The sequence below is a fragment of the Martes martes genome, assembly GCF_963455335.1.
Source record: "Martes martes genome assembly, chromosome: 16".
Taxonomy (NCBI): Eukaryota; Metazoa; Chordata; class Mammalia; order Carnivora; family Mustelidae; genus Martes; species Martes martes.
This window is the reverse complement of record NC_137904.1, coordinates 60,592,994-60,734,517: the sequence shown is the minus strand read 5'-3', so window position 1 is coordinate 60,734,517 and position 141,524 is coordinate 60,592,994. Positions and strand designations below refer to the sequence as shown.

At 55.2% G+C, this 141,524-nt stretch overlaps 1 protein-coding gene across 1 annotated transcript; it reads right to left on the bottom strand.

Annotated features, from left to right (window-relative positions):
* Positions 1–52,589: 52,589 nt before the first annotated feature.
* MGAT5B (alpha-1,6-mannosylglycoprotein 6-beta-N-acetylglucosaminyltransferase B) lies at positions 52,590–118,643 on the bottom strand. Its single transcript, XM_080827412.1, has 17 exons — positions 118,438–118,643; positions 114,765–114,877; positions 106,127–106,274; positions 93,099–93,214; positions 92,537–92,610; positions 91,431–91,601; positions 90,514–90,678; positions 89,604–89,773; positions 74,930–75,061; positions 73,441–73,574; positions 69,976–70,106; positions 62,509–62,664; positions 61,319–61,465; positions 61,040–61,156; positions 56,042–56,116; positions 54,529–54,785; positions 52,590–54,081 (listed from the first exon to the last, which is right to left on the bottom strand). The coding sequence occupies exons 1-17, from the start codon at positions 118,503–118,505 to the stop codon at positions 53,883–53,885; spliced, it is 2,373 nt and encodes a 790-aa protein (XP_080683538.1). The 5' UTR covers positions 118,506–118,643; the 3' UTR covers positions 52,590–53,882.
* Between the last annotated feature and the right edge of the window lie 22,881 nt (positions 118,644–141,524).

The window sequence follows — 141,524 nt, the reverse complement described above, 5'->3', positions numbered from 1 at the left end:
GGGAAGGAAGGAGCTCTCAGTCGGAGTCCCCTGGCTGGTGGGATGGTACCACGAGAGGAATGAGTGTTCATTTTTCCATCATCCTCAAGCATCTCACTCGTACATGATGGCAATGCTGATTGCAAATTGTCTCTTTCCATTCACTCAAGAATTCAGCAAGAAATTTGACGAGGCAGATTCTATTTTGTTAGCTATGCTGCTGTGTGGGTTTTAAAAGTTCCTTTAAAGATTGTCCAACAGTCTATAATTCACCCTTTTTCCTAAGTAGGACAGAGCTTGACACCAGCGAGTCCAAATCAGGGCTGGTTTGGAAGATGGAAGCCCACAGCTACCGAGGGGACCACCTACTGTCCTGATCCCCTCCCTCTGAGGTTATCTTGGAGCTTGAGGGGTGATGCCAGCTCCTCTCCAGACATAGAGGCTGGGACTCCATGAAAAGCACTGGCTTCTCCAGACAATTGCCTACCCTTCGACCTCAATTATTTGTTTTTGTTCCTTTGATGAACCTTGGGGAGCCATGATTCCAGGTACCAGAGGCACAAACATGGGACAGTTTGGACCTTGCCCCGGGCTGGCGATCTGGGACTGGACTCAGTCCCCAGTGAGCCGCTTTTTTCCCCCGGCCCCTCCTTGCCCACTGCCTTAATCCACATTTCCTCCCCCTGCTCCCAGGGCTGGAAAGCTGCAGCAACCCTAAGCCGCTCTGGGCAGTGGGGTCCGGGGGTAAGAGTGCTGATCAGCCTGCTTCTGGTCCTGGCCTCTGCTCCCTTTCAGCTGTGGGGCCTTGAACAAGTCCTTTTCCCTCTGTGCCTCAGTTTCCCCATCTATCAAATGGACATCATATTGGCACCAGCTTTGCAAGGTGGTGATAAGCATTTGATGGAAGAATAATTGTGAAGTTCTTAGAGTAATGCCTGGCCCCGAGGAAGCGCTAACCTAAATGTTTGCTAAATTGTGTTTGGTCATTCTCTCATTATTTATGTATTATGGCCCCACTCCTTCATTATTATTACTCTTTCTCTTATTATTCACTCAGTTACGAGTCCTTATTTATCCCACGGGCACTGGGTGTCTGCTGAAGCCCAGGCACCCACTACGACCTCAGTAATAGGCTCCTGCCCTGGGGAACTTGACCAGGCACCCCCTGACCCACACACCTTGCACAAAGCGTCACTGCACGTTTTCACACTCCTGAACACTCGGGCTTGTCAAGGTGATGAGTCCGGCTTTGATTTCACAGCTGGGAGGTAGCAGAGAAGGGTCTGAGTCCTCAGGACAGTCTATCTTGGTAGCCGCCCGCAGACTCCTGGAGGCCCCCACCGGCCGGCTGTTGGCAGGCGGCGTCTGGATGAAACTGACGTGTTCCTATCAAATGCAGGTAGTGCCCACGGCGCTCAGCTGGGCTCCCGCCCTGCCCACCCCCCCGCCCGCTGCAGGGCTGCCCTGGGGGGCCCATGGACACCGTGGGAAGGAGAGTGGTTAGAGGGAGGCTAGACTGGCCCGGCTTCCGGTTCCAGAACCGCAGTTGAAGCCATCCGCAGGCACGCTTTTGGAGCAGCCCTGCTGAGCGTCAGTGGTAGAAACCCTGGAGGTGTCAGGAAGATTAGCCACCCTCCCTTTGGGGTTCAACACTGTAACTGCTTTGCACAATCTTCCTTTTGGTGCTGAGCAGGGGAGCCAACCACCCTCAGAATCCTCCAAATCCGCAATAAGCGGGCAGTCCTCACGGAGGATTCCAGGTCCCCGAATCCCTCCCTCAACCAAACTGGCCGCAGTCCCTGGTTTCCCCACGACTCTGTCCTGGGTGGATGCAGATGTCGCTGGGACGCAGAACTTCTCAGTCTCTGAGTTGTGTGGGTGGGGAGTGTGCTTGGCCCCGCCCGGGAGGCAGGCGTGAGGGTGGGGGCAGGGGAGGGTGGTGGAGGGGAGAGCCTGCGGGCCCTGGGGGTCTGCAGAGGAAGGGTGGAAGGGTCAAGGTTGCGGACTCTGGGGACAGGGAGTCTGGTTCCCCAAGCTGCTGGCTCTGGGCTGTTCTTAGCTGGGGTCTCTGAGTCCTGGCTGAGTCGCAGGGTCCTGGGGAACACCAGCCCCCATCACATGCAACACCACGGCTTTGAGTACTACCTTACTTCTCTCCATACCGACCCGAGGAGGCAGACAATCTTATGGACCCCATTTTGCAGACAGGGAAAATGAAGCTTAGAAAGGTAAGTAACCACCCCAAGGTGACGCAGCCGGCAAGGCTCAGGGGCAGGGCTAGAAGCATGCCCTGCTCCTCCGGCCCCCCTCCCCTACCGTGTGCTGGGCCCTGCAGGGGGTGCTCCTTGCCCCCCCCCCAAACTCCGCTCCCGTGTTAAGCTTGGAGCAAGCGTTCTATCTGCAGGGATGAGGGTAAAATACTATTTAAGGGAGAAATGGGGTAGGAAAGCCAGAGGTAAAGAAGCTCAGAGAAGTGCAGTGCGGACCTGGTTTCAGCCGTGGTTTCGAGCTGGGTGTTGGGCCGACAGCTGGGGATAGCGGGCAGAGTGCCAGCTGGGGGACAGTGGGGAGTGGTGACGGGGAGAGACAGTATCCTCGGTCCTCTTCGCTCCTCCAGAGGATCCAATCGTGTCTCCCTCACCCCAAAGTTGTGTCTACTCAGACTATGACTGTTAGAGACTAAACTGTGTCCCCTCAAAGTTCATCCATTGAGGCCCTCGCTGCCACCGTGCCTGTGTTTGGAGATGGGGCCTTGAGGGAGGTGATTCAGATTAAATGGCGTCAAGGGTGGGCCCCCATCTCTGAGGATACCTGTCCTTTGAAGCTGAGAAAGGACACCAGAGCGCTCGCTCCATGCCCAGTGGGAAAGCCACGTGGGGACACGGCTAGAGGACAGCCACCTACAAGCCAGCGAAAGGTGTCTCACCAGAAACCAAGCCTGCTGGCACTCGTCTCTGACTCCTGTCCTCTAGAGCCGCAGAAAGAGACATGTCCTTTGTCTAAACCACCCAGCCGAGATGGACGGATTCAGCCACCTCGTTTGGAAATAGGATCTTTGTGGACAGAATGAAGTTCCCGATGAGGCCATCCCAGATTCGAGTGAGCCATAATCCAATGTGACTGAGGTCCTTATAAGAAGAGGGGAGGACACACGGACAAACAGAGGAGAACGCCACGGAACAACAGAGATCGGAGCAACGCCAAGGCTCGCGGGCAGCCCTCCAGCGCTGGGAGAGAGGCCTGGGAGGGACTCTCCCCTCTAGCCTCTGCCAGGACCAACTCTGCTGACACTTTGATTTCCAGAAGCGTGAGGGAAGAAATCGGTGTGGTGGTAAGCCCCGGGGTCTGTGGGCGCCCTGTGCGCAGCCCCAGGAGCTCGGCTCCTTGTCCCTCCTACCTCTCCCAGCAGGAAGCTGTTCTGGGGAGGCCAGCACTGTTGGCCAGAGAGGGACCGTGTGTCCTGTGGACACCCTGCTGAAGAATGAGCCTATCAGGGCAGACCAGACCTGCAGCCCTGTGCACAGGGCCTTGTGGGGGGGTGGGGTGGGGGAGTAGGAGCAGGAGGCAACCCTCCGGGTGCTTCTAGAGAACCTGGTTGGTTCTCCCTGGCCCTGGACAGAGCCTGTGCCCTCCAGACATCATGGGCCTCAGCACAGGTACCAGATCTGGGGGCCGTGGGAGACGAGGTGGCTGATTCTGGAGGAGAGTTCGAGGCTGGAGCTGCCACAGTATGGGTGAACATAGGATTCTGTCCACCCCACATCCTGGGGCAAGGATGTCTGTTTTGAGATCCTGCAAAGATGAGAGAGGTCTCGAATCTGTCCTGGCCAGAGTCCCTCCTCACTCTGGGTACGTCTTTCTGCAAATTTGGTACTAGCTTCCGTTAATTCCTGAACAAATATAAGAACTCAATCAGCACGGATTCCTACATGATTTAAATGACTCCAAATTCTTGCAAATTTGATTGATGTGAGCTTATCCACTTTGGAAATATGTGAGATTAGCCGACGCGCATGGCTGGTATGTCAATAAACGTGGAGTCTGTATTATTTTACCTACACATTCCCGTGTGTGTGTTTTGATGTTTGATCTGCGCGCCTCCGTCCACCCCGAGAACATACCAGAATCCGCTCGGGGGGGGGGGGCCCACATTCGGGTTAACGCTTTTTTGCGAAGGCCCTCCTGAGGTCAAGGTCTAGAACGTGAATTCTGGAGGAACATGCACGGTGACAGTGGGACAGGAAGCGCTGCCGGCTGAGACTGGTCTGGAACTGCCTTATCCAGTTCTCGCTCAGAGAGCAGTTCCAGTGGGAAACGGCAGAACGTGCTTCCCAGGGAGTGGCCAGCGGCGGCCTCATTGTCACAGAGCGCTCTGTGCAGGAACTAGCGCGCGCTCGCCGGTTACCCCCCCTCCGCCCGCCATTTCCGCTTGTCCTGACTTAGCCCACCCAGCCGCTCACCTGGCCTCGGGCACCTGCAGACCACAGTCAGTGGAGGGCCGTCGTGGCCCCCAGGGGACTGGGCAGCAGGCCTGGAGGCTGTGCCATCAAAGCCCCAGTGGGTACCCCCTCCCCCTTCAAGGCCACGACCTGGATGGGGGACAGACTTCAGTAAAGCACCCGAAGTGAGTGTGGACGGTTCGAGTGGTCTCTGGGAGGGAGCCTGGGGCGAGGCGGGAAGCCGGTGAAAGTCAGGAAAGGTTTGGGGGGGCTTCTCTGCAGCCTAGAATCCAGCTGCTAGAGAAGTCCCAGTGTTGGTGAATCCGACGGCTCGGTGAACCCCTTGCTCGAAACATCCATCAGGATCTGCCCAGCCATTTAAACGTGCAGATTCCCAGGCTCCCCCCGGACCTGCCTCTCTCGGGAATCTGCGCTCAATGCTCACTCTCCAGGGTGAGGCCGACACCCACGAGTGTTGACAGCCATGCCTGAAAGATGGTGCCTGTCTGGGCAGGGCCGAGGCCCCATTCTCATTCCCATATGCCCTTTGACCTTGTGCCCTCCCCCGTCCATCACCCTCCAGCTCCAGCTCCTGGTCTATCCCCTGAGCGCCAAACCAGCGGGGACACTTCCTCATTAGACATCGTGTCTGAACGTTCCTCTCCTGTTGCTGCTGCGACGGGTGACCATGAACTTAGTGGCTGAAACAACCAAATGTGTCTCCCGAGAGTTCTGTAGGTCATAAGTCGGATAGATACAGGTCTCACTGGGCTCCAGTCAGGGTGGGTCCCGTTCCGGAGGCTCTGGGAGGACCCCTGCCCTTGCTCATTCTTGCATCTGTCCCTTGTGGTTATAGGACTGAGGTCCCTCTCTACTTGCCGGCTGTAAACGGAGGCTTGTTCTCATCTGCCAGAGGCCACCACATTCCCTGGCTCATTCCTCCATCTTCAAAGCCCACGATGTGTGTCACTCTGAGCCTTCTTTCCCAGCACAGAAGGGAAAGGGCCCCCACCTGTGAGGGTCTCAGGGGAGGAGAAGCTTCCCTCTACCCTCAGGTTCCATGACCAGGGCGGGGCAGCCGGGCTGACAGAGACGTACGAATGGAAGGAAGGGCATTGAGGTTGGGTTTGCGTGGACTCACCTTGGCCATCCCTGTCTCCAGGGATAAAGGCTCTTCTTCCCTTCCGGGGGCAAGAGGACAGGCTCCTTCCTGGGGCGGCTTCCTGGTAGGCCCCTGTGTCTTTGATGCCCCTCTGGTGCCACCTGAAATCCTTAATACCCTTTGAACAAGGGACCCCACATTTTCATGTGGCACCGGGGAGGCCAAGAATTACGTAGCTGGTCCTGCTCCTTCCATAACAGAACTTTCGGCTTTCTTGGCTGTCTCTCCTGCAGACGCGTGACCCTCCAGTGTCTGTTTTATCTACAGCCGGCCTCCCAGGACGTATCTAGTCTATTAGAGAAACCAGTAAGTGTAGCCGAATGGATGAGCTTTCCAAGCAGCAGAGACGGGGGAGGTCTCTGGCAGATTCAAAGCCAGAGCCCTCCCACCCCAAACAGACCTGAAGGGAACCCCTTCTTCTGGTTCCAAGTCAGCGCCCCTCCCAGTGACTGCTGGGTGGGGGGATGCGGGCGGGGGGAGGGGACGGGACCACCTGGTAGCCAGTCTGGGACCAGTTACTCGGGCAGCTAGAGTGAGCATCTCGTTCTGGCTCCAGCCCTGGGGGAGAGTTCCACAGCTGGGTTCACATTGAAATATCCTAAAGTCGATACTATGAGATTAATCTAGGGTTGATTTTCTCTCATGCAAATGAAACATTACTTTGCTCGTGTAGGGAGCTCGGCAAGAAAGCATTTGGGGAACAAAGTGGGCTGGGTGCGTGAGGCGTGTGGGCAAGACAGCGAGCCAATCCAAACAGCGGGGCCTGTCCCAGAAGGGCCGGCCGTGTGTCCCTCCCCCGGCAGATGGGGCGAGGCCTCATCTTGCCATCAGACGAAGCAGGTGAAGGTAAGAAACCGGCGCTTTGGCACGTCTGCCAGGCCCTGTGTGCCAGGTGCCAAAAATAAGGCACAAAGAAGAATAAATTTTTGGTTCTGACACTCTAATTTCATCCTTTTCTCCCGAAGCTCCAGACTGAGCAGCTGTTTACCAGGAAAGGAAATTCAGAGCAAGGTGATAAAAAAGGTCAGAAGATGGGAGCAGCGACTGGTGTGTAACGGTAGCCGCCGCACTTCCAGTTTCTGGAGGCTCGATGCTCGGAACACGGGCCTGGGCGCATATGCCGGGCACGCCTCCTTCTGGACCACCTGGGCCCCCTTGCCTTGGCCTCCCGCTCCTTTGCCGGCTTCTGCCTTCCTTCCTTCCACCTCACCGCCTGGTCAGAGGGGAGGCCTCCTCCCGAGGGACACGCTTCTCCAATACACATCAATCAATCCAGAGCCCCCCACCCCAAAGCTCCTTCTCTCTCTTTTAAGATTTTATATATTTATTTGAGAGAGAGAGAGAGAGAGAGCAGGTGCACAAGCAGGGGGAGGGGCAGAGGGAGAAGTAGAAGGGAGAAGCAGGCTCCCCGCTGAACAAGGAGCCCGACGCAGGGCTCCATCCCGGGACCCTGGGATCATGACCTGAGCTGAAGGCAGATGCTTCACCGACTGAGCCACCCAGGCGCCCCGGCAAAGCTCCTTCTCTATCAGGCTCATGCTCCAGGCCACGATGCACTTGCCCTAATCATTCCGGGACCAGGCATCAGACAACTCCAGAAAGCTCCTATGCCCTCGAGCCTGCTGAGATCAGTCCCAAACCCGCTTACCCTGCCTCGCCCATTCCTCAAATGTTCTTGCTCTCAGTTCCCTCCTCCCCCTGTGCCTCCTGCCCAGAACCCTTGTGACTTCTCTGCCCTGGCGTGTCTCTCCTCTCCCAGGAACTGTGAGTAATGAACTATCTTTTCAGCGGGGATCATCAGAACGGTTTCCTTACCATAACTCAAATTTTCTATCAATACATGATGTTTTAAAACAGTAACAAACACTCAGGCTCCTCGCCCACTGCGTGGACAGGCGGGAGAAGTAAACAAATGACTCCTCTCCACGGTCCATCCATGCCCGTCTTCATCCAAAATTTATTGAGCAATACGGGGCTTGTAAAACATCTCCCAGAGTGAAGCTTGTCCTTTTACTCCATTCCACGGTCCTTAAATGTCCACGTAGTCAAATACATTTCTCTTGATTCTGTGTAATTTGTGCCTTGGGGATCGGAGGTCCTTCTCTATCTGGGCATCATAAAGATTGTTCTGTATTTTCTCCCAAAAGACTTAAAGTTTTGCTTTTTTCCCACATTTAGGTCTTTAATTCATCTGGATCTCATTTTCATGTGTCGCATAAGGTCAGTTCTCATGTTAACGTTTGACCACACCCCTTACTGTAGGTACCGCTTATTCTTCCCTTCCCCCATTCCTACTACCATCTGCCCAGTTCCCACAAACTGGTCATCTGCTCCTGGCTTCCATTCCGCCCTGTGGGTCTGTCTATCTTAGATCCAGATCACACTGCTTTATTATCACGGATCCCTTTTAGCAAGTATGTACTTCTGGAAGGGCCAGCGTCTCATCTGTCTTCTTCAAAATAGTGTTGGCAGGTCTGGGACCTTCGTCTGCAGACATGGAGAATGGGGGGGGGCGGGGGAGAGGGGGGAATCCAGCACTCCAGGGACAGTGAAGCCCTAAGATCACCGGGACCTGGGTCCCAGGACAACCTCATGGCTCATCAGGGTTGGCCCTGGAGCACCTGCAGAAGGTCACATGAGGAAGAAACATCCATTTGGTTGAAGTCGCCATGAATTTGCCACCATTTGGTGGCACCAATTAAATGCCACCAAATATTTACCCGGAGTCATTCTTTTCCTTTAAAGATTTTATTTATTTGACAGACAGAGATCACAAGTAGGCAGAGAAGCAGGAGGGGGCGGGGCGGGGGGGAAGTAGGTTCCCTGCCGAGCAGAGAACCCGATGTGGGTCTCGATCCCAGACCCTGAGATCATGACCTGAGCCGAAGGCAGAGGCCCAACCCACTGAGCCACTCAGCCGTCCTGTAATTTTTTTTTTTCTTATGTGTTAACTTGGCTGAAGATCCTGGCAGAATATGGAATCAAAATCACAGGACAGGAATCCTCATCTCGTTCCGGGCTTCAAGGAAGATAACTCTAATGGTTCATCATTAAGTACGATGCTTTTTGGTAGGTGTTTCTTATCAGTTTAAGAAAATTGCTGTCTATTCTCAGTTCTTTAAGAAATCATGAGTGGATATTGCATTTTATCAAAGGCCTTCTCTGCATCCAATAAGGTGATTATATATATGGACTTTCTCCTTTAATCTTTTAATGTGGTGAATTACTTTAACAGATATTTCGGTGTTAAACTGTCTTATATCCCTGAATTAAAGACTGTGCACTCACGATAAAGTATTTATATATAGACTACTGGATTTGGTTTGCTAATTTTGATATAGGATTTGTGCATCTGTGTTCCTATTTTCCTTGTAGGTACAGTTTCTGCCTGTTTTAGGCATCAAAATTCTGCAACCCTTATAAAAGGACCTGGGGAGCCCCTCCCCTTGTCCCTGTCCAGTATTTCCCCAAAGGAAATTTCTATGGAACAATTTGTATCAAATAGGGGTTCTGTGTTCCTTGAAGGCTTAGTAAAACTTGCTTGTAATACTGTCTGGTCTGATTATTATTATTATTATTATTTTTTTGCAAGTAGATTTATGACTGCTAACTTAATGTCCTAAATGTTTCCAGGTTTTCTATTACTTTTTGAGATCATTTTTGATCATTTTTATTTTTTCTATGCATCTATTTCATCTTTTACAACTCTTAAATCTTGTTTGACATAAAGTTGTTCATAATGCAGTTTTTGCTAAAGAATCCTACTGTGTGTTTATGTCTTCCTTTGCGTTCCAGATGAAATTCATTTTCGAGTTCTTTTGTGGGGGGGCGATCTCTATTTCCAAAAGTTTATTCACTCTATCTTCTTGGAGAATTAACTGTGTATTTGTTAATTCTTTCTTTTGCATATTTCCCTTTTCGCTGATCTCTGTCCTTACCTTTAGTATTTCCCTCCTCCCATTAAACACTTTATTTCTGGTATTTTCCCCCAATTTCTTGTGTTAAATACTTCTTCATTAATTTCCACTATTTCTTCCTAATGACTATTTACTTTTATTACAGTTTTTTTCCATGTTTGGAAATCTTATCCTTTCACTGTCTTAGTTGTAAATACTGGCTACTTTTTATGATGCCTTACCCTCTGAATTATTTAGAAGTATGCTTTTTAACTTGCAAACATTTGGGATTTTTTGTTTTACTATTTAGTGTCAGGAGGTGACCTGTATGTTATCAGTTGAAACTTCCTTTGCAACCTAATATCGAATTCAGTTTTGTTAAATGTCATATTCGAGTTTGAAAAGAATATTTAGCGCCTAGGTACGTCTAGATCAAGCTTGTTAATTATGAGGTTCAAATTAAGCTATGATTTTCTGACCGAGACATGCTCAGATTTTCCCTGTGGATGTCTCGTTGGTTTCTTTGGCTGTTTTATTTTCTATATTTGAGAACAAATAGTTAGAGGCACAGAGTTTCAGAACTGGCATATTTTTCTTAAAGAATTATTTTTGGGGGGGGGGGGCGCCGGGGTGGCTCAGTTGTTTGGCATCTGCCTTCCACTCGCGTCGTGATCCCCAGAGTCCTGGGATCCAGCCCCAGTCCCGCATCAGGCTCCCTGCTCAGCGGGAAGCCGGCTTCTCCCTCTCCCACTCCCCCTGCTTGTGTTCCTTCTCTTGCTGTGTCTCTCTCTGTCAAACTAATAAATAATTTTTTTTTTTTTTTTAAAGGGGGCGCCTGGTTGGCTCAGTCGTTAAGTGTCTGCCTTCTGCTCAGGTCATGATCCCAGCGTCCTGGAACGGAGCTCCACCTCCTGCTCCCTGCTCAGCTGGAAGCCTGCTTCTCCCACTCCCACTCCCACTGCTTATGTTCCTTCTCCTGCTGTGTCTCTCTCTGTCAAATAAATAAAATCTTTTAAAAAATTTTTTTATTAGTGAGTAAACAATTCTTGTCTTAATGACTCCTTTGTTAGTAATATCGCTATTTCTTTTGTATATATTTTATATATATTTTTGGTATATATTTTATGCATACATGAAAACTTTTTTTATACATGTTTTTTTTAAAGATTTTATTTATTTATTTGACACACAGAGAGAGCCCCTATCTTCCCAGATAGGGTAGTGAAAGAAGGATTTAAAAAAAAAAAAAGATTTTATTTACTTATTTGACAGAGACACAACGAGAAAAGGAACAGAAGCATCGGGAGTGGGTGAGGGAGAAGCAGGCTTCCCACTGAGCAGGAAGCCTGATGCAGGGCTCGATCCCAGTACGTTGAGATCATGACCTGAGCCGAAGGCAGCCGCTTAACAACTGAGCCACCCAGGCGCCCCATGCTTGATTATTTTTTATGTCCACTTATTCTTTTCAAAATGTCAGATTCTAATTCCTTCTTTCAATTTCCCATATCTTTTTTTTTTTAAATTTATTTATTTGTTAGAGAGCGAGCGAGCACAGGCAGACAGAGTGGCAGACAGAGGCAGAGGGAGAAGCAGGCTCCCCGCCGAGCAAGGAGCCCGATATGGGACTCGATCCCAGGACGCCGGGATCATGACCTGAGCGGAAGGCAGCCGCCTAACCAACTGAGCCACCCAGGCGTCCCCCCTTTTTTTTTTTTTTAATATTTTATTTATTCATTTGACAGAGAGAGAGATCACAAGTAGGCAGGCAGGCAGTCAGAGAGAGAGGGGGAAGCAGGCTCCCCGCAGAGCAGAGAGCCCGATGCGGGGCTCGATCCCAGGACCCTGGGACCATGACCTGAGCTGAAGGCAGAGGCTTAACCCACTGAGCCACCCAGGCGCCCCTCCCATATCTTTTAAAATACATTTTAATTATAATTCAGATGTTCGGACTGTGAAAATTAATAAAAGGAAACCTTATTTAGAATGGAGCCCAGAGGCCACAGGGAAAGCTCTCACTTTCTATCATTCTTGTCCGTTGCGGTCCCAACAGGAAAAAACCAGGGGCACAAACCCTTGCTACCTGAGCTACTGCTTTGAGATCCCAGGAAGAAGTTTTTCTCTTCGCCTAGCAATAGCCCAGCCAATGAGAGACAGTCACAGCCCAGCCAATGAGAGACTGTCATAGCTCAGCCAATGAGAAGCCCCCATACTTCCAATTCCCAGTGGACTCCAGGACTTTCTGTCTACAGCATCCCTCCCAGCATCCTCTTTCCTCTATAAAACACCCTCCTCTTTGTTCTGTGGACCTGCGAGTGGTTCTGCCGTGGCTTCCACATCCTGGAATGCAGTTCTCTGCTATTTCAGAATAAACCCATCTCTGCCGGTAAAATGACAGGCAGTTTTATGTTTTTAGGTTCATAAGATTTTCTATGAATTCCAGGTATTGGAGAGCTAATTCTTGTTTTGTTACTTCTAATGTCTCCTTTTTTGGGGTGATTTATATATGCATTCCATATTTTTTCCTTCGTGGGTTCATAAGAGAGTGTTTGCCCCAGGCCCGTGGGAGTCTGGTACACTTTAGGTCGCAAAATTGTCCCCGTGGAACAATTTCATATCTGCTTCTGCCAGGGCTCAGGTGTTTAAATGGTTCAGGAACAGTTTTTATGTTGCTCTTGTGACTTGGGCTTTATCCACCTCTCAGTGTAACATCAAGAACCTTGTTCCTGTTTTGGGGAGAGGCCCAGGGTTTTGATTCCTGTCAAGCTAGTTATTTTCTATCCAAATCCCTAAATCCCTGGCCCAACAGGTGGAGTTTTGCTAGCCCCCTTTGTGCCAGCAGCTCTTGAGGACTCCAGGCTTTAAGCTGGGGGCTTCATTCTAGCCGCTTCACCTTGAGTGAGCTCCAGATGTCACCTGGGGTCCCCCGTGTTCGAACCTCAGCCGCCATCGCCAGATCTGAGGAGTGTCAGGGTGCTGGCTTCTGCTTTCCGGCTCCAACCTTTAATTCTCAATTCTCCATCCTCAGGACCTTCCTCTCTTTCTTTCGAGTGTGAATAGTCAGTATGAAACCTGTTTGGTGCTGGTGGTATATTTTGCTCTGCTTCTCTTTGCACTAGAAGAGAGCAGAGAAAAGCCCCAGTGTATTGGTCTGCCATGTGGCTGGAAGCCCTTCTCTCCTCCACTCACCTGTCCTCCACCTGTTTTAACATAGACACACGTTTCAAAGAGCCCTTAAATGGAGGAGGTTGGAGGGAGGGACGAGGACCAGCCAGTGGGGAGGAGGGGAGATAATGAGGGAGCGACTCCTGGGCTGAGTGGCGACAGGGGCAATGTCTATAGGGGTGGATTTGGGAAGGCCCAGTTTGGGGTCAGAGAAGGGCCTACTGACACAGGCAACTGAAGCAGAGCCACTCGAGAGACCCATGCAAAGCGTAGACGCCCTGTTTCTGTTATCTTTTCAACTACAGCACGGCCTCATGGGAGTCCGAACTGTGCTCACCTTAGGTCAGCACCACATCTGGCCAGGCGAGCCACCTCCCTCTGGCGGAGATCCAGCCTACAGACCCTCCTGGCCCCCAGGGAGCACACTGCGACCCACAGTTCTAGAATTCCAGCCGGAAAGAGGTCACTGGAGGGAGCGCCTCACAGAGAGCCGGAAAAGCGCTAGGGAGAAGGCATCCGTCTCTCCTAAAATGGAAAGCTGCCCGCTGCCGATCCCCTGTCAAGCAGAGGAGACAGTCACCAAGCTGCCACAGCCCCAGAATCACTGTTGAGTGATTGTTGCGTACTTCAAGTCCGGGATGGGGCCTCTTGAAGCAATATTTCATGGGCGAGCTATTGAGCTCTCATCAGGACAAGAAATATGGTTGTTCAACAGGCCGATCACGGTATAGCTTTCATCTGGTGGCAGATCTGTGAGGTTCATTAAGCTGACCAGCGCAGCCTCCAAAGAGGGAGGTGAAATGAGCCAGAGGAGGGATGAGGTAAGAGGACAATGGAGGGGGGTGGGGTAGAAGAAGCTTGACTTCCTGGGGCTGATTCTGGAACATGGAAGGGAAGCAAAGGGAAGTTGGTCTTCTTCCCTGCTCCTTACAAAGAATGTTCTGACTCCACGGCACAGGTGCCTAAAAGGAACCCCCCAGCCAGTGCATCTGACCAGCACGCCCCAAAGATCTCCTGAGTTGCATCGTTAAATTCCCACCCGGTGCCACCCTCCCCCAAACCCAGAAGGCCTCTCGGCAAAAACCTGCACAATCATCCTGACCTGTGGGTAATCAGGAAATCAAAAACAAACTCGCCTCATCAGGAAAACGCTGGGCACCTACCTGCCCTGGGAAATCTGTATGCAAATTCAGGCAGATCTGCAGTCTTCGGTGCTTCCGGCTTGGTCTCCAGCCAGGTCCCGAGCTCCCGGTAAGACTAAGCGGCAGACTGCGGTTCAGAGCGGGGAACTCTCAGGACGAGGGGTTTCTGTTTGGGTGGGAAGGGGCGGGAGGGAAGGAGGTCAAGGTTTCTTCCCAAAGCCATGTCAAATGGTCTCTGCTTTGTCCTGGAGAGCCCCAACTTACAGCTCACTTTTTGATTCTTAAAATTGTAATTGACACTTGAAAAAAAAAAAAATCAAAGAACCCTGGAGGGAGAAAATCAGATATTGCCAAATTGTTTCAGATATTGCGAAGCAAAACTTCCCACAGCCAGGGCACTCCTCCGTGGTCTCCGTGTAAGTCGCCTGGTCTCTGGCCGCACCCAGTGCCTATGAGCTTGGGGACATGCAGCCTGCATCTCGTTGCTGTCACTTCATGCTTAGCGTCACTCCGCAAGGCCGGCTTGTGTCACGGTGCAAACCACCCCTGACTCTGGGGGCCTCGCCGTGAGTCCCAGTGTCCTTAGCTCGTGCTGAGTGCCCGTCGCGTCCGCTCCAGCCCTGCCCCAGGAGGTGACCCAGGCAGAGTCTAGCGTCAGGGAACACCAGAAACTGGAAGGGGCAGGGAAGGTGGGGGGGCTTCGGAGCGGGGCGCAGCCCTGTGACACCCTGATTGCTGACTTTGGGCTTCCAGAACTGTGAGAAAATAAATTCTATTGTTTTAAGTTGTGGTATGTGGAAAAGAAAACGAGGCGCAAAGTTTGAGCCCGGTTCTCAAAGTTCCCCCACAAAGGGACCCCAGTCATTCTGCTCCCATTTCATTAGCTGGGGCAGGTTGCCCGGATGCCTGTGGCTTCAAAAGGCGGGGAAATGTAATCCCCACCTCAGAATCTGGCAAATTTCCGTATAGGGCCACGTGGTAAATATTTCATGCTGCGGGCCGCGTGGTCTCTGTTGCAGACACTCAACTCTGCCATCTTAGCGAGAAAGCAGGCACGGGCGAATGTAAATGAATGTGCGCTCCAATAAAACTTTATTTATAAGACCAGACAGTGGGCCATATTCTACCAAAGAAAGGGGCAGGGGATATTGCTGGGTAATGGGACAGTCTAACAAACAGTCTTCAGTGTCTTTTACCTCCCCTTCTGGTTATCTGTTGTTGCATAGCAAATCACCCCAAAACTTAGTGGCTCAGAACAACAACTATAGTTAGCGTTGTCTCTCACAGTCCTGGGGGTTGACTGGGCTCAGCTGAGGGGCTCTTCCCGGGATCCTTCATGTGGTTGCTGTCAGGCAGTGGCTGGGGTTGCAAGCATCCCAAAGCTCACTCGTGTTCGCATGTCTGGACTAGCTGCTGGCAGCTGGGGCTTCCCGGTGTCCTTATCTTTTTGTATCTCTCCACTTGGTTCATTCCTTCCTTTCTTTCTTTTAAGATTTTATTTACTTGACAGAGAGCACAAGCAGGGGGAGCGGCAGGCAGAGGGAGAGGGAGAAGCTGGTTCCCTGCTGAGCAGGGAGCCCCATGCGGGGCTCGATCCCCAACCATGGGATCATGACCTGAGCTAAAGGCAAATGCTTAACCGAATGAGCCACCCAGGTGCCCTCCTCCACATGGTTTCCACAGCATGGCCTCTCTTACCTGGCAGCTCAGGGCTCCATAGACCAATGGAGAGAGAGTTCGAGAAAGCACCATATGTGGCTATTTCAGTGAAATTCAATTAAAATTAAATAAAATTTAAAATTCAGTTGCTGGGGCACCTGGGTGGCTCAGTCAGCTAAGCACCTATGTTTAGCTCAAATCATGATCCCGGGGTCCTGGTATCGAGACCAGCATCTGGCTCCTTGCTCAGCGCGGAGACTGCTTCGCCCTCTGCCTCTGCTTCTGCCCCTGCTGGCATTCTCTCTGTCTTTCAAATGAATAAATACGATCTTTAATAAATAAATAAATAAATAAAGTTCCGTCGCTGAGTCACATAAGCCACATTTCAAGTTTTCATGGTGGCCACCGTGACTGACAGAGCGTGCGCCAAGCCAAGTGGGCGCCGTGCAGCCTTGCACTATCTAGTCTCAGAAGTCACACAGCATCATTTTGGGCTCATTCTGTTCACAGCCCTGCCCAGGTTCAAGGAGAGGGGAGCCAGATCTCGCCTCCTGATGTGGCGTGGCAAGATTCTGGACGAGCACACGGGGCCAAACGTATTGCTAGGGCCATCTTTCGGAAGAGTAGGCCCATGAGGCGGGACTTGGAGGGGCCTAAAGATCACCTCTCCACAGCTGAGGGCAGAGGCCAGACCCCTTCTCTGCACAGTTTAATTCCTGAGGAGGCAACGAGCTAACCCCATAGTGCTTGTCACGGTGCTTGACACGTAGTGAGGGCTCGGTAAACGTAGCCACCATCGCGTCCCAGTTTTTTGCTGCGTGGGAACTGCTATAAACGGAATGCTTGTGTCTCTCCAAAACTCATCTCTTGACAGCCCCACCCCAGAGTGATGGCATTTGAAGGTGGGGCCTCTGAGGGCTGAGTGGGTCATAAAGGTGGAGCCCCCGTGAATGGGATTCGTGCCCTTAGAGAAGAGACTCCAGAGAGATCCCTGGAACCTTCCACTGTGTGGGCCAGCCCCCACCCCCACCCCCACCCCCACCCCCACCCCACGGCAGGCCTCTGACCGGGAGCAGTCTGAGCTGGGGGAGGGGAAGACAGGCAAGTTCAGTTGGGGCATGCGACTAACATGGTGGGCTGTGTCAGTGACCTAAAGTGGTCGCGGAGCTGTCACCTGAGAGAGGTTGCCGAGAAGCCATGGCATCTGCCAGCCTTTTTCTCCCGGGGTGAGGGAAGATGGCTGAGGGGCGGAGGGAGGCACAGAGGGGACAGGCTGCGCTGACAAGGGTCAGCAAGGACATTATGTCTAGGAGCAGGACCGGGGATATTCTCCAAAGCACTAACAGTGTTTATTCGGGTGGGTGTAGGTCTGATAATTGGCTTTGCTTTATTCCGTGTGTTTTTCTCTATTTTGCCATTTTTCTACTGGTGATCTGAATTACATAATTGCAAAAAAAATACTTCCTCTTTTTTAAATTGTGTAAAAAGTATGCACGCGGAATCAGGAGGTAGTCTCTGTGGCCTGATCCTGGAGTGCTGTGACCATTTACCGTCCTGCCTGCTTGAACAGGTCTCCACGGGCCCGTCAGGCAGCCTCCGGTTCGGGGCTCCTGCCTTTTCTCCTTTTGAGCTACATTTGCTCAGCACATGGGGTCCCTCCCAAGGACAGGAGCCCAGTAAGGCAATTCGAGGTGGGACATATTGAAGTCAAGGCCCAGATTATGGGAGCGTAGGAGAAGAAGAAAACCTCATTGTCTCTGGGTTAATTGCGGTGCCAGGAACTGTGTGTGGGATCGACGAAGCCCCTTCCTCTGCTGTGGCCGGGGCAACTTCTGGAACATTCCTTAATTAATATCTGTCCTTTCCTGCCGTGGTTTCTGGGCCCCTCGTCGGCCAGTTGAAATGTTCTCCTGGAAACAAAGACTCTGTTTGGAGGCCCTGGGCTTCCAGTAGTTTCTTTCCAAGATCTGTTTGTCTGGAGAAGAGCTCACCAAATGGTACATCCATAACTTCCTTTTCGAGATCACAAAAACACTGGGCGGGGGCGGGGGGCGAGTGGTTGCTACGGTGACAGGGAGGGGCCACACTATTAATCTGTAAGGAAGGATGGTGGATGTCGCTGACCCTCGGCAGGAAGTCTCCGGTTGAAATGACCGTGGTCTCTCCCGTTCTCCTCCCACTGTTTCCAGGCGAGGGGGAGATGGGCGCGCACAGACTGTGCAGAAAATTGCCCAGGACCTTTGGGTTCCCTGTTCCCGGTTCTCTGCAGACGTGTTTGCACGGTCCACCCCGTTTCCAGCTCTCCCCGGAGGCTGCGCACACGTGTGGGCTGTGCATTTAAACAAATAAACATCCACCGACTCCGAAGAACAAACTGGGGGCGGGGGTGGGGGGGCAGCTCCCTAAGGCTGAGAGGAGGAGGGGATAGGAGGCCTCAGAGGGATTTTCTGGCAACTGCGGAGCCTTCACAGTTATGCAAAACGGATGGTGTTTTCCCTTTGATCTGAGGAAGATGCAAAGCGGGAAGGAAAAGCAAAGCTGCCGGGAAAGGCGGGAGGGAGCGGGAGGGAGCGCCTCTGTGGGGCCCCAGGCAAGACTGTAGTCACAGACCCCAAAACGGCCTTCCCCTCCCACTTGGCGCTCTCCGGCACCCCCATCTCGGGACCTGGTGCTGGAAGTTCAGTCTTCCAGCCCAAATGGGGTGCTCGGCCTGTGCCCTCCATCCCCAGAGCCCAGAGAACGTGAGTCCCGTTCAAGAGAGGCCCAGAAGGCAGGCGCAGGGCGTCGGGGTAGAATAAGGGCGGTGGAGAGGTCCCCGTCAGTTTCCAACCTGGCCCTCATGAAGCCAACGGCCCGGAGCACCTCCCCACAGCACCCCGTGGCAGGGGGGCACACACAGGGGAAGGAGGCGGCTCCTGACCCTGGGAGAGCCGGTCTGGGAGCCGGGGGCGACGTGAGCAAGCTGGGGAACTCCTATCTTGGGACTTTGGGGAAGTTGCCAGACAAGGGGTAAGGCTGACGCCCAGGGCAGGAGCTGGGGATGGCAGAGGAGGCAAGAGACGAGACACAGGAAAGAAACGCTGGAGTGTTGTGCCCGAGTTTTCGCGTCCGAGAGACCACCAAGGAGCCAACACCGATGCAATCACACGAGGGTTTATTTGACAAGCTTAAGCTTGGGCCCAAGTATACCCGACACAGTGGAGTAGGGACTTGGACCCCGAACCAGATTACAGTCAGAGTTTTTAAAGGCAGAGTAGGGGTGGACTCGGCAGTAGGTGATTGGGCCACAACTGCTGGCCCTATGTTCCTGTTTTTTTGTTTGTTTGTTTTGTTTTTCTGACATGATTTATAACAATGTTAAGCTATCCTATTCCTGATTGATCTTTGTTTTCGAAACCTTTGGTCAGTCTTCCTGGAACCCGGGGTCATTTACCGGTCACGGAGACCTAAGATGGCTGCTGGGGCCAAGATGGCTGCACTTATGTCAAGGCTAGACTTGAGGTGGGTACAGCCTTGTTTTTCTTGGCCTCCACATTTCCCCCTCTCAGAGGAACCTAAGGAAGGACCCAATCATGGGTCCAAGCTGGCCTCTGTAACAAGGTCCAGTGGTTGGTATTGCTGTCTGAGTACCATGAGTTGAACTGTACTGACTGTCTTTGACAAAAGTAACTAATCTATTGATAATGCAGAGCCCGAAGGTAAGGAGGAGAAGGAGGATAATGAGGGGTCTGGTTAGGGTGGACAGCAAGGTGGTTAACCATGGGGAATGATTGAACCACGATTCAAACCAACCTTGCTGCTGTTTCCGTTTCTGTTTGTGTCCAGCCAAACCTTCTCTGACTTTTGCCATGGATTCTTGGACTATTCCTGAGTGGTCAGTGAAGAAGCAGCATTCCTCGTTTAAGGCAGCACATAACTCCCCTTGTTGTAAGAAGATTAAATCTAGTCCTCTTCTGTTTTGAAGGACAACCTCAGACAAAGATGTTAGGGAGTCTTGGAGGTGGGAAATGGAGGTCTCTATCCGTTCTATGTCCAGATCGATGGCTGCCCTGAGACTGTTATAGTGGGAGTTCTGTACAGCTAGTGAAGCAATACCCATCCCTGCACCTGCTAACCCAATTCCCAACAGCATGGTGATGGTGATAGCCGAGATGGGCTCTCTTCTATCCCATCTGTGGGTACCTGCATCGAACCACTGAAGTACCTGCTCATCTGAGTGGTAGATACTTTTAGGAAGTAGCTGAACTAGCACACAGAAACCCTTTGTCTGATTTAGAATCTGACCATGAAAACGGGGTAAGGCCTGTAGAACATGCCCACCAACCGTCTTGAGGAGGTAGGTGGTAGTCTAAGTTAGATATAGATCTTGTCTCATTACATAGGGACTGGTATTGGGGTGAGGGGGTGCCTATACAGAGTCCCTGACCTGACACTGATTGTAAAGTGAGTCCTTGAGTCTTTTGATGCCATCTACAGGCATTAGGGTCGGAGGTTGTGTTGTACTGACCCAACATCGCGATTCCCTCATAGAAGGGAGGCCAGATGTCATAGCAGAGCCAGCAAGATCGGGTAAGATTGGGCTTGGTTGCACCGAGGAACCTGTAAGCTTGGAACATCCCAAAGTGGTCCCAAAGTGGGTGCTGAGAGGGGCTGAGGAAGGGAGGATATTGTGGGAAGGGGGTCGGGACGGGAGTGATCACATCTACATTAGAGGTGTTATTGGTGTGGTGGTGTGGTGATGGTGTGGTGGGTACAGGGGAGGGTGGCGGAGGGGGGGATAGGAGTTATCTGAGTTTTGAGTGGTGCTACTACAGGGTTTGGGCCTAGGTTAACCTGGTTATTCTGGGCCAAGAGTCTCAAGGTGAATAGTGTACCTGGGTCCTGGTAGCCGAGTCTTACTACGTCATAGATTCTTAAGCCCCAAGTAAGTCCTACCTGCCATCTTATATCTAGTTTGCCGGCCTCTGTGAATTTTAGGGTGATCTGATTACTGGTTTCAGAGCTCTGTGATGTGCGGTTTCTTTTAAGAGTAATTAAATCATCTTAGTAGGGGGCCGTCCACCAAATTTTGCCAGTGGAGACACAGCTCCAGCTGGCACAGTAAAAGTGGGAGGGGCCCCCACACTGTCTTACCCAGTTTCCTGTAAGGTGTCCCGGGCAAACATAAAAATGCCGTTTGTATAGTTGGCTTCTCAATCCGTGGAGATGGGTGTCCCCAAGTATTTTTGTTAGGTCAAGAGTAAGGTCAGGGAACTAAGCCTGTTGTGGGGCAATTTTTGAGAGGGAATATACAACGTCTCCTGTAGAATCACTTATTACCTGCCATGTTAGGTTAAGTGGTTGGTGGGGATTGGCCCTGGCGTGAGGGAGACATAGCATAAGCAACATTAGTGGGGTAAGTGAGAACGGTGCAGTCTTAGCTTTAGGGGATTGTCCTTGTCGGATTGACTTTTCCATTCTGGAACAAAATCCTTGAGAACAGTGTGTGGGTCAGCTGGCTGGACGTGGGTGTAGAGGACCCAGAGAGTAATCCTGTCGACCTTGAGAGCGGTGGGAGTGGTCAGGATCACGATGTAGGGTCCCTTCCAGCGTGGTTGGAGTGTCTGGTGTTGGTGTCTCTGGACGTACACCCAGTCACCCAGTCGATATCGATGAGGGTCCGGGGCTGGCCCAGTCTCGTAGAGGGCCCTCAGCTTAGGTCACACCTGTTCATGGGTTCATTGTAACATTTGGAGGGAGAAAAGGAGTTGGTGATCATCAAACTCAGCAAGCACCTCAGGTTTTAAATTGGAAATAATAGGTGGGGGAACACCGAACATGATCTCGTAAGGGGTAAGTCCCATCTTATATGGGGAGTTTTGTACCCTATATAGGGCGAAGGGGAGGAGAGTCACCCAGTCCCCGCCAGTCTCTAGGGATAATTTAGTTAGGGTCTCCTTTAATGTCCTGTTCATCCTCTCTACCTGTCCTGAGCTTTGGGGTCTCTAGGCACAATGTAATTTCCAATCTGCCCCAAGTACTAGTGCCGCTCCCTGTGTTACCTTAGAGACGAATCCTGGTCCGTTGTCTGATCCAATCTTAACAGGAAAACCATACCTCGGTATGATGTCTTCTAGCAGTTTCTTGGTCACAGTCTGTGCTGTTTCATGTTTAGTGGGAAATGCCTCTGTCCATCCTGAAAAAGTATCTACAAACACTAGCAAATACCTGTATCCGTATTTTCCAGGTTTTGCCTCAGTGAAGTCCACTTCCCAGTAGGCTCCTGGGCGGTCCCCCCGGAGCCGGGTGCCCGGGTTAGATCCATGGGCGGTGGCATTAGTTAATTGGCATGCGTGGCAGCTTGCCACAATCTGTTCGATCTTTGACTGGGAGTCTTTGATGGTGATCTTTGCATGCCGCACCAAGTCTTCCATTTTTTTTTTTGTTCCCATGTGGGTGCTCCTATGCATTTTGGATAGGACTCGCCATCCCAGTTCCTCTGGTAGGATTATGCTGGAATCTGCAGCTCTCCACCAGCCATGTAGGCATTGAGTCCCGGGCAGACGCCTGATCCATTGTAAGTCTGCGTCAGTGTCGTTGGAGTTGTCTGGCAAGCTCGGTGCTCCCGGATCAGGCAGTGTGGTCACTAAGACACGGTCCACGGAAAGAGCTGCCTCTTTTGCCTTTAAGCCGGCCAGCCTGTTTCCCCTGGCCACTGGTGTGTCTGCTTTTTGATGTCCTGGACAATGGATAATGGCCAGTGACTTAGGCAGCCAGAGAGCCCTTAGGAGCTCCAGGATTTCTGACTTGTGTTTAATAGTCTCTCCTTCTGCTGTTAAGAGCCCTCTTTCTCTGTAAATGGCTCCGTGGATGTGGGCCGTGGCAAAGGCGTACCTGCTATCAGTATAGATGTCTATCGGCTTGCCTGCTCCCAGTTCTGCACATTGGGCCGATGTCCCCGCCGCTAACGGTTCTGCCCAGACAGTCTCTGTCTCTGTGGCCACAGCTGCCCCCGCATACCTGATTCCTTCTCGGACAAAGCTACTGCCGTCTGTATACCAGGTGTCATCTGCATTCGGCAGCGGTCGCTCCTGGAGATTGGTTCTGATTCCGTGCACCTGAGCCAGGATTTCTTGGCAGTCATGTAGGGGGGGTTCCCAGTCAGGGTTAGGGAGCAGTGTCACTGGGTTTAGGGCTGTTGGCGCCTGGAACACAATTCTGGCAGGGTTCAAAAGCAAGCCCTGGTGATGGGTCAAGCCGGCATTGCTGATTCATCAGTCTGAGGGTTGAGCGCCCCTTCAACGGCGTGGGGGTTAGTGACGTATAGTTCCTGCCTCATAGCCAGCGTATCTGCATCTTTAACCATAGTGGCCACCGCAGCAATCATTTTTAAGCGTGGAGGCCATCCAGCGGCCACGGCATCTAATTTCTTTGAGAGGTAGGCCACCGGCCTCTTCCAGGGGCCCGTGTACTGAATTAGGACTCCCTTTGCCACCCCTTCCTTTTCACCCACGTAAAGGTGGAAGGGCTTAGTCAGATCAGGCAGCCCGAGTGCTGGGGCCAAAAGCAAGGCTTGCTTAAGGTCATTGAAGGCTTTGTTCATGGCCTCAGTCCTCACAAAGTCCTGCTTTTGTTTTGTGGCCTCGTAGAGGGGTCTGGCCATGTCAGCGAAACCAGGGATCCCCAACTGGCAGAGCCCAGCCGACCCCAAGAATTCACGCACCTGGTGGATGTTTCGTGGCTGCGGGATCCTCGTGACGGTCTCCTTCCGTGCATCTGTTAACCATCTTTGTCCATCTCTCTATTTCAACCCCAGGTCGCTCACCTCCGTTCTGCAGATCTGGGCTTTCTCAGCTGAAGCCCGGTATCCCCGAGTTGCTATCGCTTGGAGCAAGTCCTTCGTGCCTTGTAGGCATGTTTCCTAGTTCTCTGCTCCCAACAGGACATCATCTACATATTGCAATAGAGTCAGGTGAGGGTGCTCAGCACGGAACTCACCTAAGTCCCCTTGTAGTGCCTCGTCGAAGATGGTGGGCGAATTTTTGAATCCTTGCGGTAGTCGAGTCCAGGTGAGTTGGCCACTGATGCCCTTCTCTGGGTCCGCCCATTCAAAAGCAAAGAGGTCCTGGCTCTTTGGGGCCAAGGGCAAGCTGAAAAAGGCATCCTTTAGGTCTAGCACTGTGTACCAAGTCTTGTCTGGGGGCAAGGTGGAGAGGAGAGTGTAGGGGTTTGGGACCGTGGGATGCACGTCCATCACCCGTCGGTTAACTTCTCTCAAGTCCTGGGCCCGTCTATAATCATTCAGTGTGGCTTTCGCACTGACAGCAGGGGAATGTTCCAGGCCGACTGACAAGGCCGCAGTATGCCCGAGTCTAGCAGTCACCGGATGTGTGGGGTGATCCCCGTCCGTGCTGTGAGAGGCATGGGGTATTGGCGGACCCTGACTGGATCTGCTCCCGGCTTTAGTTCAATGTATATCGCGGGCCAGTGTCGGGCCAGTCCCACTCCCCCAGTTTCTGCCCACGCTTGGGGAAACTCCTGCAACCAGTGGTCCATGTCGGTCATTGGTGCTGGGGGCGCTTGGTGAAGACAGTATTCATCCTCGAGGTTCATGACAAGCACCTGGATGGGGTGCCCCTCTTTATCCAGAACCTTTGCCCCTTTAGGGTGGAAACTAATTTGGGCTCCCATCTTGGTGAGTAGGTCCTGGCCTAACAAGGGGTAGGGGCACTTGGGGATGACCATGAGGGAGTGGGACAGCTGGCCCACACCGAGGTCCACTGTTCTTCGGGTCGTCCATGAATATTGTTGAGTGTCCGTGGCCCCCTGTACCCATGAGGTCCTATTTGTCAACTTCCCTTGGGGTTGTAGCAAGACAGAGTGCTGTGCCCCGGTGTCTACTAGGAATTTAATTGGTTGCCCCTCCACTTTAAGGGTTACCCTGGGCTCGGGGAGGGGTGCCAAACTCCGTCCCCCCTAGTCATCTAAATCTTCGACCTCCAAGATAGTAGCGGAGGCCTTTGGCCCTTTGTTGGGGCACTCCTTTACCCAGTGGTCTTCTTCCTTGCAATAAGCACACTGGTTTTTATTCAGTTTGGGGTGTTCTCGACGGGGGCCATCCTCCTTACCTGCTCCTGAAGCCAACTTCTTGAGACGTCTCTGTTTTTCATGTGGGTCATCCGTGGTTGTTAGCCAGGTTCCGGGTCTGGCAGTCACTTATCTTAGCCTGCTGTTCCTCCAGGCTCTCTCTATTACTGTAGACTCTTTCCGCCACCACTATCAGATCCTGTAGGCTCTTTTCTCCTAGACTTTCTACCCTCTGCCATTTCCTTTTAATGTCCGGAGCGGCTTGGTTAACAAAAGCCTAACAAGGGCAGCTCTGGTTTCGGGGGCCTCTGGATTCATAGGGGTGCACTGCCTGAACGCCTCTATGATCCTTTCTAGGAATGCCGCCAGCCTCTCATCTTTACCCCGTCTTACATCATATACCTTGGCCAGATTGGTGGGCTTGCGTGCTGCCGCCTTGAGATCTGCCATTAGAGTCTGGCGGTAGACCGGAGCCTCTCCTTACCTTCTGCTGAATTGTAGTCCCAAGCGGGGCGAGACAAGGGGAAAGCTGCGTTTATGAGATCGGGATTCTGAGTCGGCTGTCTGTCGTCACCCAGGACGGACTTCCACCTGGATTCGCTCTCTTTCCTCAGTGGTAAAGAGAACCTGCAAGAGCTGCTGGCCGTCATCCCAGGTGGCTGGTGGGTGAAAAGAATCAGATCTTTTGGGTTATCGGAGAACTTTGCATGTTGGGTTCCCCAGTTATATAAATCACTAGTAGAGAATGGCCAATATAACATCGGCTGTCCCCCCGTTTCATCGGGGGGTCCCATCGGGGGGGCACAGAGGGGAAGGACAGTGGAATCGGCCGGTCCCAGGTTTGGGGCTGGGGCTGCCCGTTGGGCCCGTCCACGTGTCCCTGCCACCGGCCCATGCATGGGGGCCCCTCCATCTGGGAGGGGGAGCGGCGCTCCCTCGGCAGCCCCTGATGCTTCTGCTGGAGGGGCAGACGGATTGGGGGGGAGACCTGGTAGGGCGGTGGAAAAATCAGGTCCTCCGTGGGAGTGCCCTGAAGGACTGGGTAAAGTTGGAGTCTTTGGTTCGGACTCCGTTTTCTTTATTAGACTTAGGAGTTGGGTTCCGCAGGGCTAGGCTCTTGGATATAGGTCCTGCTTTGGGAGGGAGGAAAGGTTTAAGCCAGGAGGGAGGATTCTCGATCATGTCTTGCCAGACCAGGATATAAGGTACTTGGTCAGGGTGGCCATGTGGTTTTTCTCTGAAGATGACGGCCTTAACCTGTAAGATAATAGGCAGTTGAAAAGTTCCCTCTGGGGCCACCCAACATTAAAGGCTGGCCACTCAGACATGCACAAAGTCTGAAACTTTCCCTTCCGTACATCTGTGCCCAGGTTATGGACTCTCTCCCTGACGTCCGAGAAGTGGTCAATCATCAGAGACAGAGGGGTCGTCTGTGTCTGTCCCATCACGCCCTCAGGCCACAGCAAGACAAAGACACTTATGACAATTAACAAGAACACGCTCACACAGACAAACCATCCGGCGCGCCCACGAAGACAAAACTGAAAGGAAGTTAAGGGAGGATCTGACCACAACGGCAGCCGGCTCTCCTCACGGATGAGGACTTCGTCCTCCAGGCTGGGGCAAGGGACGTCTCCCAAGACCCCGGGTTGACGGCCCACCAGCGCTTCCGCTTAAGCCAATGTTGACCCAGATACTGCTTGGAATTCCTACGGGTAAAAAGGCAGATTGGAGCTCCCAGAAAGTACGCGCACAGACAGGCAAACGAGCGCACTCACCAGCCGGCGCAGGACCCTCCGGGTCAGAGTCCTGGGGGTCTCTTGATCTCGGCGGGACCTCCAAATGTTGTGCCCAAGTTTTCGTGTCTGAGAGACCACCAAGGAGCCAACACCGATGCAATCACACGAGGGTTTATTTGACAAGCTTAAGTTTGGGCCCAAGTATACCCGACACAGCGGAATAGGGACTTGGACCCCGAACCAGATTACAGTCAGAGTTTTTAAAGGCAGAGTAGGGGTGGACTCGGCAGTAGGTGATTGGGCCACAACTGCTGGCCCTATGTTCCTGGTTTGTTGTTGTTGTTGTTTGTTTGTTTTTTTTTTCTGACATGATTTATTACAATGTTATATTCCTGGTTGATCTTTGTTTTCGAAACCTTTGGTCAGTCTTCCTGGAACCCGGGGTCATTTACCGGTCACGGAGACCTAAGATGGCTGCCGGGGCCAAGATGGCTGCACTTACGTCAAGGCTAGACTTGAGGTGGACACAGCCTTGTTTTTCTTGGCGTCCATAGGACCTCGGTGCACCCCCAGAGCTTAGACTCAATCTTGGGGCAAAGGGAACCACCGCAGGGTTTGCCAGGCCGAGCTCTAACTTTGGGGGGTCCAGGCCCAGAGCATAGAGGAAGGTGCACGTACCACGTGTCAGGTCTGAGCATTTACAAATCCTAAGTCAAGCCAACAAACTCTCAATAAAATAGGCTCTGGTCTTTCTATTTTCCTACCTTGCGGATAGGCCTTTAGAGCACCTCAAAGGCCAGATTCAAGTTCAGAATTTTCAGACTGCTGTGCTGGAACATGATAGGGGAAACAGAGGCAGGAGAAAAATTATTAAATTTCCTTACCTACTGACAAGACCTTAAAACAGGCAGAGTGACTCTCCTCTAGGAACTCAATTACCTCCACTTTAAGGCTTTGCTAAGGGCAAAGGACAATCCTAGACTGACTGACCCCCTACCCCCAGCCAGGATCCTGTAAGTCTACTTGAACAATTCCTTTGGAAACTTGATCTCTAAACCTCCAAGATAGTGTGGACAATCATTCCCAAGCATATGGCCCACTGATAGACATCTAAAGGGTCTCACGAGAAGGTTTATTACTGGTAATGAATAACCTTTTCCCCAGACAACAGCTAACCCCTCAAGATCCTAGAAACCTTGCTTCCAAAATTCCTTAGAGACTTACACCATCCCTAACCCCCTCCCCAACTTACAAGTATACAATAGACCATCCCTCACATCCTCCGGGCAGCAGCTCTTCCTGCCCACGGGTCCTGTCCCCGTGCTTTCATAAACCACCATTTTGAACCAAAGACGTCTCAAGAATTCTTTCTTGGTCATCGGCTCTGGACCTCACCCCGCCAAACCTCACCGATGTTCTAGAACTTCATCAGGAGAGGTGGTGGGCATCCCCCTTTTCCTTCCCACCCCCAGCCCCAGGTCCCAGCTTGGGCCATGACCCTCGCAACAAGGGCTGTGTACACCTGCCCAGCTGCACAAGGACAGACCTGGGGGTGGGCAGACCTTATGGAGCCCCGAGTTCCAGAGCATGGTCTAGATGGGGGGCAGCGGCCTGTCTTCTTGGTCCCATGGACTGTGTGTAATCAAGAATTATCTGGCCTTTGTCCCTGGTTCTTGGGAGGTCACCTATAAAACCCTGCACTTTTTTTTTTAAGACTTGTTTTCTTTTTAGATTTTATTTATTTATTTGACAGACAGAGATCACAAGTAGGCAGAGAGGCAGGGGTGGGGGGCTTGAGAGCAGGCTCCCTGCTGAGCAGAGCCCGATGCAGGGATCCCAGGACCCTGAGATCATGACCTGAGCTGAAGGCAGAGGTTTTAACCCACTGAGCCACGCAGGTGCCCCATAAACCCTGGACTTTTCGGAGTGATGGACATGTCTCTGTGACTCGTGGCTGGTCCCTCCAACCGCCCTCCGGGTGGAGGCTGGTCATGTTTCGGAGACCCACCGCAAGACTAGAGCCCAGCTTCTGGGGAGGGGAGGGGCTGGAGACAGAGCTCTCCCTCCGTAATGGAATTGTGATAAAATTTTGGACCCTGAGGCACAAGTGAGCTTTCCCCAGCTGCCAGTGTTCTCCAAACGGCTGTCACATGTCCCTGCACGGGGAGGGCAACGGAAGCTTCACATGTGGGACCTCACAGACTTTGCCCTGAGTGTCTCTCCCTGTGGCTTGTTCCAATCGGTGTCCTTGGGCTGTAATTAGATGATAAACAGAAGTATGGCGCTTTCCTGAGTTCTGTAAGCCATTCTAGTGAATTATTAAACATTAGGGTATTAGAGCCCCGAGTCGGCAGCCAGCTAACTAGAAGTGAAGGTGGCGTGGGCGGGGGGGGGGGGGGGGCTCCGCTGGTTGAGCGCCAACTCTCGGTTTCCACTCAGGTCGTGATCTCAGGGTTGTAAGATTGTGCTGGCGACTCTGCCTCTGCCCTGCACCCCACACCCTCGCTTACACTCTCTTACATAAATCTTGAAAAAAAGGGGGGGCATCTAGGGGGCTCAGTCAGGTCCCGTCAGCAGGGAGTCTGCTTCTCCTTCTCCCTCTGCCCCTCCCCCACAAAATAAATAAATAAACTCTTAAAAAAAAAAAAAAGGAAGAAGTGAGGTTGGCCTGGTGACCCCCGAAGCTGCCACGGGTGTCTGAAGGGAGGGAGTCTTGTGGAGGGCGGGTCCCTAACCTGCAAAATTTGGCACAACTCTGGGTAGACTCCCTGCCCTAGGGGAAGCGTTTCCCCAGAAACAGATCAGAATGGGGCCTGCCAGAATGGGGACCCAGGGTTAGGGCAGGACTAAGTGTGGTCCTGAGTTGCAAAGGATTGCTTGTTTGGGGTAAGGCCCAGTGGGACAGCGCACAGGTGGGACTGGGAGGGGGCAAGCTGGTCCCGAAGGCCAGGAGGGCTCTGGACAAGGACAGTCAGGGTAGGCAGGAGGGACACTGAGGGAAGCATGGAGGCTCTGCTAAACCATCCCTCAGGGGTCACGGGGCAAAGGCCACGGCATCCTCTGAGCGGCCAGCTGGTTCCCTTGACCTGAGGGCTTCCAGATCTCAAAATCAAGCAGGCAGCGTCTTCCCCACAGATGTGCACAGAAGGTGCTGCCTGTCACCCAGGGCATTCAGCTGGATGGTGGCCCACCCAGGCCCCTGCTTTCCCTCAGGGACACTCTTCCCAGCTCTCCACACACAGAAAAGCAAAAATCAGATTTACAAAAAAAAAAAAAAAAGACTGGAGAGGGCTTATTTGCATTATAATTTCTTTTTACCATGCCTAAGTTTTCCCCGTTAAATAGCAAGCACCCTGGGGCATCGGAAATTGAATTCAATTCACAATCCTGACTCACTCCTGGGTTTCAGGGACCCCCCCCTCTTCTGTCCTGGTGGAGTCGACCTGGATGGACTCAAAGTTATTTTGGGGGGAGTGGAGAGGGGAGCTGTGTGTGTCTGACCCATCAGACCGCAGCCCTGACGCACGGTCCCCAGGATGACATCGTTCTGCCCAGGTTTTTGAAACCCTTGCAATTTCAATAATTATATTAACGGATATATATTTTTGCAGCATTTTCTATTTGTGCTCATGAGCTTTTATTCTATGCAATAAAGGAGAGGTGTTAAATGCGTAACAGAATGTGACTTAACGTTTACAGCCCTCTTGGCCATGCTCCAGAGATGCGCTGTGGTTGTGGCAAGTCACGGGGAGGCGGGGTGGGGTGGGGTGGGGGTGGGGGGTGAGGGGTGGGGGTGGGAGGCGGGGGGCGTGGCTAGTAGAAGGACGGGGCGGGGGGCGTGGCTAGTAGAAGGACCAGCGACCAAGGACCCGGGAAGAGCGGAACCCCCAGGCTGGGGAGAGCTGCCAGGGGCCGGGCCCTGGGATCCAGACTCCTTTCATCTTTTTCATTTAAATGCATTCTCAAGTAGAAGGGGGAATCCAGGGCCATAATTTTTGGTTCAGAAAGTACAGGGATCTGAGGGTTTGTTTTTCCTGCCTGTTCTCTGCCGTCCTCAAGATGGACTTGTCTTGACTTCTCTTTACAGCCGGCGTCAAACTGGTCCCACACACCTGGGATCCGACCTGCTGTTGCCCCTGGGGGCTGAATGTCCCTTAGTGGTCACTGCGGGTGCCCCGTGTCCCTGTACGGCCAGGTGGCCAGGGGCTCTCTTTTCCTGCCTTCTTAGGAAGGCCGTTTGCAAAAGTCTGTGCTTTTTGCAGAAGTCCGGTGCTTCAGAAAAGAGCTTTTCGGACCACTCCGTTGTGAACACATGTCAAAGTTTAGCGCTCGCAAGGGGCGTTCCTTGCGCCACTCGGGCGTCCAGTCTCCCGGCTGACCCTCAGGGCATGAAGTGCTGAGGGCAGAGCCGTGGTTTCTCCCTGAGCTCGGGCTGGGGTCTCCTGCGTGGATGTGGGTGGGGGTTGGCCTCCCACCCGTGCACCCCGCCCAGCCTGTGTGCGGGAACACCAGGCACACACTCTCCCTGCTCACACGGGCCTTGCCTTGAGCACACACCCCAGCGTACACCATGTGACAAGTGTTCTGGGGACCTGGACAGACTGTTTGCAGGAAGCCCCCACCTGCTGTGTGCTGTCAGACAGCCCCTGGGTGTGCTCTCAGCTGGGGTTCTTTGCCAACAATCAAAGCCAACGCCTCCTCCCCAGAGCCTGGTTTCCTTGCTCCGACCTCCATCCTGAGAGGGGCCCCAAGCTGACTGCTCTGGGCTGACCCCGCTAGTCTGTTCCAGCTGCTGTAACAAATTTCCATAGACGGGTGGCTTAGCCACAAAATTTATTCTCAGGGCTCTGGAGGCTGGAGGTCAGAGATCGGGGCTCCAGCTGGGCGGGGCTCTGGTGAGGACCCTTTTGCAGATGGCAAAAGGCCTCTTTCTTGAGTCCTCACAATGCAGAAAGAGCGGGAGCTCTTTGGCCTTCCTTGTAGGAAGCTGCTAATCCCATGCATGAGGCCCCACCTTCATGACCTGATGACTTCCCAAAGACCCCGCCTCCAAATACCATCACATTGGGCGAGATCCCAAGAGCACCCCAGATGACCCATGTGATGCTAATCTCTGACTCAAAGTCTGCCCCCTGGGGAAGCCAACGTGTGACAACGGGCTCCAGGAGCGGTCCAAAAACGCCCGTGCTCGATTGGATTTTGGAGCTTGGTCCCCTACCATCTGGTTGGCAACATGGACTCAGATGGTGGTAGTGTCTGGAGTACAGACAGATCTTGGCACAGGTAGCAAAACTTGTTAAAATTTTACCCATGGTAAACGGCATAGCGGGGGGCCACTGGTGTCCTAGATCTGCCACTGGATGAACATGGACGAGATGCTTGTCGAACACGGACGGCAATGCTTTGGGGGGAAAAAAAAAGCAGAGAAAACCCAAGGGTAAACAGTGGAGGGCCTTCTTGGGGAGACCCTAAGAGGCTCTCATCTCTTGGATTAAGACCTCAGAAAACCCAAGACTTAACCCTAAGAGCAGCAGAACCCCATAGAAAGCTCAGCTCTCAACCCAGAAGGATCTACCATGCCAAGCTCAGGGCCCTGGTTGGGAAGAATGGGACCCTGATACACGGGAAAGGCACATCTGGACAGATGTTACCCAAAATCTTGAATCCAAGATTTCCTCCAGATTCTCTGAGGCTACGGAAAGGGCCACACCTTGCTGCTAAGGGTCAACACCACCGTCCACCCCCAGCCCTGGACTTGAAGACCATGGAGAGGCCTCTCCCCGGCGAAACAACACACGTTGCTTTCGGAAGCTGCCCCCACTGCCCCTTCTGGCCACCAGCAGGCGGGGTCGAGTTGCGGTACTGCCCAGCTGAGGACACAGAAGAAAAGGATCCCACCCCAGAGGAAGTAGGGGGTGCAGCATGCCTGTCCCTGCGGGGGCCAGACAGGAGCACAGGGAACGGGGCGCTGCAGGTGTCTGATCGAGCCGGGGGTGAGGGTGGCGGGGAGGCACAGCTGGGGAGAGAGCCCTCCTCAGGGCTTGGGAATCAGCCCCAGGAGAGGCAGACACACCTGGGACAGCCCTGGAAACACGGGAAGGTGATGCCCACACCAAGCGAGCTAGAAATGCCAGAATTCCACGCAGACAAGGGAAAGATGGTTAAAAGGCCGGAGACATGGGTGTATTCGAGGAGATAACACCCAGTAAGGATAGAAACCCACCAGGGGAGCATGATCCACATCAGGGCCCAGAAGACACACTGTTTCCCAGAGTGGGAAGAAGGTGCTGGTAAGGGGACACCGGAGTCACCAGAGAGTGCGGTGGTGACTTCTCAGTGAGCCAGGGCTGGCGGTGGGACCCCACCCTCCGCTCCTCGTCCCCACCTTCCCCAAAACAAGAGACCACGTCTAGCCCTTAACCCTCAGGATCCCGTTGGACGCAATCACCCCAGGGAAGCCATGAGATCCAGATCGCAGCGACAGCCTCTCTGGTACAAGCTCCAGGCCGTATCTACGGAAATCATAAATGCATGCACCCTGGGCCCTAGTGAGGCCCCTGGCAGTGTGTCCCACGGCTGTCCAACATTAAGAAAAATAATCCGCCACTGGGAAGTGTCCTTTCAGGAAATGTCCTTTCATCCCGCTGGGATGCTCTGTGTCACACCCATACCACGCGGGGATCGTCTAATTACACAGAATGTTTGCACCTTGATTTGACCTACTTTTTACTACTGATGAGGCTATTTTGCAACTCTGAAGGGCAGATGTCAGCTTGTCGAAAACTGTTAGCTGTGCCAATGATTCTTGTCTAATAACAATTCAAATGAATTTTGTCTGGAAGAGATGCAAATGATTTCTGTCCCAGAGAAAAGCTAATCCCAAAGGTTACCATTTCATTACCCCAAGGGATGTTAACCAGCTTTGTACCTAACACAGCTGTCTTATTCCAGATTTCTCTCCGTGCCTATATGTATTCAGGCTCTTGAACTCTCTTTGAACCGACTGTACCAGCCGGCTGGTTCCTTCGTTAATGAATTCAGTAAGTCTTAGATATATAATCACTTTTTAAAAAAATATTTTATTTATTTATTTGAGAGTGAAAGAGAGTGAGAGAGCCCAAGTGGGGTGAGGGGCAGAGAGAGAAGCAGACCTCCCAGTGAGCAAGGAGGCCGACAGAGAGCTCAATCCCAGGACCCCAGAATCGTGACCTGAGCGGAGGGCAGATGCTTAACTGACTGAGCCACCCAGGTGCGCCAACACATAATCACTTTATACTGGTATAAGAATCACGCTTTTCACTTTTCAAAAATTAAACTTTGAGGCACCTGGGTGCCTACGGAGAAGGCTGCTCAGAACAGAACACAACAGTCTACATGTACTAGGACAGGGCGAAGGGTTAGAGCCCAGAGTTCCCGAGGACTGGATTTCTCTACATGTGGGGTCAAGTCTCCAACAGCTTTTTCTCCTAAGACAGGTTCTTGAAGCGTAACGAAATACAGTAAAATTCACATTGTTTACATGTCCTGTTCTGTGAGTTCTGACAAGGATATGCAGTCACGTAGCTACCATCACCACCGAGACACAGAGCAGAGAGCGTCTGGGGCTCACCCACGTTACTGGGCAGACAGGCGTGTCTGCCTTTCCGTTGCTGTGTACCACTCCGTTGCGTGACTCTACCACACCGTGTTGCCTTTTCTCCACTTGATGGGCTTTGGCATTGTTTCCCTTTCTTGGTGATTATGAATGAAAGGTGCTTGTAAACATTCCCATACCAGTATCTAAGCCAACGTAGATTTTCATTTTTCTTGAATAGACACCTCGGGGTGGGATGCCGGGTTTCTGTTAAACACGTGCTTAGCTCCATAAGAAATGTCCAGATGGATGGTCTCCAGAGCAGCGGTATCTTTCCACCCTCCTGCCAGCCTCACAGGAGAGTTCGCATTGCTGCGTCCTCACCAAAACCTGGTCTTGTCATTACTGTTAACTTCAGCCGTTCTAATCGGCGTGTAAGTGCATCTCCTTGTCATCTTCATCTGAATGTCTGTGACGAGTGTCTTCGTGTGCTTGTTGGCCATCGGCCTCTCTTCTTGGGTGAAGTGTCTGTTCAAAACTTTTGCCATTTTTTATTGTCCCATTCATTGCTTTCTTAGTATTATGAGTTACAAGAGCTCTTTGTATATACCCTAGATACAAGCTCTTCATCAGATATGAGCTTCATGGAGATTTTCTGCTTCATGACTTCTTTGAAGACTTCATTTCCGCGATGGGCAGGAGGGATTTGGCTCACCTCCTTCTCATCCTCCTCTGCCTCTCAGAGTCTGAAAGTGATCGTTGTTGCTGTTATATTGCTATCATCGTCGTTATTTTGGTTCTGTTGAGCACCTTCTGGCTCTGACATGTGGACCTGTTTCATGTTGTGTCACGGTCAACAGTATCTCTTGACCCTGCTTTGTCATGAGGCTATGTGCACACCACCCGTCTCCTCCCCATAATCTTTCCCGCTCCTTCTGACAGCCACATTTTAATTTTTACAAAGGTCTTAACATGTATAATCTGTCTCTGAACTGCAATCAAGTGTTGTCTGCTTTATCCATGGTTTGACTTTAATCATGTCTGTATCATACTATAAATTCTACAGAACACCCCTTCTCCCAGGACACCTTGATCTCAGAATCTTTGTTCCTTGAGTGGCAATCTTGACTGACTTTCTCTGGGTCTAGGATGACCAGCCATCCTAGTTTCCAGGCTTAAAAGTCATAAGCCTTTAAATGCTGGAAACAAGAAAGCTACCTGGAATGAGTTGGTCACCCTAACCTTGAAACTTCCCTTGACTCCTCTTCTTGATTGGATCCAGTGTTCTGGATCCTGCATGTTCCTCTTTATTTATTTATTTATTTATTTATTTATTTATTTATTTATTTTTAAAAGGTTTTATCTATTTCTTTGACAGAGAGAGACATAGCGAGAGAGGGAACACAAGCAGGGGGAGTCGGGGATGGAGAAGCAGACTTCCCGCTGAGCAGGGAGCCCAGTGCAGGGCTGGATCCCAGGACCCTGGGATCATGACCTGAGCCGAAAGCAGACACTTAACGACTGAGTCACCCACATACCCCATTCTTTATTCATTTCCTGATTTCTCTGAATCATATCATCCAGCGACTTTCGAAGAAAGGACACGTTGAAGATCGACTGTATCCTTCCACGTATGAAATGTCTTTATTCTGCTCTAAGGTTTATTGACAGACAGTTTAGCTAGGTATAGAATTCTAGGTTGGGGACGAATTTCTCTTAGAACTTGGAAGGAGTGTTCCATATTCTCCAAGCATCTGGTTCCACGGACAGGTGGTGAGGTGCTAGTCTGACTCACCTTACTTTCTCCAGACTGTTTCTCTTTGCTTTTATGTTCCCCGCCTGCGTCTGCTAGTTCTGCATTTTGAGATGATTTATTTTCTAGCGCTTCTATTAGGCTTTAAATTTTAGCAAGCACATGTATATATTTTAATCTCAAGAGCTCTTCAGTTGTTCGCTGGTCTTTTTCTTCCTAACCAAATTGAGTCCTTGTTATATAAATAGAACATCTTCTCTAATCCCTCTGAATATATTCAGCAGAGGTTTTGAATGCTCTCTGTCCTCCCAAGAATCACCTCCGCGTCCTCCGGCTAGTGTCTTTGCTGTTTTCCTGAGTCTCCCTCCAACCTAGTGGCCTTCCTCAAATGGCCTGATGACCTTCTGTGGTTCATCATGTGTAACAGAAGAGGCCTGGGTGGCAAATTGGTGTTTCTTCGGCTATTGGGTCACTGGGCCTCCCTATCCCCTCTGGAGTGAGAATTCTGTACAGGCCAGGGTAAGGACAGGTTTTGTTAATTAAAGCCCCTCCCCCACCTCCCCGTACTTGATGGGAGAGCTTTGAAGTATCCTCCTGGGTGCCACCAGCCCCTGGTAGCCTTGCAGCTCAGTGGTCTTATCTTCTCCAACAGTTGTTCCAACAACTTTTTTTTTTTTTTTTTTTTTTAGATTTTATTAATTTCTTTGACAGAGAGAGACACAGCAAGAGAGGGAACACAAGCAGGGGGGTGGGAGAGGGAGAAGCAGGCTCCCCGCAGAGCCAGGAGCCCAATGTGGGGCTCCATCCCAGGACCCCAGGATCATGACCTGAGTGGAAGGCAGATGCCTAACGACCGAGCCACCCAGGCGCCCCGTGTTTCAACTTCCTCCTCAAGGAGGCTTCTAGGTTTGGGTTGGGTGAAAGTAGAGGAGGTGGGAGGGTCAGCTATCACTGGTGCAGAATCTCTTAAAGGGACCTTCTGCAACTCCTGTGCTCAGCAACCAAGTTCTCTTGTGTTTTACAACATCTGTCCGCCTGAGCCCAGAGTCTCTGGGGGGCTCCGCCTGTGGCCAGCTGCTGCCCCATTGCTCTGCAGCTCCATCACCACGTAGTCCGGGCTGTGGGGCCTTCCACCAGCGTAGCCCAACTCCATCACCTCTGTCACGGACCCGTGACCCCCAGCCCCCAAGGCTCTTTGCTGCTGTGGGTATATTTGCATTTCAGTGAGGACTTGGAAGATGCTCACGTGCACAGCCCTCAAAACGGAAACCTCACCCCAAGATTGGCAGGCAATAGAGCTCTCGTAACACAAATGAAACGGAACCTTTACTGATGCTTGCAACACCCCAGGCACTGTTATCCCTATGCCTCATCTCATTTATTTTTTGTTATTTCTCGTATCCCCACCTTATAGTTTAAAACTGAGACATAGAAAAATTAAGTAACTCGTTCCCATTCGTGTGGCTAGGGAAAGGTGGGATCAGAATTCCAACTTCCCGTCCTTTTGACTCGAGGCTTCAGGTGCTAACGGCTCTGCAGCCTTCCCGGGGCCCTGCAGGACGGTCATCATTGGGCGACGCTGCCCGGCCTTCAGAAACCAGAGACGTCCACACCAGGCAGCTGGGCGGATGCAGCACCCAGGCTCCGTGTCCTCAATCCCCGCCCACGTTTGTGTCCCAGGGAAACTGCGAATACTGAGCTTACTCCAGGGGGTCAATGCCCTCGAAGAGGGGCTCCCAGGGAACAATCTGACCAATCCTGGGACAGTTGTGGGGCTGCAGCCGCCTCATTCCTCTCTTCCTTGGTCATGGATACACCACAATTAGAGCCTCACTTGGGGCTGGAGGAGGAAGGAGATGAGATCTCCCGCAGGTGTGGGTGCCTGGCCGCGTGGGGATCCTGAGCCTAAGGCAGAGCTGTCCCCCACCCCCCAACCCATTCCCCACCCAATCCACAGGAAACACCATCTGCTGGGTGTCAGAGCGGTAGCTACTGTGTCCGGAAGACCCCTGATGGTCACGTGCACTAGCTACGTCATCTCTACTTTCCCAATAACGCTTTCTGGTAGGGCAGATCATCCCCAGTTTTTTTTTTTTTTTTTTTTTAAAGATTTTTTTTTAGGGGCACCTGAGTGGCTCCGTTGTTAAGCGTCTGTCTTCAGCTCAGGTCATGGTCCTGGGATCAAGCACCACATCGGGCTCCCTGCTGGCGGGAAGCCTGCTTCTCCCTCTCCCATGCCCCCTGCTTGTGTTCCTGCTCTCACTGTCTCTCTCTCTTTCTGTCAAACAAATAAATACAATCTTTAAAGAAAAAAAATTTTTTTTAATTTATTTGAGAGACAGAGACAGTGCATGAGCACTGTCTGGGGAGGGACAGAGGGAGAGAGAGAGAGAGAGAGAAGCAGGCTCCCCGCTGAGCAGGGAGCCCAATGCGGGGCTCAATCCCAGGACCTGAGATCATGACCTGAGCCAAAGGCAGACGCTCAACGACTGAGCCACGCAGGTGTCCCCATCCCCAAGCTTCTGATGAGAAAACTGTCTCAGAGGTTAGGGAACTTGTCCAAGACCACCGGCTGGTAAGTGACAGAGCCGGACTGTCACCCAGGTCTGAGAGGGGCTTACGGCAGGGTGCCCTGCACACAAAGACGGAATTCCCACCTCCACCAGCCTGGCTCATCCCTGAGGGGCAGCTGAGCCCCAGAGGCAGAGCTCATGAGACCCCCCAGCCTGGGCGTTCCCAAGGCCAAGGTTGTGATCCTCAGGAATTTCGGAGGGTGAATCCTGGGCACACACACCCCACCCCCACCCCGCCCATACCCATTGTCCCAAGACACAGCCACACCGCTGTTGGTCAAGCTTCTGGATCAGTCCTCCCTCCCCCAACTGGCCTCGGCCGGCCGCCTCACCCTGGGCCGCCTCACCCTGGGCCGCCTCACCCTGGGCCGCTGCCCCGGCAGCACGAGCGGAGCTTACCCGCAGCCTTTTATCACATTTGCAGAGCAGGGGGTCTAGCGCAGCCCTGCAGAAGGTGGAAAAAACCCGAGGAAGGGAGGGAGGCGAGGAAGGTGGGGGAGGCGTGTGAAAGAAAAGGACCAAAGAGTCATTTTCAACTTTTAAAGGGACATCGTCCCTCCAAGTGGTCAGAGAGATCACTTTTTATTTTTTATTTTGTGTTTAAGATGTTATTTATTGATTTGACAGAGAGACAGCGAGAGAGGGAACACAAGCAGGGGGAGTGGGAGAGGGAGACGCAGTTTCCCACTGGGCAGGCAGGGAGCCCGATGCAGGACCGGGGGCTCATGACCTGAGCCGAAGCAGACGCTCGACGACTGAGCCACCCAGGCGCCCCAGAGGTCACTTTTGACAAGCACCTAGCTCCGTGCCGCCATCTCCCTCGCTTTCCCAGCAGAGATGTGTCCCCAGTGCCCCAAGGGGGGGGGGTGGTCTGGGTCAGAGGTAGCACAAGGAGGGGCTGGGGGAAGTGGGTGCCCGGCACCAGAGATCTCCTGCTCCAAGAAATCTCCTGCTTCAAGCCAGGCACCTCCACGCTGAGCTCATTAAATTCCCGAGAAGCCTCAGGACGGAGATCTTGTAGTTCCCGCTTCGCAGACAAGCAGGGGGAAGCCTTGCTCCGGGAAATTTCCATCCTCACCAAGGGGAGGCTCCTCTGGGAAGCCTCCCGCCCTGACCCCTCTGCTCCTTACCCCGCCCCCATCCTGGGAGGGAGAGAAGAAGCGGGTGGGAGGCTGGGAGGGTGGGAGTGGGCCTCGGGGCCCGCACGGGGTCCCCTGGCGCCCAGCACAGCTCCTCATGCATAAAACAGGAGGGACCTTTTCCTCAGCCGCTAATCAAAACCTCGGAGCCCAAAGATTGCAAATGAAGGGCCCCTGTCAAGCCATTTCCCTTGCAAACGAAGCCGCTCCCGTGTTTTTTCCTCGTTAATACCTCGTAACACCACCGCCTGCCTGCGGGGGACCCTGGCTGCTCAGCCCGCCCCGGCCCCCCACCCCTGCAGCTCGTCGGCGGCTCGTTTCAATTAGCTCCACAGTCCCCGGTAAACGGAGGAAGCCAGAGGCCCCTCGGATCCCTGACCCTGCGCCTCCCCTCACGGGGCCCGGGAGACTGGACTCCTGCCCCCTCAGGATAATTTGCTGATTTTCAAGGCTGGAGGGGGTTGGAAAGCTCAGCCGAGCTGGGGAGGTCAGGCTGGGTGAGGTCTCCCGCCTTTGTGAAGTCAAGGGACTGAGTCTTTGTGGGGGAGTTGGGGAGGCCGGGCCTGGAGGGTGGGCATCAGGGAGCCCAGGGGGACACACACCAGGTCTGAAGGCAGACCCCAGTGGGGCCCTGGCAGAGGCATCTCAGCCTGCAGATCTCAGCCCCAAATAAACCCAGAGATGAAGACAGACCCAATTTACTCCCTCCCTCCAAGTGTCCTGATCTGTAAAATGGGGTCATAAAATTATCTGCCTTTGCAATTCTTGATCTTGGGGTCATGGGTTCAAGCCCCATGTTGGGTATAGAGATGACTCAAAAAATAAAATTTAATTTAATTTAATTAATAAAATTTTTTAAAAGATTTTATTTATTTGAGAGAGCCAGAGAGCAGGAGCAGGGGGAGGAGCAGAGGGAGAAGCAGGCTCCCCACTGAGCAGGGAGCCCCATGTGGGGCTTGATTCCAGGACCCCAAGATCATGACCTGAGCAGAAGGCAGATGCTTAACGACTGAGCCACCCAAGTGCCCCTAAAATAAAATATTTTTTTAAAAATTATCCGCCTTGGGGCACCTGGGTGGCTCAGTGGGTTGAAGCCTCTGCCTTCGGCTCAGGTTATGATCTCAGGGTCCCGGGATTGAGCCCCATGTCAGGCTCTCTGCTCAGCAGGGAGCCTGCTTCCCCCTCTCTCTCTGCCTGCTTCTCTGCCTACTTGTGATCTCTGTCAAATAAATAAATAAAATCTTTAAAAAAAATTATCTGCCTTGTAGGACTGTTGCGAGGGGTAAATGACTTGATCTTGGTATGGCTCTTGGTTCAGGATCTGGCACTTCGAAAGCACTCCCAAAATATTAGCCCCCCTCTGTACTAATATTCAGCCAGTGCTTCCCCCAGGACCCTCACCCCAGCATCTCTGGGGACAGCTGTTCTGTTGTAGAATCAGCGACTTAGTAACTACAGGGCCTGGGATGAGTTGCTTAACCACTCTGTGCTTCCCCGTTCTCATCTGTAAATATCGTACCCATTTTGTGGGGTCGGCTAATAAAGAACAGAGCTCCAATGTTCTGAGAGGCACACAGATTTAAAGCCAGATTCCTACAGCCAAATCCTGGTCCCAGCTGTGTGTCCTTCCTAAACTCCTTAACCTCTCTGTGCCTCAGGCACTTCCCCTTTAACCTGAGGGATTATAACAGTACCCACCTGAAAAACTGAGAGACAGAGCTAAAGGACAATTCTTAGAAAAGCAAAATCACAGCTCCATCAATTAGAAAATGAACGTGTGTCCAAGAATTTCTTGGGCTCAGTCATTCACAAGGGAACCAAGATGTTACAACTGTTTCAAAAGAGAATTTAAAAAGCGTAGGTACGCGGATGGTCAGGAAGGCTGCAGCGAACGGACCAACGCAGCAAAACCAGCCACGGGACAATAATCCACTTGGGGCCACCAAACTCAGTCCTGTGCATTTTTACTGGCGAGGATGATTTGGATTCTTATCTGTTTTCTCCAATACACAGAGTTGTGACGTAGCTCAAAGATAACAGAAAGCCGAGATGAGCCCACAGCCACGCTGGACAGGACACCTAGTTCTGGGGGGGGGGGGCGGGGGCGGGTTTGGGGGAGGCCTTTGTCTCTCATTCCAAGACCTTTCTCTGCGTGAAGGAGTTCATCTACGCAGAGTGACTGTGTATCAGGTGAATGTTATCTAAGTGTTCGTTGAAAATAATGCGAGGCGAGATGGAGACCAGCCGCACGAGAGCAGGTAACTACTGCGGGTTCCGTTGGCCGGAGCCCCATCGCTTTTGTCTTCGCAGAAACGTGAGGCAGTGGGGCGAGGTGGGGGGGGATGCTTCCCGGTGGAACAGAAGGAAGGTGTCAGGCGCAGCTGGCGGAGGCTGGTGGAGGCTGGCGGAGGCTGGCGGTGGGCAAACCAGGCGTGGGCTTCCTATGAGATGCGTTAGAGGTGCGTATGTGGCCTGCTCTGGTTGGTCCTACGTTGGGAGAAAGTGCAAAAATCAGGGAAGCCGACGGGGGCCTGGGAGGCGCAGGGCAGGAACTTCTCCTCTGCTTTGGGTCACGGGCCGCCAAGAAGGCCCAGCAAGGGAGAGGGGTGTCTTCCCAAGGGAAACGGGGATGCTGTTCCCACAGACACAAAACTTAGACACTGGGCCCCCAGGAAGACCGCTGGTGTCCACTCAGCAATCCCGCACATGGGCGCCGTGGAAATGCCCACATCTGCGGCCAGAGGTTGGGGGGGGCACGGAAGGCAGGAGTCCGGCTCGGGTCCGCCCGGCTTCAGAGCCCGGCTTCTTCCCCCCCATGGCACTGAGCGCCGGTGTGCAAGGAACGGGGCGGCCCTCCCCTCGGGCACAGCATGGGTCCCAGCTGCCCTGCCCAGCACGGCCCGCAGAGCTCTCTCCTGCCTCCGGACTCGGGAGTCTCTGCATCGGCGCCCTTTGACCCATCCGTGTCCCCCACCGCCTCGTGCGTGGCCTCCTCGAGCCGAGCCGGGACCAGCTCTGGGAGGTCACCTCCCTGTAAACCCCCCAGAGGGAGTGAGAATGGGGAACGAAAGTGACGGCTCTCCACCCTCCCCTCCTGCCACAACCTGGGGCTTGAGAACCCTTCCTGGGGCTGTAGCCTAAGCTCCGTATTTGGAGTTTTACCATAACTGACTTCCCTGGAGAATGGGACATTATGTAGCTATTGAAAATAATATCAACCATCGGGGCGCCTGGCTGGCTCAGTTGGCGAAGCGTCTGAGTTCGGCTCGGGTCATGGTCTTGGGGTCCTGGGATCCAGTCCCACGTTGGGGTCCCTGCTCGGTAAAGCGTCTGCTTGTCCCTCTCCCCCTGCCCCTCCCGCCCCCCACCCCCACTCATGCTCTCTCTCTCTCTCTCTCGAATAAATAAAATCTTTACAAAAGAAAATAACATCAACTGAGACTTTCTAAGGACAAAATAAAATGCTCGCGACAGGCTATTGAGGAACGCAGGGGAGAAAAACCTCCTCCGTCTCCAGGGGGGCCTGTATGTTAGGCTGACAGAAGGCAGATTCACAGGGAGAACAAACCCGAGTTTATTAACTTGTGGAAGTACCCAGCGAGGAGCAGCTCAAAGGGGTTGGAACTCAGGCCTTTGCAGCATCTTAACCAAACAAGGAATCGGAAGGGAAGTGACAAGACAAGGAGTGCAGGCTTCTAAGGCTTCTAAGTAGATTGTGGGAACCGGGGGAAGGCAGGGGCTGGCTTTAGCGACCTTAGCCGGACCCTCTGGTGCCTCTCCGGGCTGGCTGCGGTCTAGAGTGTCTCTGGTGATTAACTTCCGTCCTTTCTGGGGGGGAACGACTTTGCACCTTCGGGTCCTGCTTTTAGGCAGAGAGGGAGGGAGCAGAGAGGTTTTCTTGCCGGTGCTGCTTCTGGGTCGCCCGCCAGAGCGCCAGATTTTGGAACCGCAGGCTCTGCCACCCACCGCGAAGCAGGACCAGAACCAAAACCGCAGAGACGGCGGGTTACCAGCGACGCAAACGTATCCACACCCGCACACACTATTTGGGAGGAAATACGCTAAAATTAACAGTAGAGGGAATGTAGGTGGTTTTCACGTGTTTGTCTGTACTGGTCTAGATTTTCCGAAGTTTTCGTGTGACGTAGACGTTCGCCATCGTTTTTGGCTGCCCAGCGTCGGACCCCATCCTTAGTCTGGGAACGTCCCACCGTGGGCTGAAGTGGGCCGTGCCCCGGTGGATTTCCCTGCCGTCCTTGTAGCTGGAACTCAGGCTCCTGACGCCGTTCCACCAACCAGAGAGGAGACTCCCCTGAGGATCCACCAACCAGAGAAGAGAGTCCCTGAAGGCTCCACCAACCAGAGAGGAGACTCCCCTGAGGATCCACCAACCAGAGAAGAGAGTCCCTGAAGGCTCCACCAACCAGAGAAGAGAGTCCCTGAAGGCTCCACCAATCAGAGAAGAGATCCCCTTCTTGGGAAGAAGCAGGACCAGTGATGGGCCTCGGGGGTAATGACCCCAGGGCGGGACATTTGTTATTTGCATCTAGAAACGCTGATTTAAAACAAAACAGAACAAAAACCTTTAAAAGGAAATCTTGAAATCCAATGTGCTGCGAGCAAGGAACTGCTGCTTACATTCACAGCAAAGAGCAAAGGACGATGAGGAAGGTGTGTGGGAGCCAGTCCCTAGGGTTGTTCATATTCTTATTGTTGAATGTTAAGAGTTCTTTGTATATTTTGGATCACAGTCTTTTTTCACACGTGCCTTTTGCAAATATTTTCTTCCCACCTATGACTTGTCTGCTCATGCTCTTTGATATAGACAGCATTTTGCTACATCAAGTTCAACTTTGCTCCGAACCCTGCTTCTGAGCGTGACGTTTGGACTTGATCACTTTTTTGTGCCTCCCACCTTCTCAGAGGTCACACGAGAATGGGGAAGCCCCTATCCCCCCGTGGTTCCCATGGAGATACTCATCATCCAAGATCCTCATGGTCCGTTCAGAGACAGGCAGCGGTATGCCCGGAGCTAAGCTCGGGTGTGGGCACTCCTTGGCCGGGGGTCCCAAGGCCAGGGCTCCGGGGATCCATCCCCACATCTGTGTGCCGTCCCTTCTGGGAGCCTGTCCTATGTCTGGCACCCAGTTTCTCCTTCCTCAGAATCATCCTCCCCAAAGCTCTGGTGCTCTTCCTTCCTGGGGAAGCCACCTCCCACGGTAGCTACACGCCTCGTTTCCCCTCGCCCCGGGCTGCCCACCCCGCGATCATTCAGTCTCCTGGACTCAACGAATACCCCTGCTCCAGGCTGTGATCACACCAGGGCTGTAGCTCTTACGGTGGGATGGGAAAGCCACTATTCTGTCCCTCCCTGAGGGCAGGGCTGGCTCTCGTCTCCCCAACTCCTGGCATAGCACCTGGCCCAGATGGGGGCACAGTGCATTCCCCGTCACATATGCCAACTCGGGTTGGTGCAGGAGGGTCCCCACCCTTGGGAAGCTCACAGCCTGGCTGGGTGGCAGATAGGTGATGGCGCCTTTGGCTTTGGAGTTCACCTGATTCCCTAGACTCCACTTTGTACAACTTGTCTCTCTCCCTCTGCCCACGCCCGCGGGTTAGAGGCTCCTTTGAGATTCCGCTCACATTTTCATTAATTTCTATTGAATAATTAAAACCAGGAAATTAATACTTTCAGCCTAAACCTGAATTGCAGTGTGCGCTTTTCATAATTGTAATTCTGCTGGAGCGCTAAACATTTGAGTGAGCTCCCCTTCTCCAGAGACAGAGGGGACAAAACCATGTCTTGAGGGCTTAACACACAGTGGTCAGCTCTGGCTGTGCACTCTGTCACTGCTTTTTAAATAATGAAAGGATGAATGGATAGATGGGTGGATGGATGGATGGATGGATGGGTGGGTGGATGGATGGGTGGAAGCAAGGACCCCAAAGGCCAAGCCCGCTGTTTGGAAGCTTCCAAAATTAGAGATGACCCTTACAACTTTCTGGGCTGGAGCCAACTTCGTTTCTTTTATCAGAAGCTAATTGAAATTGTAGGACACCAAGAGGCTGAGAACCCAGCCAAAAAGGTTTTGCTTTTCCTGTATTTCCTGTCCAGTGCCACACCACCTCCCAGCTAGATGTCGCCTGTCCTGCTTCCAGCCTTCTCCCGGAGGTAGGTTTCGTTTTTTCAAAGAGAGAGAGACAGTGGGAAGTGGGAGGTGGGGGTGGGGGAGCAGAAGGAGAGGGACAAGCAGGCTGCACTGAGCAAGGAGCCCGATGCGCAGCTCATCTCAGGGCCCTCAGATCATGACCTGGGCCGACACCAAGAGCAAGACACTTAACTGACTGAGCCGCCCAGGCGCCCCCAGAGGTAGGATTCTTATAACGACAGCGCTGTCCTGGGCCCAGCAGTGTGCTTACTGATGGGGGGGGAAGCACGGAGGTTGGGTCTGCAGCCCTCCACCCAGCCCCCTTTGGGGACAGCCAAGGGAGCACGCCATCAGGTGTGGACACCCTTCTAATCCCTTTTACTACTTCTCCTGCTCCTGGCAGAACTTGGGGGTCCTCAGTGTCATCCCAACGAGCTTTCATTAGCTTTATGTGGGGCTCAGAGGGATAAGCATCTCCTGACTTCAGAGAAAGAGAGCGAGCGAGTGAGCAGGGCGGCTGCGGATGTCCACATTCTCGTGGCTGATCTCTGGGAGGGGCCCTGGTACCCTCATGTCTCCTGCGAATTCCATCCTCTCCCCCAAGAGAAGGGAAGGGTTGCAGCCATTATCCCGAGTGACTCATGGCCTCCTGTAGCAGGTTTTCCCCAGAGGCCTCGACAGGAAAAGAATAAGCCGGGTGTAGCCAGGAAAGCGGGCCGAGGACCGGGCTGGAGAGACATGGAGGCAATCCCCAGGGGAAGGTGCCTCCCAGACTGACCTTGGGGGCTGCTGGAGAGGTAGGAGATGTAGAGGGCCCCACCTGTCCTGGTTCAAGCCTGGGATGCCCAGGATCGCAGGGCGCGGCCCCCCGCTGACCGGTCATCAGAAGCCTTGGCGAGGGTTCTATCACAGCGTTTCTCCCTGCCGTTCAAACGCCTCTCCATGCGGGGCTTCATCTCTGTATCTCAAGGGTCTAGTCCAGGGCCAGCACGCGGCTGGGATTTCAGGTGGTCTGGAGAGACAACGGGGTCTGATCACTGTTCTCCCTCTCTCTGGCTCTGCCGCACACACGCTAGTCTCTTTCCACCATCTTGCAATGAACTGCCTCAGGGCCTTTGCACAGGCTGTTCCTTCTACTTGGGATGCTCTTCTTTTTGGCTCACTGCCTCGAGCTTCTGGCCCAAATGTCGTCCCAGTGGGAGGTCTTGTCACAACCCTATACCCACGCCCCTCTCCTCCTTGCTGGAGATTTTCCCTGTAGCAGGTCTTAACTATCAGTTTATTGTCTGTGTTCTACCATCAGGCACCTTCTTCTGTGCACAGCCGTATTCCCAGAACAGTGCTCGACGCCTAGTAGGTTCTCAATAAACACTTGCTCAATGAGTGAAGGAATCACCATCACTGGCTAGAGAAGGAGCACAGGGCATTGGGTCTAAGATGGGAAAACTTCCCTTTGTCCTCAGCACACACACAGGGACCACGTGTCTGAACTTGGCACCAGGGGCTTTGCCCTGCCCCTTCGTGGAGGAGACATTTGACATTTGACTTGGTAGATGGAGTAAAGCAAATGGCTCTCCCCCAATGCAGGGGGACCTCATCTAATCGGTTGAGGACCCGAAAAGAACAGAGAGGCTGAGCCTTCTGTGGGTTAGTGGGGAACTCCTCCTGATTGACCGCCTTGAGCTGGGAGGCTGGTCTTTTTCTGCCTTCAGACTTGAACCGAAATATTGCCTCTTCTTGGGTCTTGAGTCTGTTGGGTTTTGGATCGAACTTACACTCACATGGTTGCCAGGCCTTTGGACTCAGACGGGCACTATACCATTGGCCCTCCTGACGGTCCCCTCAATCACGGGAGTCAGTTACAATAAATAAATAAATACATATATTCTACACATAATAAATTACATATGTGTTTTTTCCTATTTTATTAGTTCTGTTTCTCTAGAGAGCCTTCGTACAGAGGTAGTTATGGTCATCAGAATAAGGCCCCCCCCCCAAAGATGTCCATATCCTAATCCCTGGAACCTGTGAATATGTTATGTTAGATTAGGCAATGGTTAATTTTGTGTGTCGATTTTACTGGGCCACAGTGTCCAGACAGGCAGTCAAACTTTATTCTGGATGTTTCTATGAGGCTGTTTTTGGATGAGATTAACATTTCAACAGGTAGACTTTGAGTAAAGCTGATTGCCCTCCAGGATGTGGGCGGGCCTCGTCCAATCAGTTGACGGCTTGAGTAGAACAAAAGACTGATCTCCCCTGAGACAAGAAATCCTGCCAGCGGATGCCCTTCAGACTTGAACTACAACATCAGCTCTTCCCTGGGTCTCCAGCTGTAGATTTTTGTACATTCTCTGTAATCACGTGAGCCAATTTCTTAAAATAAATCTTTCTCTTTCTATGTACATAGAGTCATCTATATGTATACACACCTGTTTCTCTGGAGAACTCAGACTGATACACATGGTAGGGAAGAATTAAGGTTGCAGAATTTAAATTGTTCATCAGCTGACCTGAAAGTAGGGACGTCATCCAGGATTACCTGATGGGTATGATGTAATCACGGGGATCTTATATGTAGAAGGAGGAGGCGGGAGGGTCAGCGTCAGAGTGATGAGATGTGAGAAAGAGCCCACCAGCCACTGTCAGCTTTGAAGATGGAGGAAGGGGCCACAAGCTAGGGGAAGCAGGTGGCCCCTAGCGGGCGGAAAAGGCAGGACATGGCGTCTCCCCCAGAGTTTCCAGAAGGGTCGCTGCTGACACCTTGTTTTATACCTGAGGCCTGTTTTGGACTTGGACTGAAAATTAATATATAATCATAATAAAATAATATATTCATGTTGTTTTATGACACTGAGTTTGTGTCCACTTGTTACACAGCGATAGGAAATTAGTACTCATACGTATTATCTGCACTTACCTACCTGATGGGCTAAAACCCAGACCGGTTGACTGCTCAGGGTTGCAGCTAGTGACCAGTGCCAAAGACAGGGTTTGACCCCAGGGCTGGCTAATTCCAAGGCCCAAGTTAGTGTGTGTGTGCGTGCGCTTGCCTTTTTTCCACGAGAGGAGCCACTTTTTAAATGTAAGCCCCCCCCCCCCCCCCCGCCGTGGAAGGTTGCCAGCTTAATCCCCTCTCAGCCTAGGTAACTGGAAAGCTTTCTTTTTTCTTTCTTTCTTTTCTTTTTTCTTTCTTTTTTTTTTTTTTTTAAGATTTTATTTTTAAGTAATCCCTACACCCAACATGGGGCTCGAACTCACAACCCTGAGATCGAGAGTCATATACTCTACCAACCGAGCCAGCCACGTGCCCCAGGGAAAGTTCTTCTTTACAAAACACCGGAAAATAAACACCACAAACGGCAGTGTCCTGGTGAAGGCAGAGCTGGGCTTGCAGGAAGGAGGGGCACCCCCAGAGGCCCGACCGAAACCAGAGACTTGAAAGCCAGGTGGTGAGCATGTGAACGCAGCTGTGCAGGCCCTGGGACCAGGGGTTTGGATGTTGATTCTTCCATGGGGATGAGGGGTGCGGCCTTGAGATGGGGACGGAGAACCAAGACCCTTGCGGACTACAGCCTTGTGGAATCAGAAAACAGAAGACATACTGAGTTCCTGGACAGTGAGGCGAGGAGGCTGGTCCGTTTTGGTGGAAGAGGAGAAACAGGGAGATGTGCAGGCCGAGGTGTTTCCAGAATTGGTAAGTAAGAAGGGTCCTCGGATTCAGGAAGCTCAGTGAACCCCAGCAGGCCCAGACTGGCCACTGGTGCCCAAGACAGAGGCTCTGGGTGGGTGACTTTGCACCCTCTGGGTCAAGCATCACAGCAAACCCTTGGGCTGGGGGAATGTTTGCTGTGTGAATGAATGATGGGGAGAGGGAACAAGATGGGAAATGAGACCCAGATCCGGCTGTAGATAAGGCTGGGAAGTCACAACCTCTACCTGCCCCTCCACTCCTACCTTCTGAGGACCCCAGAACGGGGTGGGCACAGGTGAGGGATTCTAAGGGATCAAGGGGGACCTCAGGCAAGGGTAGGGAGTATCCGGGGGTATCCTGTGTACTCCTGGGGAGCCGTCAGCACCTTGCCCCAGCCTGAAACTCTAAAACCCAAATAAATGCCCAAGCCTACACCAGCTCCAGGGACCCGGACAGAGAGTCTGCAAGGAGGAGGCGGCTGGTGGCCAGGCCTGGACGCCCAGGGCCGGTGCTGGCAGCAGAGAGTTGACCGGGAAAGCATGTGGCATCTGTTCTGCTCACTTCACCCTCAACATGGGAAGAACCAGCCGCACTGTTTCTCCAGCATCACGAGCCTCTTGAGCCCAATATTCAGATATGTGCAGAAGTTGGGGCTGGGCTATTTTTAGCAGAGTCAGAGGGAGGTGATCTAAGGCCGAATCAGCGGGAGGGTGACAGTCCCAGAATCCACCTGGGAAGTCGGGCTCCAGGCCCATCCCCGGGGGGCCAACAGCCTGGCAGGGGCGGGAGGCGGGGGGCAGGGGGAGGCATTCAGTTCACGACCCTGGGGATGCTCAGCTCAGGCCTCTGGGCGGGTGGTTACCTCCCTCTTCTGATGATCCTTAAAGGCAGCAGAAATCTGACCCCTTCCGTATTGGTTCCAGGCCCCGGGGTCAGAATATCTGTCCTCGGGTCTGGACAGCGGCCGGGAGCCTGTCGGTGCTCAGCTTCCGGGAAGGGGTGAGGAGCGCCTCGAACCTGGCGGGGCCCCACCTCACAGCCCAGCCTCCCCCAGCCACTCACACCTGCTTCATCTCCCTCCGTGCACTCAGACCAGGACCTGCCCGACCCGGTTTCCTCCTCAACTCCACGGGGTCGGAGGGTCGTTTCCCTCATTTCACGCAGGAGAACCGCAACTGCAGTCGGGCGGCCCCGCAGCAGCAGGCTGGGGCTTTGAGGGGCTTTTGGAGGTAGCCAAAGAGAAGGGGGGCCGCGGCGGTGCCAGGACGCAGGGAGCGCGAATCCACCCGGTTCTGGCTGCTCTGCTCCAGCCCCGCCCGGCACAGCCCCAGCGAAGAGGGTATCTTGGTGACCAAGAGAGGAAACCAAATTGGCAATGCCTCCCGGGCCTCTGCAGAGACCAGAGGGGACCCTGGGTCACAGGATTTCTGCCCCCCGAGAGCTCACGCTTCTTGGTCACGCTGCTGCTGCTCCAAGAACGAAGAGGTAGACGGACTAAGAGTGGTGGGAGGCGAGGCGAGGCTTATCGAGCGGAGAGGACAAAGCTCCCGGAGAGGGAGGGGGACCCGAGTGGGCTGCCCCCGAGTTTCTAAGTTTAGGGGTTCTTATGAACTCTTTTGCAGAACTTTCTTAAGCAATTGGCTGAGTCGCGCCAATCTACCTATTAGGTTCGTGTCCACGTGCTTACGGTCTTTTTTTTGCTAACATCTGGGGGCTTAGGTCTTACCTGCTCCTTGCCCGTGATATTGACAAATGGTTTCGTGCTTAATGGTCTTATTTTAGGACGTTTTGCGGAAGTCATTTCTGCAAAGGCTGCAAAGCAGAACGTCAGTGCGGTCCCATTCTAGCTGTCCTGACTCTGCATTTCCTAGTTGGGACCCTGGCCCTGACTCCCTAACTGTCCGGCTCACGCCTAACACCTGCCTCCTCCGCCGCCCTCCAGCCTCCCCAGTTCCGGGAACGGTGACGGTCAACAAGCTCTCAGCGCTCTGTCCTCCCCTTGAACTGGGGACTGTCTTGGAGTCAGCTGAGGCCTCTGTGCCTGCTTTGCCCCAGGCTAGACCCGGCCTCCTTCCTTCTCATTCCCGGCTGATGGGTCCAGGGCCGTCGAGGTGGAGGGAGGGGCAGGGTTTCAAATGCTAGCAGGTCCTCACCCTGATCAGACCCTCTGAGAGCCGAGCTGGGAGGTTGGGGAGCAGAGAGGAGCTACCCCGTCTGGATGTCAGCCCAGTGGCTCACATCGGACGCTCAGTAGGAACACCTGGAGGAGAGCTTTTTAAAACCTCAGCGGCCTGCCCCTGCTCTGAGCCGTGGGTTTCACGGGGCTGGGGGCGGCCTGGATGTGGGGGTGCCTGACGCTCCCCAGGTGCTTCCAGAGGCTGACCCCAACCACAGGCTGGTGAGGGACTTCATGGGACCTGTTACGTCCCCTGTAAGCCAGGAGGGGTTGGGGGAGGATGACGTCACCTTGCAAGGTGGGGGAGAGGCCGGCCTGGGCCTGTTCTCTCCAGTGCTGCTCAGCGGGGGGTGGGGCGCAGCGCGCGGAAGGAGCGTGTCTGGCGCCGGGGCAGGAGGTCGGGACAGAGAACCCACAGCCTCCCCCAGCCATCCGGGGTCTGCTTCTGCTTCTCCCCCTACCAGCCCCCACCCCAGCTGAGTTCAAAGCCCGCCAGAGATACCTCACAGGTGACTTGCAGATGGCAAGTAAGCCTGTGACAAGATGCTCGGCGTCGGATGCCGTCAGGGAGCCGCAGATGAAAAATCAATTAAAAATAGATGCAACACCGAATGGTGCCACGTGCTCCAGACCCCGGGCTGCAGGAGCATCGCCGCGCAGGACCCCAGACTGAAGGAAGTCCCGGCTCACAGAGGGTCACAGAGCACTGTCCGTGAGGCTGCAGGTGGGGCCCCAGGCTGGGCTGTCACCCTGCTGGGTCATTTGATCCTCACGGCAACTCTGAAATGACCCCCCTACCCCACCTCACTGCTTATAAGCTGTGTGTCCTCGGGCAAGTTGCTTAAACTCTCTGTGCCTCCGTTTTCTCCACTGTAGAGGGGAATATAACAGTACCTACCTGATAGGACGGCCGAACGCATAAAATGACACATTGTGTGTCCAGCTCTCAGCCCAGTGTCCGAAGGACAATCAGCGTCCGGTAAGCGTTGGCGAGGATTCATCCCAACCTGGCTCAGGCTCTTATCAAGATACATTTGTGCTCTCTGACCTCACAGAGGCCAGCCCGAGGGGAACAGAACGGGGGACAGCCCAGCTCGTCAAGCAGGGTCCCTGGAACCACGGCGCCAGGGGTGGGGGTGGCTCGCGGGCACAGCCCTTGGGCAGCCTGACCCAGGCATCCGGTGCATGCCAAGTGACAATACGCAGCAGGGGCCGGGGTCCCCAAGATAGCCACCCCCCCAGCCCGGGGCAGCCCAGGAAAAGATGGAAAACAGCACACATGTCCTCTGCACCTCACATCCCAATAAAATATTTATTATTTCAAGAAATAAATCTTTAAAAAAAGAGAGAGAGAAAAGAATGTCTCTATTGCTTTCCCCCAACAGGTCAGGTCCTTGGTGACCACTGAGTTTCTGCGGCTGAAGGGGCCACCCAGGCCCAGAGAGGGGTCTTGGGTGGGAGGGTCCCCGCCTCAGCCCTGCGAGGGCCGAGGGCCGGCTACCCTCTCCCAGCTCTCAGGGCCTGGGCTGCCTCCCTGGCAGGGGGGAGGGGCAGGCCTGGGGGAGGGGGTTGCCTGGTGAGGGCGGGTGGGATTATAAAACGGGATGGGGTGGCAGTGTCTCTGAAGGCCTGACCCGCTGAATCAGGCAGGGCTCTGGGCACGGGGAGGAGAGGAGGGGGGCATCCTGGGGCCGGGGCAGGCATGCCACACAGAGATGATGGTTTGAGGCTGGAGGAAGCTGGAGGTGGGGACGGGCAGCATCGAGGGGGTGGGGGCTACCTGGGGGCTAGTGGGTCTGGGACGCCAGGAGCTGGGCTGGGCGGGGGCCATGGGGCCGAAGCTCCATCCCAAGCCTTTGCCTACACGAGATGCCTGGGGGGATGGGGGCAGCATCCAGAGCCTGCTGGGGTGGGGACGGAGGTTCTGGGGACAAATCCTGGAATCGCAGTCATGCCAAGATGAGTTTCGGGAGAAGCCCTAGTGGAGAGAGCTGGACCAAGCAGGGGAGGGAAACAGTTCAACCCAGGGGCTAGGTGGCCCCCACTCCCACTGTGCCCCCCAAGTATAGAAGGCGGGGAGACTGCGAAGGCAGGAGGGGTGGGGCTGAGAGGGTCCCCCAGTCCCTGTCCCTTTTGTCCATCCCCAAACAACCACAGAGGGACAAGACTGACCCCCACGCATCACTCCCCACCCCCTGGACCCTTCGGCGAGCCATCGGGCACCTTGCCCTTGCTCCCTCCACGGACATTCTGAGTCCCCATCCCCAGGGCCCAGTCTGGTCCAGAATTGGCCTTGCACAAAGCAAGGGGCCTCCGACCACCCGCTCTCGCCCCGGGGCTCTCTGACCAATCCCACAGCTGCCTGGCCACGACGCCGCCACGAGTCCCGGGACGACGTCGAGGAGCCTGCCCGGGGTGGGCACGCGGCCCGCCCCTAACCCCGTGCACGAGTCTGCTCTGCCCGCTTCCCGGCCAAGGAAGGAAGCCCCAGCGCCGGGGTGTTGCGGGGAGGACCCGTCGCTGGAGCTCAGAATCTGCTGGTGCTTCCCCCTGTGGCCGGGAACCGGGCGGGCGGGCGGCCTCACAGACAGTCCCGGCACAAGGCCACCTGGCCCTTGCGGAAGTCTCGGCAGGGACACAGCCGGTGGTACTTGGTGCTGGAGCCCGCACAGCTGAAGAGCAGAGGCTCCTTCTGCAGGAAGCACTCGCGGCCGGGCTGGGCGAAGGCCGGGTACAGGTGGTTCATCTCCGACTCGGTGCTGTCACAGGGCACCTGCAGCCTGGACGGGCGCCGTGGGCAGCGGTCACAGCCGCAGCCTGGGGCCGGCCCCTGCCCTCCCTGGCCCATCCCATCCCCAAGCAGGGAAGAAGCTTCTAGGAGGCACCAGGGCAACCTCTGGGCCGCGGCTCCTTCTCCCGGCTGTGAGGGAGGAGGCCGGGAGGGGGGCTGGGCTGGGCTGCAGGCTGGCCCACTGGGAGCAACCCTAGGCCTAGAAGACGCCGGGACAGGCTAGGCAGAGGCTCAGGGAGGGACCAGCAGGGGCTGAGTCCGTGACACGGGCTTCTGACCGCAAGGTCCCTTCTGGGTTCTTCCTGACGCATGGGGGAGCATGAAGCCCCCACCGCCGGCAGGGCTGCAGGCAGGGCAGCAGCAGGGTGAGATGCTGCGGGTGGGTGAGGCTGGGCTGGCCCAGGAAGGCGGGCGGGGGGCAGGGGGTCTCACTTACTTCTGGAAGGCGTCCTGGCTGTTGAGGAAGGGGAAGAAGGAGGGCTCGCAAATCAGCCCGTGGTCCAGGCACGCGTCCGTGCACGCCCTCCCAGCAGCGGCCAGCCAGGCCCGGAGGGAGTGTGCCGGGGGCCAGGCCCCGGCGGCCAAGCTGGCATTCTGGGCCCACTCCAGATGGGTGGCGTTGGGAACCAGAACGAAGGGGCTGGGTGGGGCTCGGGCCGCTGCTGGGGCAGGCCCTGAGGCTGCACAGAAGTCCTGGCAGGAGGAAAGCCGCGTCAGCCGGGAAAGGGGGCCCAGACGCCACTGGCTGACCTGGGGCACGAGAGCAGTCATGGCACGCTGGGGGCCTAGTGAAAGCCGGGCGGCCTGCCCCGCGTGATGCCGTCTGTTCCTCGAAGCAGCCCCCCGGGAGTGCACTACTGTGTCTCCGGCTACCTTATGGGGCGGGGGGCGGGGGGAAGCGGAGGCTCGGAGAGGTCACCTGCGCAGGGCCTCACCGCTGGAAAGCAGAGGCACGATTTGAACTCAGGCCAGCCCAAGAGCCACCCGCCCTGCACGGCCTCGCTGCGGATCCTGCTAAGTTAGGCGCAGAGTTTCTACACTGAGGCCCCCGTGCCCTAGCTGCGGAGGGGCTCCAGGGCCGACTTTGGGGGGGCTCTCCTTGCAGGGCTCGGCTCCAGGAAGCACCTGCGGGGCCCGACAAGTGTCTCCATGGGCTTCACGATGGCATCCCTGCGGCTGGCGGGGGGGCCGAGGTCCCGGCTTCCGGCTCTGGCTCTGATCCCACCCAGCCCTCCCTGCTGGGGGCTTCAGTTTTCCTGTCTGTAAAGCAATGGTCTAGAACCGCTCTCCAGCCCTTGAGATTGGGGACAGGGTACAGACACAGGCCACAGGCTACTTGTCTGAATATCAAGTAGTTAGGAAACAACCGACACCGAGTCCCGGTGGCCCAGCCAGGCCTGCCACCCCCAGCCATCAGCCCCAGAAGCCCCAGGCCTGGAAGAGCCTGAGATCCCCTGGCAGGAGGGGGAGGTGGGGCTTCTCCGGCGGCCCCTTCCCCTGGGTTCCCAGCGGAGCCCTCGCCCCACGCCAGCCTCACTGCTCATCCCTGGAGGTGGAGGGAGTGGGGGCCTCCCATACCTACCGGTCACTCAATCCCGTACCAAACTTCTAAGCAACTTCTTTATCAAAATAAGTCTTGTCCTTTCTGTGTTGCCGTATGGGGCTGGGTCCTAGATTAGTGACCCAGCGCCCTCCCCGCCCCCCAGGCCTGGTCTCCAAGCAGGAGCAGAGCAGGACCGCCCTCCACCTCCAGCCCCACCCGCAGGTGTCTCCTGGGGAGCGGAAACAGACAGGTGGAGGGGAGCAGGAGTTTATGGGGCACAGAGCCCCGGGGGAGAGAGCTTCCTTGGACAATGGAGTTGGCTAGGCCCCCTCCTCTGGTCTGATGGGGTTGGGGGTATCCCCCCTCATTCCTGGAGCAGAGAGCAGAGAGCAGAGGGCCCACCTACTTGGTGCTGTATGTAGGCATGGATCCGTTCCAGCATCCCCTCACAGGTGTACTCGTAGGGCAGGTAGGGATCTACCTGTAGGAGAGATGGGCAGACACATGGGGCAGGAGGTGCTCTGGGCCCCCCTCGACCTGGCTGTTGGGGGCGGCCATGATCAGCATTGGAGATGGAAATCTGGTGTGCCTAGGGAGTCCGTCACCCCTACCCGGCCCCTCCACTTGGACCCCTGGTACACCCTCCAGTGGCCCTGGGGGTCATCCCACTCCCTCCTGCCCCCTTCCTAGCCACCCTCTGCTTCCCCTAAAGCTCAGCTCCCATCCCCTCCGGGGCTATGATGCCTGCTCTTCCCACAGCCAACCAGATGGATTCCCCCCGCCCCCCACTTAGGTGACACCTCTTCCAGGAAGCTGTCCCTGAGCCCCAGCCGCGCCCGTTACTGGACCACTTTCCTTCGTGGCACCCGAGAACTCCTCCAGCACCTGTGTCACCCTTTCTGATTTAACCCTAGTGTCTCCCGGGTTACAGGTCCCTTGAGAACTGGACTTTGGCTCATCTACCATTGAGCCCACTGCCAGGCATAGTGTCTGGTATGCAGCAGGTGCTCAGGAAACAGCATCTCCAGCTCTGCCCATACGCTGCCCAGAACGTAGAATCTTCACGAGAAGGAACACATCGGCATGTCCCGATGAGATGAATCCGTAAGTCTTCCTGCCCAGGCCAGGCACCTGGCAGGACCTGAGACATGTGCCCCCAGAGGAGGCCACAGACGGTCTGTCTAAGCAGCTAACGGCTACACGGCCGCCGGCGCTGGGGGTGGCTGGGAGCCACAGGTAGCCTCGTGGAGCCGGTGGCTGGAGGAGCTGGGAGACATGTGAAAGGGGGCGTCCACCGCCCGGGAGCGGCTACCCCACCTCTGCACTCCTTACCCGACCAACCCCTCCCCATTTACCCCGCCTGGCACACAGCCACCGAAGAGGAAACCCACAGCTGGACAGGGACGCAGGGGTGACCCACCCCAGACTCAGACGGGGCCTCGGCCCTCCCTTCTCCCCAGAGTGCGCACACACGCGTGTGTGTATACACATGTGCATACACGTGTGCATGTGTGTACATGTGCGTACACGTTGCGCATGCTTGTGCCTTTATAACATGTATCTATGTTTGTGTGTCTGTATGTGCTGTGTGTACGTATCTGTGTATGTGTGCATGTTGTATGTGTGGGGGTGGCCCCCACCTGGTCCAGCCCGATCCCGATTTATGCCCTTTTCCTACCAGCAGCCCAGGGAGTGTGACCTAACACTTGTGCCCAAGTGGGCGTGGCCTCCCTCCCCTCTGCAGAGCCCGGCAGCACTCAAGTGCGCCAGACCCGTCCAGCTTCTTGGGCTGGAGGCCCATCCTAGGCCCTCTGCCTAGGGGCATCCCTGACCCTCAGGCTGGGGAGAGGCTCCCCTTGAAATGGGTTCAGGCCACCAGAAGATTCTCAGGACAGGAGCCTAGCCATGTGGCTTTGTCCCCAGTTCCCACTGTGAGCGGCCATTCTTAATCCAAGGGCGATCCCCCCTTCCCAGAGAACACCAGGTCCTGCATCCGCCACCACTGCACAGCCCAGCCACCGGGTGGCCTTTCCAGCCCTGCACCGTGCACCACTGGCTCCCGACCTTGGTGCCCTTGGTGCCCTTGACCCTGAACACCTCTGGGGTACACGACTTCCCCTCAGAGGACAGAGTTCCCCTCCAAATGTCACTCTGCCTGCTCTATGGCACCCTCCCCACCCCAGTGACTCCCTCCCCCATACCTCCCCTCCGGGCTTTGAAGCCCACATCACATCAGTCAGCCACGTCCCACCTGCCATGAATCTCCGCTGGAGGAGCCAGCCTGCCTGGAAATTACCCTCATTAAGCCCAGTTACAGGTGTGCACGGTAATCAGTCTTGACGGGCTGGCAGGTGCCGGCCCTGCACTGTCATGAGTCGGGGCGGGGGGCGGGTGCTGGCCTGGCCTCTCCCCAGCAGAGATGTGTCAATGGCAAAGCCACCTACCCCTGAGTGGGGAAGACAGCGGGTCTCTCCCAGCTCCTCCCTGTGCCTCGTCCTTCTTCCTCCCTCTCCCCATGAAAGGCCCCAGGACTTACAGAACGAGCTGTGTCCCCTGACGGGGGCCCTCAATCAGTTCTCTAAAATAGGATTATGAGAGCAGCCCAGTCTGCTTGTTGAAAATGCAGATGCCAAGGCCACACCCGTCCTTTAAAATCAGAAGACAGGAAGGGGTGGTGCTTGCGTGGCTCAGTTGGTTAAGCGTCTGCCTTCGGTTCAGGTCGTAATCCCAGGGTCCTGGAATCGAGTCCCACATTGGGCTCCTCGCTCAGCAGGGAACCTGCTTCTCCCCCTCTCCCTCTCATGCTCTCTCTCTCTCTCTCAGAAAAAAATCTTTAAAAATCAGAAGACGGGCCCAGGACCCGCATTTTAATGACCTCCTAGGTGACTCTTGGGTAAGGGGGTAAACTGCCCTGTAGGGGCTGAAGACAGCGGGGTGGTCAAGTTTGGGCCCACCTACAAGTCTCAGCCTGGCAGACTTGCAAAACCTTGGTTCCTTGATCCTTTTGTTATTGTCATTTTTAAAGCAACTAATTAACAAAACTAAACAGATGTTCATGGAAAAAAAAATCAAAAGGAAAACCAATGAAAAGTAAGTTTCCTCCCACCCAGACACCCAGGCCTGTCCCCAGGGCAGCCACTGTCAGCAACTTCTCGTGTGTCCAACCAGAAAGAATGAGCAAAGGCTCGGGCGCTCTCCCTTGCAGGCCCCTCTGCAGCCCCGTTGTGTTCTGTGGCTAGAACGTGCTCCCCACGGGACCAGGTGTCTTGCTCCTTTAGCTCAGCGACAGATTTGCTCAGATCTGTTGGGCCAGACCTGAGCCCTGGGGGTGGGCAGAAGCCTTGCTAGTCTCCCATCCACCCCTCAACCCCCCACCCCATCCTTGTCCCCTGGGACAGAAGCTTCGGATGTTTGCTCTTCAGTGGGAGGGCAGAGGGAGCGGGAGCAGCGTGTGGGGTGGGGGACCCCTCCCAGGTAGCCATCTGCCTTGCTGGGGGCCTTCCGATGCAGCGTCCAGCTGGGACGTTCAGTGCTGTGTGCTTGGGCTGGGGTTGGTCAGCTGTGGGTGCTGGCTTCTTTCTCCTGGACCGAGGCCACCCGGAGAACCCCTTGTTCAGCCCAGCGAGGGTGCCCAGGTGCAGCCCTCGGCCAGTGATGGATGGAGGTGGGGATAAATGCCTGGGTTTACTCGATCCTCAGGTAGGACAATCTGGGACGTGACCGGCCCCATCCGTCCCCACCAGCCCTGAGCGCCAGGTGCCACCAGCCAGGGTGACCTACTCCGTAACACAGCATCTCACTTTGTCACTCCAGGACCCTCCTTGCTGGGATCACTTCCCAAATAAATGGCTTGTGCCTCAGGGTCACTGCCGGGAGAAACCCAGTCTAAGACAGTCGGTGACCTGGAGGAACTCACAGTAGAGATTCACTCAAGCTGACGCTTAAGGAGTGGAGGGCACCCCCCACCGCTCGGGCGGGGGGGTCCAGGGGCTCAGCCACTCCGCAGGCCAACCTGGTCATGTCCCTGTCCGTCACAGCTAAAGACGGGCGGAGGCTCTGACACAGCAATGTTGTTCTGGGCACTTAGCTAGACAAACACTCAGCCCCGGACAGAAAGACAGAAGGATGAGGGTGTGGTCAGAGGAGGAAGGGAGCAGGTGAAGTAGGTAGGGATTTTCTGGGGGCATCTGCAGGGGTGGGGGCCAAGGCTGGGGGTTCTGAGTGGGAGTGAGTGATAGAGAATGCAAGGAGCTGTTAAAAAAAAAAAAAATGCAAGCCTGTCTCAGGGTCAGGACAACCAGGTAGGGGCTCTGGGCTCAAAGCGAAGCCCGTAAGTCCCCCTGTGGGGTGTCTATCCCTGTCAGTCTCTGCCCTTGAGCCTGACAGTGCCCCCAGCTCCCCTGGGGCAGCAGACACGCTGGCCAGCTGCGGCCTCCCGGGGCGTGGCTCTCCCTTGCAGAAGGAGCCTATCAGGTCACTCACTCGTGGCGGCCCGGCAGAGACCAAGGCTCTCTCTGCCCCAGACCCAGAAGTTCACCCTGAGCGGTGCATACTCCCGCTCCCCGGGAGGACACACTTCCTGAACATGGGCTTGGGCAAGGAAGGGGACACTCACAGGGCTGGTTATCTTTGTTCAGCCTCATGTCCAAGCTACAGCAAGAGGCAGGTCCAGAGGGATCGTGACAAGCAGAGTACCGTCTGCATGGTCTGTCCCCTTTCCCAAATGAAGGACCAGCAGACCACGAGGGCCATCAGAAGCCACAGAGAGGCGTGACAAGGAGACGAGCTGCACAAGCCCCTCCTCACCCTCTCCCCACCCACACACCTGCACCTGCCAATGCTCACAAACCTGCTTAAGGAAACCCAGAAAGTTCTTCCCCCTTGCTACTCCAAGTGTGGCCCTAGACATGGCACCACCCCAGAGCTACAGAGAAACGTAGGATTTCAGCCCCACCCCAGACCTGCTGAATTCTGAACCTTCATTTTAACAAGATCGCCAGCTGACCTGTACACACATACATGGTTTGAGATACGCGGTCAAAAGGCCACAGACCCACACCAACAGCAGAGTCCCAAGAACCTCCACGCACTCATTCTGGAAACATTTACTCAGCATCTAACTTGTGCTAGGAGTGCCCATGGGGCTTAGCCTCTGAAGGTGCTTAATAAATGATTCTGGACCCAGGGCTGCCGTGTAAGGTTGTGCAGGTCGCTCACGGCACAAAGGCATTTCCCTGCCTCTCCCTCGCCCCACCCCCAAACGCAAGCTGGTAAGTGGGGACCCCTGTCAAGTATGCCAACCCAGGCCTGAGAGTCTGAATTCACCAAGAGACGTCTCTTTTTTAATTACAGCTAAGATCCCCAGCAGCGGCTTATGGCAGTCCTGCCTGGAGCTGAGCCTCACCTGCGTTCTCATGATGGCCTTGATGGCCGCTTCGAACTCCTCTGAGTTATTGTAGTCGACAGTCCACACGTGGGGCTTGCCAATGAAGTTCTCTGCATAGGGGTGCTGGGAGAACACCTGGCCGGGCGGAGAGAGCAGCAGCTTCTCCCTGCGCCTGCCAGGCCGGCCCGCGCTCAGGGGAGGCGCCCCCACCCACCTCGTCCCACCCATCCCTTCCCCACTGCCTGTCTCCCCCTCCCATGGACTGCGGGGTCCCCCTCTCAGACCCTCCCCGCTCACCTCTCTGGAGGTGGGCTTGCCTCGGAAGAACTCGTGGTTGAGGGAGCTGTGGGGTGGGCTGAAGCGGGACTGGAGGAAGACACAGCCGTTGGCGATGGCCTCCAGGGGCGCGGGGCCCTCGTAAGGGAAGCCGAAGCCTATGAAGAGCTGAGGAAGGAGAACGACGCGGCGGTCAGGGCAGGCCGGACGCCAGGGCCCCAGGAAGCCAGGGCTGGGACATTCACGGGAGGCGGCCAGGGCAGGAAAGACTGCCCAGGCCGGCAGGGTGCCATGGCAGACCCACCCCCCCCCTCGGGCCTCAGTTTCCCCATTTGTGAAATGAGGAGGTCTGATTAAGTACTATCAGGGGCCTCCGCCTGCTCTAGCGGGCTGTGATTCTGGAGGGGGAAGGGAGACGAGTGAGGGTCTCAAGCCCGGAAGGCTTCAGACCCACACCTACCGCTGAACTCAGAGGACTTTACTCATCCTAAAAACGGTTATTCAGCATCGAACTCGTGCCAGAAGTGCTCGCAGGGCTGGCGCCCGGAAAGCAGTCAGGAAACGAGTCCGAATGCTGGGCTGCTGCGTCAGGTTGTTCAGATCGCTCACTGCACAAAGCCTCTCCCCCTGCCCCAACACACATACGCACACACCCAGCAAGCCTGAGGAAAGGGCTATGGCTCTATCAGGAGCGGACCTGAACGCTGGCCAGAGGCCCCTCCAGCCTCAGCTGACCCCTCGGGGCCCCGCAGCAGAATCACGCCCCCCCCACCCCCGGCCCCTGTTCCCGGAGCTGCAGCTCCAGGAACACAGCGGAGGACTTCCAGAAGCAGAACTAGCAGCCCCGTGGAACTCCAGGCGGGACGCGCCCTCAGCCGGCCCTGCCAGCCCTTCAGCGGTTCCGAAAGCTGCGCCCGGCCCAGGAGTCAGCCGGGAAGCCCGCTTCCCCTTCCCTACTGCTGAGCCTCGGCTCTGCTGGCCCTGCCCAGGTCCCTCCGGGGTGAGCACCCCCAGCTCTGCCCCCAGCTCTGCTCCAGCCCCAGGAGGACTGGGCGTGAGGCTCAGGGTAGGAGAACGTGCTGGGGCAGGTCTGCACGTCGAAGGGGCCACGAGCCTCAGTGGCAGGCATGGTGGGGAGTGGGGCACGTAGGGCATCCTCCTCGGCGTCTGGGGCCAGGCTGGGGTGAGGACAGGGAGGGCGTGGGGCTCACCTTGGCCTTGCGCAGCAGCTGCTGGAACTCGGGCTGTGGCAAGAGGCCGTGGTTCTTCACGAAGGCCGGGACCTCGGGGGGCCGCTGGCTCTCATAGTACACGGTGCCGTGGATCTCCATGTACTTGTTCAGGATGCCCAGGAACTTCTCCTTCCCCTGCAAGAGGAGGGGGAGCAGTGGGAGCCTCGCCCCAACCGTGGGAGGCAGAGATGCCCGCAGAAACACCCCGGTCTGGAAGTCGGAAAACGTGGGGCGGTTCTTGGGTCGGCCTTCAGCCGGCTGCGTGACCCTGGGCAAGGCCCCTCCCCTCTCTGGTCCTCATTTTCTTCATCTGTGAGGTGCAGAGGTTGGACTAGACAATTTTTAGCCATGGAACTGTCTTCTTTGCAAAGAAACCCTAGGGGGACCCATATTTAAATGCCTCCAAATGCAGCTGTTTGGCCCCCCTGAAGCACTGGTCATCTCCAAGGCCACCCGAGGAGCTGTGGGGCCGAGATCATCTCATCCATCCCTCCATCCATGCGTGCGTCCATCCGCCCATCCCCCAACCTGTCCATTCATCCCCTCCTTCCCTCCATCCACCATCCCCTCTCTCCCCCTCCCCCCATCCATGTAGCACATTTTTATTAACCACCTGACAGGTGCTGGCACTGAGCTCACCGCTGGGAGCACAGCTGGGACAAGACGGAGCCCTTGTCTTTAAGAAGGACACTCGTGAGTGAAAACCCCCCAAAGTAGAAAAGGCTCAGCCCCTCCAGACTCTAGTCCCACATCCGGACTCTGCTTTCCACCCAGCCCAAGGGGGCTGGCAACAGGCCCAGCCTCAGGGGAAAGGGACAATGGGAGGCAGAGCGAAGATGAAGAGATAACAGCTCCGCCCGGGGCACCCGTCTGACCCCAAGGCCAGAGCCCTGAGCCAGGAGTTGTGGGCAGTGTAGTACCTCACTAGGGGTAAGCATGGGATCTGCCACTGGGTTCTACTTTTGGGGGCCTTTTGAGACTCACAGGAGAGAGGAAGGGATACGCAGACAAGCAGGGAACTTCAAGTTCACAGAGGAGGCTGGGGCAGGGAGCGGTTTTCTCAGGGCTAGTCCGGAGCAGACCAACAGGTCAGGAAGAAAGCAGCCAGGTTCTCCCCGTTCTGCTGGCTAGCCATGAGGTCGGATAACAAGGAGCTTCGGCCCAGGTTCAGTCTGTAAACCACAGCTTTTGAAGAACGTTATCAATGGACATGAAAGTAAGGACCAATTCACATTCTGAAATTCCAACTGTATACGTTTTTCACAAGGAGGCCTTCCTCTTTGGGGTAAGGGTGTACTGGGTACTGCAGCTGGGTCCTGCCTCTGAGAAACACCAGGAGAGATGCGGAAACAGGAAAATTTCTGTGAAGGGAGTGAAAATCTAACAAAGCAGGAAGAATTACAAGGCCAAGATCTGGGAGAAGAAGGGAAGGAGATCGTGGAGGCCAGCGCTGGGGTCACCGCTTCCCCCCTGGGAGGGACCTGCTGATTCCTGGGTCAGCATCAAGGAGACTGAGCTTTGGTCACCTTGTAGAGCTGGAGGACAAGTGAGGGTTCAGGGTCTGCCGAGGGGGGGACCCTGATGGAAACCACACACTGTGGGATGGAACCCTGAGGAAACACACGCTGGAAGAAAAAGGGTGGGCCAGACCTAGAGAAGCCCGGACAGAGGTTGAACCTGTGTGTGGGGGGGAAGGGGGTCTTTTTTTTTTAATCTATTTATTTTGGAGAGTGAGCGACAGCACAAGCAGGAGGGGCAGAGGGAGAGAGAGACTCTCAAGCAGACTCTGCACTGAGCGCAGAGCCTGACACGAGGCTGGATCCCAGGACCCTGAGAACAGGACCTTAGCCGAAACTAAGAGACAGAGGCTTGACAGAGCCATCCAGTCGCCCCAGGGGCTTTTTAATAGGCTTTTTGGTCGGTTTTCAATAGTCTTAATCCCTATCACTGATTCTGTGATCCAAGACTGCTGCAGCCCCAAACACAGGCTAAGAGTGAAGGTGAAAACCTCTCCAGGGGCAGAAGGCGTCGTCCCCAAACCGTTTTACACTTTCTTACATTCACTTTCCAGAACTCCAAAACACAACAAAAAACAATGAAATCCCACTCAAAACCCCAGCAGGCTTAGAAGAAACAACTTTGAAAAAGAAGAAAGCAGGCAGATTTATATTACCTGATTTCAAGACTTATTTTAAAACTACAGGAATCAAGCCGGTGTGCTACTGGCATCAAGACAGACAGAGAGATCAATGCAAAAGAACAGAGTCCAGAAATAGACCCACACGCGCACGGTCAATTGATCTTTGACAAAGGTGCAAGGACATTTCAGTGGAGAAAGGGTAGTTTTCAACCGACGGTCACGGAACATTGCGTATCCATGTGCAAAGAAGGGAAAAGAATTGGAACTTCAATCTCCACCGACTGTATCACACATAAAAGCTAATTCAAAATGGACCATAGACTTAAATGTAAAACCATAAAACTTACAGAAGAAAGCACAGGGGAAAAATCCTTAGTGAGCTTGGGTTACACAAAGATTTCTCAGATGCAACATGAGAAGCATAATTCTTAAGACAGTGGACTTCATTAAAATGAAGAACTTTGCTCTTTGAACGATGCTATTAAGAAAAAGAAAAGGGGCGCCTAGGTGGCTCAGTCAGTTAAGTGGCTGCCTTCGGCTCAGGTCATGATCCCAGGGTCCTGGGATCGAGCCCTGCTTCGGGCTCCCTGCTCGGCGGGCAGCCTGCTTCCTCCTCTCCCTCTCTCTCTGCCTGCCGCTCTGCCTACTTGTGATCTCTCTCTCTGTGTGTCAAATAAATGAGTAAAATTTTTAAAAAAGAGAGAGAAAGACAAGCCACAGACAGAATATATTTGCCAAGCACATATTTGATAAAAGACTGATATTCAGAATACGTACAAAACTCTAACAACTCAGTAATAAGAAAACAAACAACCCCCATTCTTTAAATGGGCAAACATTCTGAAAAGACACTTTACCCAAAAAAAGATATAAGGAAGACAAACACACAAAAATACCTTCGCCATCATTAGTCAGAGGGAACTACAAGTTGAAACCCTAAGATGCCACCGCACATCTGTAGGATGGCTCAAACTGGAAAGACGGACCAAGTATTGATGACTCTGTAACCAACCGGAACTCTCACACGTTGCCGGCAGAATCGTAAAATGGTGCAACCACTTTTCCTAGGATGGTAAGCCTAGTTCCACCATATGCTCCAGCCACTCCACGCCTAGGTGTTTACCCGTGAGAAATGAAAGCATATGTCTGTACAAACGCTTGTACATGAATGTTTAAAACAGCTTTATTTGTAGCGGCCAAACACTGGAAACAACCCCAACGTCCACTAACAGGAGAACAGATAAAAAAGGCGCGGTGGGATACGATGGAAGTCCGGGCGACAGGATCAGCAACTGATCCGCGCGACGACACAGGTGAATCTGGAAATAATTATACTCTGAGAAAATCCAGACCAAAAAAGGAGTGCGTACCATATGAGTCCATTTATATAAAATCGTAGAAAACGGAGACTGTGTTAACAGAAAGCAGATCGTGGGCTGCCTGGCAGGGAGGAGGGGAGAGGTGGGAAGAGGGAACCTGGGAGCCGTGGACACACCGTCCTGACTCCGGCGATGGTTTCCCAGGTATACTTGTAGGTCGGAACTTCTAAGTCATCTATTTGAATCATGTGTGGTACACTGCATGTCAGTTATACCTCAGGAAAGCCTATTAAAAATACATTTTTTAAAGATTTTTTTTTTAATTTGACAGAGATCACAAGCAGGCAGCAAGGCAGGCAGAGAGAGAAGAGGAAGCAGGCTCCCCACCGAGCAGAGAACCCGATGTGGGGCTCGATCCCAGGACCCTGGGATCATGACGTGAGCTGAAGACAGAGGCTTTAACCCACTGAGCCATCCAGGCGCCCCTAAAAATAGATTTTTAAAGAAAAAATTTAAACACCTTGATTTTTAGACAAATCAGGTACATGACAATGTGATTAAAACCCAAGAGACAAAGGGGCACCTGGGTCGTTCCGTTGGCTGAGCCGACTCTTGGTTTCTGCTCAGGTCGTGATCTTGTGTCGGGAGACCGGGCCCTGCATCAGGTTCTATGCTTGTGGATTCTCTCTCTTCCTCTCCCTCTGCTCTTCACCTAGTTTATACCCTCTGTCTCTCCCTCCCTTTCAAATAAATAAATAAATCTTGGAAAAAAAAAAAAACCCAAGAGACAGACAATAAAAACAGATCCATAGAAGATCTAGAAACTGGAGCTACCAGATACAGATTTCAAGGTAAATCTGCTGAATGTAGTCAAGGAAATAGAAGATAAGGGTTGAAACCAAATGGAAGAGCTGGAAGTGAGAAATCCAGTGGCTGAAATGAAGAACCGAACGGACAGATTTCACAGCAGACTGGACCCCGCTGAGGACAGAATTCATTTAGTGAAAGAACGAAAGAAAACATCCAGAATGAAGCATAGAGGAAGGGTGGAAATCACAGAAAAGAATGTAAGAGACAATGGGAAGTGTTGGAGTCTAATGTATGCAGAAACAGAGTCCCAGAAGCACAGGAGAGAGACTGGAGCAGAAGCAATATTTAGAGACTAACTGAGAATTTTCTAAGACTCACGACAGATCAGACCACAGGTTCAAAAAGATCTACAAACGCCGCGTAGGGTAAATCCAGAGAAAACCATACAGAGGCACACCACCGTAAGTCTACTGAAAACCAAACACACAGAGGTCCTAAAAGCAAGCAGAGAAAGAAGACAAATTACCTTTAAAGGAACAACAAGACGCACGGAAGCCAAAAGACAATAGAGTATTTTCATAATGCTGAAAGAAAGTAACCACCAAGCTAGAATTCCATACACAGCGAACATACCCACTAAGAGTAAGGATGAAGTAAGGGCGTTCTCAGGAAATCAAAATAAAATGAGAGTACACAAGCTGGGGGAATGTATTTAAAGCATTTTAAGGTTCTTTTATTATCCAATAAAAGGGAAAGGTATTATTTACATGAGACCTGGTAAGTTAAGGATGCACGTTGTCATCTTTGTTGAAGCAACCACAAGACTAGGAGAGAATATAATGAGTCTGCTAAAAAGGGGGGTGAATTTCAAAATACAGATCAGTATAAAAGAGTGCCTGAGAGGGAAAAGAACATGGAACGAGGCAAGAAAAAGTTATAGAGATCAGCTAGTGAAATGGAAATGGTAGATTCTAAGCCAAATATATCAGAAATCACACTAAATGTAAAAGGACTACATTGCGTAAAACTAAACAGGCTCACAGAAGAAAAATCAAACCAAGAAAGTGAAGTGTGGAGAGAATGGCTCCACACCCCATCAACATCAGCTTCCTTATCTCCTGTGTACCTTCTCAGAACTTTAATGCATTCAAAGCATACTTACATTTTCCTTAAAACACATGCACAAATGGGTTCATGTTAGATATACTGTTCAGCAACCTTTCTTACCCATACACACGAGTATCCATCATGTAGGTATGCGTGTATGCACATGTATGTGTACGTATGCACGTAAAGTGTGTGTGCATGCATGCATATATGTAAACTTCAAGTTTCGCAAAACAATATTTACTCTTGGGGCGTCCGGCGGGCCCAGTCAATGGAGCACACAACTCTTGATCTCGAGGTTGTGAGTTCAAGTCCCATATTGGGTGTAGAGATTATTTAAGAAAAACAAAATCTTAAAACAGTATTTACTCTTAATACATGTGAGGTCTTCTGATCTTCCCTCTGATATTTTACTTCCTTTTAAAAGGCTTACCGAGACTCCCTAAGTTAGAAAAAGACAAATATGGCATGATCCCACTTCTAGGTGGGATCTGAAAGAGTGGAACTTGTAGAAACAGCAGAACGGTGGTCGCCAGGGGCTCAGAGTGTGGAAATGGGGAGAGGCTGGTCAAAGGGACAAACTTTCAGTTGTATGAAGATTAAGTTCAGGGGTACCATGAATGGCACGGTGATTGTGGTTAGCGATACCGTACTGTATACTTGAAACTTGCTGAGAGAATAATAGGTCTTAAGGGTTCTCAGCACATGCGCGGGTGACTGCGCGAGGCGATGGTGTGTTAGACAGCCTGATCATGATACTCATTTCACAATATATGTGTGTTTCGGGCCACCATGCTGCATACCCTAAGAATACACCGTTTTCCCCATCAACTGTACCTCAGCAAGGCTAAGAAGAAAACCCCAGAGCTCTGAGCTCATCTCACAATTCACCCGCAGGCTGCGACCTGCCAACTGAGAAGTCCCACATGTGCCCCCCAGATGGCCCTTCTGATGTCTGGCCTGTTTCCTCCGGCAGCAAGGGTGGGTCTGCCTCTCTCCCGTCCCCCACTCCTGCCCCCTGGGCCACATGCTCTCACAAAATAAGACGCAGGCCTGAACCTCGAGGCCTGCCTTCTGGGAACCCAGAATAAGACAGGCCTCCTTTGGCACAAAATTCACCCAAACACTCACCGTCATCCCAGCTGCTGCTCCCATGAGGACCCCCACCATCCTGTCTCCTCTGTTTCTCTGCCACCTGGTCCCCTGAACTCTGGGATGCTCGGTCCCAGGAGGCTCCCCTCATCCTTTTCATCTGGCCACCTCCGACTTTCTCCAGTTGCCAAGAGCAGAGCAAAGATGTCTTTTTTTGGAAGGACTTTCTTTCAGGTCTCTTGCAGAACAGTGTTGCTCCCGGCTGTCACAGAGACGCCTGAGCCAGAGATAAAGCCTTTCTCTCCCCAGACTTTGTAACCTCTCGCTCTCTCGGGGCAGTGCCTTAGCCTTCTAGTAAAAGCAGACACAATCTGTGCCACACCTTCCCCAGAGCCCTGGGCTCTGCTCCTTTCGCATCACGGGAGAATGACCTCTCGTCCCTCCCCCTGCAGCCCGCAGGGTCAGGGGACAGCCTCCCGAGAGCAGAGGGGAGCAGGAGGAGCCTGTGGCTGGCAGGCACCTTACCTGGAGCTGCCTCGTTCCCGGGAGGGCACAGAGGAAAGAGGAGAGAGAACAGGTCAGTGAGCAGTGAGCACACAACCTCCCACATGGGCACGGCTTCTCCAGGGCGCCCGCCCTGAAGGTGGGGTTCTGCCTCCTGCACTGCCTCCCAGCCCTCAGAGGCCCCAAGTCTAGCCTAAGCCCCCTTGCCAGGCTCGCAGTGTTTATCGATGTGGCCCTAGGGAGTGTGGCATGTTAGGTCACAGTCCTTGCTAAAGGACATCTGGGCTTGTTGCAGAGACATGGTGGGGGGGGTGGCTGGGGCAGGTTAGCAGCCCCCCGGCTGGGTCTCTTCAGTGGCAATTGGGGACCTCTCTCTTCTGACCCATCAGTGGGCACATTTCGGCATCCGAAGCCGGGGGTGGTGGACAGAGCCAGGTCTTGGAGGTGGGGGCTCCCGGGGGGGCCCATGCTTACCTTCCAGATACTCGCTTCCTTGCCGTACACCACGGCCATGTTGCTGGCCTTGCCGCCTTTGATGAGCTGCTTCTCCGTCTCGTTGAGCTCCTCGGACACGAAACCCATGAAGGAGTTGTCCGGGGTGTGAGCTACAGCCAGACCACGGGGTCAGGAAGGGGACTGCCGCACAGCCAAGGCCACGCCCCGGGTCTACCTGGACCGACCCCGTCAGAGGGGGCCCCGTTTGACAGGGATGGGGACAGGGGGCTGGGAGGTACGGGGTCTGGTGGAGGAGGGGGAAGAGTACCCATCAGTGTCCCCAGCCCGGGCATCTCCTGCTCCCAGAGACTGTCACAAAGCCTCAAGCCGAGGGAAGGCCTGGAGGTCCTCTGGCCCCCTTGCTTGTAAGCGGACAGGCACAGTCAGGACCCTGCCTCCCTCAGAACCCTCCCTCCGGGGCTGGCTCAGGCCCAAGGCTTTGGCTCCTCCCCTCTTCTCTCACAGCCAACACCCATCAGCAGAGCCCGTGTTACCGAGGTGGGACTTCTTCCATCACGATGTCCCGGCCCGGGGACCACCCTCTCTGTCCCGGCCCCGACACCTGCTGCCTGCCCCCATTTCTGCCACTCTCTTGGCCTTGCCTTTTCTCCTGAGCAGGCCTTTCAGATTTAGGTCAGACCAGGCCCTTCTGCACAAAACCCTGCCATGGTCCCCAGAAGCTAAGGTCCCGCAAGTCTACAGGATCTGCCCCCACCGCCCCCTCTGACAGCCTCTCTTCCTCCCTCCCGAGACCCTGCCGGGTGCACTCCCTCTGCGGACACGCTTGCTTTCAGGGTCCTGCCAAGAGGTCCTCCCTGGCCCTGTCACCCTCTGTCCCTCACCTGCCACTCAGCGGCCAGACATGATATCACATATCTAATTGATCGTTCACTGGTGTCGGAATATAAGCCCCAGGAGGGCAGGGCCTCTGATTCGCTCACTTCTGTATCCCCAGCACCCGGGAGAGCCTGGTGCACCAGCTCGTGAGTGGGTGGACACATCCTTCCTTCCCCGCCTCCAAGTTTTTCCCCTCTGCCTGGGGGGCCCTCCTCCCTTTCCCTGGATGAGAAAATGCCCTGCACGGGATCTGTGCCCTCCCTCTGCGGCTCCGCTCCCGTGCTTCTGTCTCAGCCGCAGGAGAGCCCACGCTGGGTAGACGGGGAAGCAGGTCAGCTCATGACTTCCTTCCTGGACCTGCGGATCGTTAAAACTGGCAAGCCTCTCTCTTCCTTCCTTTTTTGTTCTTTACTTTGTTCAATCAATTAAAATTTCCTGAGGACCCTGATAGGCTCCAAGGAGATAAGGGTAAATCAATCAGGGCCCCCTTTTGAGTGGTTCATCATCTATCAGGGTGGAATTAATGTATAAGCAAATAGCTCTAACATACTTCAACATACACTTTAATAGAATTGGATTTAAAAGGTATAAAAATAGAGGCGAAGGAGCAACAGCAAATGAGGGAATCCGAGAAAGTGGCAGGAAATAAAGGAGATCTTTGGATTGGGGTTTTGGAGGATGAGTAGGAGTCTGCCAGGTTTGGAACTCCACATCCAGTGGGCCCTACTCCACGTAAGTGCTCATTTTCTCAGCGTAGATTACTGCAGAAATCTCTTACCCCCTCTCCTGCTTCCCCCTCCTCTACCACTGCCCCTTTGGCTTTCTGTAATCTCCCAGAATAATGTGCCTCAAAAACCTTTCTCTCGGGGCACCCGGGTGGCTTAGTCGGTTGAGCATCCGACTCTTAATTTCAGCTCAGGCTGTGATCTCAGGGTCAGGAGATTGAGCCCCGCATCGGGTTCCATGCTCAGCATGGAGTCTGCTGGTCCCTCTCCCTCTGCTCCTCTGCTCCTCCCCGCCCCCCACTGCCTCTCAAATTGATAAATAAAATCTTAAAAACAAACAAACAAAAAGCCCCATTTTCCTCCATGACGTTCCTGGGCTAAAGAACCTACAGTGATTCTTGAATTACGGTATTTGGCATAAATTGAGGAACCGGTGCTAGAAGAGCCCTACCCTCTGCCCCCAGGTCCTCCGTGTCCCTCTTGCCAACCTCATAGCTCGATGCTCCCCTTGCAGGTGAGCTAACTGCCAAGCTCTGTGCCCACCTCTGCTCTCTGCTGTCACATAAGCTACTTCCACATCCTGGAACATCCACCCCCCATTGACCCCCCCCTTCCCTCCAGAGTCGGGTCCCCCAGAGAGCCATGTGACCTCTGTCCTCTGGGCCTCAGTGCCCTCCCCTGGGCTCCAAAGAACCTGCCCACCTCCCCAACCTCCTGGAATCCAATCAAGCCACTATTTATGGGTCCAGAAATGGTATCTGCCTCTAAGAGGTCCTAGAGCCTTCGGAATAAGACAAAGAAGGACCCTAAGCGTCCCGGAGAGGTGCATTAATTTGACAGGCTAAATAAAGACCAGATTCTTTACTTCTGAGCAAGCTCCTCGGGACCCTGCTTTGTTGGCTTCATTTAGACACATCCTAACAAAAGGTGCTTATCTGGCTTTCTGACCCAGAGCCTTCAAAGAGCCACAAATTAGATGTGCAGGACGCTGCTGGAGGCAGATACACTGACGGCAATTAAATGTGACAGCTGACAGCCTCCCGACGAGGAGAAAAAGCACCACATCAAATGGTGACAGGAGAAGGGGCCACTTAGCAAGGGCACCCGGCTCCACACACCTCTGCTGTCCCCAAAGGCCAGGCTCACACACCACGGAGAGAGTGAGAACTGACCCTTGGCTGTCAAGAAAGGATTAAACCATTTGCAGCGCGCTGCACGTGAGGGGCAAGTCAGCGCACGTGTATGTTTTAGAGACTCGTGAAAAACAGCTAAAGCCAGCTCTAAATGGCATTCCTTGCCTGACGCCCACGGTCAGAGGGTTTCCGCAGGGGCCCCAGCCCCCAGCCTCACTCCCCAGCATCCTCAGTGTTGGCGCCTGCTGGAGCTCATGCATTTCCAGAACCTTCCAGTTCTTTCCGCATCTGTCTCCACTTATCTGTTCCCTCCACTTAGAAGAGCCTGCCCGTCCTGCCCCTTTGCTGCCCCCTCGAGCCCTCCAGTGTACCTCTGGCCTCTCTTGCTACAAGGTCACCGAATCCTTTTTATCCTGGAAGGCGCACTCAGCAGCTCTCTGAGAGCAGCATGTGATGCTGGAGGCCAAGGCCACGTCCTTCCGTGGCGAAAAGGTCACCACGTTCCTCCTAAGCCAGGCCAGAAGCCCCACCACCCCAGCTACTCCCCAGACACCGCAAGAGACTTCCTCTGGCTCACACACTCGCCGAAGGGCAAGCCAGGCTTTCCTGGAGTGGACAGGTGCCTGGGGCCAGCCCGGGAAGGAAAGCTGGGAGACTCTGCCTCCTCCCAGGCTTGAGGGAGAACCTGAGAACCGCGAGGACACCCCGACTGCCTCTGACCCCACCCATGCCCTGTGGCCAGGACTCACGGAACATGGTCATGAACTGTTTGGGGTTGAGGTTCCAGTAGCCCCAGTTGGTCCGGTAGCCGTGCAGCGTGGCGTACTCCTCATGGTTGTATGCGGGCTCTGTCCCGAAGGTGTCAACGACCCGGATTCGGCACCTGCTCCCCGCCCGGGGGTGGGCAGTGCATGAGGAACCAGGGTCAGTAACCTCGTGTGTGTCTCTGGGCTGGGTTGCCCCAGCGAGGGCACGGTTGCCAGCCACGGGCCGGGTACTGCAGAGTGTGGTCAGAACCAGGGGCCAGACTACCTAGCTGTGTGACCACAGGCAAGTGCCTTAACCTCTCTGGGTCAGCTTCAGCATCTGTCACGTGAGAACGACAACAGCCCAGCTATCTCGGGGTTGGGTGGCGATGCCCGAACCATGGACCCCTCACTCAGAAACTTACTATTATGGCTGCCCCAAGGGCACCTAGGAGGGGGCACTGCCTGGAGCGGGGGTCCTTCCCCCTGCAGGATTTGCACTTTTCTGAGCAGGCAGCAGCAGTAATTCGAGTTCACAGCCCCCCTGCCCGTGAACTTGGCACCCCCAGGATGCCCCCGGCCTATCTGGGCTGCGACGCGGAAGGGCCGGGCCCTGGGGGACAAGCCGCTGCCATCTCTGGGCAGGCAGTGCTTTGACGTGTCCTCTGGGATGAAGGCTCCGCCACCACAGAGGCACCTGCCAGCCCGACAGAGGCTCGGTCTCTGCCCCCAAACCTCTCCCTCCATCCATCTCACCCCCCAGGCGCAGGCACCCAAAGGAAATGGCGGAGACTCAGAGAGCCCCCCGCCCCAAGCAGCCTCATGTCCTTCCCGGTGACCCAGAATTGTCCACAGACTGCTGAGGTCAGCACTATTCCCCCGGAGAAGGGGTGGGGGGTGGGAGGCAGCGGCACCGCGTGCATGAGGAACACGCATTAATAATAAAACCAATAATACCGCCTGTCACTTTTTTACCTAATAAAATCAGGCGGGGTAGTCACTGGGACTGGAGCAAATGCAGGAAAGAGCAGGGCTCTCTGTGCCACATTAAACCCCTGCTGGCTGCAGAGACCGGGAGAGATGGCACTGGCCTTCCTGCAGACCGGGGGGGTGGGGTGGGAGGAGGGAGGAGGAGGGGTGCCGAGACCCCAATGAGCCAAGGTCACACCAGTCGAGTGTCCCATTCCTTCCACTCTTCCCTGCCATTCCCCTGTACCCCTGCCCAACCAGGTAACCTCTGAGCCCCGCCCCAGCCTGCCCTGCAGCAGAGGGGCACTGAAGAGACCCACTCTGAGCCAGCCAGGAGGCAGAGCTCCTTGGGGAAGGACGCTAATGAGGGAGGGGGAAAACAGAGGCAGGGCGAGCCTCCCGCCCCCCACCGCAGAACCCAGGATAAGGCAGTTCCCCCCACCCCGGGGGGCTAGCCGGCAGGGTGTGAAGGGAGGCCTCGTATGGACGTGGGGCAGGGCACCACCCGACCGCACCCTCCTACCGGTACTTCTTGAAGGACAGTCCCATGTGCTGCTTCATCTGCTGCAGGCCGTGGTAGTCGGTGTAGATGAGGTCGAAAGGCAGGGGCATGGTGAGTGGGCAGTTCCCCCGACCTGGCGGCACCCCTAAGTTACTGAGAAAAGAGCCCTTCAGAATCTGAGCCCCAGGAGGACAGCAGAAACCCACCTTCCCCAACCATCCCTGAGTCTGGGGCACCTGGAGCTGCCCTGGTTCTTATAGCCCAGGATAAACATGGGGGAGGGGGCAAGGTAAAGGAACGTGAGGATGACACATGAGTGTTGGCAAAGTTGCAAAGGAAGTGAATGGGGTGGCCACGTCCAGTTGCCTAGGTTTCTCACTGCACGGCAAACTCCAATAAGAGCAAGGAGGACTGAGATCCAGCCTGGGCTAGTTTCCCAAGCTGTACCCCTGGCCTGGGCTACCTGCCAGGTGGAAGGAGCACCTTTTGTAAATTTGCACAAACGTGCTCCCTGCAGGGCTGGTCCACCCAGTGGGGGCACCTTTATCTAGCATTCCCAAATTGCCATAAATGTTCGCTATGGTCCTTCGAGCAGTTTCAGTATTTGGAGCAGAAAGCCTTGCATCAGAAGACAAAATTCTGCTCTGCTGACTGGCTTGTGGCCCAGGGAGATGCCCAGCCCTGCCCCACAGGGTCACCCTGCTGGCCAGACCATGTACACAAAAGTTTTCCTCTGGTGACCCAGTGCCAGAGCCTTTGGGCCATCTCTGTGGAGCCTAGAAGACATGGCCACAGCTGCCAGTGTGTATTCGTTTGCCTGGGACCCCCCCCTACCCCCCATCCAGAAACCCAGGCTCGGCCTGCAACCAACCCTTCCAAGGGGATGGAGGCATTCAGACTGCCCATTCAGGAAGTCTGTCCTGAGTCCCTGAGCCAGGCAAGGAGTAGAAAAGCCCGCCTTTCTCTGGGGACCCCACAGCAGCCACCCACCTCCCCTGAGTTCTCATCTCCCTTGGATTCGTGGTCCAGATGCCTGCGCTGGGCGGCGTCCTGGAGACCTCCCAGTGAGCCCCTTCAGGATCCATGTGAAGAGCAGACTCAGGCCAGGTAGGCGAGGAGCTCTGACAAGGTCACGGGCTCATCAACAGCAAAGGGCCACGATGGGTGAGCTGCCTGGGTCACATCTCGGGCTCCTGGAGCCCGTTCAAGCCAGGTGGAAAACTACCAGCCTGGACGTTTTTGTGCTCCGTTTGCTCATGCCCTGCAGGTCACCACCAGAGGCTGGGGTGGGGGGCACTGCGTACACTGTCCCCCGAGCACAGCAAAGTTTATGGCAACCGGAACACAAGGCTATGATGGAAAGACGTAGGGGAGGCTGCGTGTGATGTGTGATGGGGACTGAGACATCAGGGGTCGGCTGGGCCCTACAGAGAAGGGTAGCAGGGGCGAGGGGCTATCCCTGTGCCTGTTCCCCACCAGCCAGTGTACCCCAGACTCACCCAGCTCCCCCCGCCATGTTAGAACCTTGGCTGCTAAGTGCCTAGAGGGGAATGCAAAACCCTAATAACCAGAGTCTCCCATTTCTCATCTGTATAGAGAACACTGGCCCAGGGCGCCCTCCCAACTCGTCCAGCTCCCATGCATCCCCTCTCTCCAACCAGACCACCACACAGGATGCTCAAAACCAGGACTTCTAAGGCAGGGCAGGCTTCATGAGATGTTTTTGTTTTGTTTTGTTTTTCCTGTGGAAATACCCAGAAAGCAAAGGAGAATGAGCAGACCGCAGGGGTCTGGAGACATCACAGGAAACAGCTCCCACAGCCTGGAGACCTCATGAAATATTTGGTGGTATTTTTAAGCAGACTTTGCCTTCTACTCTGTAGGACATCCCGACATCCGTATTCGAGCACGGGCTTTCTCTCGCCCCCACAAACTCCTCTGGTAAGGCTGATGCCCCACAAAGAAGCCACATTTTTGCTCTGAGCTGCAAAAGCTCCGGGTATAGACAGACACTAGCCCCTTCCCCACTTCTCCCCACTCAATGGAGAGCCATGGGCAGAAGGACAAACGATTCCGCTGTCCCTTCCTTGCAGGAACCAGGAGGGTGGTGGCTGCCCCTCCCACAGGGAACGAGGGCCTGGGAAAATTGGCCACCAATCCCGAAAGCACCAGCCGTTAGGTGGGTCCACTTGCTGCCACCTGCACGGTAACAGGCCTATGTTCCCACGTTACATTTCAGGCAACGTGTCCCGGTGTGGCGCCGACAAAATCGTGCAGGCTTCCTTCCGCTGCCCCGTTACTGCCCACGGCCCTGGCCTCTGCCCCAAACCCCAGGACCACTGAGAGGCCAGACGAGCAGCTCTCCCCTGGGACAAAGAGTCCGCCCGGATGTTCTAAAGCATCTGCCATCATCTCCGCCACCCTGGGGGCTAAAATGTTGAACCCAGGAACCAGGCTACAGGCTTTCGGTTGAATCCTCCCATCTGAGCGACCACCCTACGAGATGAGACCCATTCTTACCCTGTTCCACTCTTTCCAGATGAGGAAACAGAGAGTTGGTCATTTACCAGGATTGCACAACCAGGAAGCCACGGAGCAGGGACTGGAAGCCCGGCAGCCGGGCTCTGGAGCCCACACTCCCGCCCGCTGAGCTCTCCTGCCTCCCTGGGCCGGCCGGGCGGCAGACAGTGGGACGGCGGGTGGTGGGACCTTAGTGCCATCCCCAGAACCCGAGCCCCGGCCGCCAGCAGGGCCTGGGCTCTGGCCCCAGCTCTGTTGCTAACCCCTGAAGACTCCCAAGCTTTCCTGGAGTTGCATCTTCGTCCTCAGCCACAGACCAATAAAAACGGCTCCCGCGGAGGGTTCCTGGTAGGATCGACTGAGGCAAGGGGAGTGGAAGTCCCACAAAATATCATTTCTTCCTGTCATCCGTTCTGCCTCCTGACCTTCTGGGCCCGGCCACTCCTTTCGGACCCCGTCCCCCCCACGCCACCTGTGCACCCACCCCCCTCACGTAAGGTCCTGTCATCTGTCACCTCGAATCTTGAGATAATTTCCTCTCTGCTCTGTGTCCCTCCAGTCTTATCTCTTTCCTGGAGAGATCTTTCCACAATGTAAACCTGGTTTTATTCCCTCCCAGGTGACTGCTCACCTCCTGGACCTTGCTTCCACCTCTAGGAAGCCTTCCTTGGACTCCTGGGCAGAGAGACACACAGTCCCTGCACTCGCCCACCACTTGCTTCAGCACACCCCCACCCCCGGCACCGTCCAGAGTCACCTCCTTACCACTGGGGCCCATGAGGACAGGGCCAGGGCATCTTTGAAAGGCCAGGGTTGGGACAGAACAAACAAACAACAAACACCTGCTGTGTTCAGGAATGAATGAATAAACCAACGAAGCAGATGAACCCCCTTAGGAAGGACTGGTTAAAGGCTAACGATGTGGCCAAGGAGAGCATATCCGGAGAGAGACAGCGGGTGAGGGATGCTCAAGGCTGATGGGTGTCTCAGCTCTTGGCTCTTCGGGGGAGGGGGAGCAGTCTCCTGGGACACCTCGAGACAGGGACACCAGTGCCCCTGCTTGCCCTGCAAAGCCATCCCGCAGGAAGGAAAGGAGAGAAAATGGCACCCTTGCCAGGGGGAGTTAATGAGGGGGCACCTGGGGTACCCAGCTCTAGAAAACAAGGGTTTTCCATTTAAGGCGACTTCAGTGAGGAGAAGCACCCGCAGCCGCCGCATCCCTTTGGTCACAGGGGTTCAGAGCCTGCTGGGAGGATGGCAGAGAGGGTCGGCCTCGAGGCGGGGAATGTGGCTTCATCGCTGGTAATTTCAGCTCGCTTTTACGGGCAATTTTATGCTGAGTGGTTGGTTGCAGCAGCAACATGAGCTGAAAAACGCCGTCTCCCGACAGCCTTCAGCCAAGGGTGCCCACGGAAGGTTTGGCTGGACACGTCCGCCTTCTGTGCGGACGTCTCAAGAGGCCCCGTCTAGACGGTTCCTTCTTTCCAATGCCAAGTTCCTCATTCCCCTTTGGACTCTTCGCCCAGGGCTGGGTCGGGGGGAGAGGGGACATCGTGGGTCCTCCCCAGCCCCAGCACACCACGGGGCCACCGGGTGGGTGAGTGTGGCCGGGAGAGCCAGCGGCTCCCCAGGCAGGGACCTCACACGCATCCACCTGGCGCCGCCCACTACAATACACCGCGCTTGGGAAGGACGGGGGTCTACATGGAATTGCCAAACCGGGTGGCTGGAATGTATCTCTAAATGTCCCCAGGCCACCAGGCCACAGGACAAAAGGGGTGGTGGTGGTGGGGTGACCTCGGGAAACTGGGCTTTTCTACAACACACCTGATTGTCATGGGGCCCCCACACCCAACCCCAATTAATGCATCCATAGCAAGCACCCTGGGGGAGGGGCAATGGGGAGTTAGTGTTTAATGGGGACGAGTTCCAGTGTGGGAGGAGAAGAAAGTCCAGGAGAGGGATGATTGCGGTGGCTGTACAGCCTCGTGAATGTACTGATACCACTGAACCGTACACTTAAAAATGGTTAGGAGAGTAAATTTTGTTATGTGTATTTGACTGTAAATATTTTGAAAAGCCAAAATGTTCACACGCAGGGGCCCGTGCCCAGCCCCACAGGACATGCCTTGCCCCCAGGGAGCCCCTGGACTCCCAGCTGGCCAGAACGTAGGGGGCCCAGCACACAGCCAGAGACGGGGAAACTCAGATACTCTTTGTTAAAAGATCAAAAGGTATGATGGGTAGATGTAGATGTAGACGTAGACGTAGACATAGATGTCCCATCTACAAGGAGGGAGGCAAAACAACAGTCTGTGATCAACTGAAAGAAAAAAAAAATCTTCAGAGCCACCCCCCCCACCCCGGGTGGCTCAGTCGGTTGAACGAACGTCCGACTCTTGATTTCGGCTCAGGTCATGATCTCAGGGTTGTGAGATCAAGCCCCGCATCGGGTTCTGTGCCCAGCGGGGAGTCTGCTGGGGACTCTCTCTCTCCCCCTGCCCTTCCCCCTGCTCACTGGCTCTAAGATAAATAAATAAATCTTCAAAGAAGAAAGAAAAAGAATCCTCAGCAGGGAATCAAAATGCTGGGTTTTGACAATGGAAATCACTTCCGGGCTCCAGCACGAACTTGCTGGGTGGCCCTGGCCAGACGTCAGATTGTTCTGGTGTCCGCCTCCACTCCCATAACATGACGCTCGGACGGATCTCCATGGTCCCTTCCGGGCTAAAAATGCTCTGGTTCTATTTCTCCCTGTACCTTTGGTCTGTGGCTGGAAATAATCTCTCCAGGTAGTGCTCACATTCTGGAACAAATTATTCTCTCTCTCCCTCCCTCTGCTCTCTGTGTGGGAAGGACCTAATTAAAAAGAATTCTCACAAAGTGCTCAGAGATCCTTGGCTCCGGGTGCTAAGGGCAGGCGGGGATCTTCTGCTTTTCTAGGCCCATCTCATTGCTGGGAGCACACTGGCTGCAGCAGCCCAGGACTTTTCGGCCACCCCGGGGGCCCGTTATCCCTCCGACCCTGTCCGGCACACATCTCCTGAGCACGGAAATCGCACCCCGCTCTCTCCCATGGCCTGTTCCTGGACCAGGCCCTGCCTCTGCCCAAGAGCAAAGGGCACAGAAAGAAAGGGGCCCAGAGAGTTAACTGGGCATCTCAGGAAATGCTCCGGAAGGGCAGCCAGGATCACCAAAGAGAGAGGAATTCCGCTGCCCTGCAGTATTTTCTTCCCTTGCCCACGATGCACTCTTGTTCTCCAGCAGCCAGGCAGCCAGAATGTGCTCCGGACTCAAAGGGCACAAAGGAGCAAGGGCCGGAGGTTTCTAAAACAGAAACGCAGGGAGCAGCCTCCCTCCCAGCCTGTGCAGCCTGCACTGGGACCAGTGTCCAAAGCTGACACTTTCTTCCCCAGCATTCCTTCCTACAAAGCGAACTCAGGTCTAAGAATAGGGCCGCCGCTCCCGGGAGAGCTGGATGAAACCGCAGATTCCCTCCAGCTCCCGGCGCCCCGAGGATGTGGTGGGAGAAACAGGAACACACATCCCTTTGGCTGTTCCCTTCCTCCTTCCTTGAAGACCCGCCCCGATTTACATAACAAATATCCAGGGAAGGCTGAGCACAAAGCAAGCTTCTCTCATCTAAGCTATGCCTTAAAGGTTGCCGGGGACGGCGCAGGTTACAACCCAGAGAGCTGATGGCTTCTGATGCCCAGGCCGGCCCGGAGGGGCTGCCCTGTCACTCCGCTGGGGCCTGGGCACGGGGATGTCAATTTCCAGGTCCTCAGGTGCTTCTCAGTCCCAGCGGCTCTCACGATTCTATCCAGTTTCACACAAACCTTCCTTGAGAAGCGCAGGGCCCTGGAGGGCCCCAGAAGGGGAAGGCACTGCTCTCGATGCCATTAGAACACGCCCCGTGGGAGATGTGGGCTGAAGGAGACACACAGCCCCGGGGTGCTGGGCGCGTACTTCGGGGGGCCCGGGGGCCTCTGGGGGAAAGCTTAGGAAAGAGGGGTCTGGCTCCCGGGAAAAGGCCTCCCTTTCACCAAAGCCCCTTTAGGAGTTCAGAGAAGGATGGAAGGAGCCCTGGGGGCTCATGCGTACCACCCTGTGCCTCTGCCAACTTCCCCTAAATAAATAAGCCCCAGGCCAGTCCATCTGGGGCCAAGCGGCCGGGCTTTGCCCATTCTGCTGGGGCTTCAGGCTCCGGGAAGCCCATCCCACTGTCCACCTACCAGCTGCCGCCTGACAAGATCTCCCCTTGTCAGCAAAGACTGACAAACACTGGACCCCACCTCCCTCGTGAGAACCCGTAGCCCCCAGGCCTCGGAGGCAGGTTCTTGTTTCCTCCTAGAGGCAAATCCCACCTTGTTAATCATCCTTCAAGAGCCTCAGAAGGCAGCTTGTGCCTCATTTCTTCCCTCGCTCCCCATGGTCCTGCCCACCCCCCCGGGTCTCCTTTAAACATCTTGTCCTCTGTAGCCCTCTGGCCCCGGTGTGGACCAGCCCGAGGCTGGGAATGGTGCCTGGGCCACGGCATCAGTACAGTCACGTTTGCTGGCCAGTGTCAAGCCTTGGTCAGACTTGTCAGAAATAGATTCCCACTCCCTGTGGCACAGCGCAGCATGAGGAGAGGCAGTGGAGGGGGAGACTCTGCGGGGGGAGGAGGGGCGAGGCCAGCACGGTGCGGGGGGACCCACCGCAGAGGTCCCCCACCTTCCATGGCGTTCAGCCACGCAGACCCTGATGCCACTACACAGGAGATTAAAACACCTCCTTGGATTCCAAGGAAGGAGAAGGAAAAAGGAGTCAGGTGAGGGGGCAGAGATATTTTTTTTTAGCATAAATTAAGCATTTGCTTCTCATGCTGCTGCTTGGAATGGGTGGCTGGGATGTGTGGCAGGGACAACCAACCATTGTTTGCAGAGTCAGCGAGGTGCCAAAACGTGCTAGACGGGCTCATTCTCCCTTCTTCTCATCCGTGTACTTCACATGTTATAAAATGTTAAGAGCACCCAGAAAATTACAGAAAATAATATAATGATATAATGAATACCTTGTAGTCCACTTCCCAGCCTTGTCAAGTCTTAACATTTTGCCATACCTGGTCCAATTCCCCCCCCCCGCCCAATGGGTAACACACTACAAATCCGGGTAGAAGCCCGGGGCTGTGTCTGTCTTGTCCGCGCCCTCTGCCTCACTCCCTGCAGATGCTGGGCACCCGCTACACCCACATGGGGCTCTCTTCCTTGTCCTCTGGGGCCGCCAGGCATCAGGCTACCCCGGTTCTGAATCCTCGGCAGCTCCCTTCTCCGGCTCCCTCCCACGAGCATGTAAACATGCCCGCACTCTCCCACCTTGAAAGGTAAACAAGCATGTCTTCTGCTGGGGGGTGAACTGAGATCCCCCCAGGATGCTGAAGTCCTAACCCCAGCACCTAGGAGTGTGATCTTACTTGGAAAGAAGGTCTTTGGAGATGATGAGGTTAGGATGAGGTCATTTGGGGCGGGTTCTAATCCAGCATGGGGGGTGTCCCTACGTGGGAGGGATGAGACACCGAGACAGATACACACGGGGGAAGGTGGCCACCTACGAGCCTGCGGCCGTGAGAAGCCAGGAGAGGTGTGGCGCCCGCAGGCTCGCCTCACAGCCGCCAACAGGCAAGCTGCCGCCAAGCCAAGGCAGGCATTTGGGGTCCACAACCCTGAGACGATAAACCATGTGACTTTGCCCTGTGCTTCTGTTGTCATCTGCCTCCAGGCCTCTGCTCCCCTCACAGCCAGGCTCTCCGGAGGCCGAGGCCTCTCAGCCTTGCTGCTACCTCAGAGGCCTCCCCCTCAGCCTACAACCAACCCATCTCTGGGGTGTGTCCCTACAACTCAACCAAGATGGGTCTTTCTAGGGTCAACAATGACTTCCATGTGGCCAAATTCGTTGGGCAATTTTCAGTCACCTTCTTGCTTCTGGTCAGCAACTGACATTCAAAACCACACCCTCCTTCTAGAAGCGTCTTCTCCATTGGTGCCCATGGCTCCAAACCCTTCTGGAGAAAAAGGTCCTGAAAGAGGAGACTGGGGAGTAGCCAGAAGGGCTTGGAGCCTGGTTCAGGCCTGTCGGAGCCAGTCCCAGCCTGTGGCACCCTGAGGGCCCCCTGCCTGGCTCATTCTCCAGGGACCCCTGCGATCCCTGCCTCCCTCATTCTCCAGGGACCACTCCCCAGTATTTCCCTCGGACAAACAACAACACTGATCACATCAAATGGCCAGAAGACCGATTTCTACCCGGTCCCCATGCTGACAGGCACAAGATTTCCCTCCTCATCCTCTTATTTAAACATTCTCCTCTCAAGCTTTCATCATTTGCCAGTTAAGTCAACTAATTTTCTACTAAACCCAATTTCACTCATGGATGGAGGAAGAGCTCAGTAATTTTTTCCTCATGCCATGTACTATTAATGATGCTTGAAATTATGCAAATAAAATTAATGAGCACCGCTGGCTCTGGCCAGGCAGGAAGGGAAAGGCTTCATTTAAAATGCCCACTGTGGATGGGGCATTCAGAGGACCCAGTAGGGGAGCAGCCCACAGGGGCTCCGGCCCCGCCTCCCCTTCCCACCGGCGAGCGCTGTGGGCGGCGGCAGGGCTGTGACTGCTCCCCCCACCCCCACCCTCGCAGCCCCGCCCCAGACGCCCCGCCCCCTGCGGTCCGGCCCCCTGCAGCCCCGCCCCTGCAGTCCCGTCACGGAGCGCATTGTTCTCGCCCGGAAACACCCTGCAGCAGCAAAGCCAGATGTGGGCTCTGTGCATTGCCCCAAACATCACTCCAGTGAGCTGGTTAATTAAAACACCAGAACACGAGGAACAGAGAAAAGCGGCTCCTGCGTCCAGCCTTGTTGCTTAGTCAGTGGCCAAGACATCTGCCGTGAACATCTGCGACAAACGACAGCACACGTCCGAGCGGCAGCATCTCCGTCCCGCTGCCTTCCCCTATACAGGTTATTTAGCCAGACCAGGGAGAGGCTTGTCACCGAAGCCACGCTGCGACGCGGAACTGGGCTCGCCTTCACGTCTCATTGACCTATTTTCCAGTTAACCTGGTGCTGCCCGCAGGGAACGGCTCCCTAAGGCTGGGAGGTGAGGCTCCGGGGTGATTCTCTTTCTCCTGCAGAGCCCACAGCAACGCCATGAGGGTGCTCATTGCGATTTCTGCCCGTGACCCCTTTGCAAGCTCAGAAGGTCACCCTCTTTTTGTAGGGTGCCTTGTGTCCCCCCAGAATTCATGTCAGAGTCCTAACGCCTAGTGTCTCAGGAGTGTCTTTATCTGGAGACGGGGCTGTTAAAGAGGCAATCAGATCGAAGTAAGGTCTAATGACCTGATCCATATGACCCGCATGCGTGTAAGAGGAGGAGAGTCGGCTACACACGTACACGGAGAAAAGGCCACGTGAAGACGAAGCCAGAGATGGGGCTGACGCTTCACAAGCCAGCGAACGCCAAAGGTCACCATCAAACCACCAGAAGCCACGGGAGAGTCCACGACAGACCCTCCCTCCCCGCCTTGGGAGGACAACCCTGCTGGCACCTTGACCTTGGACCTCCGGCCCCCAGACTGAGACCAGTGTGTCAGACCAGCGTGCGGTGCTTCATTGCAGCGGCCCTAGCTGATACACGACTGTGTCGAAGTCTCCGCTGCATTTTGGCAGCGTTGGGGTGGTCCCGGTGGAAGGAGCCTGAGGAGCTCACAGCCCTGGCCTCCATCTGTCACAGGGGAGAAGTACATCCAAGAAAGGGCATGGGACACAGTGCATTCCGGGTCAGCAGGTTCCCACCTGATGCCCCGGGTGAGGCATGAGAGACCCCACTATCTGGGCCACTTCCAAGGGGTGCCTCCTCAGCCCACCCCCTGCAACCGAGGATATCATGGGGGCTTTCAGGCATGCAAATGTGCACTTGGGAGGAATCCACACACGCTTTCTACGAGTCTTCTAGGGACCTGAGCCTGAACCCCAGGTCCCAATCCTGCACTCAGGAACCGGCACTAGGGACCCAGACGACAGCTATTATGAACAAGCCAAGAAGGCCAATGTCCCAACCCCACAGCAGCCCAGACGCTGGGGGTGGGGGATCCCAGGGGAGGCTTAGAAAGGTCACAGCCGCAGCTTTTCCACTTGTCAACCTTCACTGCTCATTAGATCACCCGGGGAGCTTTGAGAACTGGATACTTGGGCCCCTACTGCAGACCAGTTAAACAGAGACACCAAGGGTGGGCCCCAATGTCAGTATGTTTTCTAAGGCTGGTGAGGGGAAGGGGTAAGAATCCCCACCTGAAATGTATTCCAACCACAGCTGGGGCTGTTAATTTTGTAGACATAACTGTATTATGCCTCCTGGGGAAGGTGGTTTTCTTTTTTGTTTTTATTTTTTAGTTGTCTTGAAATTGTTTCTGATAAGAGATTTAGAAAGCCCCTTCAGGAGGCTGTTCGCCGAGGTGTGTGGGCTGTTTACAACACCCCTGCCCTGTCTGAGCAAAAGCAATTCGCCCGCACTTACACCCCACCGGGGACCAAGGACGGAGCCGTCTGGACACAGCCCGGGGCCTGCCCATGTGAGAGCTGCAAGTCGGAGATGAGGTAACGTCTCCCTGGAGCCCCTGCTTCTGGGCAGTTCAGACCCGCATGAGCCTGGCATGAAGTGACGTGTTGGCGGGAAGATATGGAGTCTCTGTGGGGTGTGTGAGTGCGTGAGTGTGTGCTGGCCGGTGTGTGGTGGTGTGGGCCTATGCACAGGGATGCACGTGTGTGTGTGTGCATGAGCCATGCATACGTGCGTGGGTGTGCACATGTGGTCATACACTGGGGCATGCATGCATGTGCACGTGTGTGTATATGTGGGTACCCATGTGTGCAGTGAAAGAAAAGCAGCAGGAGGGATTTCAGATCTTGGTCCTTTCCACTAGGGCCTCGCCCTTGAGACCTCGTGGGTGCAGTGACCCCCATCCTCACTGCTCTGGCCCCGTTATGGGCAATGGCTGCCTCAGTAAACACAAGCTCGGGGCCACGCCCCAGAAGTGGCCAGAGGAGGAAGTGCCCTTGGCAGGGAAGGACTTGGAGTGAAGCCTGAAACAGGACACACCCCAGCATGGGTTGAGAAGCTGGGAAACTGAGTTAAATTCCCATCTCTTCAGGAGACTTGTCGAATGAATACCTGCTCTCACAGAGGGATGGTTCTCTGTGTGGTTGTCGGGCTGTCACAAATGCATGGGAGAGGCCTTCCCTCAGGGAGCAGTGAAGAAAGGAAGTTCTCATGTCTCTGGGCCCAGAAGACGCATGGCCAGAAGGGAGCAATCAAGCTGAATGCTGTTTGATAAGCATGATTTCATCTAACCTTGAGGCAGGTCAAGGTGTCAGCAGCGCCGATAGGATGCTCCACACTCATGGGGAACGTTGTGTATGGCAGAGCCTGGGATGAGGACTCCAGACAGCCCTCACCCCCCAGGAGTCTTCCCACTGCATCCTGGGGGCTCTGGTGACCTAGGGGACATGCGGCCCTAGACCCTTGCTTGCTGCTCTGCCCTAGGCAGGTCTGGCGCATGGCTACCCACAACCCCTGACTGCGCCATCCACAAACTGCCCAAGACTTCTTTGACTTCCCAGACACTGGTTCCTCTTTTCTTTCCTCCTCCTCACCCCCACCCTATTTGACTTTCCTGCAGAAAGCTTCAAGGCCAGGCAAAGAGGCTTCTTTTCATCATTTGCAAACATTAGCAGCATTCTGCTCCAGTGTTGGTGCATCTGTGTCCTCTGTTCAGAGGGAGCTGGGGGCGAGCAGCAGTGTGTGCTGGCAGGTGACGAGTGGGCACACTCAGCTCTGAAGTGGCCTGCACAATGTGAAAAGCTTGGTCTGATGACAACATGCCACCAGGGTGAGACCCAGAGCAAGGGACATGCAGGTTCCCTCTCCCAACGCTGAATTGCTCGTCTACAGGTTCAGCACCAGCACACGGGGACAGCGCCCTACCCAGTTCCTTCCCACTAGGGGGCCATTCAGCCAGATTTTGCAGGACCCGCGGGGGGGGGGGGGGGGGGCGCATTTGCTATTCCCAGGTATCAGCTCTTCCCCCAGAACCTGCTGCCCCCAACCTGGGACTGTGCTTCCCAACACTGCCGCAATCGTGCAGCCCCCTCATTTGTCCCTGTCGCCTTCGCCCCCTTCAAAGTGGATCCTCTATATACACTGTTCCTCTCTGAAGACACTTTGCAACTTTCCTAGTCCTACTGGAGAAGTGCATCAACCTAAAAGAATGACTCCAGTGGTGTGAATTGCAAGCCACGGGAATAAAAATCTTCAAACCACTAGGTCATTTAGTGGCCTCCCCCTATGCAATACAGCGGGTCCTAGTACTGCCTTCTGATCGAGGTCACGAGAAGCATTACTCGAGTTACTGGCAGACTCCAACTCAGCAGAGGCTGAGTAGCTGCCCAAGACCAAGTTGTCAATGGCTTTGTCCCCACCAACATCCCCCTCTCTCCAACATTCCTATGCTACAGAGCATTAGCATTTGTGGCCAGGACAAAATGCTGATCAGACAGAGACATCTAGAACCAATAGACCATCAAGATGATGGGTGGGCTCTGGACAAGAATCACATTGTAGCTTGAAATCCACCCTTAGAGTAAGTTAATGGGCTGATGAAGAAAAGTCAATTTGTAGGTGACAACTCTGGGGCCTTCCTTAGTCATGCCCTATGAGAAAGAGCGGGGAAAAACACAAAGCACAAACCCCTAACCATGAAGAAAAAGAAAAATAAGAAGATCAATAACTTTGATTACATTAAATTAAGGCCTTCTATTCCTTGGTGGGGGAGGGATAATAAAGACAAGCCACAAATTAGGAGAAGATTTTTAAACAGGTAAAAGTTGCATGGGGTTTATACCCATTGTATATAAAGAACACCTACAACTCAATAAGGAACACAAACCGCCCAGCAGAAAGGTGGGCAAAGGACATGAATGGGCATTTCATCAAGAATAAGGAAGGACAAGCCTATGGCAGACTGCTCGGCCTCACTAGCTGTCAGGGAAATGTAAGAACGTAACAGATCATGACACCAATTGACGCCCTCAGTTAAGAAGTATAATGACCCTACATGTGGGGGACAACATAGCCACTGGGAACCTCCACGTGGTGAGGCTAAATTGGTGCCATCACTCTGGCAAACAATTAGCATTATCTTATAAAGCTGGATTTTCACACACCATTAGTCCCAGCAATTGGGTAACTTAGTCTATACTGAAGAGCAGCTCAGTCTCTACCCAAGAGAAACCGTGACACAGGTACCCCACGTACAGGTGTGTCTACCACAGCATCACTCAAAACTTACAAAAAGCAGGTGGGAAATGTCCACAGTCAGGAAAAACTGAAAAATAATGATGGACCGTCCACATAATGAAATCTCATACAGCAGTGAAAATGAATAAAGTAGAGTTACATGAACAACATGAATGAGACTCTGAAATGTAAGAATGGGTGAAGAAAGCATGTCTCAAACATCACATACAGCAGGTGCCATTGATACAAAGCTCAAAGCAAACCAAAATGAAACAAAACCATATATTGTTTATGGATACCTGAGTATGTAAAACACACACACACACATACACACAAACACACATAATCCTACCCCCTCTCATCACCATCTCCCACCCCCAAGAACATCAGGAGGACTCTGGAAAGGCAAGTTTTGGGGAAGGGACAGGCATCACGGCCCACCTCACCACCCTCCAAGTCTTACCAGCTCCCAGAATTGGTCCAGGAAGGAGCCCAATTCCAGAAGGAAAACCCCGAGGCTATACCACGCCCACCAAGATGACAGAGAGGACGCCTTCTACATGACTTGGCTCGATTCCACAAACCAGTGTTTGTCAGCCCCTGAGTGCAAACACTGGGGCACCTATTGGCCCAAGATGGAGAAAAGGACCTTTGAACAGCGCTGTGCAAACATGCTTCCTTGGTGCCTCCCAAACAATGACCAGGCATCAACATGGAGGAGGAGGAGGAGGGAATGAGGAATATCACTATCCCCAGTACACTAAGAAGCCTCCCAGAGACCTGCAGGTGGAACAGGGGCTCCTGGAGGACAGGTTCCCCTTCCTCTCCTCCCCTCCCCCAGCACTCACCTCTGCAGCTCCTTCAGGGACACTGTGATCCGCAGTCCATGGCCCAAGACGTAGAGAGTGGCCAAGATGTCTGCCCACTGCACCATCTCTCCCAGTGGCCCGCCCTTTAGCACCCTTGGGCTGAACACATCACCAGACTCCTCCGTCAGGAAGCCGATGTGAACAAGGATCTGGGGAGGACACAGGGTCAGCGTGAAGGAACAGCAGCATTGCCCTGCCACCCCCAGGGGGACCCAGCCAGCAGGAGTCACTGTCTCCAGGCTGTGCCTGGGCAGGCGCTTCCTGGCACCAGCAGGGGGACCAAGAGGCAGAGTGACCACACTGGGCACTGGAGGTCAAAGTGAACAAGATGGTCACATCCCGCCCTCAAGGCGCTTACGTTCCAGATGGAAGAGGTAGACAACAGTAAACACAGACAAGAGATAATTTCATGAAATGATAGGGACTCTGAAAGAAATAAACAGGGTGATGTGAGAGTCAGGTAAATATTGGATGGATGAATGTGGATGGATAGATGGGTAGATGGATGGGTAGGTGGGTGGATGGATGGATGAATGGTGGATGGGTGGATGGATGGATGGACCTACAAACCTCCCCCAAACAGGCTCTATTATTCCCAATATTCCAGGCAAATGCCATGACTTTTCTCCCTAAAAAGAACAAGATGTCTACAGAATGCAGAACTCCTACGTGGTAGAGGGGAGGGTTTGTCATTCTACCCGAAATCTAAAAAGGGCCAGGGGCCACCACATGCATCTATCCTGACTCTGCCTCCCTCACCCCAGATGAAACTCAAACTCAATAAAACCTTTTCAAAGGCAGAGCTGGTGCCCACATGAAGGCCTGGGGCCCTGAGCTCACTCTCTAAGCTCTCTGAGCGCAGCTCCCTGAATGCACAGAGAAGCAGTACCTGCTTCTGGTCCCTCCAGACGCTTCCCAGCTTCCGTGCCAGCCGCTGGGCAGCCAGCGCCCACTGGGCCGTGAGCCGCTTGGTCCGTTTCTTCATGAAGATTAGAGACTCCTTCCCACTGCCCATCAGCTCCAGGAGGTGGGACAGGTTGCTCCGGAAAACTGCCTGGAGGGGGGCCCAGACCTGGGTTCTCCAGCCCTCAGCCCCAAAGCCGCAACACCACCATCACCTGCTGCCCTGGGAACAGGGGCTGGCACGCTGCCGGGAGGCTGGGCCTACTCTAGCTTCTCCTGCCATTTATAAAGGCCCACAGACCCCCACAGTTGGGGAACCCTGCTCTCACCCACCAACACTAATGCCCCGGCCAAGCCGGTCTATCCCAGCCCAGTTCTGGTCATCCTTCTGTCCCGAGCCCTTTGGGGGTGGCCAGCGATGACAGTCCCCAGGCGTCTCAGCTGCTACATAGAGACAGCAAGGGTGGTGGTCAGAGTTAGCCCTCGGACATCAGGGAGGCCGGGCCACCTTTCAGTGGAGCTGGAGTAACAGGACACCTTGAACATTCCCCAGACCTCAGACTTGCCACCTGCTCAGTGTGGTCGCATAAGGGACTGCTGGGACGTTTCAGTACAGATAAAGCATCTGGAAGCCTTCCAGGAGCGACACTATTGTTACTATTATCCTAGCCTGTTGAGGGGTGCCTCCAGGGGCCCCAGCTTGGCCCTGAAGCTGGCCAAGCTTTGCAGCATCCCCAGAGGGCTGGCAGGCTGGGACGGGCCCCCCCACCAGGCACGGCTGGCCGGCCTCATTTTACCAGAGTCCAAGACCTCCTCCTATTGTCCCTCAAGGATGTCCCACCCCAGCAGGCCAGTCGACCTGTCCACCAGCCCCTCACAGGCCTACCCACTTCCCAGGCCTACCTGGACTTTGGGGAGGGGCTTGGGGGCCATCTGGGCGGCCGTCTGGTTCCTCCAGGGCAGTGGGGGGCAGAACCACTCAACCTCACTGAGGTAGATGAGGAAGGAGCACTCGGTGCCGTCCACCCCGAAGAAGGCATAGCAGGGGTCAGAGGTCCAGCGGGCACGCATCCACTGCGGAAAGGGCCAGCCTAGGCGAGGGTGCTGGCACAGCCCCACCCACACCCTTGGCAGGCTCTTTGCGGGCATGTCCTTGGGGACCCAAGGTCCCTCAGGACAGGGCCTCTGGGACATACATTTAGAGACGCAGCAAGGCCAGCGCAGAGAGCAGAGAAAGACCAGAGCCTCGTGACCTGGCCCTGTGTCCTGGCCACTGAGAACCCCGAGAACGGCTGAGCAGGACCACTGTCCCCCAGGCCCAGAAAGAGGAGGGCCCCGGAAGAGTAAGGCCAGGTCACGACACACTCGGGGAAAGCTCCGGGGCGGACGGTGGGAGATGCAGCAGCTCGGGGCCTGGCTGGTCTCCACTGGGAGCAGGATCCAGCTGAGGCCAAGGTCAGGAGCCCACCCACGGGGGTCCCCACACGTCAGCGAGGAAGGGGCGCCCAGGGCCGCTGCCCCACCCTCTTGGGGAGTTCGGAACCGGAGTGGAGCTGGCTTTTACGCCGCAGACTGCATTCCCAGGTGGACAGACTTCACGCAGCCACGGGCCCCTGGAAGTGAGCCCCCAGGGGAGGGGCCGGGGGGCTTTCTCAGTCCAGCTGGTCGCAAGGATGGGGAGGGCTGGGGAGACAGGGCCACTCAAGAGATCCAGTCCGGGTCTGAACCGGCGGGGATGCAGGCCGCTGGAGGTGTTACTAACAGTTTGTTTGCTGTAACAAAGTACCGAGAACCCTGAAACGTGATCGTGCTAGAACAGTGCGGGTCGGTGGGCCCCGCAGATGGCCCACGCAGAGAGGCTGTCCCCTGAGGCTGGCCTCCGCCAGCGGGTACCAGGGTCAGGGGCTGGGGGCTGGGCAGACACCGCTGCCAGGAGCAGGATCTCAGAGCTAGTCTGGGGGCAGGGCCCCCCCGGTCACCTCTACCCCACCCTCAGCCCCGGGCCTCACCTCCACCTTCCCTGAGCAGTCAGGGAACTTGGGGTCACTGGGAGCCTCACACTGGTCCCGCCGGCCTTCAGACACTGGGGTGGGGGAGAAGGTCAGCTTGCTGGGGGGCCTCAGGGGAGCCCAGGTCTGGGGGGAGGGGTTAGCCCGGGAGCACACACTGCCCTCCCTCCCCTGGGTTTCCTCACCTGAAAGGCCACCCTCCAGGGGGTGCCCATGCCCAGGTTTCCCCCCCTGCCACAGGCCCCCTACCTCCCATACAGGCTTAGGAACCGGTGAGGAGCCAGCTTGAATGGCCCAGTGTCTGGATAGGCAGACCTCACGCACCCACCCAAATGTAACCCTCTTAGGGGGACCCCCAGCCTGCTGCTCCCCACATCAAGAAAAATGGAGGGGGCCCCCCAGGGACTCCAGGACCTATGTTCTCACGCCAGTCCCAGTGGGGTGAACCCCAAGTCACCCCGCTCAGAGCCTGAGGCCGGAGGCAGGAGAGCTGCCGGGGGGAGCAGTCAGGGCCACCCAGCACACTGGCCTCCTGGGGCCGAAGGGGTGCCCCGGGCCGCACCCTTGCTGTGCAGGACCAGGCTGTGACGCAGGATCTGGTCCACCTTCACGGCGATGTCCGACACGTTCTGGGCGATGGCCTGGATCCGCTCCATGAGGCCAGCCCCAGGGGGAAACCTAGTGAGAGAAGCCAGGGGTGAGCGCACACAGCCCGCTGCAGGAGCCTTCCTGGGAGGGGGGATGAGCGAGGGCAGCCGGTGTGAGTGCTCCTGGCCACCCACCGGAGCGCAACGATGGACGACGCTGGGCTCGGAGGTGGAGGCGTGTGTCCCCCGCCCCCGCCTGGCTGGAAGGGCTCTCTAACCACCCGCTGCACACGCACGTGCACGTGTCCCAGGCGTGTCTGCACACTCATCCCCACGTGCGCGTGCCCCGCGTGCTGAGGGGCAGCAACTGAAGCTAAAGCAGGCGGAGGGACTCTCTGGGAGAGCCTGGGGGACCAGCCCGGGACCTCCAGGCAACGGAGGCCCTTTCCCGGGCACGGCAGCTGCCCTGAGCCTGGGTCTCCATTTCCTCCCAGAGGGGCTCCGTCGTGCCAAAATAAATTCCACCCAAAGCAGCCTGGGGACGTGCCAACTATTAAGCCTCTAGTAAATTACTGTTGCACTCCTGAGCCTGAATTCTCCCCAGGATCTTAAACACATTTACCGCCACAAACATCACAGCCCTCCGCCCACCACCAAGACTCGCATTGCCTTTATTTTTGGAGAATTTATTTCCTGGCGTTGATTACTACTCGGCTCTCAGAGAAGTTTATGAGACATCATACGCAAGATTTAGCTCATCGCGAGGGCCTGTGTCGAGCCGGACCCCACTCCCCGGGGGCGGGGCTGTCTAAGCGGCCCGCCCTTTCCAACCCACTAACTCCGTTCCTTTCATTCGCACTTCACCGTCTGGTTCCGCGCACCTTGTCTGAGCTCCGTCTATCCCTGTACAAGGACGGGGACTTCACTGTTGCACAACGTGGGAAGTACAGGAGGGAGGACACCTCTTGGGTGGCCTGTCGTCTAGAGGAGGCACAATGATGACGGCCGCCTGTCCCCTCAGGCCGCCCTCCCCTCCCACCGCTGCCTTCCGCGTGGAGAGGTCGGGCAGTGGCCCCGTCCACAGAGGGTGCGGGAGACAGGAGGTCGGGGGGCCAAGGCAGTCATGGGGTGAGGTGGCAACAGAAGGAAGTGGCAGGAGGGGGCAGACAAGCCCTCGAGACACACATGCGTGTCCACACACACACACACACACACACACACACAATCCCATCAACCCTCTCAAAAAGAAATGAAATGAAAAAGTAATAGAAGCCGGCGTGCCTTGGCCACAGTAACACACGACCACAAATTTATTCCCTCGCAGTCCTGGAGGCCGGGAGTCCGAACCCAAGATGTCAGCAGGGTGCATTCCTCCTGGGACGAAGGGAGGGGCCAGTTGTGGCTAGTGGGACACATCCCCCAGCCTCTGCCCCTGCTGTCCTTTGGCCTTCTGTGTGTCCACATTCCCTCTTTCTACAGGGACCCCGTCACTGGATGAGGCCCCCGATCCAGTGTGACCGCATTTTAATCTGACCACACCTGCCAAGGCCCACTTCCGGGGAAGATCAGGTTCGTGGGCACTGGGGATTCAGACGGTGACATGTCTTTTTGGAGGGCACGGTTCAGCTGCAGCAGCCTTCTACGAGATTACAAAGAAGGAGAGCGCTCAGAGACGATGCTGCTTTTGCTCAAAACGTCCTCAGACAGGAGGAAGCAGGGATAATTCTCCTTGGTCTTCAGGTGGCCGAGGAACGCCGCGGGGAAGAGGGCGGCCAGCATCTCTCCAGGTTGCGGTAAAACAGAAGAGCTAAAGATCTCCCTCTCGGGAGCTGTGCGGTCCCAGGCACGTCACTTAGGCTCTCTGTGCCTCAGCGTCCTCCTCTTTAAAAACATAGGCCTGCGATGGCACGACACTAGACCAACGCGGCTTCTCCACTTTTCCTCGTTACCGCCCCCAAAGGAGCCTCTGTAGACCTATTTCTCCCCACTCGCCTCCTCTGTAAAAAGTTAAAACGAGGGACGCCTGGGTGGCTCAGTTGGTTGGACGACTGCCTTCGGCTCAGGTCATGATCCTGGAGTCCTGGGATCGAGTCCCGCATCAGGCTCCCAGCTCCATGGGGAGTCTGCTTCTCCCTCTGACCTTCTCCTCGCTCATGCTCTCTCTCATTGCCTCTCTCTCAAATAAATAAATAAAATCTTTAAAAAAAAAAAAAAGTTAAAACGAGGGACATGCTGCTGCTCTGTTCACACACTGTGGCCTGCGGAGGGCCACAGACCGTGGTGACGTCGTAGGTAACCCCCGCCTCAAGAAGCAGACTTCACCCTTGGTGGGTGACATGTCTCCACAGAGGATGCCCCGGCGTCTGCTGGGCTCTGTGGTCCATTCCGAGCAAGAGTTCCAGAGATGCTTTCCCTGCTGACCTGCGGGGACAGGACGGACACCCCTCTGCCTGGAGGAAAGTGCCGCCGTCTGCGGGCGGCAGCCACCATGTGAGAGGCCCGAAGCTCGCGGCTGCCAGGTCAGGGTTCGTGCTGGGCATGGGCGGCCGAGGAGCACAGGGGGAGCTCCCGGGTGGGGAAGGACCGCGTACCCTTCCCAACTTCTAGCCAGAGACCCCAGAGCACAAACAACCCTTGTCAGGGACAAGTGGGAGGTCCTGCCAGGTCCCTGGAGACTTGGGAAGGGACCCTGCTTCAAGCCTTCCTGAAGGGGTCTCTCCCTCGAGGGTCTGCTCTGGCCACCCTTTGGGAGCGAGGTCACTCCTCTGAGTCCCCCATGTGCTGGGACATGGTTGTGAGTGGCCGGCTTGAAACCCCCAGGGGAGGTCGGGGGGGCCCGGCTGGCTCAGTCGGTGAAGCACGGCACTCTCGATCTTGGGGTTGTAGGTGTGAGCCCTACATTGGGTGTAGAGAAGACTTTTAAAAAATCTTTTTTTTTTTTAATATTTTATATATTTATTTGAGAGTGAGCGAGAGAGAGAGCACACGAGCAGGGGCAGAGGGAGACGGAGAAGCAGATTCCCTGCTGAGCAAGGAGCCCGATGCGGGGCTCGATCCCAGGACCCCAGGATCATGACCTGAGCTGAAGGCAGACACTTAACTGACTGAGCCACTCAGGCGCCCCAAAAATAAAATCTTAAAAAAAAAGAAAAAGGAAAGAAAGGAAAAGAGAAGAAGTCCCAGCGGAGTCCTGAGCCCTCAAGGACAAGAACATGCTTTTGGAGGGAGCCTGGCACTAATGCCCAGCATGGGACGTGTGCCCAGAGCTCTATCCTCGTGCGGGGCTGAGTGACGTCCCCCCTCCCTGTGGTAGATTCACATCTACCCAGAACCACAAAAAATGTGACCTTATTTGGAAATAGGGTCTTTGCAAATGTAATTAGTTGAGATGAGGTCATGCTGAATCGGGTTGGGCCTCGGTGTCCTTAGGAGAAGGCCATGTGAAGACAGCCACAAGCCAGGGGATGCCTGGGCCACCAGGAACCGAGAGAGGGAGGGAAGGATCCTCCCCGGAGGTTTAGGAAGGAATGAGGCCTTGCTGATACCTGGATTTCAGACTTCAGCTCCCAGAACCAAGAGAGAAAATCATTTTTATTGTTTTCAACCATCCGGTTTGCAGTCATTTTTTTATGGCAGCCCAAGGAAACAAATGCATCATGGTCTGCAAAACTGAGGGAAAATGGCTTTTAGTCCATCACAAAAAGAGAGTCTGCGGGGTGCCTGGGTGGCTCAGTGAAGCATCTGCCTTTGGCTCAGGCCATCATCTTGGGATCCTGGGATCAAGCCCCATGCCAGGCTCCCTGCTCAGCGGGGGTCTGACTCTCCCTCTCCCACTGTGTTCTCTCTTTCTCTCTCTCAAGTAAATAAATAAAATCCTTTGAAAAAAAAAAAACGAAAAACAAAAAATTCCAAAAAAATAAAAGGAGAGTTCAAGTTCTCCTGGGCCCCTGCTGTCAGAAACTTCTAACGGCTCTGCTTGCTGAAGCCCAAGCGTCCCCTGCTGCTACTTTCAGCGAAGACAGAGAACAGCCAGAGACGCCCTTGACCTCTCAAGTCCCGAGAGGGTGACTCCACATTGTGCAGAGACTGGGAAGATTGAGGGCCTCAGAGTCAGAGGTCCGGACTTCAAATCCTGACTCCAACAGGCAGCTGTGTGACCTTGAGCAAGTTACCTAACCTCTCTGAACTCAGGTCAGCTCCTATAACAGCTGGATAATCTTGACTAGCTCAGAGGGACTCCAAGGATTCGACATAAGGCTGAAGGGCCCGGCTCGGCATGTAGCAGAGGCTCAGCAAACGCTCGGGTCGCGTACGTTCCCTACCTACAGCAGTCAACCGTCCCCAAAAGGAAGTTTCAAACGTCCGACCGCAGAACAAAGCACATCCCTTTTTGGAGGATTTTTCACCCAATAAGCGTTTCCCGGGAGCATCACCCGTGAGGGCTCTAAATAGCGCAGGTGGCATCTGTCTGATTTCACGAGCTCAGCTTGTTTGAATCGGAATGACTTGGCGTCTCTGTTATTCAACTGGACTTAGCATTTGGGCAACGCTGTCTATTGTCAAATAATCTACGATTCGTCCTCTCTCCCTGGGATGCTCTTTTATAAAACGGACAGTGAAAGCAGATGCCTTGAGACCCCAGACCACAGCAGGGCAGCAGCCTGGGAAGCACAAAGAATGGGAATAATCTGGGAAGTCGGGGCTTGGCAGCCTCCAGCCGATGGGGCCCCAGATAGTTCTCCCGACAACATCATGGTTCTTTCTAAGGGCCCCACTGTGCAAAGGAGGAAACCAAGGCACAGCCAAGCTGAGTTACTCACTCAGGGCCACACAGCTTTAATGTGGAAAAATCAGGCACCAGTTCACCTGCAAGGGGTCTGTGCCTCAGGGTGGGCACAGAGGCAGGAGAGCAGGACCAAGGCCTTGAGCTAGGGAGTGACATCGCGGGGGCGGAGCCCTCAGCGCCCCGGCAGGTGGTGAAGGCTAGAAGAGCTCTAGCAGAAGGCATCTCCCTGTCAACCCCACTCCTAACCCTGTAGGGCCCGTTACCAGGGTAGAGAGCTGGACTTGTGTCTGCAAAGCGGGGAGATCGAGGGCACTGGGCACCCAGCCTTACCCCGCTGGTGCAGGTGACCGGGGACCCTTTAATCCTTCCTACTTGAAGCTTATTTTTATTCCTCCCCTGTTTTATCTTTGGTGCATGCTTTGGTGGGTAAGCCAGACAAGCCTGAACGGGTCTAGTGAGGGGGTGGCCTGAGCGTGAGTCGTGGAGACCCAGGGCCATGTCAGGGCGAGGTGGGCAGAGGGCAGGCTGGAGGTTAAGAGAGGGCCCCGAAGGAGGCACCTTTGCCCTTCGCCCTGGAGCAGCAGATAATCCCCGAGCCGCCCGGCGGCTCCCTGTGGCACGGTCAGCAAGAGGAGGGTGAGGTTCTCAGCCAGCCTGTAAGCTGTGGGTGCCAGGTAGGGGCAAAAAAGATGGGGGCCTTCTGCATTATCAGGAAGCTCTTAGGACCACTGGGGCATCGGCTCAGATGGGTCCCGCCGTCCCCCCAAGCTGGGCAGACACTCCACGAAGAATCCTGGGACCTTTTCACACCCCACCTCCGACAAACGTGGTGGTCCCGTGGCTGCCGCGGCTCTCGGGGCCACAGGGCTGTGCAGACCCCGGGAGGCCTCTTGGAGAACTCTCCAGTATCCACAGTATTCCACGTTCTCTGGCCCAAGCATCCCCCACCTCATACCCACAGACCGCCACCCCCTCCTGCCTGAGCACAGGCGGCCTCCTGGAGCCAGATGGCCCCCCATGGCCACCCCTGCTGCTGCCAACCACTGCCCCAGGGCCCCCCAAAGAGACACCCAACACCGCAGCCCATCACGGGATGCTCTGCTCCTTCCGCCACCCAGGGCTGGGCCACAGGGGCTCCTTCCCCTGGGGCCCGGCTCCAGTCATCCCCTCGTGTCAGGCCCCCAAGAGGCCCCCCAGATGCCCCATCCCCTCCTCTCAGCCCCTGAGGCGATCACTCGCTTGGCCCTCATTCCCAGGCCCCTGGATCAGGCTCTCCTGGACACCTGGGGAAGGAGGTTTAATTTCGTGTTCCTCCCAGGATTTATGAAGGTTGCATTCAATTAACAGAGTATCGATTTCCGGCAGCTGGCCAGCATGCTTGCTGGGAGTTGTTATTTTATCATGAAACCAGTCACTTTCCTTTTAAAACCCGGAGACTCTGCACACAGGTGCCCACAGCCACGCTTACCGGGAAACACAGACGTGAGCGTCGTGGACGGGGAGACGCGTTCTCTCTGTGACTGTCTCTCTGTCTGTCCCCTCTCACACACACCACACGGCACATAAGGAACTCCAACTCCAGCGTCCAGCCTTCCCCCCAATTTCTCGGTGGCCCTCCGCAGCTTCTCCGGCTCCCTCTGCCCCCATCCAGGTTGCCGGATGCTGTGGGGGGCTCTGCACGCCCCGGAGGCTCTGCCAGCCCCTCCCTGAGCAAGGACAGAGAGCACTTCTCTCTCTCGCCCTGAGAAATGCATACACCCATCCCTACGTCTACGTTTATATTAGATAAATAGACAGACAGACAGAAGAATGGATCGTCTCCCTGCTGTTGGCAGGAACACAGCCAGAGCGGAGCCGTGCGTGGTTTCAGCACTTGGAGGAGGGATCAGTGCACCTAGAGTGGGACAGAGCCAGGGTGCTGAGGCTGGGCTGGGGGACACAGTACCCGGACACCAGCCCCCACATCTCAGGGCCTGGCTTTCCCCTGGAGGATTTTCTAAAATATCTCCTATGTATATTTTATTTAAGACACACTGAGAGCCTACTGAGCAGGTGCACCCTGACTTGGGATGTTGAGAATCTCTCTTTGTTAGGACGCAGAGCCCATTCACACTTGTCACAGTGGCTAAGTTTCCACCCTGCAGGGCTGACTGATCCTGACCTTGTCACCCAGCTACCCCCATCCCTCGTCACCAGTCTGGCCTCTCTCCAGCGCTGGGGCCAGACCAGTGGCCCGACCTCCAGCCAGAGGCTATTCTAGGAGGGAGGGCCCCGCACGGGGTGTGACATCATTGAGGCAAGCCTTTGAAAGCAGCCCCCAGAGTTGCCTTCCAGGGTCACTTGTCCCCTGCCCCACCCCCCCCCCACATGCAGACCCCAGAGGCTCTTGGCTCGGGCCACAGGTGGCCGAGAATGTCTAGAAGCATTTTTTGAGGTTTTTTTTTATAAAGAAATTGGAAAAACCCTCATCCCCTTACCCAGGGACAGGGATCATGACATGCTGCACTGAGTATCGGTACTTGGACTCTTGCTGAACTCTGCGCACTCGCAGTCCAACTCTGTTCATAACTGCAAAACCTGCCCTTCCCGTGGTCCCTTACCACTAGAATCCCTGCCGGTCCCTGTCAACATCACATCTGATGGCAGCACAAGCAGTGCCCAGCAGAAGCACCACGGTGCACATGGGGTTTCCTCGCTGGGGGACGTTCAAATTGTCGCTCCAACTTTGTGAGGTTTTTTAAGATTTAAGATTTTATTTTAAGTCACCTCTACACCCAACACGGGGTTTGAATTCACAGCCCCGAGATCAAGAGTCGCACATGCCACCGACGAAGCCAGCCAGGCGCCCCACTGCTCACGCTTTTTGACACCGTGAAAAAGGCATCAAGGACCAAGCTGTTCATACACCTGTTTCTAAGTTAAGATTCTTTTCCTAAGACAGATTCCCAGTGTGATATGACCAGGTCGTTACAGGCCACGCAGCAGTAACCGGGCCCTCCCAGATGGGCCGACCTCCTCGGCTTCCAGAACAGGAACTCGTCCGGGGTGGCGATGGCCACAGCGCCCCTGGCTTCTGTCTTGCTGTCCCGCCGCGCACAGTGGCACAGGCACAACTCCCCAGAGCACCCAAGGGCGCGCACACTGCCGCTCTTCCCTTCCTCCCTGTCTCCCTTCCTTTCTCCAACGATTACTTATTGAACTCTGGGATCCAGAAGTGACACAGGCAAAAATCTCTGCCCTCACAGGGCATCTCTTCCAGCTCTGGAGATAGCGGACAAGCAAATCATGAAAATACACCGGGTGAGGTGACGACAAACGAACAGGGATGGGGAATGTGGGAGATGGGGTGCAATTCGAAACAGGTCCTCAGGGAAGGACCCGTTGGTGAGCAAAATGTGAGCAAAAACTGAAGGACGTCAGGGGAGAAACCCGTGGGGGGATCACCGGGCCAGATCTGAGACAAGAGCACTGGAGGCAGAGGGCACAGCCTGTGCAAAGGCCCAGAGGGAGACGGCTGTGCCGCAGAGCGGTGACGAGGCTGGTGGGCTGAAGCCCAGGGAGCAAGAGGGAAGATAGCAGGGGAGGAGCCGGACAGACAACGGGGCTGGGGGCGCGGGGGTCACGGGCCACTGGGTGTGACAGGGAGCTATGGGGGAGGTGGGGAACAGAGGAGGCTCCTGACCAAATTGGTATTTTAAAATAATCTCTCTGGCTGCTGAGTTGGGAATCAGTGGGAGGAGGGCAGAGGTGGCGGGCAGTGGACAGAGGTGGGATTCTGGGCACATTCTGACGGTGGGGGGCAATTTGCTGACGAACGGGACACAAGTGAGAGAGAGAAGGGTCGAGGCTGACTCCAAGGTTGGGGGTCCAGACAATGGAAAGGCTGGGACTGGCATGGCCTGGAGTGAGAGGGCTGGGGAGAAGGGGGGCTCAGGTGTGTCCAGAACACGCCGCATCTGAGTTGTTCCCGGGACACCCGGCTGGGTGGGCATGCGGAGATTTGAGACTGAAGACATAAACTGGGGAGTATAGAGTCTGTAGAGAGTTTTCGCAGCCCTCAAGCTTGGGGTTTGCTCCCCCTCACTCACCAGGTCCTCCAGCCCCTCCTCCCACATCTGAGCCTTACGGGTGGTTTTGCTCATTGCCTCTGTCTGGAGCACCCGGCTCGTGCTACTTTGTTGAAATGCTCGCCCCCCCACTTCCAGCAGGCTCACCCCAAACTCCCTCTCCTCCTTGGGGATTCTAGGCCCTCCCAAATGTGATCAGCTCGCCCCTTCTCTCTCTGCTCACCCAGCGGGGAAGGGAGAGCAACCACAGGGTTGGGGCGGAGGAGGGGGCTGGAGGCGGAGGCAGAGTCTCCCCTCTCCCCAGCTTTCTCTCTCACTGACAGATGAGGACGGAGACGATGAGGGCTCAGAGCAGTCATATGACCTGCTGCCAGCCCCCCAGCCAGTCAGCAGCCAGGATGCAGCCCCGAGTCTGCCCCTCACTGCAGTGAGCTACGGACTCTCCAACACAGCCCTGCTGTCCCTCTCGCTGTGCACACGGCCGGGTGCCGGCTGCCCCTCTGAGGGCAGGGTCCCTCTGAGAACAGAGCTCCAGAAACCCCGGCCCAGACTCCGCACACACAAGTGTCCAGCAGATACGGACTCACATTTGACTCGAATAACAACAGCCTAAAATGTTGGTCGTCTCTGCTGCTGCAGAGAAGCCTTATGGGAAATTCAGAGATCATTACTGTTTGGCTTTAGGATACGTAATATGATGCCATTTGCAGCAAATCTGCAAATAACCCCTAATTAGGTTTTCCTAGGCTAAAAAAGCAAATTTGCTTTCCCCGAGGACATACTAACCATGGGTAGGAGGCAACAGTCCAGAAGCTTCCAGCAGGGCCGGGGGAGGACCGTGGGGGTTGTTCAGGCCACGGATCATTTCGAAGTGAGGAATCCAAGTGCAGGTGAACAGAGTTTGCTGGAAACACAGCAGCACGCACATCTGCAGGACTCCCTCCTGCCTAGCCCAGATAGGTCAATCCAGGGGGTTTAGATGGGGCAGGGGCTGGAGCGTCTGTGCACAGGCGAGGTGTGAGCAAGCAGCACTGCCCCCCATGCCCTGAACACACCCACCATTTCTCTCCCTGAAACCAGAAGCAACAATGTCCCTGCAATTTATGGCTTTGCCTATGGGGTTTGATGGGCTCTGCTGGTCTTGATGGATTGTTGCTATTTTCCGGGATGGAGCTAGGATGGAGCTAGGAGGCGGCGCGGACTCCCCTCCGAAGGAGATGAAGGGCAGGGCAGGGGAAGGAGGGAGGGAGGGAGAGGCCAGGACTGGAAGGAACCAGACACGACGCTGCACGAGCTGACAGAAGGTCTCCCGCCCAAGAAGACGGACCACCTGACCCTCGTCTCTGCCCCTACAGCAGGATGCTCGTGGAGGGAGAGCGGCCTGGTGTTCTGCCCTCAGGCTGGTGAGCAGCCCTGTGGGCAAAGGCTAAGCCAGCAGTCCAGAGGGGCGGCAGCACAGCCGGGGGCAGGAGAGGGCAAAAGATGCCAAAAGGGTGAGGGGCTGGATGAGAGGGGCACAGACAGCGAGAGGAATGTGGACTCTGCACAGAGGAGAAAATGATCTCATGCCCCAGAGGGAGCTCCGGGGGAGCCCAATCCTTTTACTTCCTCTCCCCATTTCAGCCACCAGCTCCCGGGCTTCCCTTCTTCACACAGTGGTTGGAGCTCTTTTTTTAAAAAAGAAGCCAGGTCCCAGCACTCCCTGGTGGTAAACCCTCTGGCAAACTCCCACACCGCTCAGAATAGTGTCCCACAGACTCACCACAGCTGACAAAGCCTCTACCCTCTGCTCTGTGGGCCTCTCCTGTCCCTCACCCCACTTTGCCATGTCAGCTTTCACGTTGACTCCTTTCCTCCACCATACCAAGCTTACACCTACCCCAGGGCCTTTGCACCTGTTGCTTGCTCTACTTCAAATTCTCTACTCCCAGCTCCTCCTGTGGCTGGCTCCTTCCCACAGCCGGCTCCTTGATTCCCACAGAATCAAGCTTAAGTACCACCAACTCAGAAAGGGCTTCCCAGACCTCCCCGTGTGACTAGTTCCTTCCACGGCACCCACCCCTAGGCCTTCAGAGCAGGCATCAGTGACTAAACTTGTCTTTCTTATTTCTGTTTCTTGGTTACTGCCCGTCTTCTCCGCAGGAGTGAGGACAAGGCTCATCGCTGGGCCCCCAACACCACTGGCCAAGCCTGGCACTTAGTAGGTCCAAGACATACTTCATGAGCGGATCGGTTCAGTTTGCTCTGTCAGATCCTCATCTGGGATGCTGAGAGAGCATCCGCCCAGCACACGGCCACGCAGCCTGTTCAGGAGCCACGCACTGGGAGAGGCACCCAACACTACCATCGCGTGGCCCCCGGGCTGTCATCTCAGTGCCTACGTTTTCCAAGCCAAAAAAAAATCAAGGCAAAGAGCTAACGAAGGGTATCTTGTCCCTGGGCTGTGAATTCGTTGATCTGAAACGTCTTGCAAAGGAATAAAAACTAACCCTCACACAGCCGCATGTTTCGTGAATGGCTACCAAGAGCTCAGTGGTGGAAACACGGGCTCTGGAGTTGCTGGCCCAGGCCCAGAGCCGGGCCCAGCCCCTTAGCAGCTGTGCAGCTTTGGGCGAGATCCTGACCTTCTCTGGGCCTCAGTTCCCTCCTCGCTGTGGCAGAAAAGGAAGCACCCGTAAAGCGGGGCTGGGACAGATGACACCACTGAGGTAATGCAGTAAGGATGACACCAGGCCCTGGGTGAGCTTCTGGTAAACGCCACCTCATATGAAAGTAGTCACGCCGACATCTGGTGACCCGACTGGGCCTCCAGAACCTTCCATCGGCAGGGCCAGTGTGAGATGATGTCACACTGGCAGCCCAGCCTAGGCAGGCTACGGAGCAAAGGACCCCCAGTCCACAGGAGGGGTCCGCCACCCACACCCCCTTCCTCAGGCCAGCCGGAGTCCCGCCATGACCAGGACTGGCCACCAACACTTTAACCCAGACTGTGCCAAACTCCAAACAGGAAATGCCTGGAGCCTTGGCTTTTCCATCACACATATTGGCTGGGCTACAGCTTTCCTACAAATTGTCTGGAAGTGTGGATTTCAACGATATTTTTCAGCAGTAGAACAATTTTAGCAAGTCACACTGGCCAACGTACAGCTTTTGCTAAATCGTGTAAAGTGTGGGTTTCAAACTCACTTTTTAGCAGTTAGAACACATGGGGCAAATCCACCCCACAAGGAACCCCAGTGCCGAAAAGAGGTCAAGTGCAGATCATCTCCCTGGGGCGGGTGGGCAGCAAGCCCCTCCCTCCACAGCCGAGCCTGAGGGCCAAGACGCCCCATCGGGATGGCCCCGACCTCACACATCCTCCTTCTCTGGGGTTCCAGATCACTCACACACCTAAGACACATGATTTGGTTTCACGCAGGGGCTCCGGGGCCACTGCTGAGGCACAAGGGACCATGGCACCAACTCTCGGAGACCTTTGGACATTCCAGACTCAGTAGGGGAATATTTAGAATGAAAAAACCAAGAAATTCTTTCTGGCAAAAATGGCCCAGGCCCATTCGTAAAGGACAGACAACCGCTGGGCCATCTCACCCATACGCCCATCCCACACGTGACCGTCCACGTGGACAGAGCTCCAAGCTGTCGTGTTGAGTGGAAAACGCAGGTGCAGGAAACATGCTGTGGGACCCACTCACATGGGGCCAGCAAACGCCCCACACCACGTGTTTGTGGTGTGTGCGTGTTTGTGGTGTGTGTGTTTGTGGCGTGTGCGTATAAAGGAGGCATATGCCAACGGTTACTGCGGACTCGAAGAACAGACGCCTAACTCAGGAAGGCCCTTGTCTCTACGGGGAGCCAGGAAAGGCTTTTGTCTGCGATTTTTAGGAAAAAGGAAAAAAGGACGTCAGGCCACTAACATGACAAAATGATAACAGCTGTTGAGTATGGCGGCGGGCATGTGCTCGGGGTTGTAATACCGGGTGGCTTGTGCATTCTTAAACGTTTCCACATGGCTAGCCGAAAGGGGGCTGCCCGACAGGGCCCCCCGCCCCTGCTCTGGGAGCGCATTTTGATATGGCGCCCACCAGCACCTTGGGGTGCTCCCCCTTCCCCCACCCTGAGTGCCCCTCCCCCTCCGCGTACCCCTTACCTGTCCGCAGCCAAGAGCCCGTGGCCAGCAGCCCGGTGCGGCTCACTGCCGTTCTCCAGCCGGGCCAGCGCGTCCATGCGCTTCACCATGAGCTCCAGCAGCTCGCTCATCTTGCGCAGGACGCCGCGGGACTCCGGCCCTCCCAGCACTGCGGACAGAGTGCGGGCACACGGTCAGGCTCGGCCGCAGCCTGCGGGCCACCTGAAGCCGCCTGGTGGCTCTCTGACTCCAACCCCACTCCCGCTTTTGCAGGCTAAGGAGGGGTCAGGAGAGTGAGCCCACCCCACCCCTCACCCCTGCAGGACAGGGACTCCCCCACTGCGTCGTGCTGGGGTACAGAGTCCCAGGCCAACCCTGCTCTCTACCAGCTGGGTGACACTGAGATCATCTTAATGTCTCTGGGCTTCTGTTTCGTCACCTGCAGAATGGAGCATTACACCTAATCTCAGTCAGATCATGTGAAGGTTTTTTGTGTGTGTGTGTGTTTTTTTAAGATTTTATTTATTTATTTTTGCGAGAGAGAGAGAGAGCGCGTGCGCGCGCGCGCGCGCGCGCGCGCATGCGCATGCGCGCATGAGCAGGGGAGGGAGGGACAGAGGGAGAAGCAGACGCCCTACTCAGCAGGGAGACCCGTGTGGGGCTCAATCTCAGGACCCTGGGATCATGACCTGAGCCTAAGGCAGATGCTTAACCTACTAAAGCCACCCAGGTACCCTCATGTGAAGGTTTTAACACCCTCCAAATGGTCCACAGATGCTCAGGTCCAGGCACCGCAATCCCCAGTTTGGTTCCCTGCAAAGCCCAAGAGCCAGCTCTGAACCTCCCACACCAAATAAGCCAAGTCATGGTGACCTGAGTGCTTCCAGGGCCTTCCGGGGGAGTGGGAGGACCTGAGGTTGGGTTCCCCAAAAACTAACCCCGAGACAAGGGTTTGAGGACAAGTCATGCATTTGGGAGGTAAAGGAAACCCCAGTGAGGGAGTGAAGAGGTGACACAGGGAAGGGGAGACAGCCCAGAGAGGGCGAGTCACCAGCCTGGGGAGACCAGCAGATGCCGAGTCGGCCCCAGAGTCCTCCGCCCAGCGGTGAGGGAGCTGGGCCATGTGCACCCCGTCTCCTGCCGGTGGCTCGCAGAGACAGCCAACTCCTGCTACTACCCACCTGCTGGAGGGTGGCCAGCCAGCGGCAGTGGCTACAAGAAGCCCTGGGCAAAGAACGGCCGTCACCAGCAGCCACGAGTCAGCCCGAGTGCTCGGAAACAGCAGGAGCCAAGGGCTGGGGTACCAGCAGCATGTGCTTCTCCAGAAAGAAGAGGCCAGGGCCTGGTGAGCTCAGAGAGGCTCTCGCCTGCCTCTGCCATCACGCACCCCCACCCCCAACCCAGTGGGGCTCTGTGGCCAAGGGACATTCACAGCAACATTATCAGCCTCTGGGGCCCCAACTCAAGTCAGTAATACCAAGTCCTATCTGCTGTCTGCTGTCACAGTGCCAGGAGTGGGCAGAAGAGAGCATGGCAGGCCCCAGGGCCCCAGGGGCAGAGGTGGGGGAAAAAGAAGAGGTCAGAGGGGCTGGTCTCCCCTGCGCCAAGCTTAGGACTGAACTGAGGGCGAGCAGGGGGAGGGGGGCAGCAAGACAGGCTTCAGGTACCAAGGCTGCCTGTGACATTTCCACTTTGCTTGTCCCCCATACCCCGTGGCTCTGGGCCCGGCCTCGTCCAATGGTGTTCGCCGCTTTCTCTCTTGACTAAGTCACCTCCTGGCTCTGTTCCCCAGAGGACTGAGTCCACCTGAGGTCAGAAAGGAGGCCACCAGGAGCCGGGGAGGGGTCACTCACATGCCGTGAAATCTGGAGCATCAGGGAGCTGCAGTTTCCTTACGAAATCTAGGGTCCCTGACTCCAACACCACACACACACACACACACACACACACACACACACAGCTGCCCAAGAATGAAAATGGGTGAGTTCGGGTGTTGATAAAAAATGCATTATCTAGAGGAAGGAAGGAAAGACACACGGTCTCTATCCCATCTCTGCACCAGCAGCTGAAATAACCAGCAATCTTCCCACTTTCCCTTCTCAGGAAACTGGGTGGATTTTTAACAAACCAGTCGGGATTGGGCAATTTCACCATTGTGCTAAGTGAAGCAAGCTTCTCCCACCCCTCCATCCCGGCACACTAGCTCAGTACTCAGCCAGTTAGTCAATCAATCCAAGGAGATATAAATAGCTCCCCCTCTCTTTCAACTCCACAGATCCAGGGGTGATGGTTAGTCTTCCAAATCATTCTCACCCCTGGGACCCCCACCCAAGCCCATCATCCATCCAAACGTAATATGTGGCTTTCAACTGGTGCTTGGAGCACAGAGTAAAACAAGGTGGGGGTGCTGGTTCCTATCGTCTCAGCTAGAAAAATAGGGGAACATCAGATGATCTGACCTGGCCGCTACTTGGTACCACTCCTGGAGCTGTGCAGTGCACAGCCTGCCCGCCCTCCCTGGGCAGCCCTGATGAGCCAATGCTACAGCTCAGGCTGGGGTGGTCCTTTCCTCAAAGGTATGGCATGACAAAAGGAGAGCAAGACTGCAGCTGGGGACACCCTAAGTCAGAGTTTGTTAACCAAGGCCGCCCGACCATGATCTGGCCAGAGCATGCAGCCCCAGCTGGACCACAGAGCCTGGGCAGCAGCTCGCTCCTGCAGATGCGGCCCCTCGACAATGCCGAGCCCACATCACTGCTTCTGGAGCACGGCTAAGCTCCCCAGAATGTCTCGGGCCTGGCACCCTGCCTTGTCACACGGCTGTCCCTCTGTCCGAGCTCATCTCCAGCTTCCCTGGCTCCTCCTCACTGCCTGAGCCCCTCCCTGGAACCTCAGTGACACAGTCCCCGCCCCCCCCCAGCACACACCCCGCCCCACAGCACAGGCAGCAGAAGAGCTGCCCCATCTGGCCCAGAGCTGCCCCAGAAGCCAAGCAGAGCCAGGGCAGCACCACGGCTGGGGACAGGCTGGGGACAGGCTGGGGTGGGAGTGACAATGCTTGCACTCCACCTGCTCTGTCGCCGGCCACATGGTTGCAGGGTGGACGGACGTGCCACGTTCCTTCTCTGGGCCTCGGTTTCTCCTCCTATAAATGAGGCACCGGACTACGGAACCCTGAGTTTCTATGGGCCGGGACTCCTGTTTTGGCTCTTGCCCTAACCGCCCCTCTCGAGATTAGGGTAACAGGAAAGGAAAGACTGTTCCTATAAAAGCCAGCAGAATCCCCTTAGGGAGAGAGCTCAGTTTTGTTTTACTAAACCCTGGGTGGGCCAGAGCAGAGTCTGGGAGTCTAGATGCCCAGAGCAGTGAGACAGAGAGAAAGCGAAATGACTGCATATTCAAGTCGGAAGACTGGGGGTTCCTGGTCCGGCCTGGGAGAAGAGGAGCGAGAACAAGGCACAGGGGCTCAGAGGCGGGGGAGGCAGGGCAGCCGGAGGGCAATGTGGGGTCGGGTGGGGGGTTCCAGCTGCGGGGATGCAGGCGGGACCTGTCATCTGCTTGCTGTGCGTCCCAGTGGTCCCAGCCCCCAAGTCATCACCCCCTACTCTGTGCCAGGAATTGGGGGAAAGGGTGCCCTTCCCAGTAGGTCAATGTCAGGGACACAAACGACACAGGAGGGGACAAAACTGAGCAGGATAACTCACAGAAGCAGGAGCTCAGAGAAGAGGTGGCCAGGGACACATAAGACCCCCCAGAGAGTCCTTGGAGATCTGTGGGGCTCTGCATGGCCCCGCATAGGAAGGATTAAGCCAATTCTTTAAACACGTCACCAGAAAGAGTGACCCAGAAGACCCAAGGGCTTAGGGACACCTCTAAGGAGACACACTGTGGCTCTCAGATGGGTCTGTAAGGACACCTCCATCAGACTGGACCAAGACCACGAGACCCTCCCCCATCACTGGGGCTTGGATGGCGCAGACTGAAAGCTGCCCACCACCTCCAGGGAGCTTCCGGTGGGACCTGCTCCCTGACCAGCTCCCTGGCGGCCACCGCCCACCCCCGACTGTCCGCGGAGCCTGAGCCCTGGCTGGCCCTGAGTCACCTTACCGCTCCCGGTGTCAGCTAAAATGAAATGTATTTAATGTGAAACCCCAGGAACACATCTCAGGACTCACACGCACTCCCTCCATATTTCCATATAAATAAGGAAAGCCGGCACTGAGAGATACAGATGGCTCCTCCTGGTTACAGACTGAGGTGTTTTATTACCCATCCAGGCCCAGCCCCTCCCCGCCCCTCCCCACCCCTCCAGACACAGACGAGCTCCTCTGTTCTTCTCTCCAATCCTCCCTTGTCCCCTGCCTTGTCCTCCTTTCTTGTACCCAACCCAACCCTTTCTCGCTGGTTCCTAGAAACTGAAGGAGCCCCCACCTCACCAGATAAGAGAGACCTCCCTGGCTCTTGAGATAGGGGCTGCGACTTAAATGTTTGCCCAGCTGGAGAAATGAGCACATGTGTCCCTCAGCACACAGCCACCATGGATGCCAGCTGAGGTCACTGAGGCTTGGGGCTCTGGGCAGCACAGGAGACAAGGCCAGGCCCTGCGCCCTGGCCCACCTACCCATCACCAGCCTCTGGGGGGACGAGCTCCCTAATACCAAGGTCCAAGGCCAGAGACAGTTACAGAGCAAGGAAATATTTTTCTGCTATTCCCCACGTTCGAATCCCAGCTGGGGGTAGGAAGGTCTGGCAGGGCCATGTCCCCAGGGAACCTCAGAGCAGCCGTGTACAGCTGAGCCAAGGCCTTCCCGCCTGCAGGCCTCTCCCCAGCGATGGCCTCTAACTGCTACCTCTTCCAGACAAGACAGAGACCGGGAAGAGCCAGCCACACATGCTCGGGGAATCCACGGCAACATCAGGAGAGAGGCCTGAGACACAAGCTCACATCCCACCCCCTGCCCCTAAGAGGAGAGCAAGTTCCTCCCTAGGATGAGAAAGGGGACGTACAGCCAGGAGGCAGGGAGGAGGGACCGGGGTCTGGTGAGGGCGCAGGCAAAACCCCCTCCTTCTGTGGGAGAGAAGGCCCCCAGGGCCCGAGGCAGGCCCACCTGCGGCAAGAGGGAATCAGGTCAGACTTGCAGTTGCGCTTCCTGTAGCCTCCCTCCCCTCCTGAATCTGAAGACGAGTGCGCAGAATACAGAAGGAGACGTCTCTCACATTTTTATCCCCAAACAAGAGAACTTTATCACAAAATACAACCTGGCTTAGAAGGGAGTCCAGAGCCTCCGCTGGGAGACCACAGTCCACGGAGGCCATGGCAGGGCCCCCCTCCTTTTATTTATTTTTTTTAATTTATTTGACAGATAGAGATCACAAGTAGGCAGAGAGGCAGGCAGAGAGAGGAGGAAGCAGGCTCCCTGCTGAGCAGAGAGCCCGATGTGGGGCTCGATCCCAGGACCCTGGGATCATGACCTGAGCCGAAGGCAGAGGCCTTAACCCACTGAGCCATCCAGGTGCCCCCCCCCCCTTTTAGAGAACACCTTGCGTCTCCCAGCCCTCCCCAGCCTCGTCCTGGGGGCCCACTTCCCTCCCAGGCTTGACAGGCCAGGACACGACAGATTGTTTCCCCCATTTGTGCTCAGATGGTTTGCGGATCAGTGCAAGGATTTTTCCCCCCACTAAATGGCAATGCCTTCCTAAGGTTCTGCCCTGGGGCTGCACAGACACAGGAACCAACGCAACAGCAACAACCCAACCTCCACCCTTGACCTCCAGTCTCCCTTTCCCCCTCCCTCCCCTCCCACCTGACCGCCCTCCAGCCCCAGTCCTCCGCTCAGGTGGCTCCTAGGCAGAAAAGCTCGCACCTCCCCCGGTTCCTGCAGGGCCGCTGCAGGCACAGCGTGCGGGTGTCCTTGGAGGAGGCGTGTTTTGCAAGATCAGGATTTTAAACCCACAAAGTAAACTTGGGGCTCTTCCAAGTCCCTGCTTTTGGGTCTCTCCCAAAAAATCCACTTCATCCAATGGCATGAAAGAAACCAGGGGGGACAAAGATAATTGGGATGGGGACCAAGCCAGGGTCAGTTCTCCAGAAGGGTGAGGCCTCCCTCCCCATCTGTCTCCCCCTCCCCACCTTTAGTTCCACATTCTAGGTGCTTAGCCTCCAGCCCAGGGACCCAGGAGATGCGAAAAGGCTTTGAGTTGGCTGAACCTGCTCTGAGAACGGATGTCACAAGAGACAGGAGACCCGGCAACTTCACCCTTCTGTGTGCGCAAGAGAAATGCGTGTGTGGCCCGGAAGACAGGGACCAGGATGTTCCTAGCATCACCAGCCCCGCGTCCCAAACGGGAAATAACGTCCACCGCCAGTCGAGTGGGTAAACATCACGTGGGGCCCTCCCACAACGGAATTCACGTGACAGCGGCGGGGACAAGCGTCTACGGCCACACAGCGGGGATGGCCCTCTCAAGTGGAGTAATGAGAGGAAAACAGCACACGTGAAAGAAAGCCGCGCTGCGATCCCTTCCTCACGACGTCTGAAAACAGGCGAAGCCCTGTGCTATGAGAAGTCAGGGTCCTGACACCCGTAGGAGAGCACTGGGCGGGAGCAGCCGTGAGGGCACCCCGGGGGCTGCTCACGCTTCGTTTCCTGGTCGAGGCTGCTGGCTGAGCGATGCGTTCATCTTGCGGATATTACGCTCCAATGGAAAGCCTGAGCGTGTATGCGGGCACACGCGTGTGCACATACACACGCATATGCCTTTAATCTAACTGGGTGACCTTGGGCAAGTGCTCTCCCCTCCAGGGCTCTGCCCACCCCTAAGACACAGATCTGGTTGGGGCTGGCCTCCCACCTCCTCTACCAGGCAAAACTGCACAGTGCACGGCTCAGCAGGGCTCCCACAAGCCCCCTGCACTCTGGGCCACTGGCCCCATCCCCTGCCAGGGAGACGAGCAGAAGGACGGGCACCCAACCATACGCCCCTCCTCCCCCAGCCCCCGATCCCCACCTCCTGGATCCCTTACCTTTCTGGAGGTCCCACTTCCTCAAGCCCCCGTAGCAGCCCCCCAGGCAGGCGTGACCCTCTCCAGGAGTGGCTTGAGCACCTGTCCCTAGATGCTGTCTCCTCACACTCCACGTCCCCCATGATCCACCCGAGACCTCCAGTACCCCCTCCAAGCCGCCCCTCAAGTGCGCCTTCACAACCGCCCCGTGCCCCCTTTTCCAGCCTCAATCTCCTTCACACCCATCTCCTGTGCGGAAATCCCAGCATCCTCTCGCCCATTCCCCTAAACAACCTTTTCTGCCATGTCCCCATCTCGGGCTGAACACAATAAATATTGATGGCGCTTGTACTATTTGCCAGATGCTGCTCGAGCCCCTTCCTATGTGCTATCTCAGCATGACTCACATCAACTCTGGGCACACAGGGCTCGTCCCCATTTATCGGAGGAGAAAACTGGGGCTCAGAGAGACTGACGCATCTCTGCGAGTCAGAGGTGGGATACATTCATTTACATTCAGGCTTGAATGACTAATAAATGTGGAATTCCTGCCAGGAGCTTTGCAAGTTTAAAGAAGTACATGTTAAACCAAAGGAACAAATCTAATGATGAGACGCCAGATGGCATAACGAGTGCCCCTCAGAGCGCCCCCCAAGACGACAGCCACGCTCCTGGAGGGTATACTTGCCATTGGGAACGGGGCAGCCACGCAGCCGGGCCCTGCGGCTTTGAGAAAACAGACTTCAGACAGAGACATGCCCAGAGGAGCAGGGCAGAGCCCACTGAGCCAGCCCGCCAAAGAGTTCCAGAAACCCTACTTGCCCAGGCTGCCCCAACACCCTGTGTTCCTCCCTCCCGCGGTGACCAGAAGAGCCCCTGAGACCCGTGAAGCTGGACTCTGCACTGTTCGCCATTCTTCATTGAGTAGAAAGAGAAGTGGGGAGGGCCCGTCCCAGGTCTGGACCCCATCACACCCCCATGCTGTGAGCTCATTCAATCCCATAGGTGAGTTAAGCGACTTGGCCAATGGCACACAGCTGGGAAATAATGAGCCAGGGTACAAACCAGGTCCATCGGATCCCCAAAGCCCGTGCTCTGAACCCCTGTTCCACCGCCTCACAAGTGTCACGTGGGCAAGGAGCCACAAAGGTCTGGACTTTGTCGGAAAGCTCAGAGATAAGACACGTGAGCTCAGGGCCTGGCCTGCCCTCCACCTCTCCCCATCCTCCACCCCCGCCCCAGCCCTGGCCCCCTCGGCTGTGCCCACAGCCTGGGTCAAAAGCACAGAGTGTGTGCGCCTCAAAGGGACAGGTGTCATATGCAGGACCACTCCCCTCCACACACACACTAAAGAAGCAACTCAAGCAGCCTCTTCTGATGCCTGGGAAGCCGTGACTCAAAGGCCCTTCCCTGGCCGGAGAGTCTGGGTCAGAAGAAGCCCGATGATCACAGCTAGGACCAAAGCCAAAGCAGTGTGTGGGGTCAGACAGCCTAAGCCAAGGCCCCGCTCCATTCCCACGTCCCTAGATGAGGTGGCCTGGATCCCTGGGACGGAGCCCCAGAGAGTCCCTTGAGTTGTTTGGTTCAAAGGCCTCCTTCCCCTCCACCCACAAACACCTGCACCCACTTCTGACTCCCCTTTCCCCACCAAGATACCTTCTGTGCGGATGGTGAAGGGGGAGTCCCCCGGGCGCCGGGCAGAGAGCTGGCCTCCCAGAGACGTCATCAGGAAGCAGAGTGAGAAGAAGCCGATGCCCAGGACAAAGAGCCTGCAGAGAGCAAGAGGGCAGGTCAGAAACAGGTCAGTGGGAAGCACCCCCATCCAGCAAAGGCTCTGTACAAATGAGTGGGTGAGGGAGCGAGGATGGAACGATGGATGGGGGGGACAGAAGATCCAGGGCTGAGCTCAGAATGAAGAGAGCTCGACGACAGGGAGATAGCCGAGAACCTCACATGAAACCCCAAGGGACAATGATACAGGCAGAGTTCGGGCAAGTTCCAGCCTCCAGATAGAGCCTGGCTCATTAGCACGGCCCTCAATGTGTGATCCCCAGACCAGCAGCACTGGCATCACCTTGGGATTGTTAGAAATGCAAAATCTGGGGCTCCACTCCTGGGCTTACCAAATCAGACACTCTGGGGGTAGTGCAAGCAACATGTTTGAACAAGCTCTCTGGGCAATCCTGATCCTTGCTCAAGTTTGAGAACCGCTGGTATAGATGGAAACAGCAGGTGCTGATGCCAGCCAGAGGGCAAGTCATTGGTCCAGACGAAACCCACCTGGATCCCATCAGTCACCCGGGCCCGGCTCTGCACTGTGTACACAGGTCTTGCCACAGCCATCAGTCATGAGCTGGCTTGAACACCTCCTTATCGTGTTCGAGGGGGATGGCGTGTGCCCCCATCCCTACCAGAGGGGAAGATCTACAAGGGCAGGGCCCAGATTCTCCCTAACCCACATCTTTAACAGGCAGACACATGGTAGTTGTGTGCACTGGACCGGTCAGAGCGAGTGGACACCTGCGCACAAGTAGTAGGGGCGCTCATCCGGGGCACAGATCAGGAGAGCGGCCCAAAACAGGACAATTGTTCGTTCCTTCAACACACATCTGGTTGTTTCCCAGGTGTGGGGCACTGGGGTGGCCCCAGGGGGATAGCAGGGAACTCCCGTCTCCTGCTGCTTCCATATCAGGTGCTGGGTCCCAAACAGGAGAACTGAACTAACCAGCACTGGGGAGGCCAGAGATGGAGGTGTTCTGGGACCTTGAATGGATCAGAGGGGCTTGCAAAGCTGGTAGATATGAAAGGGGAGCCCCCCCCCGGTATTTAATTAAAACTTAGCCCATTAAAGAAAACACACAATTGCAGAAGAAAATAAAAGCACAACAAAATTCCCACCCCATATTTAAATGAAGCTGTTAGAGGTTAAATCAGAGAGGGTGCAGAACCCCCAAGGCAGAGAGGGCGTTGAGGGCTTCACCTGGGAGAGGACAAGGGGGACAAGAGAGACAGCCTAAGGGACACTGCTCCCTCACCTCTGAGGGCCCCCCTCACTGAATTCCACCACGCTTGGGGATGGGGCCCCGGGATCCCAACATGAAGCCAGGCTGCTCTCAAGACAGCAGCCAGAAGAGCAGCGGAGGAGGTCGGCGGCCGCACACCCGGGAAGATCCTGAACAGCTGTTCGTCCTCCCAGCCTGAGGACAAGGACAGGTTCCTCGAGTTTAGGGTCCCTTCCTTCCCCAAACCCCCTCCACAGCTGTGGGACTGTATTTAGAGCTAGGGACCTGGGCTTCAGGGTCCAAACACCTGCTGTGAAAAAGGGGTCTAAACTTTTCGCCCAGAATCTGAAGTTCCCAGCACACCTCACCTGCCTCTCTCTCTGCCAGACCTCAATCCTAGGGCCATTCACGGTAGACTCAGGTTAAAATGGTTTCGTACACCCACGTATCTACTCAAGCAACATGCCAGGAGCAACTACAGAATAAGGGTCCTGCCAGAGGGAGACAGAGGAGACAGGGCCTCCAGTCTGCCCTTAAAAACAAGTAGGGGTGACGAGGTGGGAGGCAGCCCCCCTCCATCTGAAGGGGACACAAAGACTCCACGGGTGGCTGTGGGTCTCTGGGCAGCCTAGAGAGACCCTAGGCGAAGACACACAACTTGAAGGGAGGGGAACCTATGCAATCCCACCTCTGAATCCTGCCTTTAAATAAGAGCCCGAAAGAGCCAGGACCCCAGAAGGCAGCAGCTCCCGGGAGTGGGCGCTGTCCGTGGTGCTGGCTCCCGCGGCCGCCTCCAATTGCAACAGAAAATATCCAGCCAAAGCTTGACACCCCAGTTGGCTGGCCCTCCCATGACTGGGAGGCCGGGGTCAACATGGGGCGGCAGACTTGGGAAGAGGACCCTCTAAACAGTCAGCGTCTGCCAGGGATTTGAGGATTTCCCTGGAGGAGTAAGGCCCTTTCCAGAGACACCCGCTTCCCGCCCCGCTTTGCCCTGCTTCTCATGGGAACCTTCTGTCAGGGCTCCAGCTGCCTCCCTGTCTCCTGCCCAAGACCATACTCTCAGCATCACCAGCTCTACAATTCTCCCCTCCCATATCCTCCAGACAGTGGTGGTCCATCATGATCCCAGCCGTCCCCAAAGCAGTCTCCTCAGCTCCACAAAACAGGGCCGGCCCACCCAGGAGGGGCTGGGGAGGCCACAGACACCTGAGCCATGGTCTCCCCGTCAGGAGCTGAGAGTGAGACCAACCTCGGCCCTGGAAGGGGCAGGGGCTCAAAACCCGCCCCTCCCACAACCCAAATCCGCCTGCCCAGTTCCTGCCCCCACAGGGTGGATGGCACCCACACCCCACCTGTGGCCTCTGGAGTTCGACCCCTGCCCCTCCCTTGGCGCCCTGTGCTGCCCAGCCCCCCCTGAGCAAGGTGGTTCTCCCATCCCGCTGGGCACCCATCACTTAGCATCTCCTCCCAGACCCGGGCAGCAGGCGGGCTCCGCAGGCTCCAGAGAGAGGAAGGAGCTACCCCTTCCCTGACAGGCTCTGGGGGCCCCTGGGATGGGTTCAACAGGGACCAGCCAGCCCCACGTGGCCCCAGCCCTGCCTAGCCTTGGCCCCCGAAGACTGGGTGGGGGCATTGGTCTTCGCCGCCTCCTGCCTCCGGAGGTTCCCGGAGGTCCGGGCTCCCGCTGCCCTGGGGCTCCGCAGCGCCGCCCCTGCCACCAACTCTCCACCGCTGCCGATCCAGGGTCGAACTCCCAGCAGAAGGGCCGGGAGAGATCCTTGCTCCAATCTCGGGAACCTTCCCGTTGGAGACAGGCCGGCACCCCGCCGGGAGAAGGGGAGTGCGAGCAGAAGGCCGGGGCAGAGGAGTGGCACAGGCGGAGGACTCAACCCAGGGCTCCACGCGCGCGCCGGTGGTGGGCTGGGGGGGTGCCGCCCTGCACGGCGCACTAACTTCGCCGCCGGGTGGGGCCGTCTGCAAAGTGGGAAGGACCCCAAGGAGCAGGAAAGGGGCGCCCTGGGCCGAGGCCCAGGACCACAACCTGGGTGCTTTCTGCCCTCATGCCCACCCTCGCATCCCGAGTCCTCTCCAGCCTAGACCAACTCGAGGCACGTCTCAGATTGCCCACCCCCCCCCACCCGAACCCGAACCTCGGCTCCATCCCTGTCACAGCCCCGCTGGCCATCACAAGGGTAGAAGCGCGAACCGCCCCCCCCCCCCCGCCACTGGGACAGACACCCTCTCGGGGAACGACCTCGCCCACCCCTACCCAGCGCCCCCTCGGAGAAAAAGACCTCCCCGCGCCATCCGGGAGAGAACTTTACCGAAAAGGTCTCAGGGTGACCAGGCATCTTCTGACCATTATCTTCCCATCGGGGTTGACTGTGATCATTGTTCAAACTTGTCTGGGCGAGGAGCCGCGGGCGAGGCCGGACGCACCGTCCCGGGCCCTGCTCCCGCCGCGTCCGGGCCGCGAACCCGCTGTGGGCCGAAGCCGGGTCCGAGGGAGGCGGGGGTCGGGGGGCGCGGGGGCTCGGCGGCTTCGCTGCTCCGGCCGCGGCCCGCGGGGTCGGCGCGGCCTCGGCGGGCCGGGAAGCGGAACGGCGCGGCTGCCGGAGGGCAGCGAGGGCGCCCAGCCCGGCCGTCTCTGCGTCTCCGCCCTCCCCGCTTCACATTTTTGGGGCCGGGAGGCGGCGCGCCCCCCGACCGCCGGCCGCGCGTCTGCCTGCTCGGGCTCGCTCGCTGGGCGGGACGGCGCCGCGGCGCGCAGACGGGCTCCCCGCCGCGGGCGCCCTCATCCCCGGGCCCGCGCCCTCGGTGCCGGCTAGAGGCGGCCCCGGCCCCGCGCCCCGGGCCCCCGCGCCTCCGGGCCGCGCCGCACCCCGGCCCGGCACCGCGCCGCGCCCATGGCTCTCGACGAGGGCGCCCCACGCCCGCTCTGCCGCCCGCTTGCTCGGCGGCCCGCGCTCGGGTGTCGGGTGTCGGGTGTCCGGCGTCCGGCCCCGCGCCGCGCTACGCGGGGAGGCGCCGCATTGTTTCCTCCGAGGAGGCGGCGGAGCCGCTGCTGGGGCGGCCCAGAAGCGGCTGCCGCGCTTCCTCGGCGCGCCGGCGCCACCTCGTGGCCGCCTCCCGGCAGCGCGCCCTCCCGGCCCGGGTACGGGGGAGGGGGGGCGGGGGGTCCCTAAGCCACCCTCCAGCTGTGTAACGTCCCCAGCCCCGCTTTCGAGAGCAACCCGCATGCCAGCAGCCCCAAGGGCCGAGGGCCGCTTCGAAAAGGTTGGTGCTGGGAGAAGCCCTCCCTCCTGCTGCTTCTGCACCCCCCCCACACACACACCCCCTCCACTCCCACCCCCACCCCTACACCCTACCCGGGGGCTTCTGCCCTGGTCCCAGCAGCTGTGAGGTCGCTTCGCAGCCCTCACCCATCCTCTGGCCCTCTGTGGAAGAAACTGCCCTTGGCTCCCCTTTACTCACTGCGCTGGGTTCAAACTCCGCCTCTTGTACTGCTAGGGCGCTTCCACGGAGCCCAGCAGCCAGGGCGCGCTGGGCAGACCGGGGTTCTGGTCTCAGATCCTCCACTAACCAGTGGCTGATGCCTGCAAGTCAGGGAGACTCCAAAGCCTCGGTTTCTCCACGATGAAATAAGAGTGACTGAAGTCAGCTAAGGCTCTTTCCAACTCTGCGAAGCATTTGCGTGCCCTCTCCCCCAACCTCCTCCACCTCTTGACTTTGGAGATGCGTCTGCCACAGCGGAGGGGGGTCAGCGGCTTCTCCCAGCGCAACCAAGCAGGGCAGCTGCCAAAGCCAGACCCGCATTCACATTCGAGAAAGCATTCAGGCAGAAACAGCACTTGCCCGGCCAGACCTTGACCACGCACAGAGAGGCACCTTGCTAGGAAGAGCCCAAGGCCTCAGACCACGTGTTAAAGGACATGGATGACCCTGAGGGTTTAAAGCCTGGCTTTGAGGAGGAGAAAACCTTTACTTTCCATCCATCCAGCCGGGGCCCTCGCCCCCATCCCCTCTGCTAGCCCATCTCCCAGCCCCACTTCTGAGCCATTTCTCCCCAGCGATGACTCATGCTCCTGCTTTTCCTGCTCCTTCTTCATCAAAATTCACCTGTCCCGCATTCCATTATCTCGCCTTGCTCTCTGCTAATGTGAAAACTGATGATGAATTGGTGTTGGCGGATTAATGTTACTCCAGCTAGGTAGCAAATTTGCATTGAACAAGGACATGCTGACCGTGCCTCCGTGCAGGGGAGTGACACACGGCAGCGGAAAATGGGCCTCGTGGCAGGCTGGCCCAGGCACTAGCTGAGGGAAGGGGTCTCTGCCCGGCCCACACCCGCCACACACCCAGGCACCGATTTATACCCTGGATGTCAAGGTGAACTCCACATCCACACTCAGGAATGAAATGGCCCTTCCAATTGTGTGTGTCTTGTGTAAGCTCGGGGTGGGGGGCGCGGTGGGAGGGGGACGTTCATGCTTTTGGCACTTCACACCAAAGGGGAGGAAAGGCACAGCCATGTCATGTCTGGTTTGGCTCAGAAGGTGGGAGTGGGTCTTCCCCATCCCCTCTGGGTCTTGCCCTCTAGCATGTGGCCTCTGAGGTAGGCAGGGAAGGTGCCTTCCTGCAGCCAGGCAGGGAGGCGTGGGGCAGACAGTAAAAGATCCTCTCTGAGCCGGACCACCCAGCCACCTCCTTTCGGACTGTTCCCCTCTTGCCGCGCCCCCCCCTTCATCTACGGTAAAGATCAGTGTAAATGGTCCTGCGTGCTGTCTGCTGTAGATATCAGGAGGAGGGAAGTGCACCCTTAGTCATGCAACCTCGTGGACACTCTCTTGGTGCCTCAGCTTCCCTGGCCGTTGATTGAGCTCTTTAGAGCTTCCCTCCCAGGGGGACATGAGAATGCAGCGGCTGGTGCCTATGAGCCCTCGCAGCGTGGCCGTTAAGATTTTTCCCGCTCCTGTCTACCTGCATGGACGCTGTCGGTGCCCCTACCCTTTCCCCGGGCGTCCGCCTCCACGGGCCGAAGGGCAGACTACTGACGACACATGCGACACTGCTTGAGGCTTTGTTTCTGGCTGTGGGAATATGCTGGAACATGCAAGGGCAGGACAGCGGCGCCAGGGCACTGATGCCCCGGAAGCAGCCCTCGAGGAATAGACAGATACCTCTCCTCAGGCGGGATGCTCCAGCACATTCCACACCGGTTCCCAGAGTTCCCGCAGAGAGAGCGCCCTCCAGCTGCCCGTGGTGGTGGCCGGCTCCGTCGCACACCCCGGGCTGGCTTTCTTCCCCTCCTTGCCTCATCCACTGCTCTTCTGTCCACGCTCCTGGGGTCACCTCCGAAATAAACTACGGGCACTAGCATCCTTGTCTGAGAACCTCCTTCCAGGGAACCCAAGCCAAGCCCCTGCCCTCCAGGCCAGAGTTCCCAGCCCAGATCCAGCAGAGTCCCCCGCAGAACCTAATGGAACAGAAGCTCCCTACCTCGATTCCGTACCAAAGTTGGGGCCTGGGCACATTGGTTTTTTTAATGCCATGGATTATGCTGACGTAACTGGCCAGGATGGGAAACCATGGTTCTAGTTAAATAGCCATGGCCTTCTGAGAAGGAACCAGAGCCACCCTAAGCAAGCTAGAAGAGATTAGCAGAGCAGGAATTGGGGGCACATCCAAGGACTGACACAGCAGGTCACACCAGATTCCAAAAACATCCCCTTTTCATTCTTTCTCTCTTGAGGCTACAAACAGAACCACAGGCTAGCCCATCATGGGCGTCAGGGCATAGACTGCTACAGCCTGGGCAGTCGGACTATGGCACTTCCTGGCTCTCCCCCACTGCCCTCCCCATGCACCCCAAAGCAGGAGGAGGCCCTGGCCAGGCTGGAGGGCCTCTGTCCAGAGAAGGGAAGCAGGACTCTGGGGAAGGGATGTGGAGGAAGTGGGTGATGTATACTGTGCAGGACTACCGTACTCAAGACCCCTGGGGATGGGCCAGGCAAAGAAGGGAAGGTGCTCTAAGTTGTCTCCTAGGCCCATGATAACAAACTAGCATGTCGGGGGGCTTAAAACAAGAGCAAGTGATTCTCCCACAGTCTGGCAGCCAGAAGTCCTAAATCAAGGGTTTGGCAGAGTCGGTCCCTTGTGGAGGCCCTGAGGGAGAGTCTGGCCCAGGCCTCTCTGCTGTCATCCAGCGAGGGCCTGCAACCCTCAGCACTCCTTGGCTGCCAAGTGCATTCCCCAATCTCTCCTCCAGCACCACAAGCGCTTCTCTCCGTCTGTGTCTCTCCATGTCCTCTCCTCTTCTTAGGACACCCGTCATTGGATTAGGGCCCACCCTACTCCAATATGACCTCATCTTAATAAATTATATTCTGCACGGATCCTCTTTCCAAACAAGATTATGTTCCAAGGTTCCAGGTGAACCTGAATTTGGGGGTGGGGGGGCACACTGTTCAGCCTACTGCAGGGACCTAGTGGGAAGTGGCCACAGCGGTTAGGCAGTGCCAACGACCGGAGGTCCCCAAAGGGGACATGCACTCTTGTTTTGTGTGGGCCCAGTTATTTCAAGAGTCAGAAATCTAGACTTCCCACGTGCAGTCGCATAATTGTAAAACGTGGACTCAATATTTTTAGAACATTATGCAAGACCAATAAAATTCACTGAAGGTCTGGCATCCGGGTCCTCTGGGGTGTCAGCCGAGGGCAAAGCAGGGAGCCCACCAGCCCTGCCCGCCCAGCAGGCCCAGCTTCTCTGGGACCAGCCCCCACAGTGAACACCCCTCACTGCCCCCGAAGAGAGGCCAACACTCCTGGGTGCACTCAAGGGTTCCCTGCAGGCCCCTGCAACCCCCCTCATTACCCCCCGGAAGCCTCTTGGGGATCGGAGCCTAGATTGCCACCGCCACCTTCTCCGGGCTTCAAGGTTGCTTCTGACGCTCACAGACAGGGCCTGGGCGGGAAGAGGAAAGAAGGAAACCAACAGTTGACGGTGTTTAAAATCCTCACTTAATGCTCTGTGACCGCAGCCGCAGACAGCACATTAAGAGGCAACAGGCCATTGTCCTTCACCGGAGTGCGGAGCATTAATAATGTCATAACAGCATTTACTGACACTGTGCACAAATCATCAACAGCCTCACCGGGTGAGAACAAGCAGCCCCACGCAGACGCCAGCCGCCTGGAGCCATGCAAGGAGGCCGAGGAGTGAGGAGAGCTGTTTCTCCAATGCATATTTCATGCTTTCTGTTTCACAACATTTAGGCTAATCCTCTGATTGAAAAGCAGCGTCTGGGGTTTATTTTTATTTATGCCAGAAGGCCATTCTGCCACACAGCTTGTGGGAGCTGGAAGCAGAGCTAGAGGACTTTCCCTGTTCTGCAGGGAAGTTAGCTGCTACGTCTGTGTCCACGTCTGCGTTTTTGTATGTGTACGTGTGTCTGCGTGTGTGTGTGCGTGCGTGTACATGTGCGCATGCCCATGGGGGCTGGGAGGCAGGGAAGCTGGGGACAGACGAGACGGGACCCTCCCCCATGGCCCCATCCCAGCACTGGGGACACAGGCGAGCCCTTCACTGAACATAATCATGAGATCTCATGTACTGAACACCTACTGGGTGCCAGAAAATGACTTGGGGATTTTAAATACGTTACCATGTTTATGTCACTATTTTACTTAAATTTGTTCCACAGGGCAGCTTGAAAAAAAATGCCCCCTCTCTCTCTGGATAGTTGCTCTGGCTCCACAGAGCAGCAGAGCCGACACGCGGGGTTAACAGAATCAGGGTCTCCCAAAGACTGTCCCATCCCGATCCCTGGAATCTGTGTTATGTCACACAGCATGGCAAAAGGGGATCCAAGCTGCACACAGAATTGAGGTTATTAAGGGCGCCTGGGTAACTCAGTAGGTTAAGTGTCTGCTTCTGGCTCGGGTCATGATCCCAGGGTCCTGGGATCGAGTCTCCCATCGGGCTCCTTGCTCAGCAGGGAGTCTGTTTCTCCTTTTGCCTGTGGCTCCCCCTGTTTGTGTATTCTCTCTATCAAATAAATAAAATCTTTAAAAAAAATTGCTAATCAACTGACCATAAAATAGGGAGATCATTCTGGATCATCTGCATGGACCTAATGTGATCAAAAGGGTCCCTAAATATGAAAGTCAGAGTCAGTGTCAGAGTGATGAGGCAAGATAAAGACTGCACTGGCCATTGCTGGTTTTGAAGCTGGAGGAAGGGACCATGAGCCAAGGAATGTGGGTGGCTTCTTGAAGCTGAAAAAAGGAAATGGACTCTCCCTAGAGCCTTCACAAAAGATGCAGCCCTGGGGTGCCTGGGTGGCTCAGTGGGTTAAAGCCTCTGCCTTTGGCTCAGGTCATGATCCCAGGGTCCTGGGATCGAGCCCCACATCAGGCTCTCTGCTCAGCAGGGAGCCTCCTTCCTCCTCTCTCTCTGCCTGCCTCTCTGCCTACTTGTGATCTCTGTCAAAAAAGTAAATAAAAATCTAAAAAAAAAGATGCAGCCCTGTCCCAGGGTGTCCTCAGGGTACCGCTGTCCTTGTCCAGGGGAGGAGTCAACACAATCGTGGGACCCAGGGCTCTCCCTTGAACAGCTAGAACCTAACCCTGGATGGCAGAAAGCCCTCTCGCAGCCAGCAGGGACTGTCCACCTGGCATTGATGCCCTGTTCTCCTAACCTGAGTTTATCAACCAGGTTCAATGTAGTCCTCAAACCTCACCAATGGAGGCGAATATACTCTTTCCTCTTGTCTCTTAGAGAAAGCAGGCACGGAGCTGAGGGACCTGAAGTAGGCTCAGACTTGCAGTGGGCTCCCTGAGCAATGCTGGCATCCCCCCGACACACACTATCCATCTGCAAGCCACCCAGCCTGAAGACGTTGCAAGCCTGACATTAATGACCTTGTCATTTCCTGGAAAAGAGTTATTTGTAGGGCATACTTCAGAGTTTGCCCCTCAGCGCTATTTTGGTTGACTGCGGTGTACCACTACATTTAACTCGCTCTGTAGAGGCGTCCTGTGGACATAACCCACTTTGCCTGTGGAACCCAAGAGAGCCAGATGCCCAAGGGGCAATGAGCAGAAACACCAGACAAGTGTCCGCTTGGCCAGGGCACCTAGGACTCCTGTCCCTCCGGAATCCCCGGTACATGGACAGAGCCCTTCCTGCTGAGCCGCATCTTTCTGGCTTATGTTCTCTTCTCTTTGAAATCAAAGTGACAGTCACATAATATCAAATGAGCCACTTATAGCTGTACCCAACATACAACCCAGCGGCATTTGGTACATGTACTTTGTGGTATAGACACCACCTCTATCTTGTTCCTAAACACTGCATCACCCCAAAAAGAGAGCCCATATCCACCTCGCGGTCACTTTCCATTCTCTCCTCCCCCAGCCCTTGGGATCCCCTCGCCTGCTTTCTGTCTCCATGGATTTGCCTATTCTGGATATTTTATACATGCAGAATCCTACAATATATGGTCTTTTGTGACTGGAGTCGTTCAGTCAGCAGATTTTCAAGGTTCATCCATATTGTAACATGTGTCAAAATTCCATTCCTTTTGACGGCCAAATGAGATCCCATTGTACGGATGGACCACAGCTTGCTTGTCCCCTCATTCGCTGATGCACGCGTGGGAATAGTGCAGTTCCTCCTCCTCCTCCTCCTCCTCCTCTTCTTCTTCTTCCGTTTTTAAGTTTTATTGATTTATTTGTCAGAAAAAGCACAAGCAAGGAGAGTGGAAGGCAGAGGGAGAAGCAGGCTTCTCGCTGAGCAGGGGGTCCAATGCAGGACTCGATCGCATGACCTTCGGGTTATGCCCTGAGCCAAAGGCAGACGCACTTAACCGACCGAGCCGGCCGAGTGTCCCATCACCCCCCCTCCTCCTCCTTCCCCTCCACCTCCCACTTCTTCTTCCTCCTCCTCTTCCCCATCTCCTTCTCCTACTCATTCTTTTCTTTTCCCTCCTCCTGGTCCTCTTATTGGTTTGGAAAGTAGTATTTGCGTACGGCATAAAATTTAGAAGGATCTCGAAGGGTGTGCGTTGTCTTCCTTCCGCCCCTGCCCCCCGGCCATCCCGTACCTTCCACGGAGACAACTTACAGTCCCAGCTTCTTGTGTGTCCTTCCATTCTGCGCACTGTTTGTAACACACGCCAACAGAGAACTATTGCGGGCGCCTACAGCCCCATCACCTGAAGGCTTGGGGAAGACATCTGGAAGAGGTACTCAGCCAGAAAGGAGTCATTCTCTCACAGGCTAGACCCTCCCTCAAGAAAGACTCCAGTGGGGCACCTGGCTGGCTCAGTCGGTTAAGCATCTCCTTTTGGCTCAGATCATGATCTCAGGGTCCTGGGGTCAAGTCCCACATCAGGCTCCTTGCTCAGCAGGGAGCCTGCGTCTCCCTCTGCCTGCCCCTCCCCCTGCTTATGAGCGCTTGCTCACTCTCTCTCTCTCTGTGTCAAATGAATAAATAAAATCTTAAAAAAAAAAAAAAAAGACTCCAAGCCTCCAAAGCAAAGACCCTGTTACGGCGGTACTAGTTAGGGAAATGTGTCCAGCGTGGTAGAAATTGTATGAACACTGCTGTAAATTAACGACCGGCAGTGGAGACACAGGAATAACTGGGAGAAGGGGAACTTTTTTTTTTGTTATTTTAATTTTTTTATTTTAATAAACATATAATGTATTTTTATCCCCAGGGGTACAGGTCTGTGAATCGCCAGGTTAACACATTTCACAGCACTCATCATAGCCCATACCCTCCCCAATGTCCATTTCCCCACCACCCTCTCCCGTCCCCCCTCCCCCCGCAACCCTCAGTCTGTTTCTTGAGATTGAGTCTTTTATGGTTTGTCTCCCTCCCAATCCCATCTTTTCATTTTTTCTTTTACTACCTCCCCCAATCCCCCCCCGCCTTGTATCTCCACTTCCTCATATCAAAGAGATCATACGATAGTTGTCTTTCTCCGATTGACTTATTTCGCTAAGCATAATACCCTCTAGTTCCATCCACGTTGTTGCAAATGGCAGGATTTCATGTTTTTTGATGGCTGCATAGTATTCCATTGTGTATATATACCACATCTTCTTTATCCATTCATCTGTTGATGGACATCTAGGCTCTTTCCACAGTTTGGCTATTGTGGACATTGCTGCTATAAACATTCGGGTGCACGTGCCCCTTCGGAGTACCATGTTTGTATCTTTAGGATATATACCCAGTAGTGCAATTGCTGGGTTGTAGGGTAGCTCTATTTTCAGTTTTTTGAGGAACCTCCACACTGTTTTCCAGAGTGGTTGCACCAGCTTGCATTCCCACCAGCAGTGTAGGAGGGTTCGAGAAGGGGAACTTTTTGAGGCAGATTCTGCCATCCCCATTCAACGGCTGTGTCTAAAGAACGATGGAAGTTTCCATGGCAGAGAGCAGGGCAGCCGGGGGCACGGCTGGTGGAGGAAGAGAGGGAGCTGAGGTTCGGTCGGCTGCTGTAAGGGAAAGAAGACTGGGTCAGGGGAGATCAGCCACCGGAGAGGCCTGACCAGGTCTTTAGAAGATCCTGCTTGCAAAGCTGGTGTGGAGCTGGTGTCTGGGCACTGAGCCCTTGAACCATTCCCGCCCTTCCCTGACCGGTAAAGATGGTTTACTGTGCCTACACTGTACGAACAAGGTGGTTTAGCATAAACACCTGCTTGGCTTAAAGGAGTCAGGAATTGGGGCAGCTGCTGAGCAGAGATGCCTACATGACCAGCCCCCGCTAAAAATCTTGGGAGCTGAGTCTCCCGTGGGGATCCCTGGGCAGACCTGTCACATCCATTCTTGCGTCTTTCGCTGCCCTTGTGCCCTCTCCCAGGAGCACAGGAGCATCAGAAGCCTGTGCTCACATCTCTTCGGGCTCTGCCTGGGCCGTTTTTCCCTCTGCTGACGCTTCTGCTGTAATAAACCTTAGCCATGGGTACAACTACACGCCGAGTCCTTCCAGGGAGTTGCCAAATGTTGTGAGGGCGGTCTCAGGGACCCCAACCCCAGGGGAGCCCAGGAGAAAGGAAGAGACTAAATGGGAATCCACTACAAATTGTCCGGATCCAAAACAGGAATCGGTCTGTGCTGTAGTTACGGGCTGCCTTGGCTGCCAGTGGTCTGAAAACTTAAGACCCCCTTTAGCAGAACAGTCATGGGAGACTGGAAGGGGCTGTCCAGGTGAGGGTTGTAGGGACAGAAGGCAGAAGGGCACCTCAGGAAGGCCTTGCAGGGAATCGAGCCCTCGAAGAACTGCTCAACACCCCAGTGAGCGGTCGGTCAGGGGGTAGACAGCCCACTCTTTGGGGGCCACGCAACCATTCTCCACTGTCAGGACAGAAATTGGGGCACTGGGGCAAAAATTGTGCTCCCCACGCATGGTAACCCCATGGGGCCTAGCCACACCCATTCTCTTTAGCCCTGCCCCGTTCACGCCATCACCCTCTTCCAGACCCTCTTCTGGGTCTTCCTGGTGAACTCTCCTTGTGTCCACACCCCCTCCCTCCTCTGTCACACACTCCGTTGCCTGTGATTCCTCTTGAGGGCGACTGCGCCAGGGAGTCCACTGTCAAAGGCGAGACTCCCTTTCTCTCCTCTTGAACCACGATGCACAAAGGAGCATCACAGTTTGGCAGGGACCTCCAGAAGGTCTCCAAGAAAGACAGTACCCAGCAGGCACGACTGTGACTGTGGGGAATGGCGGCAACAATATGACTCCAAGTCCCAGAGGGCATCTGGTCTCCCTGGTGCTGGGACTCGTCCCCCAGCTCCACGCAATCTCTACTCCTCATTTTCTCATCACAGAACAGATCGTCTGGGACAGTCACATTCAAGGAAATGCAGGGAACACCAGCCAAGCTCGGCTGCTCCTGCCCTGACCAGACACCGATTGATTTTCTGACATCCTTGCTGAAAGGTGTGCTGTGAGAGCGAAGGCAGCAAAAGCAAAAATAAGCAGGGGTGACCGGAGCAATCGAAACAGCTTCTGCTCGGCCAAGGAAACCGCCAACACTGGGGAAAGGCAACCTACAAAATGAAAGAGAGTGTTTTCAAACCACATATCCGATAAGGGGTTCATATCCAAGACACACGGGGAACTCCTACCCCTTGATAGCGAACGAGAAAATGTTTCCATTCGATTTAAAAATAACACGATTCAAAAAGGGGCCAAGGACCCAAATAGACATTTTTCCAAAGAAGACACAAATGGCCAACGGACACATGAAAAGGGGCTTCGCATCCCTCACCGTCAGGGAAATGAAAATCAAAACCACAAGGAGACATCACCTCAGGCCTATCAGGATGGCCATCATCAAGGAGACAAGAGACAACAAATGCTGGCCGGATTGTGGAGAAAAGGAACCCTCGTGCCCTGCTGGTGGGAATGCAAACGGTGGGAAACGGTACGGGAAGTCCCCAAGAAATTAAACATTTCTATCCTGCGATCCAGCAATCCCACTTCTGGGTGTATATCCACAGGGAAGGGCTCCCTGGAGCTAGCCTCCCATGTTCGTTGCAGCGCTAATCACAACAGCCAAGTTAGGTCAACGGGCGAATGGGAAGATAACGGCGTATCTACATACACATATACAGAGGAGTATCGTCCAGGCTTTAAAAAAGGAGGAAAGTCAGCCATTTGCAATGATATGGAGGCACCTGCAGGGCACGACACTACGTGACATAAGCAGAGAAAGACACGCACTGCATGGTATCATTTACAATGTAGCGTCTAAAAGAGAAGACGGAAGAAGCCGAATTCATAGACACATAGACACGGAGAGCAGACAGGTGGATACCGGAGCCTGGGGCTGGGGGAAACCGGGAGAAGTTGGCCAAAGGTACAAACTTCCAGTTAGCAGGTGAGTAAGTCGTAAGGCCTGAGGATAACATGGTGACTCTGGTCGATAATGCTGCCTCCTGTAGTTGAAATTGGCTATGAGAGTGTAAGAACTTAAGTATTCTTAAGCAGAAATGGGAAACATGTGGGGCGCTGAGGCGGCTCAGTCATTAAGTGTCTGCCTTCGGCTCAGGCCATGATCCTGGGGCCTGCTTCTCCCTCTCCCACTCCTCCTGCTTGTGTTCCCTCTCTCGCTGTGTCTCTCTGTCAAACAAATAAAATTAAAAAAAAAAAAAAAAGAGTGACTGTGATTTCTACTGGGTGTTTTTTTCTGGGACCATTAAGATGGCTACAGTTTTTTTTTTAATATTTTATTTATTTATTTGACAGACAGAGATCACAAGTAGGCAGAGAGGCAGAGAGAGAGGGGGGAAGCAGGCTCTCTGCTGAGCAGAGAGCCCAATGCAGGGCTCGATCCCAGGACCCTGGGATCATGACCTGAGCCGAAGGCAGAGGCTTTAACCCACTGAGCCACCCAGGCGCCCCAGAGTTGTTCTTTTTTTAACCTGAAGGGCACTAAGAGAGTTTCTGATCTTATTATTTTTACATGCCTGGAATAAAACACAACCAATTTTGTTAAATTTGCTGTTATTTAATTTCCGAATAAAATCTTTAAAAAAAATGGTAAACATGCGAGGGGATGAATTTGTCAATTAACAAACTGGGAAGTCTTTCACGATGTACACGTACATCAAATCACTATACCACACACTTTAAAAATATAATTTTATTTGTCAATTTTACCTCAATGAGACTGGAAAAAAATCTATCTTGATTATGCTGCTGGTGACAAGGTGAATACATTGGTTGACACGCCCCTGGGTAGCCCAGGTCAGCCCAGGGCCCCACCCCACTCAAACCCCTGTTCCCACAGAGGGGATCAGACCCAGGGTGTTCGTTTGCTGGGGCTGCCACACAAGGTACGGGGGACCAGGGGCCTAACCAGACATTTATTCGCTCGTACTCCTGGAGGCCCCAAGTCTGAGCATTTTCTTTTTTTTTTTTTTTTAAAGATTTTTTTTTTAATTTGACAGAGAGAGAGAATCACAAGTAGGCAAAGCAGCCGGCAGAGGGAGAAGCAGGCTCCCCGCTGGGCAGAGAGCCCGATGCGGGGCTCGATCCCAGGACCCTGAGATCATGACCTGAGCCAAAGGCAGAGGCTTAACCGACTGAGCCACCCAGGCGCCCCTGAGCGTTTTCATTTTGAAAGCTATAATTCAATCGAGGTGTTTATTTGTTTTTAAGGAAGCAAGCAAGGGCGCCCTGCATGGTCTGTGGGGTGGAAGCGGGGAATGCGGTCGTAGGGCTAAGCTTGCCCGGTCCTTCTCATTTGTAAACACGCCAACACAGACACACAAAGGGGCATACCTCACCCCTAGCTGAACCTCCCCTCCAGATGGCACTTTGAGGCCAGGCCAGAGGAGAAGGCCTGGCTCCCTCTGACCCACTGGCCACAGATGGGTCCTGAAGCCCGGCCCCCCCCGGGCGACCTCTCCCAGGAGGAGGAAGCTTCTCAGGCAGTGGGCTCAGTTGCTGGATGGGTCCCCCAGGGCTGCCATAAAAAAGACAGCGGACAGGGTGGCTTAAAAAACAGAAGTCCCTTTTCTCACAGTTCTGGAGGCCAGAAGTCTGAAATCAAGGTGTGGGTGGGGTTGGTTTCTCCTGAGGCCTCAGTCCTCAAATTTGGGGGATCTTCACAGGGTCTGCGTCCGTCTTTGTCTTACTAGGATAGCAGTCATATCGGATTAGGGCCCATCCTGACGATCTCATTTTAACTTAACCTCCTCTTTAAAAGCCCGTCTTCCAAACACAGTCACACCGAGAGATGCTGCGGGTTAGGGTTTCGATGTGTGAGTCCAGGGACGGGGGCACCATTCAGCCCATGACAGGTGCCCACTGGGGAAACTGCCCCCCAGATGCAAAGGGGCTGACATTAGAAGCCCAGGGTGGGGGCTGGGGAGAGGGGAGTGCGCCTGCATTAAGCAGATTAGAGGGGTAATAGTGCTCAGAGGCTCAGCTATAATTAGAGAAAATTAAAGTCAGAGCTGACAAGAGCAGCGCTCTCCTGCCTTATAATTAGGGTGGGACCGTGCTCTCAGAGAAGTTTGGGTTTGCCGCTAAGGGGCTCCATAATGAGGGGAGGGGGCAGTGGAAGTAGGCGGACTCCAGCCATCGTGCTCAGATCTGGCTCAGGACAGACCTGGGTCTGAAGGCCCGGATGACCCCTGACCAGGGCCACACCCGCTCGGCCGTCTAACAGAGGAGAGCTGGCTGCCAGCCCCAGCCTGGCGAGGGCAGGTCAGCCCTGCTCCCCCAAAACAGCTGGATTTGCTCCCTGAGCTACAGAAGGGGTGTCTGAAACCCAGAGCGACCAAGGACTGATCCAGGCACCCTGGACCCACTGGGTCTAAGAGGAAATCCTCCCAGGCACGGGCCCGGTAGGGGTGGGGCCAAGTAATGGAACTGAGCGGGGACCCCCTTGCAGGACCCAGCATGAGCAGCAAGTCTCAACTTCAGCTTGGGACCGATGACGTGATACGGACTTCTCTCGCTCAGGACTCTCAGCCTCCCTGCTTCCTTCTGCCCCCGGCCCAAAGGAGGGAAACCAGGGAGAAGTGGGGGAAGTGTGCCAGGGCGGTGAGAGCAGAGCCAAGCCAGCAGGGGGGCAGAGAGGGAGACAGAGTGGGAACTGGACCCAGGGCCGCTCAAGTATGGTGCTTACTGGGAGCCCAAAGATGAGCCAGACAGAGAGCAGGCTGTTTCCCCCAGGGCAGCCAGGCACACGTCCCAGCTCAGAGCCTGTGTGCTCTCTAAAGAAGGCCGCGGGCTGCGTTTGGGAGAGAAGACCTCCCTGAGCACGGGACCTCAGACTGACGTGAGCGGGGGAGACCACGCACGGGTGGGGAGAGGGTCCTGAGCAGCGGGAGTCCTGGCACAAAGAAAGGCCACAGCACCCACAGGGGTAGTAAAAGGAGGTGGGGGTGGGTTGAGAAGCAGGCAGGCCAGACCCCAGGGGGCTTGTAGGCCATGGTCCGAAGGTGTGGACTTTTCTGGGGCCTTGCAGTTGTGGGAGCCGGGTGCTAGGGTTCCCGCCCTAGACGGATGGCTCAGGCTGCTGGGCAGAGAGGGACCCAGCGGAGGCAGGGAGACAGGGAGGCCAGCTGGGATGTACAGAAGTGTTGGTCGGGGATATGTCTGGAGGGAAGAGCCCATCTCGGGGCTGAGATGTTAAGAGCAAGAGAAAGGAGGAGGCGAATACGCCTCCCGAGCGTGGGGGTAAGCAGTGCGGGGCTTGGGGTGGCTTGTCTGAGAAGGGGGGGTGGTGAGGTCAAGGGTTCTGGCATGGTAAACCTGGTGTGCCTGCTAGGCAGCCTGAGATGGTTCTGGAGCCCAGGGCAGCTGTCAGTGCAGGGAGTCGAGATCTGGAAGACAGCAGCAGATGGTAAAAGACCCCTAGGGTAGTGCTGTCCATACCAAGGGGAGCCACAGCCACTGCTGCTGGTTACATTAAGTCAATGCAAATGAAGTGGGAAGGAAACCTCAGATGTGGCCACTCGCAAGCGTACACATGGCTCGTGGCTCCCACATACACAGTGGGAAGGGAAGACATCCCCCCCCGAACCCCATCACAGAAAGCTCTATGGGGCAGAGCTGGGGGGCAGAGGGGACAGCCGGGGGGCAGAGGGGACAGCCAGGGGCCAAGAGTCTGGGGCAGCCAGCGTTGGGGACCACAGAAGAAGGGCATGGCCAGCAAGGAAACCCAGAAAACGTGGTGCTCTAGAGCCCAAGCCTGAGACGGCGCTGCGAGGGCCAGCCACTGAAGGCTGAAGCTCACAGGGGCGGGTCGAGAGAATGGGAGGCGCGGAAGTGAAGCCCGTAAGAGGGAAGAAACAGGCAGTAGCTCAAAGCAATAACCAGAAGGCAGGAAGGACACTTGGGCCAATGTGGTCATTAAGGAGGCAGGACCAGGAGCCAGGGACCATGCCCAGCAGCCACTTAGTGGGCTGCCTGCCTGCGCCTTTTCCCCGGTGTCCTTGAGAGGCTGGGAGTCAGCGAGGGGAGGGGGTACCCTGTCCCTCCCTGCCCCAGCCGGCTGCCTGGACAGAGTGAGAGCCACACTCTGCTTTCCACGGATTCCAGATCCAGGTCTTACTGGCGCTGGCCCACTGCCAAGGCCAGCTGAACTCTTCAATGGGAACAGAACTGCTCTCAGGGGTCTGGGCCAGCAGGGCCATTTCCACAGGGTCAGAGCTTTCTCGCTGGGGAGGACCCGCTCCCAGGCCCCATGCCCGGAAGGCTGAGCGCCTTCCTGGTACCTTGAGCTCAGGGTGAAGGCAGCGGCCCCAGCCCCAAGCAGGTGGAGCAGAGTTCAGGAGCAGGCCGTGGGCAGGGGTTCTAAGGCCAGCCCCTGCTGCTTCTTGTGACATCATAGCCATCGCCCCACAGATCCCCCATAGGGAAAGAGCCCAGGTCAGCCCAGGGCCCCACCCCACTCAAACCCCTGTTCCCACAGAGGGGATCAGATCCAGGGTGTTCGGTTGCTGGGGCTGCCACACAAGGTATGGTGGACCCGGGGCCTAACCAGACGTTTATTCTCTCGCACTCCTGGAAGCCCTAAGTCCAAGGTCCTGGCGAGGGCAGGGTGGCTCTCTCCGGAGGCCTCTGTCCCTGGTGTCCCAGTGACACCTTGTCGCCGCGTTCTCTGGGGCTTTCCTGTGAGCATGTGCACCCCTGGTGTCTCCCAGACTCCCCTCCTGTAGGGACACCAGTCAGAAGGCAGGAACTGCCCCCACCCCACCCCAAGGGCCTCGTTTTAGTGGGGTCGCCTCCTCAAGACCCCGTCTCCAGTCACAGTCTGAGGCCCTGGGCACTGGGGCTTCCGCAGATGAATCTTGGAGGGACAGAGCTCAGCCTGTAACACAGTCAACGGGTCCTGTTCCCGGACATTCTGGGGACAGGAGGAGGCACAAGCAGACGCCCCTTCCTCACAAGGAACCGCCCCCCACTGCCGCCAGGAGACAGCCTGTCGCTGTGACCCAGCTCTGGGTTCAAATCCTCCACCCACCCTAACGATCGAAATGATGTAGATTAAGTTTGGGGACAAAGGAAATATTCCAAATATTAAATGACAGACTTGTAAGTGGGGTCAATTTTTTCCTTTTCCAATTTTTTTTACAGTTAATATGTATTAACTGTTGTCTTTAATGAATATTTTTTTCAAATCCTTGTTCAGCCACTTCCTGTGAAACCAGGAGTGAATACCTTGTCAGGGCTTCACTTTTCCGTCTGTGGAATCAGACTATTCCTGCTTCCCCGATAAGCGGCTGAATGATTCTATATTACTTCTCTCTGCAGTTTTCAAACGTTTGTCCCAGAATCCTTTTTACCTTCTTAAAAATTACCGAAGATCCCAAAGAGCTTTTGCTGATACCCATGGTCTTGATCAATATTTACTGTATTAGGAAATAAAATGGGGAAATTGTGAATTTTTGTTCAGCTCACTTCACAATATTAAATGCAACGCAATAAACTATCGCACGGTACCATAAGTCCCATTTTGGGGGGAGGGGAAACTCTAGTTTCTAAAACCACACAGTTTTAGTGAAAAGAAAGGTATTGTGCTGCGTTAGTGAGAGGCTTAATCGAATCCAGCTGGATTCTGGTGTCTCGGCATTTGGCCAGTTTCGAACCAAGCGTGGGAAGGGCCCCGGCGGAGAAGCACCAGCGCGTGGGTCGCTCTGACACCCAGGGGCCAGCGCGGACGAGAGCTGTGAAATGGGCGGGTGGATGGGTGCGCCTGGTTTGGGCCCCCCAGGGGCACTGTGAGGAGCACAGGGATGGCCTTCAACCGGGTCCCAGAAACACCGGGAAGAGCTAAGACGTGAGACAACAAGTCGGGAGGTTGAGGAGAGAGGACAGAATAAACCCAGAAAAGCAAACTTTGATCGGCTAAAAATATCCATCAGTTAGGCAGCTGCCCCAACCCCCGCAACTACCCCTCCCCCTTCAAATCCACAAAACCCAAATGCGAGGCGCCAAGCCAGGACTGAGATGGTGCAATTAGACCACGTAAGCCAAGCTTTCAAGGCTCAGACTCCCAGACATCTCACACACACAAAGAAAATGTGCACTCCGCGGACACAATGAGAAAGAATCCTTTTCCCTTCTTTGGTCCCCCTCCCTGTCTTTGTTTGGAGGCCAGTGAGGGAAAAAAATAAGCATAATTCAGCAAAGACGAGACAAAAGTTGAACAAAGAGAACACCTTTTTGGGAGGTATTCAGGCATCTGGGGGTGGGGGACAACTCCCCCCAGGGACCAGCATGCTGGGGTGCCATCTGGTCCCCGAGTCCACAGAGGCCATGGGATGACAGGGGCCAGATTTTTCTTTGGGGGGGAGGGGTGGACCTGAAGGCCACCAAGGGGAATCCAACCACTCTCGGGGGTGGACGGGGATGTCCTTGCTGAAGCTGCCAGGATTGGTGCGGGCAGTGCCCCCCTCCAGACTACAGCAGACCCCTTTCCGGCCAAGGATGGGTGACTCTCCTCCACCCTGACTAAGACTCCGAGAGGTCTCTCGGGGTCTCTGAGAAACTACAGGGTCTCAGGGTCTCTGAAGGAACAGAATTTGCAACTGGCTATTGTAAGAACAGAATCCGATCATCACTGCCCAAAGACACTCAGACTTGCCCTAGCTCAGAGCGGACCCCGGGCCTTGCTCTCGATCATAAGAGGCCGCCAAACACCAACCAGCTACTGACCCTCCGCCACCTCCAACCTCTGCTGAACGACACACAACTTCCTCCTAAGGAGGGTGCTTCTCAGGGCACCTGGGTGGCTGAGTCGGTCAGGTCTGCCTTCGGGTCAGGTCATGATCCCAGGGTCATGCTATCACACTGGGGGTAAGCACTTCCCTGAGAATTTGGGGGACACAGTCCGTTTCACTCTGTAAGGCTCCTTCTCCACTATCCCCCCACGAGGGACCAGGGGGGCTGCTCTGCCCTAAAAATCACTGCAGAGAAATGGACCAGTGCTGTCCCTGGGGAGGGGGCTCCATCACTGCAGCAGACCCCCTCCAATCGGAGGTCCTCGGTGCCCAGAGCATCACCACTCACCGGGAGATGCTCCTGGAATAAAATGCTAAGCAGAGGGACTTTGGTCGGGGGGGATGGGGAAAAGAGAGGAGAAAATTGATATTTCATGTGACCCTGATGTGTCTATAATTCTGCCAGGCTCTCTGCGTAAATTATTTAATCACCACACAACCTCACTAGTAGATGGTATTATCCCCATCTTACAGATGGGAACACTGACTTCTCACAGCTGGGAAGTTGTCTGTCCTATCCCAAAGCCATGTAATTTCTACCACATCATACTCCCAGAAGAACCAGAGACTTCCCCAAGAAGCAAAAGATTATTGGGTGGGGGGGGGGGCGGGGACAGAAGTAGAGTCTGGCTGTCTGGCTGATGGTCCTGACTGGAAGTGGTCATGCTTGGGAGGTCCCCTTCAGCTAACCGGGATGTAGCACGCCCTGTGAAGTCCCCTGGATTCGGAGTTGCTTTATAGTGGGTACTTACTCAGGAAAGAGAAGAGAGTGGCCCGATTCCGGCTCACCCTGACTCAGCGGCCTAAGGGACTGGCATGCTCTGCTCAGTGAGGGTGCCCCCTTTAACCAGAGCTGACCAGGGCTTGCCACGTCATTTTCCCCTTGGTGGAGGGCACGCTACGTCCAAGGACCTTGATCCCGGTCGGGTTAGCGTGATCATGAGGATGCATTCATGCTGGTCTGGCCCTGCTGCCGTGGGGGTGGTCTCGCGCGGCTTACCTCTCGGCCAGAGCCCCCATCTGGAAACTACAACCCTTGGCAAAACACCTTTTCTTGCCGACATGTTATAGCTGGCATTTTCATACACACAGCGACCCACTGTTACATATGGCTGTGCTCTGTGGATTTTAACTGGGTGCTCTATCACAGACAGAAGCAAGTTGTAGGCAAAGTGCAAAACTTGATAAAGTCAAATAAATTAATAGACGGCAGCAGGGGGGGGGGCTATCCCTTCCAGACAGCCAGAGAGAGTGTTCCCGATCTATAAATGTGGGGGTGTTACTAGCTCTCCCAACACATGCAGATCCCCACAGGCAGTGCGGTCTGTAGGAAGCCTCCAAGACGGCCCAGCAATCCTCACCTCCGTGTGCTTGTGGAATCCCTCCTGCTCGAGCGTAGGCTGGACCTGGTGACCTGCTTCTAACATCTCGAATTTATGGATGTGGTGGGGTATCGCTTCTAAAACTGGGTTATAAGAAATCTGTGGCTTCTGTCTTGCCTGATCCTTTCTTGGTCTCTGAGGGAAGCCAGCTGCCACGTGGAGACCCTCTCTCTGAAGAGGCCCTCATGTCAGAAAACTGAGGGCAGCTTCTGACCAGTAAGGAGCTGAACTTGCAGACAACCTTGTGAGTGAGGCTGGAAGTGGATCCTCCCCCGGGTCTAGCTGTCTGCTGAGAACCCAGCCCTAGCCAGCACCCTGACTGCAGGCAGCGGGAGCTAAAAGCTGTGCCCAGATTCCTGACCCACGGAAACTGCGAGACAGCACTTGTCACTGTAGACCTCTACGTTTTGGAGTAATCTGTTACACAGCAACAGCTAAGACACAGATCCAGGCATGTGCACGTGATTCGGGGGTAAGTACCGAGTGACAAGCAAGACATACATCCAAAAACACCCACGTATGAGTACAGATGTCTACAGCAAATCTGCAGGGTTAGCTGTTGTCGTTAATGTTAAAACTTTCCAAATTCGTCCAAAGTCAGAGGAATCACTTGGCCTGAGGCAAGAGGGAAGGAAGAGTTTAAGGCAGATAGCCTTCACTCTTGCAGATTTCTGAAGCCAGGAAGCTTGGCTTGTCCAACTCACCTCCGATGACTCTCCCTCTCCTCCCTGAAATGCAGCCCGTCTGGGAGAACTTTAAGTGGCAGCCCGAGAGGTCTCTACCCTGCTTTACATTTACTTTAATTTACATTTTATTTCTATTTCTAATTTCAGCTTTTAAGGATAATCTGAATTTGACTATCTTAAATGCATGAGAAGAATCAGCCCACAAAACACAGTCCTCAATACCTCATTAACTCAGATCCAAGCCCAGTGACCCTGGACAATGCTGGTCTCCCCTTGGCTAGGCAGTTGCAGGCGTCAACGAGGAGAGGGGAGGGCTGGCCTCACCCACTGTGCCCAGACCCAGAGCAATCACCCTGCATCAGGTCCCACCAGCTTTAGGGTTAACTCCTTACTTCTGCTGTTATGTGTGAGTGTTCATCATCCTGAAAACAATAATTTTTTTTTTAAAGAAAAGAAGAGCACTGGGGGCCTGGGGGGCTCAGTTCGTTAGGCGACTGCCTTCAGCTCAGGTCATGATCCTGGGGTTCTGGAATCGAGTCCCACATTGGGCTTCCCTTGCTCTGTGGGGAGCCTGCTTCTCCCTCTGCCTGCCGCTCCCCCTGCTTGTGTTTCCGCTCTCACTGTCTCTCTGTCAAACAAATTAATTAAATCTTAAAAAGAGAGAGAGAGAGAGAAGAGCATTAACATAACTACAGTCTGTCTTAAAAAGAGCTCCACCATCCAAGGAAAAGCCCACAGGGGTGCTTGTTCACACATATGTACCTGGGCTCATCTTGGCTAAGTGTGGATCTCAGATGCAGCCTGGAAACGGGCCCAAGGGGATGGGAAAGCGAGCAGGAAAACAGGAGACCACTGAAGGGAAGACAAGCAGCCTCGAAAGAGAAAGTGGACTCGGCAGGCCTAAGGGTCTGCAAACGCTGGGAGAAGCCAAAGGCGTGAACGGAGGGGGCTGGTCAGGAGCCCCCCACATAGGGGAGGGCAGCCCAGCTCATCTCGAGAATCAGTTTCAGGACTAAAGGGCCATCCCAGAGATTCAGAACGGTGCCCCTGGCCCTTGAAGGTAGACGACATTGTTGGGGAGGGGCCTACCCAGCAGAGCAGCACTCTGGGAACGTGCACACAGGCAACAGTTGCGCAAACTCACACCGACCCTCCCCAGCCAGACAACGGAAGAGCCCACAAATACCCCCGAGCGCCCACACACTGCCCAGAAGCCCGTGGGGCCCCGCACTCGCACCCAGACCTGAGCCGGGCACAGGTAAGTCACTGCCCCAGAGCATGGCTGGGGTGACAGCTGAGCCTGCGGGGGAGGGCCCTCTCTGAATAAAAAAGAAAGCGAGATGAGGCTCTGTGGGAGGGACTTTCTACAGAGCTCCCCTACAGACTGTCCCCATAAAGGGCATTTCCCTTCCGGTGTTAAGAATGAAGCACGCCTCTGATCATGCCCATGAGCAGCCCTGAGCTTCCTGAAATGAAGCTGTTCAAAGCCACAGAAAGGACCAGCTCCCGCCTCTGCCCGACCCCAAACCCCACGCTTGGGGCAGCACCCCCAAAAGAGAGGCTCCGGCACATCAATAATAAGACGCCGCAATGATTGTCTGCTCCCCTGGAAGCTGGTAAATAATTCAGGAGAAATGCTTTCTCCCATTTTAATTAATCCACACAGAATTCCAACAGCAGATACGCACATTCACCCCGGCCAGGAAACAGCAGGTGCCGCGCCTCATTACCCAGTGCCTGATGCCAGGGTTGCAAATAGAGACTTCACAAGAAGAAACCCTCGAATGCACTGGAAGGATGAGGCTGCCCTGAGCAGATCTGGGGGCTTCAGAAACACTGGGCCTCGTTGCTCCCCTGCCCCGGCCCCCTGCCACTGTCTCACCCTCAGAGCAGAGTGGGGAGAGAAGGAAAGTCCTGCTCACCTTCCGTTGGAGAACACCCCGCCTGCAGAATAGACGCACAGTGCCCCTGCCGGTCCATCGTCCCATTCCACGTCCCCAGTCTGTGATCACGGTGCAGCTGAGCCTGCCAAGGCCCGGAGAAGACATGCCTCACTCGGCGTCGTTAGGCAGCTGGCGAGGAGCAGAACTGGGACCCACCCAGGTCTGTTTATCATCGCAGATGTGAGAAAGGATGCCAGGCCCTCAGACGGGCCACCTTTTAGGGAGTCCTGGTGATATGAGAAACAAAGGCAGAAGAGAAATAACTATTTCCTTACTACCTACAGCTCACTGACAAGTCCTTGAAACAGGCAGAGTGAACTTTCTCTAGGGATTCAGCTGCCTGGATGTTGATACTTTGTTAAGGGCAAAACGGATTCTTACTCCAACCCCCAAGATCCTGTAAATCTACTTGAACATTTAAAAATTCGTTTGGAAACTTTATCTTCCCCCCCCCACCCCGCCCAACCAAGATACATGTTGGCAATCGTCCCCCAACCATATGACCCACTGATATACATCTGAAAAGTTTCATAACTGAAGTGTTGTTAGATGGTAATAAATGAACTTTTCCCAATAACAGCTACCCCCTCACGGTCCTGCAAACCTTGCTTCCAAAATTCCTTAGAGACTTAGGCTATC

Bases quoted from the DNA above. Each gene is read 5' to 3' on its own strand.
- MGAT5B (XM_080827412.1), bottom strand. From the start codon at position 118,505: ATGATCACAGTCAACCCCGATGGGAAGATAATGGTCAGAAGATGCCTG. The intron at 90,679-91,430 runs GTAGGCCTGGGA...GCCCCCCTCCAG, and splicing joins AGCCCCTCCCCAAAGTCCAG to GCAGTTTTCCGGAGCAACCT. The intron at 75,062-89,603 runs GTGAGTGCTGGG...CTCTTTTCTCAG, and splicing joins TCCCTGAAGGAGCTGCAGAG to TAACTTAGGGGTGCCGCCAG.